The 129,615-nt window shown below is 50.0% G+C and overlaps 4 protein-coding genes across 10 annotated transcripts; 2 read left to right on the forward strand and 2 right to left on the reverse strand.

The window, feature by feature from the left end:
- Positions 1-13,412: 13,412 nt before the first annotated feature.
- BSPH1 (binder of sperm protein homolog 1) lies at positions 13,413-15,650 on the reverse strand. The gene is made up of 3 exons (XM_034986489.1): positions 15,557-15,650; positions 13,911-14,042; positions 13,413-13,555 (listed from the first exon to the last, which is right to left on the reverse strand). Exons 1-3 carry the CDS (start codon positions 15,648-15,650, stop codon positions 13,413-13,415), a joined length of 369 nt encoding a protein of 122 aa, XP_034842380.1.
- Positions 15,651-32,497: 16,847 nt separating this feature from the next.
- On the forward strand, positions 32,498-45,297 carry ELSPBP1 (epididymal sperm binding protein 1). The gene is made up of 5 exons (XM_034986563.1): positions 32,498-32,567; positions 38,082-38,219; positions 41,980-42,126; positions 43,175-43,333; positions 45,140-45,297. The coding sequence occupies exons 1-5, from the start codon at positions 32,498-32,500 to the stop codon at positions 45,295-45,297; spliced, it is 672 nt and encodes a 223-aa protein (XP_034842454.1).
- A 3,988-nt stretch (positions 45,298-49,285) lies between these two features.
- LOC117998211 (calcium-binding protein 5) lies at positions 49,286-97,472 on the reverse strand. Of its 5 annotated transcripts, none has more exons than XM_034986890.1 (32): positions 97,334-97,472; positions 90,232-90,304; positions 88,546-88,635; positions 87,775-87,910; positions 85,868-85,991; positions 83,296-83,391; positions 81,189-81,293; positions 79,986-80,102; positions 79,747-79,822; positions 79,031-79,111; positions 78,762-78,818; positions 76,379-76,551; positions 75,776-75,942; positions 75,316-75,392; positions 74,416-74,507; positions 74,105-74,204; positions 73,128-73,213; positions 72,251-72,366; positions 71,416-71,511; positions 69,338-69,448; positions 68,541-68,612; positions 66,272-66,416; positions 66,062-66,144; positions 64,632-64,784; positions 62,509-62,562; positions 61,796-61,939; positions 59,932-60,024; positions 55,142-55,172; positions 54,244-54,387; positions 53,291-53,400; positions 51,063-51,210; positions 49,286-49,825 (listed from the first exon to the last, which is right to left on the reverse strand). In XM_034986890.1, exons 2-32 carry the CDS (start codon positions 90,246-90,248, stop codon positions 49,800-49,802), a joined length of 3,120 nt encoding a protein of 1,039 aa, XP_034842781.1. In that variant the 5' UTR covers positions 90,249-90,304; positions 97,334-97,472; the 3' UTR covers positions 49,286-49,799. The 5 variants fall into 5 exon arrangements, with proteins under 5 accessions (XP_034842781.1, XP_034842780.1, XP_034842779.1 ...); XM_034986889.1 differs by having other exon boundaries at positions 53,291-53,397; positions 79,986-80,105; XM_034986888.1 differs by having other exon boundaries at positions 79,986-80,105.
- A 222-nt stretch (positions 97,473-97,694) lies between these two features.
- Positions 97,695-118,094, forward strand: ZSWIM9 (zinc finger SWIM-type containing 9). Of its 3 annotated transcripts, none has more exons than XM_034986894.1 (4): positions 97,695-97,807; positions 98,882-99,154; positions 105,936-106,248; positions 115,548-118,094. In XM_034986894.1, the coding sequence occupies exons 2-4, from the start codon at positions 98,892-98,894 to the stop codon at positions 117,726-117,728; spliced, it is 2,757 nt and encodes a 918-aa protein (XP_034842785.1). In that variant the 5' UTR covers positions 97,695-97,807; positions 98,882-98,891; the 3' UTR covers positions 117,729-118,094. The 3 variants fall into 3 exon arrangements, with proteins under 3 accessions (XP_034842785.1, XP_034842786.1, XP_034842784.1); XM_034986895.1 differs by having other exon boundaries at positions 97,695-97,803; XM_034986893.1 differs by lacking the exon at positions 97,695-97,807 and adding an exon at positions 98,117-98,241.
- The last annotated feature ends 11,521 nt before the right edge of the window (positions 118,095-129,615 follow it).

Genomic DNA, 129,615 nt, shown 5'->3' on the forward strand with positions numbered 1-129,615 from the left:
CAGCTGTTAATGCTGTATGTCAAAGACCCCAGAGACAATTGGGGGAATCTGTTTCCTGCCCTGCTCACCCACAACCGCTGCATCCCCGGGTCTCGCCTTCCTGCCGTGACCCCCGCTCCCCTCCTTCACCCACCTGCTTTCAGCCCACTCACACAGACAGCCAGGGACAGCCAGCTCACTAGACTTCTCATCACCTCCAGTTACCTGCAGACGGCCTGCCCCCGGAGCAGACGTTGCCTCTGATTTATACGCTCTGCTTCTGCCCCTCCCAAGAGAGCTGCTCTCTCACTGCACGGGGCACCAGGACTGACTCCACGGCAGGTTCTCCGTGCCCTAACTCGCGGGGTGCATAGAAGAATCAGGAACATCCACCTGGGAATGCACTATAGCAGCATGCTGAGAGTGGGCTCCCTGCACTAGCTTCAACCCCCTCACCTGCACACGAGTCAGAAATGCAAATCCTTCGTTCCCGCACCAGACCTGCTGGAACTCTGGGGACAGGATCTGCGTAGCAACCAGCCTTCCAGGTGCCCCGATGCTCGCTGAAGTTTGGGAACCCCTGCTCTGTAGCTTGCTTGATCCTTCCATATCCATTTTGTGCCATTTACTCCCTTAATTACTGGGGTTTTAAAAAGATTTTATTTATTTATTTATTTTAGAGAGAGAGAGAGTGCACACACGAGTGGGGGGAGGAGCAGCGGGAGAGAGAGAATCTCAAGCAGATGCTGCGCTGAGCATGGAGCCCCATGCAGGGATGATCTCAGGACCCTGAGATCCTGACCTGAGCCGAAATCAAGAGTCAGAGGCATAACGGCTGAGCCACCCAGGTGCCCCACGTAAAGGACAGATCTTAACCCCAGTTCCGATGTGTGGGCGTGGCCACTGGTGGCCACATCTCAATGGTGGAACTGGCCACCATCTCTGGAGGGATCTGGGGAGAGCGGAAGAGGCCCGCGCACTTTGTAAGAGAGACGAGGGATGGAAAAGTGAGTACCTGTAAAGGGGAGGATGTGCTGGTGGACCCCCAGGGCAATCCAAGATGAGGAACGGACATCACCACAGCTGGCCGTGGGGAAGGGAGGGGACCAACCTCACCCTTCAGCGTTGGTCTGAGCTAAGATCTTCCCAGAGTTACCTCACTTACCGCCCATTTGCAAATACTGGGGGACTGACTACTGGTTAGAAACACATCTGCCTTTTCCAAATAGAGATGAGAAAATGGAACTGGAAAAACTTTGATAAAAGCACAGAGCCTGGAGAAGCTGCATTTCTCTCACCTGCCATGTAGGCTTTTGCTTCTTGCGTTCTGCTATTTTGCTAAAATGAATGGATCTTAACACAGCCTCTGGCCTCTCTGCAGATAGGGAGGTCACCCGTTAGTCCCACATAAGCAACAGGGCCGGCACGAGGCCGGGAGGGTCTCACACAGCTTCATGTGGTGGGAATCCTGTCCCTGGCTTGACAGCTGGGGAAACTGAGGCAGAAGTGGCAGAGCACAGGTTCACTCCAGGCAGCCAACTGAGTGACCCTGGAAAGTTCCTTTTGCTTTCTGAGCCTGTATTCCAAATCTCTGAAATGTTGGGGCTACATACATTCCATTGGAGAGCCCAGCGAATATTCTTTCTCTTCCTTCCTTTTTTTTTTTTTTTGAGTTAATCGTTTTCCATCACATCATTGTTCCCAGTCCATAACCACAATTATTTAGAATGCTACAAACAAAATCAGTGAGAATGTGAGACCAGTTCTCCATACCTCTTATTTAAATCAGCTAATGTTTGTGGCAGATATTGGAGTTTTTGTTGTCAGGGAAGAGACCATCTTTGGCTTTGATTTATTTCTCCCTTTTGGGGGGTAAATTTTATTTATTTATTTATTTATTTATTTATTTATTAAGATTTTATTTATTTGCGAGAGAGAGAATGAGAGACAGAGAGCATGAGAGGGAGGAGGGTCAGAGGGAGAAGCAGACTCCCCGCTGAGCAGGGAGCCCGATGTGGGACTCAATCCTGGGACTCCAGGATCATGACCTGAGCCGAAGGCAGTCGCTTAACCAACTGAGCCACCCAGGAGCCCATAAATTTTATTTATTTTTAAAGTGTTTATTTTCTTTTCTTTTTAAAAAAGATTTATTTATGAGAGAGAGAGAAAGGGTAGAGGGGGAGAGAGAGAGAATCCTGAAGCAGACTCCCCACTGAGTGTGGAGTCCGACTCGGGGCTCAATCCCAGGACCCCCAGATCACAACCTGAGCAGAAATCAAGAGTCAGCCGCTCAACCTACTGATTCACCCAGATGCCTATGGGTAAATTTAGAAAAATGCTCTTGGTTTTAATGATCACTTCTCCCAAAGATCATGGAAAGTTATATTCCTGAATATTCATGAGGTCACAGAGGCAGTGATAAATACGTGCAGTGTTGGGGAGGCACCTTCTGGAGATTCACCTGGACCCACACCCTAAAGGCATGTCCAGGACACTCTGAGCGGGACCCAGAACACCCTACCCTCTGGAAGGTCCACCATGAACATCAGAGGGGACCCATTATTCCTTTCTTACTCATCTGAATCGTCATTACCCAAGGCAGTCAACCAACAGTGATAAAATATTTTTTAGAACCAGAGTTGGTATCTAGCCAACAGTGCTTGTAAGGTTGAGATGAGGAAAAGAAAAGGAAAGAAACCCCCCCCAAAAAACTTAAGGTCCTAAATCTACCAAGGGGCAGAGCTGGACTTAGATTCTAGAGCTTTTATGTGAATCACAGGGAAACCCAGAGATAAATCGCTAATGATTCTAGCACAGAGGGGATTACGTGGGGCTCTTTTATCTTCTGCAAAAATGGCCCTGGGTTTGGACTCAGGTTTCCTTGCAACGGCTGTTCTAGACCCAGTGGAAATATATACGGGCATTAACTGGCCCACAGACTAACTTTCAAATCCTGGGTCTCCCACTTACTAGTTGGGGACATGAGCTACAATGTTTCAGAGCCCCACAGCACGCGAGGAGTAGCAGGCATTCACCCTTCACCAGACGTTGTTTTTGAGAGCTGAGTAATCGTAGATAAGAGGCAGTACGTCTTCCTGAAACCCTGTGTATGAATTTGCAAGAACTGCTGTGACAAAATACCCCAGACTGGGTGGTTTGGACAACAGAAAAGTCTTTTCTGAGAGTTCTGGATGCCAGAAGTCCATGATCAAGGTGCTGGCAGAATTGATTTCTGGGTGAAGTCTCTCTTTGTGGCTTGTAAATGGCCAGCTTCCTCCCTGTGTCCTTATACGGCTTTTTCCTCTGTGCTTGTATATAGAAAAAGAGATCTCTGGTGTCTCTTCTCATAAGGACATCAGCCCTATTGGCTTAAGGTCCCAGATTTACCACTTTACTTAACCGTTATTCCCTCCTTATGGGTCCTATCCCCAAATTCACATTGGGTGTTAGGGCATCAGCGTATATATTTGCAGTGCTGGCAACACAGTTGAGCCCCTAACACCCTGATTTATCTCTGCAAAAGGAGATTGTTGGCTGCAGCTTGTTGGAACCACAGGAAAATCTGAGATCATGGGCATGAATTGAAAGTCAACATAACAAGCAAAAGTGTCTCAATTCCTGGAAAAGTTGAGTCCTATCCATATGTAGACAACTGATAACTTACCTTCAATCGGTAGCTCTTGTGGAGTCGAGAGTTTCATGAGAACCAGAGATGGGGGGATTTGGCACGCAGAGAAGAGGAAGAGGATGCACATTTTGTTAAGGGTCCAAAACGCCTGGGTTTGAATTTAGCGTCCACCTCTTTCTCACTGTGAGATTCCGGGCAACTGGCGGAACGGATTTCAATCCTGTTTTTCTCATCCATAAAATTGGGATCATCTAAGTACTCTTTATTTTCCTCACCAAACCTGCTCCTCCTGCTGTCCCATCTCAGTGAATGACACAGCCATTCACCTGGATGCGTGGGTCACCCCTGGGATATCCCATCTGCCACCCTGTAGCCAGTCCTACGGACTTTAGCACTGAGATGGTCCTGGACCCAGCCACTTCCTGCTCCTGCCTATGCTCTCTCTTTCATCCAAGCACCATGATTCCCCCAGCACACCGCACAGCTGCCTGACCGGGCTCCCTGCTCTGCACCTCTGTGCCCCCTCTATTCTCTTCACATAGTAGCTAGAACAAGGTCATGTTGCTCCTGTGATGAGAACCTCCCATAGCCTCCACGACACTTAGGGAAAAAATGCCAAAGTCCCTGGTCCGTCTGACCTTGGACTTTCCCCATCGCTTGCCCAAACCAAGCAGCCTCCCTGCTATTTCTCCAGCTCCCCAAACAGTGTGATCTCAGGTACTGACATTGTGAGTCTGTCTGCAGAAACACCATTCCCGGAAGACATGGGGCAGGACTTCTTCCCTCTTTTTCTTCAGATCTCCGTGATTCAGTGTCAACTGTCCTAGAAAGGCTGTTCTTTTTTTTTTTTTTTTTTTTTTTAATTTGAGAGAGAGTGAGCAAGACAGCATGAACGGGGTGGAGGGGCAAAGGGAGAGGGAGAAGCAGGCTCCCCGCCGAGCAGGGAGCCCGATGCGGGGCTCGATCCCAGGACCCTGAGATCATGACCTGAGCCACAGGCAGATGCTTAACTGACCAAGCCACCCAGGTGCCCCTAGAAAGGCTGTTCTAAGCCCCTCTCTCTAATGCAGTCCCTCTGATTTCAAGGAGCAGAGAGCCGTTTTCGGGAAATTTTGACAACGACATCCAGCGAACGTCTCTGGCACGTTGCTTAAGGCCGGGGGCCAAATGGCAGATTTGTCAGCACGCCCACATGTCCTCATGGTCACCATGTGTGCACAATACCATAGGAAAAAGCGTGTAGGTATTTATTTTGGACAGAAGCCATTTGGTTGGGTGGAAAATACTGTGAATCCTCCAGTCAGGTGAATCTGGGTTTGATTCCCACTCTGCCCCGGAGCAAAACCATCATCATTAGTAACTATTCATGTTAGAAACGGTGTTGGTGAGGGCGCCTGGGTGGCTCAGTCGGTTAAGCGACTGCCTTCGGCTCAGGTCATGATCCTGGAGTCCCAGGATCGAGTCCCGCATCGGGCTCCCTGCTCGGCGGGGAGCCTGCTTCTCCTTCTGACCCTCCTCCCTCTCATGCTCTCTGTCTCTCATTCTCTCTGTCTCAAACAAATAAATAAAATCTTTAAAAAAAAAAAAAGAAAGAAAAGAAACGGTGTTGGTGAATGTGCAGCGGCTTGATTCAACTCCTGGCTGGTCCTCGTACTAGCTATGTGACCCCCTATGCTTTGGGCCTCACTTTCCTGGCGCGTAAGCTAGACATGACAATTGCATCTAATTCATAGGAGTGTTGTATTACATGCATTGGTATGTGCAAAGCAATTTAAACAATCCCTAGCACAGAGTAAGTGCCATGTAAGTGTTTGCTTTGATCGTGGCTCTTACCACCACAATTATTACTGCAGGTAATAGTAACAAAGTTCTTATTTTAAGATGATCATTCTACAACCCAGACAAAACCTCTATCAGGTAAGCAATAGTGTGAACCCAATTTGTGGGTGGAAAAACCAAGGCCCCAAAGAGTTAAGTAACTTGACGAAAAAATGTGGGGTAGGTTTCAAATTCCACGGTGTCCGATTCCAAAGTGCTCTGAGCCACTATGTGGCGCAATCTCTTTGGACAAGCCCGACAATGTTCAGGAAATCACGGTATAGTCCAAGCACGTGGAGGATGATGTTCCACTTAGGCAGAACTTAATTTTATACCTGGAACTTCAACCGTGATGGGCTCAAGCCTGACCCCTAGTGGATGCCTCAAGAAGAACGTGTGAGGGTTTGCTTTCCCTTCACCTCTTCACCAGTATTTAAGATTTGATATTTGGATGATAGCCATCCCAACAGGAATAAGATGACATCTCAGTGGTTTTGATTTGAATTTCCATGATTAGTGATGTTGAACACCTTTTCATGTACCCATTGGCCATTTATATGTCTTCTTTGGAAAAACATCTATTGGGGCCCTTTTGCCCATTGGTACAGCCATTGTGGAAAACAGTATGGAGATTCTTCAAAAAAAACCAAAAATTGAACTACCATATGCTCCAGCAATCCTACTTCTAGGTATATATCCAAAGGAAATAAAGTCACCACCCTGAAGAGATACCTGCACTCCCATGTTCACTGCAACATTGCTCACAATAGCCCAAATATGGAAGCAACCTAAGTGTCCATTGATGGATGAATGGATAAAGAAAATGTATATATAATGTACATATGTATCATGCACCATTATCCATCCTTAAAAAAGGAAGTCCTGTGATTTGTGACAACATGAATTAACCCAGAGGACATTATGCGAAACAAAACAAGTCACACACAGAAAAAAAAAATGTATGATCGCACTTATATGTAGAATCTAAAAAAGTTGAAATCACAGAGGGTCGCCTGGGTGGCTCAGTCGGTTAAGCCTCTGCCTTCAGCTCCGGTCATGATCCCAGGGTCCTGGGATCGAGTCCCGCATTGGGCTCCCTGCTTGGTGGGGAGTCTGCTTCTCCCTCTGTCTGCCACTCCCGCTGCTTATGCTCTGCCTCTCTCTCTCTGACAAATAAATAAATAAAATCTTTAAAAAAAGTTGAAGTCACAGAAACAGAGAAGGGTAGTGAAAATGGGGAGATGCTGGTCAAAGGGTACAACTGGAAGACTTACTATAAAGCTAACTGATTAAGACAGTAACCAGGACAGTACAATATTAATGAAATGATAGACAAGTAGATCAATGGAACAGGATAGAATCTGGAAACAGATTCACATATATAGAGTCAGCTAATCTCTGACAAAGGAGCAAATGCAATTCAGTGGAGAAAAAGTAGTGTTTTCAACAAATGGTGTTGGATCACTGAGTTTGCAAAACAATTATCTGCCAGTGGACTGGTATCCAGAATACATGAAGAATTCTTACAACTCAGCAATAAGAAAACAAACAACCCAATTTAAAAAAAAAGAGCAAAAGATCTGCACAGATATCTCACTAAAGAAGACATGCAGATGACAACTGAGCTTATGGACAAATGATCAAGATCATGTGTCAGTAGGGAATTGCAAGTTAAAACAATGAAATACCACAACACTCCTATTAAGATGGTTAAAATCCAAACACCAACACCCCCAATGCTGGCGAGGATGTGGAGTGGCAAGAACTCTCATTCATTGCTGGGGGTAATGCAAAATGGTGCGGCCACTTTGGGGGTTTGGCGGTTTCCTACAGAGCTAAACTTGCTCTTATCATATGACCTAAATGAGTTGAAAATGCATGTCCAGGGGTGCCTGGGCAGCTCAGGTGGTTAAGCATCTGCCTTCAGCTCAGGTCATGATGCCGGGGTCCTGGGATTGAGTCCAGGGTCCTGGGATTGAGTCCTGAACTAGGCTCTTTGCTCAGTGGGGAGCCTGAGTCTCCCTCTGCCTGCCGCTCCCCCTGTTTGTGCTCTCTCTCTCTCTGTGACAAAGAAATAAAAATGTTAAAAAAAAAAAAGAAAAGAAAAAATAAGTCATCAGACCTATTCTCTCTTTAAAAAACAAAAAACAAACAAAAAACTGAAAACTCATGTCCACACAAAAACTTGCACACAGAGGTTTACAGCAGCTTTATTCATAACTGCCAAAATCTGGGAGCAACCAAGATGTCCTTCCATAGGTCAGTGGATAAATAAACCAGTACATCCAGACAATGGGATATTATTCAGGGATAAAATGAAAGGAACTATCACGAGCCACATAAAAACCATTGGGGAACCTTAAATACATATCGCTAAGTGAACAAAACCATTCCTAAAAAGCTACATACCGTATGGTTCCAACTATATGATATTCTGGGAAAGGCAAAGCGATGGCTACAGTCATCCCTAGAGGAGAAATTCCGCCCTAAGGGGAAAGGCGTCCTGGTGGGGATCAGAGAAAGAACTTGGAAGTACAGAGACCTGAGGTGGCTGATGGGGATGCTTTTGTAGGAGACGAGGGCAAACAGAAGGGAGAAATCCTTTGGAGGCTGGTTGGTGATAAGGGAAAGGAAGGGCACACTTTAGGACACTATGAAATAAAATAGAAGCCCCCAAAGAGAAGAAACCACAAACCTTCCCGCCATTGAGCGCCCCTCCTCCCCCGTAAAAAGCCGCCCAGGAAAGAAACAGCCTCTCATTATGTGGACGACAGAGGGCGCCCTTGAGCTACAAATCTTAAAAAACCATCAGCCCCCCGAGTGTGATATGCTACAAGGTGGCGGTCTTTGTGCGTGCGCGCGCGCACACACACCCCAGAAGCAAATGAAGCAAGGGAGTGAAATATCCTCAAATAAGTGTTTGGAGATAGGAAAAACATCTTGAGTTAGAAATTCAAAAAGTACTAAAATGAATTTTTAAAAATGGGGAAAAAATGGAACGAGCTGGAAATGGAGAAAAAAAATATAAAGTGTCCGAAGTGAAAACTAAATTAAAATGTGGCCAAGGGACAGTAGCTCTAAGTGCAGACTCAAGAAGGGGCATTTAAGAAAGGCCCAGGAGGATGAAAACAAGATAAAAATATAACAGGAATTATAGAGGCTGTGATTGAAATAAAGCAACTTACATGACATTTATAATGCGTGTCCCTGAAAAAGAATAACAAGACAAAGGAAGAAAAATAGTATTTGCGATACAATCAAAGAAAACTATGCAAAAATAAAAGAAGATCAGAATCTACATATTAAAAGATCCACCAGGGGCACCTGGGTCTCAAATGAACATTGGTTCTAGGATCTCAGAATGTGTATTCATTCTGAACAACAACAGTTAAACCTAAAATTTAGCAGGAAAATATTTAACTTAGGGTTAGTTCTCGAACTTCACAGCTAACATCACACACAACCATGAACACCTGAAAACTTTCCTTTAAGATCAGGAAGAAGACAAAGATGCCCATTCTTTTTTTTTTTTTTTTTTTTTAAGATTTTATTTATTTATTTGAGAGAGAGAGAATGAGAGACAGAGAGCATGAGAGGGAGGAGGGTCAGAGGGAGAAGCAGACTCCCTGCTGAGCAGGGAGCCCGATGCGGGACTCGATCCCGGGACTCCAGGATCATGACCTGAGCCGAAGGCAGTCGCTTAACCAACTGAGCCACCCAGGCACCCAAAGATGCCCATTCTCACCACTTCTATATTCAACATAGTGCTGGAAGTCCTAGCCAGAACAATTAGGTAAGAAAAAAGAAGTAAAAGGTATCCAAATTGGAAAAGAAGTAAAATTATCTCTGTTCACAGACAACATGATCTTATACGTAGAAAACCCTAAAGATCACACACACACACACACACACACACACGGTTGGAACTAATTAATAAAATCAGCAAAGTAGCAGGATACAAAATCAACACACAAAATTCAGTTGCATTTCTCTATGCTAACGATGAACAATCTGAAAAAAAAATTAGGAAAACAAACCCATCTACAATAGCACCAAAAAGAATACAATACTTAGGAATAAATTTAACCAAGGAGGTGAAAGATCTGAACACTGGAAACTATAAAATGTTGCTGGAAGAAATTCAAGACAACACCGATAAATGGAATGATATCCTATGTTCATGGATTGAAGATTCAGTGTTGTTAAGATGTCAATATGACTCCCAAATGATCTACGGATTCAATTCAATCCCTACCAAATGCCCATGAGATATATATATATAGCAGAAATAGGAAAGAGCCATCCTAAAATTCATATGGAATCTCAAGGGACCCTGAATAGCCAAAACATTCTTGAAAAAAAGACAAAGTTAGAGGTCTCCTACTTCCTGATTTCAAAAGCTACAGTTATCAAAATAGTGTGATACTGACTTAAAGACAGATGTAGACCAATGCAATAGAATAATTTGAAATTTTCTAAAGGGTACTTTTTCCAGCTTCCAGTTTTGATGTGGTTCAACACTCGTAACTACATTTGTGTTCTTCAAAGTGCTGATAGCTTCAGAGCATGAAACAATGTCCTGCGTAAAATTTTGCACATAACTGCAGAACTGAGAACATCTCTATGGTTCTGCATAGGAAATAGTAAGTGCTCCATGGAGGAAGTCAGTTCTGTAGAATGGTCCTATCACAAGATGCTCTTTCAATCCAAGTGGAATGTGTTCCAGGAGTCATGATGGAGGGCTGCTTACAGAAGTCCATTCTCCCCCCATCATTGTAGCACAATGGGAGCTGGTTATATGGGGGGCTGGCTACACTGTATTTGCCTGCTTCTTCTGCAGTTAGATGGGGCCATGTAATGACATTCTCTAAGTAGCTGCTTACCCCAGGACCAGGGTCTCCAGTAATGAGATGAATTTAGAACAACAGCTGCCGAAGGATCACCACTGGATTGACATGATAATATATCATGGCCACTCTCGGCAGCCTTTTATGTTGTTCCTTTTAGAGAAATGAATAGGGTTGTAACAATCTTTCATGTCTATCTTTGGTGCCATTTATCTCTGAAATTCCCAAGAGATAGAGCATTTCTCTTTGTGCCCCATTCTAGTAGGACACCAGCAACAGTGACCTCCGGTGTAATGGCTGATAGTCCAAGAGTGAGGGAACCAATGTGAATGGTAAACCTTTCTGAAAATATTTTTTCAAACTGTATCACTCCCAGGACCTGGGGAAATGATTGCAAGGCGTGTTTGGTATCTCACTGAGCCAAGAGCAAAGCGAACTCAAGTGAGGACTCTGTCTCATGTTTCTGGAATCTTCCACTCAAATTACTGGATCCCAGTGGTGGTCTGAGTCCTTGAAAATTAATCTTCACTCAGAACCAGTATTCAGGAGACCCTGGAAAGTTTATGTATTTCCCTTTCTCCTGGACACTAAACACTGTGCCCCGTTGGGGAAGTCTACTAAGAAGGCTGAGAGTGTATACCTGTGGTATACGGCTTCACAGTTGTCCAGCCTCCCAATCATTCAAGGGACATCGAAGCTGTGAACTGATTCATACCTGGACATTTGGTAGGAGATTGGCTCTTTGGCTCCTCCATGTAACCAATAGCAAGCTTTCAGCTGATTTTCTTTCTTTTTTTTTTTTTTAATTTTTTTTATTATTATATTTTTAAGATTTTATTTATTTATTTGAGAGAGAGAGTGAGATAGAGAGAGCATGAGAGGGGGGAGGGTCAGAGGGAGAAGCAGGCTCCTCGCTGAGCAGGGAGCCCGACGTGGGACTCGATCCCGGGACTCCAGGATCATGACCTGAGCCGAAGGCAGTCGCTCAACCGACTGAGCCACCCAGGCGCCCCAGCTGATTTTCTTTCTAAAAAAAAAAAAAACACCCTATGATCTATTTATCACCACTAGATGTCTCTCTGGTCAACCACTCCCTACGATCACTGTGCACCTAAGGATTAATTGCCAACACCTGGGCTCAGTCACAGCGCGTTCTGCTGCTCTCCTGAGACAAGTAAGCCCACTTCAAAGACAGTCCTTTCTATGAGCATTCAAAGACTAGAAAAATAAGTCAAAAACATTCTTTTTAGGTTTCCTGTTTCTCATGAAAGATTACAATGAGTCTTCTGGGTCCACAAAGACAGTGCTTCCAAAGTTTTTGTAGGGGGCACCATGACCTACAGCAAGAATACATTTGAAAATATGATTTGGCAGATATACATGTATATGTTTTTTTATTGAATTATATTAACACACAACACTGTATTAGTTTCAGGTGCACAATGAAACGATTTGATATTGTGTTCACTGCGAAATGATCACCACAGTCTGGTCACCGTCTGTTACCATAAAAAGTTACAAGACATTTTTTTTCCTTGGGATCAGCTTAAAATATTAGAAATAATATTGGATACATATTGGATACACATGCAATACTCTCTGATTTCCCCTCCAGTTCTGCAGCGTTTTTATTATTTTTTTAAATTAATTTTTAATTTTTATTTTTTTAAAAGATTTTATTTATTTGAGAGAGAGCGCGAACGAGAGAGAGCACGAGTTGGGGCGTCCCAGGATAGAATTCAATTTTATAAATCTTTTTATTTATAGTACCTTTTAAAAATATTATTAATATTTAAAAATCATGGAGATCTATATATACAATAAAATTTGCTATTTTAACATTTTTAAGTGTACAATTCAGTGGCATTACTTATATTTAATGTTGTGCACTGTAAAGTAGATTACTGTCTATTTCCAAAGATTTTTATCACCCCAAACTGAAACTATATCCATTACACAGAGACTCTCTACTTCCCCACTCCTTCTAGCCCCTGGTAACCTCTGACTTACTTTCTGTCTCTATGAACTTACCTATTCTAGATATTTCATATAAATGGGACCACGCAGTATTTATTCCTTTGTATCTGGCTTATTTCACTCAGTATAATGTTTTCAAGATTCATCCATGTTGTGGAATGTATCAACTTCATTACTTTCTTTGGCTGGATAATATTCCAATGTTGGGATACACCACATTCTGTTCATCCACTCATCTGTTGATGGACACTTGCTTGCTTCCCCCTTTTGGCCACTGTGACTAATGCTGAAAAGAACATCAGCATAGAAATATTTATCCAAGTCCCTGCTTTCAATTAATTTGGGTATATCCATCCCCAGGAGTGGAATTTCTGGGTCACGTGATAAATCCTGCTTTGCTTTTTGACCTTAATACCTTTTTATATAATAAAAGTCATGACCATGGAAACTGTGAATTAATCCACTTGATTTGTAGTTTCTTTTACGTATTTATTTATTAAAATATATTTTATTTATTTATCTGAGAGGGAGAGAGGAAGCAGGGGAAGGGACAGAGGGAGAGGGAGAAGCAGACTCCCCGCTGAGCAGGGAGCGGGACGTGGGCTTCGATTCTAGGACCCTGAGATCATGACTTGAGCTGAAGGCAAACGCTTAACTGACCGAACCACCCAGGTGTCCCAAGGTAATGCATTTTTAATAGACTTTATTTTTTAAGAGCAGTTTTAGGTTATAGTAAAATTGAGAAGACCCAGAATTCCCGTATCCCCCCACACCCACACAGGTACACCCTCCCCCAAATTAACACCTCCCTCACCAGAGTGGGACATTCAATTACAATGGAAAGACCTACACCGACACCTCATTATCACCCAAAGTCCATAGACTTTTTTTTTTAAAGGCCTAATTTTACCCAATTAGTAAGTATAAGTATTAGTAAGTATAAGTCACTAGAAGAAGGTTTCCATATCAAAACTTCATCATCCACAATCCATGGCCAAAACCCCAAGTTATTTACAGTTGGATCACTTTCAACTCATATCTCAGGGGGAAAAAAAAAAACCTTATAAGGAGGGTCTTATCTCCTCCTTTCACCAAAGAAACTGGAGATTATTTCCAATGAAAACGATTAGACCTTTTCGTGCCCCTCCCAGAAAATCTCACCATCAGTCACAGTATTTCCAAATCTTGTCCTTGTTATAATGCTGGGTCAGCGAACACCATTTTTTCCCAAAAGCGTCCCCATCTTCAGTACATTCCCGGTAGATCATGTGTCTGTACCAGAAGGGAAACACGCATTTTGCAAAGTCTACAGAGAAGAGAAGCAATCAGGAGAGGACATCTTTCTATTTTGTACCGCCTCTGTGCCATTCCTCTCATGCACGCGTGTGTGGGCTCACACACCCCATCCCATTCAGCACCATCCACTCTGCAACATCGGTGGGGGTTTGAGGTTTTGCTAAAAGCTTTCTTTTCAAGGTAACGTGGTTGAAGCTCTCATAATATGTCTTTGGTGCAATGTGATTTTCATACTGTCAGAGACCTGCACAAAGCTCGTTTTCACAATTTAATTGACTGCGGAGTCCCTTTACAGCGCCCCCTCGCGGATCTCCTTGAACAGAGATCACCAACCACCCTGGGGTGTTCAGAGGCAAGACACTTACCATCTTCAGAGCAGTATTTCCAATATCCTTGGTAAGTCTCATTTAGGGAACACCACTTGTGTTTCGTCCTGAACGTGATGCAGTCATAGAATATTTCATTTTTGTAGTGGAATGGAAAGAAACATTTGCCATCTAGAGAAAACAAAAATTCTTGGTCTTTCTCTGGGAGTCTTAGTTGAGATGTTATGAACTTACTTTTGACCTCCCCTGGTTGTACTGAAATGAGAGCCTCTGCCTGGGGTTCTGCTGAACATTATTGGATCACCTAACAGCAGAGCTGTTCAACCCCTACTAATAAAGGTTTCTTGTTTTCAACCCTTACTCTGGTTCCCACTTTTCTCCATGATATAAACACTCTTGATATTTTGCTTAGCATTTGGCCCCCAGTTCCAGAAACCTATCCTAAGCTCAGAAACATAAATGTGAGACTTATCTATTAAACAATCTCCCCTGCATCTCTTTTCTTCACCTTCTTACACACACACACACACACACACACAATGTATATAGCCTGGTTTGTATCTATCCGTTTTCTCCATGCGTATATATGGACATTATGTATACATACCCATACATCCATACAACATACAGAGAGCCATACATATTATATATGGGCACGCATGCACAGAGTTTTTGCTCCCTCCTAAAATGAATCATAGTTTATATCCATAACTTGTTTCTAACTTAACCTATCACAAAAATCCTTTCCAACGTATCTTTTTTTCCCCCTCCTGGCCTCCATTTAAGACAGAGTTCAGAACTTTCTCTAAAATTGAACTCATCAGTCTCTTCCTCAATGAAGGACATCTCTATCCACCCACTTAAGCCAAAAAAGTTATCCAATGTATTCTTTTAACCTTTGTAGCTCTAACTCCTTTCTAATGCCAATTCATATTCTGTGATATGGATTTTGCCAAATTTACTTAGTATTTCTCTTATTCAGATTGTTTTCCCTCTATATAAAGCAGAAGCAAACTTTCCATATATGTAAATCCTTATGTACCGAAGCATTTATTTCTACAGACTGGAATCCCAAAACTAAGATTATTAGGTTAAAGCACATATGAATTGTTAACATTGTTGGGTATTGCTTCCTCAAAGGACAATAGCAATTCATCTTTCCTATCAATGTGCTGTTTTACCTGGATTTATTTACACAATTTTTAAATGTTTGCCTTTAAAACAGATGATTCCTGTCTTGCTTTAAAATAGATGGTGCAGGGTAGAATGAGCAGAGTCTGAAGTCAGCAAGCATCAGAAAAGATTACTTATTATTATTTGATGCATTCTTGGCTGACACCATGCTATTTATATTATTATAATTGTGGTTTGTTTAAATATCTGATAATACAGGGTGTTTCTCTAGCATGTTTTTTCCATAAGATTCCTAATTACTATTGTACATTTTTCCTATGTGAATTTTAAAACCAGGTATTTTCTGTTATATTGGCAGAAATTAAAGAATAGTGCCAGTAAAGTTCAGGGTGACTTTATTTCGTGTTTTTCTTTACCTGCTTACAAATTGCTTTTATCAAATTTATGAAAAGAGAAAAAAATTTTATCAGGAAAAACCCTACTGATCTCCCCATTTTTACAAAATTAAAAGAAAATATACTTTACTCACAAAAGTTTTCTGATGAACTTACCTTTGACTTCTGGAAAGTGAATTATAGTTTCTGAAAAAGAAAATTTGAAGCTGATGTTTATTTCACTATTCTTATGTCTTCCAAACAAGAACATGGCATGATCTATTATTTAGAATTTGCTTTATGTTCTTCAATATGATTTTATCATTTACTTATTTAAGTCCTGGACATTTCTTGCTGATTTAACCCCAAAGTGTTTTTTGTCATTGATGTAAAATAGAATGATTTTCTTTTCTATCAGTGTCTGACTGTTGTATATTTATCTTATATCCAGCCACAAAGCCAGATTCTTTTATTGAAGCTAGTAACTTTTACTAGATTTCCTAGAGGTTTTAAAGTATGAATCATACAATAATTGTACTTCTTATTTTCTCTGGTTAATGGATTATTTCCTTTTTGCAAATATCACATGCATTAGGACCCCTCCACCCCACCTCCCCAATGTCAACTAGTATTGGTCACAATAGACACATCTATGCTTTGGACAGATGGAATGACATTCAGGTTAAGAATGTTCATTTCAGCATGGCTGATAATACTTCTCCAAATAGAAATCAATCCCAAAATACCAATCAGTAAGGGAATTTAAAAATAAAATATATAGCTTAAAAAAATTTTTGAGAGAGAGACGAGAGAGAAAGCGGGAGTGGCGGGAGGAGCAGAGGGAGAGGGACAAGCAAACTCCATGCTGAGTGCAGAGCCCGAGGTGGTGCTCAATCCCACAACACTGAGATCACGACCTGAGCTGAAATCAAGAGTCAGGCGCTCAACCCACTGATCCCCCCAGGCACCCCTTAAATATATAGCTTTATAATACTGCAGACATTAACAAAGAGGAACATATAAATAGATATGAAAACATTTGCACTTCATCTTCATTTTCTATTTCATTATGTTCTGTAAGACTCTGTTTTTGCAAAAAAAGAAAATCATATTATGAAGTTGTATGGGATGATCTATTTGATCACTCAAAAATATTAACAGTAAAATTGACAGTAATATTATAATTACTTTCTTCTTCTTTTTCCTTAATTATCTTTAACATAGATTGTACTTTATCTTATATACGAGGACATAAAATAGTAGTTTCTCATGAAAAATATGATTTCTTACTAGGAAAAGAAGCATAATATTTAACAACTTTACATTTTATTGCCAAATTGAAAAAGCAACTCTAATAAAAGAGTTTTTATCAACTCACCTTCAGCTGGTGGATCATCATCTGAAAAACACAATTTATTTAATTTAATTTAATTTTATTTTATTTTATTTGTTTAAGTAATCTGTACACCCAACATGAGACTTGAACTTACAACCCGGAGATCAAGAGTTGCATGATCTGCCAACTGAGCCAGCCAGGTGCCCCGAAAGACACAATTTTTAGCAAATATTTATTTCACTAGATTTAGCCTTTAGACTAGAATAAAATACAAATATTTTACTAAATTATAATCCAGCAAGGATAATATTTTGAAGGAGGTGCTTCACAATTTCAGTGGTGCTTATTTTCAGTAGTGTAATTGTGGGTGATTTGTAATTTTTCCTTTTGCTTTAACTGTATTTTCCGGGGCGCCATGTACCACATGGTAACTATTTTATTTCAATGATAAAGGATTTGTCTCCTTACAATAATCGTTATTACTTTCTGTCCAAACTCATTCAAGTTTGCAATTGATTTTCACAAATAGAGAACTTACATCTACTAAAAATGGCTCTGGAATTCAAGTTTTGGAGACTCTTGCAATCTTGCAAGTATTGAAATGACAAGAAATCTCCCAGAAAGTGCTAAGGCATTTCATAATAAATGGACTGTCCATTGTTCGCAGATCTTCAACTGCTCTTCTCTGAGACTGGAAGAGAGACAGGCTCTCAATTGGTGTGTTTTTGCCTGTAAATGTTGAACTGGCAACCGGTACCAAACATGAAACTTTTATTTTTCCCGGAGCGGGAAATACGACATAAAGAAGGCATTTAGAAATGACTTACTTGTTCACACTTGTAAGTATGAAGGATTCCAGTGGGAGGACACATTCAGAATATAAATGGACAGTGCAGAGATGTAGCTAAAGAAATAAGCTTTCTCAGAATCTTTAGCTCAGTTGTCCCTAGCTAGCTGTGTGACTTTGGGTCCATGACCCAACCCCTCTGTGCTTCAGATTCTCTTCTACAAAATGAAGGCAATAACTGTACCTACCTCATGGGATTGTTAGGAGGAGCCTATGTATTGTGCATATCAAGTATTTAGCATACTATTCTGCTTAACACTAGAAATTCTGTCTGCCATCCATGGCGGGGACATAGAAAATTCTTCTGAGTATGTGGGAATGTTTCCATAACACAATGGGTTAAAGGTTTTTTAAAAAAAAACCCTGACCTAATCATAATAGCAAAGAATTACAGAGTGCTCGTGCTGGGGATATAAAACAGTGCAGCTGCTTTGGAAAACAGCACGGAGGTTCCTCAAAAAATTAAAAATAGAACTACCATGTGATCCGGCAATCCCACTTCTGGGTATTTATCCAAAAGTCTTGAAATCAGAATCCTTTTTTTTTTTTTTAAGATTTTATTTATTTATTTTTTAGAGAGCGAGCGAGAGAGAAACAGCATGAGAGGGGAGAGGGTCAGAGGGAGAAGCAGGCTCCCCGCTGAGCCGGGAGCCCGATGTGGGACTCGATCCCAGGACCCTGGGATCATGACCTGAGCCGAAGGCAGACGCTTAACCATCTGAGCCACCCAGGTGCCCCTTGAAATCAGAATCTTGAAGAGATAGCTGTACTCCCATGCTCACTGTAGTATGAATCCCAATAGCCCAGATGTGGGAACAACCTGAATGTCCATCCCCGGATGGATGGATAAGGAGAATGTGGTATATGTGTGCCGTGGAAATATATTACAGAGAAATACATTCATTAAGTAAATAAAATTAAATTGTATCAAAAGAGAAGGAACTCTTGCCGCAGGCAACAATACGGATGAAGTTCGGGTTGGAGTCAGAGAGGTCAAGAGGGGGCTGGACTTCAGAGCCCCTGCTGGAAGGAGGTGGAACAGAGGTGGCCAGGAGGGTGCTCAGCTCTCGGCCAGTGGGGACCTCCGGGAGCGCCTGGCTATCATTCCCCTCGCTCTCTGCGCCATAAAATAATGAAGTCTCTTGCAATGCAAGATTCATATTTTAGCACCAACCTTTGCTGAAATTTAGCTATCAGCCGGTGGGCAGTTTATCCCCCAGGAGCCTCAAATGATTAACAGGCAGCAGGTGACAACTCCAGAATTTTGGGTTCACGCTGCATGTCAGGGGCTGCCTGCCTGGACGGTCCTCCCTGCAAGGGACCCCACTGTCATGTCATCCCTGAGTGTGTCCCAACAACTCGTAACCATGGAGAAATTACACGTCGCGCACGGCCAATGCCTAGTGCTGGAGCAAGATCACTCAACCAGGCCCTCTGTGATGTCTTGCCAGGTCAATCACCTCCAGTCCCATGCGAGACATGTAGGTGGTTGAGCTCGCATGGCTCATTTGTCTCCTCTCCGTCTTCCTACCAGCAGGTGGACTCATGAGTAGAGGCACTCTTGCCACTTAATCGCTCCATCACATGCACCTGGCGGGATCCAAACCTCCCATCTCTTCGCTTCTGAAATGCTAAAATGCAATGCTTTTCATGTTCTGTCTCCGGGATCAGAATGCACCTTGTTCTCGCTGGCATCTTACTGCCTGCAGGCTGGGTTGCCTGGGAATGTGGTCATTCATGCCTGCACCGTGACAGTAGCCATGCGGGATGCTGTCAGTGGCTCAAAAGAAAGCCCCAGGGACAACAACGGGGCTCTCTTCACCTCCGGGAAGCAGACACTTGTGTGGGGAGATGGACAGCGTGAATAAGCAACATTTCCAAAGACTCAGAAGTGGGCTGAGCACCACGTAAGTGGAAAGACCACGCCTAGGACCCGTGGGTCTTCATTCACCAAGACTCTGGGGGGCATCGGGATAGTGTCATGTGGGAAAATGTGACCTCAGTAATTCAGGAGGCCAGACACTAAAAGTGGAGAAATTTTAGGACCATCTTAACCAGCTTCTTGCCCTTATATTTTCTTTTTTACGTATGTACAAAAGTGATATCTCATGAAGGAATTGATGTCCGAGACAAAAGTGTTATTTTTCCATAAGCATGAAACGAATATTCTAACAGATAAGAAAGCAGTGGTCATAGTCACACTGAGGACATTTTTTTTTTTAAAGACATTTGTCCACACTGTGCTTGATTTACTTTTCAATGCAGACATGTCCTGCAGAATACTTACACGTAGGACATGAAAGACCATCGTTTTGCAAAAATTTCACAAAATAACTGTTTTCACAGCTATGTGTGATCACCATCAAATGTGTAAGAAATGCCTCTGTGATGAAATTCCCTTCTTGTATTGTCATTTACAATTTTGGAAGGCCACATGATTTTGGTAAAGGAATAAACCAGACTTGCCAAAACTCAGTTCCATCTTCAGAGACTTGAATAAAGCATTTAAAATATGGTAGGGGCTCCCGCCTCAGGCTCCCTGCTCAGCGGGAAGCCTGCTTCTCCATCTCCTACTCCCCCTGCTTGTGTTCCCTCTCTCACTCTGTCTCTCTCTGTCAAATAAATAAATAAAATCTTTTAAAAAAATAAAATAAAATATGGTAGGGGGGAGAAGGGAGATACACAGTTATCAAGTAACATGACTCTGTCAACAGGATTTTCCAACTTGCATTCTTATTCTTTCATTTTTATTAGTCAAAACTTCTTTTTTGCGTGTGTGTTTTTAAAGCTCACCAGTGGCTCATGTCTATTAAATGGAAATACTTGAAAAATAGAGAATCTTTTTCTCTCTTAAGGTACATGAAATTAGGATGGCTCTTACCCTCCATGGCATCTCAAGTCATATTATATATGGCAGAAGATGTGCAAGACTCGGTTTTTAAATGTCCACCCCCGACATGGTCACACTGCGACTCACCCTCATAGTCAGGACCGACCACACGGTGAAATCGGCAGACCCAGAGCAACAGGAACCCCACATGCAAGGCCATGTTCCTCCTCTCAGGAACTGCTGGTTGACCAGCTGACCCTCAGGGATTTTATAGCCAACACCGATGTCTCCTCCCTGTCCCCTCCTCCCTCCTCCTTTACTTCCTTCTTCCCTCCTCCTTCCCCTCTTTCTCCCCAGGCTCCTCCTTCTCTCCTCCCTTTCCTTCTTGTAATGCCCCTTCTCCTTCTCAGCTCCCCTTCTCCCTCCTCCTGCTTTTCCTACCCCTCCTCCCTCCGCTCCTCTCCTCCATATCCTCCTCTTCTCCTCCTCCTTCCCTCTCGCTCTTTCTTCTTCTCCTTCATCTTCCTTCCTCTCCCCTCTCTGCCCACCAAATCTTCAGCTACCAAAATTTGTTGGCCATCTACAGCAATAATTTAAAAACTTGTCTAAATTCTTAGCCTCCATAGACTCGAAAGAATGTTTTTCTCAAAATATCTTGTAAAATCTGATGCTTTGAGGTTTGATTAGTGAAAACGAAATGTATTAGGGTATCTCATTAAAAAATTAATATTTTTTATTATATCTAGAAAGAAAGATGGTTTCACATGGTTAACAGTAAGAGTACCAAAACTGTCATTATGCTTTTAATTTATGCTCATACTATTGGAAGGGTTCTGAAACAGGAGTTTTTGGAAGATGGGTGGCCTATAGGGAAGAAATACGATTCCTAAAGATTTTGCTTAATAGTATGAATGTGGAATACCAAGCAATTATGTAGATGTAGATACGCATCAACACTTAATCTCTACTATTCTGCCTTGTTTATAATCATTTAAATCATCCCAATGTTTTACCCTAAAGAGATATAACGTTCTTCTGAAACTTAACTATCTAATTAACTTTCTTAATCTTCACATAAATAAATTCCCTTCTTCTATATGCCTGTTTAAAAGTTTTTAACAACTAATTTTTATATAAAATTAATGGCTCTTCCAAAGCTATTTTGTAACAATAACATTGATTATGATCACATTTTGCTTTCGCAACAAATTAGACATAAAGTTTCATTGACGTAATCTCTACATATAAAATACATAAGATTTGTTTGCTCCTTATGTCTAGAATGCATACTCGTATTTAAAGGCAAATATTAACATGAGAAATGAATCTGAAACCGTGGCTTGTTAGCATGTTTGTATATTAAAGTGCATTCAGTGCATTTATTAACAATGAAAACAGCTGATGGGATCACAAAAATCATTGATCAAGTTGGCCATCTGTATGTCTTCTTTTGGAAAAATGAAAAGAAAAAAAACCTAATTGATCAAACGAGCATTCGGGGATTCCAGGTAAGATACTGGCTGAGGCAATTGGACTGGCTGGCCAAAGGCCAAGGTCCAAGTTGAATACAGATTTTAGCCAAATAACAAGACCAAAATCAAATTTTAGGTATCTAACTCATACCAGATGCCTCCTCGCTTTTACTTAAATTTGCATTTATCTGAACACTAATGCGATTGAGCATTTCTTCCTCTCTTGCTAAATAAGCCATTCAGCATTCATCTCCTGTTCATTCCCTTTGCCTATATTTTTACTGGGTTCTTTGCCTTTTTCTTATGATTTGCATGAGTCCCTTGAGTATGCTAGGTATTAATGTCAAGTCAGTCCTAGACACTGCAAACACCTATCCCCCTTGCCCCCACCTTAACCTCAGAGCATCCATCCTCTCATGCTTGGTCAGGCAGATGGGAGAGTGTACCAGAACTGAGGTTGGGTGTCTAGTCTCATAGCTCTGTCCATTACCAGCTGTGTGAGCCTGGTCCTTAACTTCCTCTTCTCTAAGATAGGGATAATAGTGTCTGCCTGACAGGGCTTGCTGGGGGAATTAAATGAGTCCCAGTGGGTGAAGGGCTGGCTAAGTGCCAGCTCACTGTTTTTTCCTTTGTACCTCCTCAGGGGAGAGATTTAGGAAAATTCTTCACCACAGAAGGAGGCAGGAAACTTTTCAGCCACCGTTGACACCAGGGTGTCAAGCCCATGATTCCTGGTGTTAAGCCCTGTTAATCTCTCGGTATATGGGAAGCTTGAGGAAAAGAGAGCCAGCCTTGGGCACCTGGGTGGCTCAGTTGGTTAAGCGACTGCCTTCGGCTCAGGTCGTGATCCTGGAGTCCCGGGATCGAGTCCCGCATCGGGCTCCCTGCTCAGCGGGGAGTCTGCTTCTCCCTCTGACCCTCCCTCTCATGTTCTCTGTCTCTCATTCTCTCTCTCTCAAATAAATAAATAAAATCTTTAAAAAAAAAAAAAAGAGAGCCAGCCTTGTCCTCAGGAAGGTGCCACCCTAAGCAGGAATGGATAGTACCAGGAAAGGCTTTTTGAAGTAGAGAGCCCTGCTGGGGTCCTAGCAAAGAGGACGGCAACTCGCTGTGTGTGTGTGAGAGAGAGTGGTGCTGGAAGACGCCCCAAGAGGGCTCGGGGCTCCCTTTCGATCATCAGTGGTTCCAATGCAGAGATGAGGTCTGTAAAGTTGTCGTTCAGTGTGTATAAAATTCAGCAAAATGAGTACGTTCTGGAGATGTGCTGTCTCTAGCTAACCTAGCGTCTATAAGCTGGAAACACTGTACTGTGCACTTAATAGTTTGTTAAGAGGGGAGCTCTCACGTTGAAGTGTTCTTGCACACAAAGCAAACACAAACACAAAGGGACAGGAGGGAGCTTTTGGAGGTGATGGACATGTTGTTACCTTGATTGTGGTGATGGTTTCACAGGTATATGCATGTCTCTAAATTTGTCATCAGACAGTAAACATGGCCAGTTATATCTCAATAAAGCTGTTAAAAAATTACAAATGTCAATAGGTCTGCGCTGGAGCCTGGGAGTCTTTATTCTTAAAATCTCTCCAGTGATTCCAATATACATCCCTATTTTAAAATAAGGGGAGGTTGGGGGCACCTGACTGGCTCTGTCGGTTGAGCACATGACTCTTGATCTCGGGGTTGTGGTTTTGAGCCCCATGTTGGGTATAGAGATGACTGAAGAATAAAATCTTTTTTTTTTTAAAGATTTTATTTATTTATTTGAGAGAGAGAGACTGAGAGAGAGAGAGCACATGAGAGGGGGGAGGGTTGGGAGGGTCAGAGGGAGAAGCAGACTCCCTGCCGAGCAGGGAGCCCGATGCGGGACTCGATCCAGGGACTCCAGGATCATGACCTGAGCCGAAGGCAGTCGCTTAACCAACTGAGCCACCCAGGCGCCCCTGAAGAATAAAATCTTAAAAAAACAAATAAAATAAGACATGGTTGAGAGAGAAAGAGAGGCAGGCTGATGGACTAAGAGAGAAAAAGAAAGAGGGAGGGGCAGAGCCAAATGCACCTATTTATGGACACACACACACACGTTTATATCCATGCACATGAGTGTATATATATATACAGTGAGACATTCAAGTCAGAATGACACACCAGAGACTGAACAAAATCCAGAGACAGAGAGAGATAAAGAGGAGGGAAAAGGAGACGACCCGGAGAGCAAAAGAGAGAGGGGGAAGAAAGATGGTACAGGAGAGTCTGGGAGAGAGTGGATCTCCATGACATAGAGAAAGAAGGAAAGGCAGAGACAGAGACAGGAACTGGAAGATGGGAAGGAGGCCACCATGTCAGAAAACGGAGACCTTAAACCTCTTATCCGGAAAACCCCCAAACCTGTGAGATGAGAACCTGGCACCAAAGTGACTAGAAAATGAGACCCCAGACCCAGTTGCTCCAAGTTCCACTTTCCCCACCCGTTTGCTGTATGGTTTTGGCAAGTCCCTGAGCACATCTGTGCCTCCATTTCCTCAACCTTAAAACCACGGGGTCCTATGCGTGATCAACGGTAATATTTGGTAAATCTCTATGGTGTCAGTCCTGAAAGATACCAAGACAGGGCTGTGGACTTCTTACAAAATTTTCAGAATGGTAGAACAAAATTTAAAAATGAGGAAAAATGAGATGAAGTGTCTCAGAGAGCTGGTGGTTTCGATTCACCCACGCACCCTTTCTCACTAGAAAGTTCTAGGGCTCTTGGTCTCACATTATTCACCTAAAACCTGTCCATTTCCTTGTAGGAGCACTTTCTCCTCTGTTCATTAATATTCCTGCTCATGACCCCAGCCCCTGCAAGATCCTATTAATATACACATGATTGGATTTTATGGGGCTCATGGATATGCATGAGCTCATCTTGGGGCATCATTAACCATGCGGCTATCCCATCCAAACTACCCTGATTGTAACCACTTACAGAAAACCCTCCTTTGGGGAGTGGCAGTGTCTTTCTACAGACAGGTTGGGGCCAAAACGGTCGGGCCTGTCCTCAAATAATACAGAGATTTGGGGAGCACAACCTTAAAGAGGGCTCGTGGAGACAGCTAGGGCCAAGAAGGACTCTCTCAAAGGTACACCTCGACCTAGAAACTCGGGAGGGGTGTGAGAAGTGGGACGTGGGGGCCCCCACAGCAAAGGAGGATTTAGAGGAGCACTGTCCTCTGCAGGAAATATAAAATGAGCCATAAATATCATTGTAAGTTTTATAGTAGCCACATTTTTTAAAAAAATTAATAATAGGTGCAGTTTATTTTAATTATATATATTTTTAAAGATTTTATTTATTTATTTGAGAGAGAGAATGAGAGACAGAGAGCACGAGAGGGAAGAGGGTCAGAGGGAGAAGCAGACTCCCCGCCGAGCAGGGAGCCCGATGTGGGACTCGATCCCGGGACTCCAGGATCATGACCCGAGCCGAAGGCAGTCGCTTAACCAACTGAGCCACCCAGGCGCCCTATTTTAATTATATTTTTGTTGAACTGTGATATCCAAAATATTATCATTTAGCATATGATTAACACCAAAAAATTTAATGAGATATTTTATATGCTTTTCTTTTTCATACTTCATCTTCAGAGCCCAGTAAGCATTTCACACTTACAACACTGGGCAATGAGAACTCACCACATTTCAAGGGCTCGAGAGCCACAAATGGCTGGTGGCTGCCATACTGGACGGTACTCTGGAGCTCTGGGAAAGAAAGGCCAAAGAAAGCGGGGAAGGGGGGCACGGGGGCAGATTCCTTTTTCTGTTAAGAAACTCAAAGAGGTGGGTGAAGCCACCTCTGGATGGCTTCAGGCTGCACGAGCTATGTAAAGCTATGGAAGGCTGTCTGTACCCCAAGTTTGGGGAAAAGAGGTGGAAGAAAAGAGAACTAGCCTGGACAAATTGCCTGTTAAGTTCCTGGTGGCCAACTACTATCCTCATGGTCCCATGAATCTTTGCACCATCCCTCTAAGGTAAGGCTCACTCTCCCTGTTTCATGGAGGAGAAAGCTGAGATTCAGACATCTTTCTGAGGTCCTGTCACTCTTCCCTCCAAAGGCGGCCTGAATACGTAATAGAAGGGATGCTTGTGTGTGTGTAAGGGGGTCTCACGCTGAGGTTTTGTTTCACGTATGGAGTCATTCTCTGTTGCCAAGGAGTGGAAGGACTCAGTACTTTGAAACTACACTATGCCCGTGAGCTCCTGTAATACCCACAATAGTTTCCATAGTTGGATTTTTATCTCCACTTAACAGATGAGAACTTGAAAACTGGAGATCAGAGAGGTCAAATGATCTTCCCAAGGCCACCCAGTAGATAAATGGGAGAGGTGGGCTATGAACCATGGTCGGTGGGGCGCCATTCTCTTCTCATGGCTCCACTGTGACATTTTTGGCTCAAGAGAACCAGCAAGCTGGGGAGGTGGGCTAGGCTGCCCCCTGGTGACCCTTTTAGCACCTTAATACTACTTGGCGTGGCTGTTCCATGTTGGGTGACAGATATTGGTGCCCATGTCTCATCTCTGACTGTTGAGGTCAGAAATCACGTCCAGTTCCTCTTGGTAGTTGCCACTGTTCTATAGAGATGGTAGGGTTCTGGAATACTTATTAGATGGATGGATAAAAAAGTGAATGGTGAAAGAATGGATGGATGGATGGATGGATGATGAATGGGTAGATGGATAGATGGATGATGGATGGATGGATGGATGGATGGGCGGAAGGATGGATGGATGATGGATGGGTGGATGGGTAGAAAGATGGATGAATGGATGGAAGGATGCAAGAATGGATGATGAATGGATAGATGGATAGATGGATGATGGATGGATGGATGGATGGATGGGCGGAAGGATGGATAAAATTATATCAACAATGAAGAATATCATTAAGCAGAGAAAGTATTTCCTAAAGGTAACATTATAAAAAAATTATTTTAGTTATTTATTTGACGGAGAGAGAGATTGAGTGTGCACAAGCTGAGGGAGCAAGCAGAGAGAAAGAGGGAGAAGCAGGCTTCCTGCCGAGCAGGGAGCCCGATGCGAGGCTCGATCCCAGGACCCCTGGGATCATAACCTGAGCCTAAGGCAGACGCTTAACCGACTGAGCCACCCAGGCATCCCTAGAAGGTAACATTTTCAGAGAAGTTTGGAAGACAATAACAAAAAGTAAAAGAAAGAAGAAAATCATAGAACATTCCAAAATAAACTTACTTAATGAATTAATTACTGCAGGCCTAACAAGGTGAAGAGAAGACTGGCTAATACGATCATCATCATCATCATCAATTATCATTAATGGTCAACATTTACTGTGATCTTTCTCCATAGCAGACACTGTGCTAAGTATTTTATATCTTTTATCTGATTTGGTCTTTCCATAGGCTCTGCGGAGTAGGTATGATTCCTATTTTATGGATGAGTAAGTGCCTTGCTTATCGTCACTCTGCCAGCTACCAGTGAAGCATCCACGCAGGCTCTTAATCCCTGTGAAATGTGGCTACCCGGGGGCCCCTAGCACTGTGCTTTGCTCTATGCCTGTTTGCTAGATCTGGCCCATAACAGCTACTTCTGAAAATTAATCCATTCTAAAGCCAGCCATCTATATAGATTTTTAATTTCATAATTTTATTTTATTTTATTTTTTAAAAGATTTTATTTATTTATTTGACAGAGAGAGACACAGCGAGAGAGGGAACACAAGCAGGGGGAGTGGGAGAGGGAGAAGCAGGCTTCCCGCTGAGCAGGGAGCCTGATGTGGGACTCGATCCCAGGACCTGGGATCATGACCTGAGCTGAAGGCAAATGCTTAACGACTGAGCCACCCAGGAGCCCCTAATTTCACAATGTTAAATGGCCTCATATTGCTTAATCCAGGATGCTCTTTTTTGTTTTCCCAAATTTTGACAATCTGCACGTGAGTGTGTGAGCATGTTTGCATCCAGATACCTGTCCATATGTATATAATGTGTGCATATTTGTGTGTATGTGTATGTATACACATCTGTAATGTATACACACATATATGTATATGGATGCATATACATAATTATTATTTTTAATTGTGAAAGTCATACACATGTATGGTAAACAATTTAAATGGAGAGTCTCACAGTTGTCCTTAGCTGCTCATTCTCACTTCTCAGAGATCCTATCCATCAAAAATATGGTGACAATGGCAGGATGCCAACTCCAACTACCCCACGGCCCAGGACAAAGGGTCCTCCACAGCATTTGAATGTGCCAGTGCTCGGGGAATGACTTGGTCCTAACCTGAATGTTCCAGACGTGGGTGTCTGGCTATTACGGCTCACTTTACAGTTCAACCATTGTCTTGAACCACCCCCAAATATTTTCTATTAATATCCATGTCTTGATCCAAGGAGGCTCATTAACATTCCAGAATATCAGTCCGTCTCGGCTCCTTGCATTGTACAACATCCTTTATGGCACAAAGAAGCAAGCCATGCGGATACCTGGGGGTGGGGGGAGCATCCAGGCAGAGAGAAGAGAAAGTGCAAAGGTCCTGAGGTGCAAGGAAGCCTGGCCTGTGCTGGAAGCACTGAAAAGCTTAGTGTAGCTGGAGCGGATCAAAGGAGAACAAGAGTGATAAAGAATGAGCTTTGAGGGGAAAGTCGTGGTATGGACTGTGGTTTGCATTTAAAAGTGATAGAGAATTGTGAATTAATGGATGCCACTTTCCCTCACTTTAATCTCTCCAGTGGCCTCCATTTGCATTTAGAATCTAAGGGAGGCTCTGCAGGGTCCTGCCCCATCCACCTCACCAAGCATCTCTCAAGCCTCACTCCTCCCTGCTCTGGCCCAGTTGTTCCTTAAATACACCTAGCTCTTTCTCGAATCCTGCCTCTTTGGCCCAGATGAGCTGCCACTGCCCCAGGCTCCCCTCATGTCTACATCCCACTCTTCCTGCAGGTCTGTTTCCGTGTCATCTTCTCAGAAGAGCTTCCCTTGGCCTTCTGACCAGAAGTCACCTTGCCCCAGTTATTCCTTATGGCAGCCTCGGTCCTCCTCCTTCGGAGCCACGATCATGAGCAAGAGTTCCGTGCTTGTCTCTGGTTTATTCCCTTCCTGTCGGTCTCCTTAGCAGATGGCCAGCCCCACGAAGGCAGGGCCAGGCCTGTCTCATAAGCTGCTCTCGCTCATCCCCTAGCCCTGCAGACCACGTACCGTGCGGACTCAGTAATATTTAAATGAATGCTTAAAAGCAAGCACCAAGAGAGGCCCGATCAGCAGTCCTGTGGACGGGACAGGGGAGAGCCTGGAGGCCAGGACATCCTTGACAGAACATGACCACTGTTTGGGGACTTTGTAGGAGCAGGAGAGACAGAGAGAAGGCGCTGGGTTCAAGAGCCCTTCAGGAAGTAGAAGCCATGGGGTTTGATGCCTGCTATCTGAGGGAGGAGAAAGCTTTACTCTTGGGGTGACGACTTGGGAGATGGGGAAGAACTGGGGGTGGGGGCCTTAGAAATAACAGAAATGTATTTCTCGTGGTTCTATTGTCCGGGAAGTTCAAGACCGTGGCACCAGCAGATTCAGGGTCTGGGGAAAACCCACTTTGGGTAGACAATCATCTTCTCACTGAGTCTTTGCGTGGTGGAAGGGGCAAGGGGCTCTCTGGGGTCCCTTTTACAAGGGCACTAATCCTACTCATGAGGCTTCACCCTCATTACCTCATCACTCCCGAAGACCCCACCTCCTACTGTCAACACCTTGGGGGTTAAGATCCCAACATATGAATTTGGGGGAGTCACAAACATTCAGACCATAGCAAACACAGTTCAATTAAGTTGTGTGTGGGGGGGGACGGTGGGTGGGGATATTTGGGGCTTTATATCAGGAGCCCAGTCTTGGAATCTGAGGTGATTGAGGGGCAATCTAGATGGACATTCGCCAGGGGGCAGGTGAAAATACGGTCTTTTTTTTTTTTTTTTTTAAAGATTTTGTTTATTTATTTATTTGACACAGAGAGAGAAACAGCATGAGAGGGGATAGGGTCAGAGGGAGAAGCAGACTCCCCGCCGAGCAGGGAGCCCGATGCGGGACTCGATCCCGGGACTCCGGGATCATGACCTGAGCCGAAGGCAGCCGCTTAACCAACTGAGCCACCCAGGCTCCCTGAAAATACAGTCTTGACACTCAGAAGTGAAATTTGTCTGGAGAGGTCTGGTACGAACGATGATTTCGGCTGACATTTCTGGAGTGCTTAACGCACGTGAGGTCCCACAGTCAGCCTGAAGACAGCATGGCGTAGCAGCCAAGAGCCCAGTTTCTGGAGTTAGGTTGTCAGTGGTCTGGTAGGAGCCCCCCCACTTTTGAGGTTTGTGATCCTCAGCAAGATGCTTAAGTTCTCTGTGGCTCCACTTCCCCAAATGTGCAATGGGGCTCCCACTAGGGCCCCCCACTTTCGGTTACTATCAGGATCATAATGAATTTAGAATCGTGTATAGCACTCAATGAGTATTACCTGCTATTTTTTTATGATCTCAGCGAATCATCATAACAAGTCTAAATGGTAGGTAGTATTAGTAATCCCTATTTTTAAAATATATTTTATTTATTTATTTGAGAGAAAGAGGGTGAGCAGGGGAAGGGGCAGACTCCCTGCTGAGCAGGGAGCCAATGTGGGGCTTAATCCTAGGACCCCGGAATCATGACCTGAGCGGAAGGCAGATCCTTAACCGACTGAGCCACCCAGGTGTCCCAGTATCCCCATTTTTTAGATGATGAAGCTAAGGCTTGGAGAATTTAAGTAACTTCTGAAGGTCACCCAGGTGGGAAATGGTAGAGTCCAGATTTCAACCAGGACCAGCTAGCCTCCACAATCAAAGGTGGGTCCAACTCCAGAGTCTGAACCACCAGTCGGAGTTAGTCATGAGCAGGTAGGCAGTGAATGAGACATCACTCAGGAAAAGCAAGTTTGGGGCATGGTGCTGTGGTTAAAAATAACAAGAGAAATCAGAAAATGCTCCCATATGTAGCAGGAAAGCCAAGTGAAAAGGTGTGTTCTGAGACCCGGGTGCTCAGTGGCGCCGCCTACCTGTTCGAGGACCTGAATCTACGGCTCTGGGATATTTTTTTCCTCCCCAAACCCACCATCCAGAGTTGTTGCCATCTGATGTCTCTCCTGAGCTGCCCTGATCTTTGCCTTAATTATTCATAAACAAAACTAACAATTTACAACGGAAACACACTTTTGCATCAGGATCTGCCTGGACCCTCGCGGCCTCCCCCAGGGGCAGGAATTAGTAACCTACGCTCTGCAGGTGAGGGAACAAAGACCCACAGATGGGAAGTGGTTTATGGAGCTTGAGAATTCTGACACTGGTGTAGACAGGTCTGTCGTTGAACCCGAGGTCCGTCACCTACCATCTGTGGTGCTTGGATAAGTTACTTAACCTCCCATATCTTGGTTTCGCTCTTCCGTAAACAGAGCTGATCATGCCTGCTCATCAGGTCATTAGAAGGTGGCATACAGTAGGCGCTCAATAACTGGTAGCCAGCAGAAGTGGTAATAGTAACTGAGTCTCAAGACAAAAGCAGACCACCGAGTCCAACCCTGAGTTGTTGTTTCTGTGGAAAATGGCATATCTATGTGTCATTAAGGAAATGGCAGAGAGGCAAATAGAAATTCCAGCTGGGGAGCATGGTAAATGCTGATCATTAAGGTACTTTCATATCCCGCTGGAGATGGGTATGATCCATGAGGAGGGTTTAAGGCTATGGTTAAGATCCCCATGACGAGTAGAGCCTTTGAAGCTATTTACATGGGTTAGAATCCTGCCATTTCCTCTCTGTGTAACCAACTCAGGCAGATCACTCGGCTTCTCTGAGCCTCAGCTTCCTCATCTGTAAAATGGGATTAAAATAGCTATCATTTCATTTGTGAGAACCAAGCGGCATACTGTGTGTTGAGCGTGTAGCCTGGAATACAGTAAATGCTCAACAAATGCAACGTTTCTCCTTCCCATCACACCGACCCCTCCGTAATGACAGTATATATATATTTTTTCTTTCCTGTAAGAGTAAATTACTCTTCACTGCCCTCTAGGAGTATAAAGTAAAATGGCATGCATGACACCAAACCTGGGAGTTAGTGGAAGAAGGAACCCATAGGAGCAAAATTTTTGTCTTCCTGGGGCTCTGGGTGGCTCAGTCGGTTGAGCGTCTGCCTTCAGCTGGGGTCATGATCTTGAGGTCCTGGGATCTAGCCCCGTGTCAGGGTCCCTGCTCAGCGGAGAGTCTGCTTCTCCCTTTCCCTCTGCTCCTGCCCCCCACTTATGCACGCACTCTCTCTCTCTCAAATAAATAAAATCTTTAAAAAAATTTTTTTGGGGCACCTGGGTGACTCAGTCGTTAAGCATCTGCCTTCTGCTCAGGCCATGGTCCCAGGGTCCTGGGATTGAGCCCTGCATCGGGCTCCCTGCCCAGCGGGAAACCTGCTTCTCCCCCTCCCACTCCCCCTGCTTGTGTTCCCTCTCTCGCTGTGTCTCTCTCTCTCTGTCAAATACATAAATAAAATCTTAATAAATAAATAAATAAATTTTTTGTCTTCCTTCAGTCCAGAAAGAAGAGGCCTGTTGAGATGAACCCATGGTCCAGTTACATGTTGGGATGGATAACCTTCCTCCTCTACTCCCATGAGACAAGTGGAAGTGAGTATACTGGAAAATGATGGGGAAGATTTGGAAATTAGAAAGAGTGAATGGGTCAAAGCAAGGATTCCTGGATTCAGGTAAGGAGGAGATAGAGAATCATCTGCTCCTGGACCGCCTTGACTGCAGATAACTGAAAACAAGAAAAGCGAGACCCTGGATAAGTGGGTGGTCGCTGTAATGGACACAAGCACCTTTCATGATGCTCAGCACATGGAAGGGAAGTGCAGATATGTGAATTAAAAGGGGGGCTCTAGGGGTGCCTGGGTGGCTCAGTTGTTAAGCATCTGCCTTCGGCTCAGGTCATGTTCCCAGGGTCCTGGGATCGAGCCCCGCATCGGGCTCCCTGCTCCGTGGGAAGCCTGCTTCTCCCTCTCCCACTCCCCCTGCTTGTGTTCCCTCTCTTGCTGTGTCTCTCGCTGTCAAATAAATAAATAAAATCTTTAAAAAAGGGGGGGAGCTCTAGGGGCGCCTGGGCGGCTCAGTTGGTGATGCCTCTGACTCTGGATTTTGGCTCAGGTCTGTGAGATTGAGCCTCATGTTGGGCTCTGAGCTGGGCGTGGAGCCTGCTTGAGATTCTCTCCCTCTCCCTTGCCTCTCCCCCACCACTTGCGTGTTCACTCTCTCTCTCTCTCTAAAAAAAAGGGGGGCGCTCTATAATTCCAATGGATTGAGTCTTCAGACTCCAACCTAGACCCTCCACTCTCTTTCTTAAATTGTGGTAAAATGCTCAGAACATAAAATTTACAATATTTACCATTTTGAAGTGCACAGTTCCATAGAAGTAGATTCACATTGTTGTACAACCAATAGCCAGCGCTCTTTTCAGCCTGCAAAACTAAAACTCTGTACCCATTAAACAACTTGCACCTCCCCCTCCCTTCAGCCCCGGCAACCACCCTTCTACTTTCTTTCTCCATGAATTTGACTGCTCTGATGCCTCATGAAAGTGGACTCAAACAGTACTTGTCTTTTTGTGATTGGCTTATGTCACTTCGCATAATGTCCTCAAGATTCATCCATGTTGTAGCAGCTGTCAGAATTCCCTTTCCCTTTAGGGCCGAATGATATTCCACTGTGTGTGTGATCCATACATGTACATACCACCTTTTGTTTATCCATCCATCCACTGATGGACTTGGATGGTTTCTACATTTTGGCTATTGTGAATAACACTGCTCTAACCATTGGGTGTTACAAATACTTCTTTGAGAATCCACTTTCAATTCTTTTGGGGATATACCCAGAAGGGGAATTCCTGGGTCATATGGTAATTCTATGTTTAATTTTTTGAGGAAATGCCATACTGTTTTCCAAAGCAGCTACACCATTTTACATTCCCATCAACAGTGCATAAGGTTCTAATTTCTCCACATCCTTGCCAACACTTGTTGTTTTCTGCTAAAAAAAAAAAAAAAAAAAAAGTAGCCATTCTAGTGGGTATGACGCTACGCTCTTAATATATCTAGGAATCTAAATCAACCACCCAAAGATCGTATGGTAAGCACAGAAGCAGAACAAAGAGAGACCCTGATTATATATAGTTCACTCAAGCTAGGGTGAAACAATTCTCTACAATTAAAATCCTTTTCTGTCTGATGAGCCCTCTCCCTTGGATAGGCTCAAGAAACACTGTTTTTTTTTAAAGATTTTATTTATTTATTAGTCAGAGAGAGAGAGAGCATAAGGAGGGGGAGGGGCAGAGGGAGAAGCAGGCTCCCACTGAGCAGGGAACCCGATGTGGGACTCAATCCCAGGACCCTGGGATCATGACCTGAGCCGAAGGCAGAGGTTGAGCCACCCAGGAGTCCCTCAAGAGACACTCCTGTTTTCATGCCCTTGGATTCCACGAAGTCCTTTTTCAATGATCACATTCTATATTCCAGAGATTCCTAATATGAGGTCACCGGGCAAGCACCAGAGCCCATGAAACCCCAGATTGGTATAAAAAAGGGGGTGTATTTATCAGGGTAGTGAGAATAGATATTGAAACAGACAAACTCCAAATTATAGCAGCTTAACACAAATCATTTTATTTCTCCTTCCTATAAAGTCCAATGAGGGTGCGTCTGGTCAGCAGGGGTCCATGCACCTTCCACTGTGGGGTTCCACCATCCCCTAGGGCTTTAGGGTGTTCTGTGGATTCTTTGCTTGGAGCTGATAGACAACGATCAAAAGTCTGATGATCTTGGATGAGAGTTTTTTTGGCCAGGAAGTGATAGCTGTCATTTTCTCCCACTTCCACTGGCCAGAACTCACAGGATGCTTAGCTGCAAGGGAGTCTGGGAAATGTGTTTTTTAACAGTACATTTAGGAGGAAGATGAAGCTGGTTTTGAACACACAACAGTCTCTGCCACAGGGAGGTATGAGCATTTTCCCTGAGAGAAGGTCTGGCTTCTCAAAAGAACTGATGAGTCCCCAAAATGCTAAGAACCCACAGTTTATTCAGTCAGGGAACAATACCAGCTTTTTCTGTTCTTGTCTCATTCTAGTCATACCTTCTTGAGACCATACCCACATTCCTGTGGCAAAACTTGGCATCCCTAAGTCTCCTCTGCACATATTTATAGGATACACATTTATTGAGTGATTCCCAAATGCCAGGCACCATGCAATGGGCCAGAAACATAGCAATAAATAAAACTCATGCTCTATAATCAGAGAGCTCACAGCAAACAGGAGTGATAGACATGTAAACAGATAACTATATTCTTTAAATATTTGGTAAGTACATTTATAGAGATTGACTCAGAGTATTATAAGAGTGCAGAAGAGTATTGATCCAGACTGAATCAGGTTGTATGGTTGAGTAATGGGGAGTAAGGCTAGGAAGAAAGAAAAGAGCAGGATTAAGGGCATGAGCCAAATGCCAAAGACAAGAAAGAGCATGGAGGAAGGTCGAGGAAATGTTAATCAGGCAGTGAGAACAGAGAGGTCAGCAGGGCCCAGATTATGGAGGATTTTAACCCAGTTAAGAAGATTAGACCATCTGCTGGATTACTTTGCAGATGGCTAATAGTATCTATTATGTGTTGGTTCTTACTAACAACTCCCAAGAATAATCTTAATCCTGTGTCAAGGGGGCATCTGCCTGCCCTCCCAGCATTGTACATACCGGTGGTGTCCATGACTGAGAATCATTGATGATGATGATGATGGTGATGGTGATGATTGCTAACATTTGTTGAGTAGCAGTCATGTTCCAGGTACTCTTCTAAGCACTTTCCAGATATTAACTGGTTTCAGCTTTATAAAACCAAGACCAGAAAGTTCTGAGACTCAGAGGTGGACCACGCAATGTGACTTAAGGGCCCCTACTTGCATCAACCCATTGGTGAAACTCAAAGCTGGAGGTCTGCCTTTTCCACCCTCTCCCAGTACATCCTTCATTCACCCTTATGGTGGCTTAGGTCAGATTATACAGGGTAGGAATCTGATCTAGAAGAGATGGGGGTACAAGGTTGAGGATAGAGAGGATGTCTTATGCATCTGTATTGGTAACAGACTAACTATCCCCAAATGTCAGTGGCTGAACTCAGTAGAGTTCACGTCAAACTCATCCAGCACTTCAATGTGGATGTTTGGTGGGAAGCCTTTTTGTTGTGATTCAGAGATGCAGGACCCTTCCGTATCATGGCTCCTCCATCCCCTAGAGCCTCAATGTTCTCTGCAGGGTCCTCTTTATCTGAGTTTCTCAACCTGGGCACTATTGACATTTGGGGCCAGATGGTTTTGTTCTGGAACCTGTGCATGGTAAAATGTTTAGCAACATCCCCAGCCTCTGCCCAGTAGATCCCAGGAGCACAGCCACCAGCTCCCCCTTCTCCCAGTTGTAACAACCAATATTTCTCCAATATTTCCAAACATTGTCTAATGTCCCCTTCTCCTCGAGAACTACAGCTCTATATCCAGCTGGCAGAGGAAGAAAGGAGCATGGAGGTTTGCTTGGGACTTCTCTGAGCAAGGAAATGGAGAACATGATTTCCACCCACATTCCATGGGTTGTAACTGAGTCACGCGGCCCCAACTAACTATAAGAGAGGCCAAAAAATGGGTTCAAGCTAGGAGCCCAGAAAGAAAAAGAAGATAGGTTTTAGTGAGTCCATGGAAGCTTTGCCTCACCATGTTTGGAACATGAGCATGCACGCGCACGCACGCACACACACACACACATCCGTGTGTGCAAGCACATAAATAACCTATCAGAATGTCTTAGTCATAGTAAGCCTTCATTATATCTTTGAAGGAGGGAGAAAGCGAAGGGAGGAAGGAATGACAGGATGAAGGCAAAGAGAAAAGCTATGATCCTGGACCATTAGATATAAAATTCTAGTTCTCATTCTAGTTCTGCTCAAAAAAAAAAAAAAAGGCATTAAGTTGAAATGATTCCTTATCTTACATGGGTCTTCACTTCCTTCTCCATGAAGAATTTGGGCTAGAATAGAATTTCTTAAGATGTGTTTCAGGGACCATTAGTCTCCAAAGCTCTCAAGGAATGGGAGGAAAAGGACAATTCAATATACTCCATACTCCTCTTGCTAATTCAATTCTCATTTACATGTTGACCCTTTTGATGAGTCCTTCATCAAAGAAACCCATTTATCTTTTTTTCATGTGGCATTTTCTGAACTTATTATCTTCATTCTGTCAGTTCTTTCTTAAGCATCTACTATGAGCAAGTCACTATTCTAGTTTCCGAGGTACACTGTATCAAGACAAAGTCCCTGCCCTCACACTGAGGAATGCAAAGGCCAAGGGTTGCATTTCTCCAACTTCACTCATCCGAGTACCACCCCCTCAGTATTTGCCACATCTGCACATCACCAGCAATATCATTTGCTCGACCTTCTTCTTTAGATGTGATCTCTTCTTCACTTTAACACCCTTATTTTAAAGAATAGTTAACATCAGCTCTGTAATCTGTAAAAATGCTACTACTTGCCATAAACAGAAATTGCAAACAAAAATAAATACTATGAAAACAAAATCCTGTTATTACATTCTACTAGATGCTATTGTCCCAATAAGGCTTTGAGCCTGAGTCCTGCCCTCTTTTTGTTGTTGCTGTTAAAAAGGGAGATTATTAAGAATTAGAGACATGGTAGAGAAATACTAGCATTAAAATGAAGCTTTCTTTTTTGTGTCATCAGAAAGATTGAAAAGAGCGTTGCAAAATGCAATTGCTTTTCAGAATTATTTAATGTGTGTCCTTTCATTACCTACTGTGATCTCATGACCTTTACCAAATGTGTTTTCTGTGACGTCGACGGTGCTCTGATGGTCTGGAAGAAAACTTTATCCTTGTTGCTTTCATGGTTTATGAGACTCTTTCCCTGTACTCTTGGTCTCAAAATAAACTGGACATGCCCTTGTACGTCACGAGAAAGCTGGATGCTAAGACTCCACGTGTCGCCTTCAGACCCCCCCGCCCCCGCCATGAGAACCAAACCAAGACTCATCCTTGGCTCATTCATTGTGACGAAGCCCCTTCGTTTTGTCTCTCTGTCTTCCAGATCAGAAAGATTCATGTGTCTTTCCCTTCACCTACAAGGGGTCTTCTTACTTTTCTTGCATCAAAACCAATAGCCTCTCCCCTTGGTGTGCAACCAGAGCCATTTATGATGGGCAGTGGAAGTACTGCATGGCAGACGGTGAGTGGCACCATGCTGTCCCCTCAGCAGGCCTCCTCAAATGATGGGTCACAAAAGAAAATGTGTGGGTTTGTATAATATGATCATATTTTTGGTTTTTGTGGTTTTTTAAATATTTTATTTATTTATTTGACAGAGAGAGACTCGGCGAGATGGGGAACACAAGCAGGGGGAGTGGGAGAGGGAGAAGCAGGCTTCCCATCAAGCAGGGAGCCTGATGTGGGGCTCGATCCCAGGACCCTGGGATCATGACCTGAGCTGAAGGCAGACGCTTAACGACTGAGCCACCCAGGCGCCCCAATATGATCATATTTTTGAAGACGAGTTATGATATATGTGTGTGTGCATAGAAATGCTGCGGGAGGCTAAACACTGAATACTAGTAATGGATAATAATGTTAACAACGGTAGTGTTGAAAATGGTGTTCTCTGAACCACCATATTTTTTTTCTCTTTCTTGATTTTCTAAATTGATAAAGAAAAACAGAAACAGTATAACAGAGAAGGGATTTGAGAGACTCTGTTTACTTTTTTTTCAAAGTCCAAGACATTTTTGCAATTGTATGATTTCTATCTTTTGTGCACAAAAGGCATTTTGTTTTAACCAATACCTTATTGTTGGACATTTTAATTGTTCCTACTACTAACCGGCTTTTGAATATTTAGGACTTACTTTTCCCTCTTACCACTGTTCTTGACTCCCTTAAATCAAATTCTCCCTTTGATAATAAATATAACATCCCTTTTACTATCCTGAAATAAAATTTATAAAGAACATTACCTATTCTAAATTCATAATTTCAAAATAAATCAACATAATTCCATAACTGCAGTATAGAAGTAAAATGAAGCAAATTGATAATAAAATAATTAAGCACGCATGATCATAACTAACCTAAAAGATATTAAAAAGTGGCCAGACACTTGTACCTCCAAGCAGAATCTCTTTGATTGTAAGAGCTAACAATGACTACAAAGAAGCCCCATTACACTGAAAAAAAACCAAACCAAACCTGGAAGCAATATTATCTCTGATTGAAAATATCGCTCCCGTTCAAACAATGTAAATCAGGATCAACTGGTTGAAACTGAATCTGAAAATTAGAGTGTTTTTTTTAAATTCTGGAAAAGAGGCCCCCGAACATGCATAAGATATACAAAAGGGGACAAAACTCTGCCCAAAGTGCATATACTAGGCACAATTATGGCCTAGAGAGTCAACAACCTGCATTTGATTAAACCTCTTTCAGCCATATCACCAAGGGCTCCTGAATAGATGAAGGTATGCTTTTTGCATCTCCTCCCTCAGCTCTGGCTCCTGAACCAAATACTGCTCTTTGGACCCATACTGGCGGGTATCATACTACTTGTGAATAGCTTTAGCATCTTAGCCTTACCCTTACCCTGACGTCTTCCCCTTACACAGCGGTGGAGAAGTGGTTTTTCATTGCTATTTCCAAGTAATGCCTCACAGGACACAGGACGCTTCTTCTCGTGAGTGCAATAGCGATATCAGAAACAGGTGTCCATGTCAATCCCTAACAATGCTAGCTTACGATATTCATATCACTTAGACATATGCTATTGTGCAGAGGCTTCTCTGCTCATTTGCATGCTCCCTCAATAAGGACAAGGTGCTGGGCGCCTGGGTGGCTCAGTTGGTTAAGCGACTGCCTTCAGCTCAGGTCATGATCCTGGAGTCCTGGGATCGAGTCCCGCGTTGGGCTCCCTGCTCAGCAGGGAGTCTGCTTCTCCCTCTGACCCTTCCCCCCGCATGTGCTCTCTCTCTCTCTCTCATTCTCACTCTCTCAAATAAATAAATAAATAAAATCTTTTAAAAAAATAAAATAAAATAAGGACAAGGTGCCACCACTGTGTAAATCAGAAAAACAGAGTCATCCCTAATTCTTTCCTTCCCACCCTGCATGTAACCCACCAACTAGACTTAATTTTGCCTTCAAAATAGATCCTAGCTTCAGCTTCTGGGAAGAACCTGCTTCCTCTGCTTCCATCCTTCTCCAAATCACCATCAACTCTGCCTGCCAAAATTTGCTAACTGGTCTCCCCAAATCCCCCTCACCTCCCTCCAACTGATTCTCCACACTTCAGTCAAAGAACCTTTTTTGGAATGTGAAGTCAGGCAATGCTACTTCCCTGCTCGTGTCCCTCTGGCTCACCTGCACACTTAGAAGAATATCCTGACCCCCGGATAGCCAATGCAATACTGAGAAAGAAAAACAAAGCAGGAGATACCACACTTCTGATTTCGGACTATATTACAAAACTATAGTAATAAAAACAATATGGCAGAGGCATAAAAACAGACACATGGATCAATGGAACAGAATTGAGAGTCCAGAAATAAACTAAGGCATATATGGTCAATTAATTTATGACAAAGGAGCCAAGAATATGTAATGGGGAAAGGACAATCTCTCCATTAAGTGGTGTTGGGAAAACTGTACAACCACATGCAAAAGAATGAAACTGGACCCCTATCTTACACCATACACAAAAGTCAACTCAAAATGATTGAAGACTTGAACATAAGATGTGAAACCACAGAACTCCTATAAGAAAACGTGGGAGTAAGCTGTGAGACATCAGTTTTGGCAATGGTTTTTTGGATTTGACACCCAAATCAAAGGCAACAAAAGCAAAAATAAACAAGTGGGACTACATCAAACTACAAAGCTTCTGTATAGCAAAAGAAACCATCAGTAAAATGAAGAATCAACCATGGAATGGGAGAAAATATTTGCAAATCATGTATCTGATAAGGGGTTAATATCTGAAATATCCAAGAGAACTCCTACAACTCAATAGGAAGAAGAAGGAGGAGGAGGAGAAGAAGGGGAGGGGAGAGGAGGAGGAGACCTCTCACCTTGGTCTGCAAAGCTCTACATGACACTGCCCTTTCTATCCTCATCTTCTTCCACTCCCTTCCTTGCCTGCTGAGATCCAGCTATACTAATTGTCATGTTTCTTGAATATTCTGAACTCCTTCCTGTCTTTGAACTCTTCACACTTTCATTCCCTCTGCCTGAACCTCAATTCCCCCCAATTTTTGCATGGCTGGCTTCTCCACATTGGGAGAACCTCTTCTCAAATGCCACCTGCTCAAGGAAGACTTCCTTCATCCCTTCGTCTATGAAAACCCCTCCATCATTTCCAAATGACCCTGACTCCCTCACTCAGTGTGAGTAAATCCACCCACTACAAACATAATGTCCAAAACTATATTTGTAGTACTACATTTGTGATGGAAAATTCAATCTATCTATGGAAGTTGCAATAAGGCACCAACACCTAGATGATAATTTTATTGTATTTGACTTCTCTGATATTTGACTTCTTTTTTTTGTAATGGCAACATTCTTTTGTATGTCAAGGTCTTGACTTCATCTGTTGGTCATAAACCATCAAAATTCTTTGTCTTGATTTGATTCCTATATGTCTTCTGCTGATTCTAAGAGATTCGTTTTTAAGACACAGTAAAGTACGTTGTTTGTTTGTGCAGTATGTGGGGGCACCATGCTTGAGATTGGGAACTCTGTTGGGGAAGCTTTGAGGGTGAAAGTACAGGAAAAGGCTTTCTTTATGAAATGCTTGATGAGATGAATGAATAAAATCTCTTCCAGACTTGAAGCTTGTCCTGTACTTTGGTGGCTAATGGATGGATGGATGGATGGATGATTAAATGACTGTCCCATGAATGGCTGGAGAAAGTCAAACCACTCACGGGCTCCTTTCTGTACAGATTACCCACGATGCATCTTCCCCTTCATCTATCGAGGAAGGTCCCATAACAGCTGCATCATGGAGGGCAGCTTCCTTGGAAAGCTGTGGTGTTCCGTCACCTCCAGCTTTGATGAGAAGCAGCAGTGGAAATACTGTGAAACCAATGGTGAGGCACTAGAGCAGGGATGGGGTGTTTGGTGGGAAGGAAGGGAGATAGCAATGATCCTACTGAGGAGACAATGGCACAGGGGAGAGCAGAGCAATGGGAGTAATACTTCTAGGAATCAAGGGTCTTCTTGGAGAATACATTAGGACAACCACAGGAGACAGGAATGTCCTGAGACCAGGTTCCCCCGAGTCCCCATTGTCAGCATGGAAAATCCAGTTGTCCTAAGAACCAGAACCATGGGTTGTAGTCCTGATATTGGTTTTCAAGTATTTCTGTTGCCAGAATTGTCAATAAGCGGATTCACCAAGTGCTGGACCCTTCCTTAACATTTCATCTTAATAACCTCTTCACTTCTTAATGACCTCCATTCATTCTAGAGCCCTTTCTGTATTAGACTCTGATCCAGGACCTCTATATATAACCTCCCATTGAATCTTTCCACGGAAGCTCTATGAGATGCTATTTTTTTCCCTATTCAATAAATGGTCACAGTAAAATTAAGTCCCGCCCAAAGTCACACTCCTAGGTGATGTCGGAGTTAGGATTTGAATTCAAGTCCATATGGCTCTGATGCACGTGCTTTCTCACTAAGTAGTGTTGCCTCCATAGAGATGAAGATTCACGTGAGGCACCTATCCATGAGCACACTTATTCCTGTATAAAATCTTAATTGTGTTCTTCCCTTGGCACTCAAAAAATCCTAATCCCATATAAAACCTTAATTTTATCTTTGCCCTAGCTATCCATCACTTGTGTCCTTAACCCTACCAAACTTATCCTTAAATCTCACAATAACTCTGTTGATGAAGCCTGTGGAACACAAAGCCTTTGTTCAGGTAGACAGTAACTGTGTGGTCATTGACAGTTTGGGTTCTCACTTGTATGCAAAGTGGACATAATAACATCACCAGGAACTTGACTGGGCACGTTCAATGTTATGTTGCCTTTCATGAGATAAAACATGGCGCCTAGTTCATGTGTGATAAATGGAAGCTCTTTTCGTTGTCTCTTCTTGTCCCTGTGACCTTTCCATGATTATTTTCAGAGTATGGGGGAAATTCTTTCAGCAAGCCCTGCATCTTCCCCTCCATCTACAGAAATAGCACAATCTTTGAGTGCCTTGAAGATGAAAGCAACAAGTTCTGGTGCCCAACCACCGAGAACATGGATGAGGATGGAAAGTGGAGCCTCTGTGCTGACACTAGTAATCCGGGGAAGAGGACTGGGTGGACACGGGTGGATTCCTTCATTCATTTACTCAGCAAACATCTACTCCAGCCCTACTGTGTGCCAGACACCGTGCTGGGATGTGGGCATATGGTGATGAGTAATGCAGGGTCTCTTCCTCATGGATCTGATGAGCAAAGGGCATGTGATGGGCAAAATATGGGCTGCTTAAGATCCAAGAGAAAGAGGTCAGTATAAGATTTTCAAAATGTGAAACACCAAATACTCATTTGTACAAACAGAGTAAGCACGTGTTAAGGTTTAAAAAAAATCTGGGGTGCCTGGGTGGCTCATTTGGTTAAGTGTCAAACCCTTGATCTCATCTCAGGTCTTGATCTTAGGGTCATGAGATCAAGCCCTGCACTGGGCTCCACGCTGGGCATGGAGCCTACTTAAAGAAAAAAATCTATTAATAAGGGAACTAGAAGGATAGGTAAGCCAATTCAGGGGACATTATAAGAAATACATGAAATCAGTGAAGAGAAGAATATTGAGCGCAAGCAAGATTGTTAAGTTAGCCACAAAATCCATTAACATCTAAAGGGCAATCAAATCTTTGTGGTTATCTTGTCTACCAGACAGAAATTATTGGTATCTCTGTTGAACAAAAATCATTCACGATGTATCAGTCTTCTACAAGTTCCAGAGTTGGGGCCTCCAATCAACAGCAGGTAGTAAGTCAGACAAAGTTCTATTTCCCTAGAGCAGGGGTCTGTGAACCCCATCCTGCCTATGGGCCACATCTGGACCAATGTTTCTTTTGGCCCCTAGCCTAAGAATCGTTTTTACATTTTTATATTGTTGAAAAAATTCCGAAGAATGATCATATTTTGTGACAGACAAAAATTATATGAAATTCATATCTTAGGGCCCATATATAAAGACTGTATGAGGCATGAAGCTGAAAACACCTACCATCTGGCCCTTTCTAGAAAAAGTTTGCTGACACTGAGCTAGAGAATCAGCTGACCCTTAGGGATTGTTTAGACAATGCTCTAGGAGGACATGAAAAGGTCATGTGGCAATCTTTTGGTGCCATTGCGTGTTTTGGATAATTTTGCTTAAAAAGGAGAACAAACGTAGATTTGGTGGATGATCAGGGCAGAAGCCCTCAAGGAAGGAAAATAGACCATTTCTCTGTAAATATATTATACTATTTTCCCATAAAGCACATCCCAGAGCGCCTGCACTTCAGGACTGTGGACAGCTCTTCAGCACTGCACTTGGGCATTTTAAACACTTGTCTACAGCACGAGAGTTGCATGGAGAAGGCAGGGTGCAGCCTTGCTGGGCTTCAGCTAGGAACATGGGTGCTGTGTGTCCACACATGGCCGCAGAGGCCCCACCAGTATTGATTTGGGTTCCAAATAAATTTTAGCAAGCGGCGAATTCACACATTGAGGATCTGTGAGTAAAGAGGAGCCCCCGTAATATGTCTTCTCCATGCTTCCCACTCCACTCCCTGGTTCCCCTGGTGACATGACGTTGTCCTTCTCTCTCCCACTGCCAGGAACCCTTGTGCTTTCACTCTGCCCTCGTTCCCCATTCCACACCCCATTGAGCTAAACGCAACAAGCTTCCCAGGGAAGAAAATCTCTATGATATTTAGGGATTAGGTCAGCATTTATCTCCACTAATGGGAACCTCTGAGCAGTGGCCAAACAACACACCCACAGGCATTGTGGACCCCATTTTGATTTTAGGGTGGGCTCTGAAGCCTAAGCCTTCACCATACTGTAAAGGCACAGGGGTAACCACTGTCTTATCCCCTTCTTCTCCCTAGGAATTTCCTCCTTGGTTCCTGGCTTTCCCTGCCACTTCCCATTCAACTATAAAAACAAGAATTATTTTAACTGTACTGACAAAGGCACAAAGCAGAACCTTACGTGGTGCGCAACCTCTTACAACTATGACCGGGACCACACCTGGGTGTATTGCTGATGCAAAGGTGAGATGCGTAACATACCCGGGGCAAGGCTGTGTCCTTCCAGCGGGGTGAGCTCCTCGTCCCAGAGATGAGGTGAAGTGGGGGTGGGGGGAGACTAGGACAGCTTCCCGAATTAGAAGGAGGTGGGCGAACTCTTTCAGACCCAGAAAGGTATCTTGCCAAGTTTTAGGTCCAGGAGGTCTTGGGTGTGCAAGATAAGAAAATGGAATTTCTCAAACTGGAACGTAAGAAGAAAAGATGAGCTTGAGAGGAGACCACCAGGATTTCTCTGGTCCCCAGAGGACATGGCACCGGGTTGTTGATCTGCTACCCCCATCACTGAATAGCCAGAGGAGGAAAAGGTGGGGGTCACTTCTGCTCTCCATCGTGTGGGTCCCTCCCCCACCTCCACACATAAGTCTTCAACTCTCTCTGCAGGACCAACCTCACTCCCCCTTCCAGCCCTTTCCTCTGCCTTCAATATTCTTAGGCCAGTGGAAACTCTCCAGATCCCCTGCATGGGTCCACTGGCCTAATCACTCGGTGGTTCTGGGATTTAAACACAAACAGAAGCCCTTTCATCAGATGTGTGGATGGGGTGTTTCTAGAAATATTTGCCCTTACGAGGCATGTGGCTTATGGGTGACACCAAAATTAGTGACCCCTCCTGAATTTTGGCTTGGCCATGAAAATTATCTTCCCAGAACAGAGGAGAGGCAAAGGAGTGGGCTTGGGGCCCTGGGTACCATCTTAACAGGGTGGATATTTAAAAACACCCACAAGCTGGTGTGCCTGGGTGGCTCAGCCAGTTAAGTGTCTCTTGATTTTGTCTTGAGTCATGATCTCAGGGTCATGGGATCAAGCCTCAAGTCAGGCTCCATGCTTAGCACAGAGTCTGCTCATGATTCTCTCCCTCTCCCTCCTCCTCACCCCCCACTTGCACACACACTCTCTGTCTCTAAAACAAAACCAAAACCAAAACCAAAAATACCCATGAGTCATCCCCAGGCTGTGGCTAGAATGAAGAACATTTTTAGTGCCCTACTTCTGACTCCTGTCCACCAGAGCACAACTATCTTCTTCGGATCCCTCTTCCACCAAACCTATTAGTAGAGGTGAAGTTAAGGTGCTCATGGTCAGTGGCTTCCAGCCCCCGTGAGCCAGGTGAGGGGCAGCGGTGTCTAACCCCTCCTGGCTCTGCTGCCTCATCTTCTGATTCAGTCTTGAAACCCAATACAATACTTCTGTATTCACATTACATTTTGAGTCAGTGCATACCTATTACCTGAATGCTGGCTTATGATTCTATTTTCCAGGGGAGGACAAATATCTTCAGAGGAAGATGGACGCACCAAGTTTAGAACCTGCTTCATCTTTTTCATTGAGTCTTTCAAGTTTAATCGCTTTTAGAAACACCTTGTCCGCCATTTTGCTTAATCACTTGGTCCTTTGTGAAGAACAGAGGGGAAATGTGGCATAACCACCAATAAAGGAGCCCACAGTTTAACCCCGGGGCTGCCCTTTGTGCTTCCTGGAATGAGAGATATGGTGAGGGACTGGAATGTGTGGTGAAGGAAGCGTTGGTGACTGGGTTGGTGAGTCTCATGGAGGGAGGTCAGATTCTCAGCCCAGGGGCCCTTGGAAGTTAACTGCAGCCTGCTCTCTCTTTCTGGGAGCCCATAGATTTGGGTGGAGCATTTATAGATACTTGTTAAATCATAAATAAATAAATTAGTAAGTAAACAGAAGGTAGAAAATTCATTGCACTTGATGTAATGAGCACTGGGTATTATATGCAACTGACAACTCACTGAATTCTACCCCTGAAACTAATAATACAGTATATGTTAACTAAATTGAATTTAAATAAAGAATTAAAAAAAAAAGAAAATTCATTGCAAGACTACCTTGACTATTCCTTCCCCATGCCTGTGGCAGACATCAGTAATTAATTACAGAATCGGCTTCCCTGTGAGCCCAGATGCATCCTCATGTTGTTCTTCTCCTCCCTCTCTCCCTGCCCGCTCTCCCCCACCCCTCCTCTCTCATAAAACATTGAGCAACTGTTACCACTATCCCACACTGCACGCAGGCATCAGGGATAGGTTTAACCATTCAACCACATTTGGTACCAGTCTGATTGTCTAAAATGATGTTGCATAGACATTGGAGAAGCCCGACGATCTCATTCCGCTGTAGCTCAAGAACAACCAAATGATCAATCCTCCCTTAATCACATACAAACACGCCACAGGAAACTTGGCTCTCCTGCCCCCTGATCCCACGTGTGCCCCCCCATTGTCTCCAGCCTTCCCTCACACACTTCCTACCACTGTCCCCTCACTCAGTATACTCCAGCCACTGCCCTATTCCTGACTCCAGCCTCTGTGCCTTGCTTGTGTGGAATCCCCTTCTCCTTGACCTCCTGAAGTCATTCATAAAATCATTGTCGATAAAATGTTAACTTCGTAAAATATAAATAAAATTCAGTTTCTCAGCCTCACTCACCACATTTAAAACTCAGTAGCCACATGTGGCTAGTGGCTACCATAATAGTGCAGATCTAGAACATTCCATCATCACAGAAGATCCCATTGGATTGTGTGGCTGTAGAATACAAGCTCCGTGAGGTCAAGTACCTTATCATTGCTCTAGTTCCATCACCTGAAATAATGCCCGGCATAGAGCAGGGACTCAGCAAATATCATGTTGAATAGGTGAGTAGTGAGTGAGTGGGATGGACAGATGAACAGGTATATGGATGGAATGAGATGGAGCTGAGACAGGAGGCAGAAGCCATATTTTAAAGGATGATCTGGATTATGTCACTCCTCTGCTCAAAATCCTCCAAGGTCCTCAGACTGGCCTCTAAACATGCACGGTTTAACCCCTGATCCACCACCTACCCCTGTCCAGCCACCATGGCCTCTCACCATTCCTCCACCACAGTCAACTACATTCCTGCCTCAGGGCCTTTGCATTCACCCTACACTGTGTTGGAAGTGCTCTTCCCCTGGATATGCCCCTGGTGCTCAGTAGACTCTGATGACCCTATGTGGAATGGGGACTCCTCCTCATTCTCAGACCCCTTAAACCAGTTTCCTGCTCCATTTTTCTCCATATCTCTTACCATCTTCTACCATACTCATGTATTTTGTTCCATGTCTGTCTCCTCCCTTTATAATGTAAGCTCCCAGGAGGCGGGGATCGTGTATTTCATTCACCAAGGGAGCCCCATGTTTGGAAGTGTGCCCACAGTAAGCACTTCATACGTCGCTGTTGAATAAATGAAGTGCAGGAGGGAAAGAAGACAGGAAGGAAGGAAAGAAGACAGGAAGGAAGACAGGAAGGAAGGAAAGAAGACAGGGAGGAAGGAAGGAAGGAAGGAAGGAAGGAAGCAAGGAAGCAAGGGAGGGAGGGAAGGAGGGAGGAAGGGCAAAAGGAAATTTTAATTTTAATTTTATGAAACAAGGCTATTGAACCTGATGACCCTTTGTATATATCTACTTAGTGGGTTTGAAACGTGCGAAAAACCTGGCAGAAAGTGGGACATGAATCCTGTACTTCAGGGACCTTGTGTTCCTGGAGCATCCTGCCTGCAGATGGAGGTGAGGAGCAAGAGACCCTCCCATTTCAGGGCGCAGGTCAGCGTCAGGGTGTGAGGGCTGGCACAACGTCCCCCCTAACAGAGGCAATCTCCCAGTGTGCCCAGGGCGGACACACAGGGGGGCTGGGGTTCCCAGGAACGGTTTCCACACCACCTGGCTGAGCTGAGAATTTGAGAACTCCTCGTCCTCCCTCTCTTTACATGATGATATTTTGCAGGGGATTAACCTCCCCCCCTCCAGGGATCAGCTTGCTCTAAACCTTGGTAATCCAGATTTATGATTTAATTCAGTGGCCTGAGTATCTTACACAAGGAAAAGGAAGTAGGAGGCCGGAGGGAAAAAACAGACCGAGCTTCCGGGAAATCAACAAAACAGGCTAAGCTCACTTTGGAAGCCTCTTTAATTAACCATTTCCAAGCCCAGTCTTATCAGGAACCCCGTTTGTAGCCCCAAGATTGGCATGCCTCTCTCTTACTGACAGAAAGAAACTGAGGAGATCGGAAGCAACAATGGGGAAGGGTGGACTACAGGCTGAACTTTTTTGGGAGTTGGACCCAAGAGGACGCTGGGGAAGAGACTCTGGAGGGTCATAGGCATTAGGGATTACGCAGTCAAAAGATGTCATGAACCTTTGGAATTGGGGGAGCGGCACTGACCCTAGTCCCAATCTCATTTCCATACGTAGACTCTTCCTTCTTAATCTCATTCTAGAGAGGTGCCCCTCACCCCACCCCACCATCCGGGCAAAGCGATCACTTTCAGGCTAGCCTCAGCTCATGCTCTGTGGGGCCAGTCACCACGCACCCTCCCACCCTCTCTCCTGGAAGGGCCCAGGTGGGATTTGGTCCTCAGCAAGTGCTTGATCCACATTGGCCAGGTGGGGAGGGAACGGGGCTTCCAGAACCTCCTCAGCGAGACATCATCTTCACAAACTCTGCAAAGAAAAGTCCCCGGTGAGGCATCTATTTGTAAGAACAGCGAGCATTCACTTTTGAGGCCTTACTGCGTGTGTCAGGGGCCATGGGGGATCTTCAGGAAAGTCCTCGACGACCCCGTGTACCTTTTTCTTCATCTCCAAACTGGGAGTCACAGGACTACCATATACCTTCTATAGTCTTTCAGATGGTTAAACACGATCATGCTTATAGACACATGGACTGCTCAATAATAACTATGATTATCTGATTCCATCTTTTCAACCAGTTCTGAAGGAGTAAATATCATTTTACAGATGAGCAAACAGAGGCCAGTGAGGTTGACCAGTGCACCTGAGATCACGTGGATGGTAAGTGGCAAAGCTTGGAAGGAACACAGGGTGCCCCTGACTCTGCTCCATGACTCCATGCCAGGTGAACTCCAGGGCCCCACCCAGGTCCTGAGGTCAATCTGTCCCTCCCCTGCTTGGGGATCTGTCTCCTACCTCGTCCAGATTTCCAGTGATGCCCCCGGTACACCTGACCCTGGTGAGATCCAGCAGGCAACCAGCAATCATTTGCTAAGTTGCGGTCATGCAATAAATATCTACCAAGCTTCCCTTTTGGGAATGAGAGAACAGATGGTTCAGAGAACATCACTTACCCCCCTCCAGGATTTGACAGCCCGGGAGGTCAAACTCAACTCAAAGCAGCAAGGTCTGCAGTGATTACTCCCTTTGAAGGGAGAGGAGCAGACGATTCCCGAGGGATAGCTAAGACCTGAGAATGCACTGACGGGGAAGGTGCAGGAAGCGGAAGGAAGGTCAGGGAGAAAGGAACAGGATTTTGAGGACACAGAGCAGGGGCCAAGGGTGCCCCAGAGCACAGCGACTCAGAGAGAGGCTGTCGAAATGTGGAGTGGGTGGGGGGCAGACCATGGGTGCACTTGAATACTGGATTAAGAATTTAGCTTTTTGGGGCACCTGGGTGGCTCAGTTGGTTGAGCGACTGCCTTCAGCTCAGGTCATGATCCTGGAGTCCCTGGATCGAGTCCCGCATCGGGCTCCCTGCTCGGCAGGGAGTCTGCTTCTCCCTCTGACCCTCCCCGCTCTCATGTGCTCTCTCTCTCTCTCATTCTCGCTCTCTCAAATAAATAAATAAATCTTAAAAAAAAAAAAAGAATTTAGCTTTTGTCGTGGCCCCTGGGTGGCTCAGCGGGTTAAGCATCTGCCAGTAGCTGTCCCCACGCGATGTCACCTTCAAAGTCGACGGTACCGTCTCCGTTCACGTCGGCCTCCTGCACAACCTCCGAGATCTCTCGGGGCGTGAGCTTCTCTCCCAGGAGCCTCTGCATGGCCTGCTGCAGCTCCCCGAGGGTGATCTCCCCGTCTCCGTTGGTGTCAAACTGAGCAGAACAGAGCGATCACGTGATGTCAGCACAACAAGGGCACTGTTGACTGACCATTTACCGTGGGTCAGGAACTAAGCTAAGGGCTTTTGCACACGGCACACTGGCGTGTCAGCTCCCAGAAGGCGGGTCATCTGCACGGTCTTGTTCACTGCCCCGGGCCCAGCCCCCAGACAGTGCCTGCCACACGGCACGCATCGCATAAATATTGGCTGAATTAATTAACTGTTTTCAAGCCTCCACGCTGCACACCCTTAACCAATCTACCAGAAAGTCTCGTACGTTCTATGTCCCGAGCAGGGGACGCTGATGCTAACCTGGCCGAAGCCACAATCATCTCCTGCCTGGACTATCATGCAGCCCCCCTGATTGGTCCTTTGGCTCCCATCGTGGTCCACACATCAGGGCCTTGCGTTCATGTTCATTTAAAACAAATCAGGCGCCTGGGTGGCTCGGTGGGTTAAGCGTCTGCCTTCAGCTCAGGTCAGGATCTCAGGGTCCTGGGATTGAGCCCCATGTCAGGCTCCCTGCTCAGTGGGGTGTCTGCTTCTCCCTCTCCCTCTGCCCCTACCCCCTTGCTTGTGCTCTCTCTCTCTCAAACAAATAAAATCTTAAAAAAAAAAAAGAAAAAGAAAAGGTAGATCCACCCATCCAAGGTTTTCCAAAAGGAATGTTTCCCAGTAACTGAATTGCATATTTGTTTTTAAATTCAAACAAGTTGAATTTATATTCTGTTGAATGTAAACGGAAATTAAATAAATAATCAAATTGAAACTAATCAAATTTAGGGGCGCCTGGGTGGCTCAGTTGTTAAGTGGCTGCCTTCGGCTCAGGTCATGATTCCAGGGTCCTGGGATCAAGCCTCACATCGGGCTCTCTGCTCAGCAGGAAGCCTGCTTCTCCATCTCCCACTCCCCCTGCTTGTGTTCCCTCTCTCGCTGTCTCTCTCTGTCAAATAAATAAATAAAATCTTTAAAAAAAAACCCAAACTAATCAAAATTAGATAAAATGAAAAAAATGAGTTCCTCACATCTAAAACTAATGATGTAATGTATGGGGATTAACATAAGAATAAAATTTAAAAAAAAAATGAGTTCCTCAGTCACACTTGCCATATATCGAGGGCTCGACATATATGGCCAGGGGCTGCATTTTGGACAGAGCGTTTCAAGATCCCAGGAAGTTTTGTTGGACCATGCAGCTCTGGGCCTCTATGTGAAGCTGGGACAGAAAAAAAAATCACACAGCTGGTAGGGGGAGATCTTCCTGGGACTTGGACCCATGTTTGCACAGCTCCAAAGTCTTTCCTTCCAAAGCCTACACTATTCTTTATTTTTGCCTCCTATATTGAAAGCTCTGAGGAAAGAGCTTTATTTATTTATTTATTTTTAAAGATTTTATTTATCTATTTGAGAGAGAGAAAGCGAGACGGCGTGAGCTGGGGGAGAAGCAGAGGGAGAGGGAGAAGGACAGACTCTGTGCTGAGCGTGGAGTCCGACATGGGGCTTGATCCACGACCCCAAGATCATGACCTGAGCCGAAACCAAGAGTCAGATGCTTAACCGATTGAGCCACCCAGGTGCCCCTGAGGAATGCATTTTATTAAGGGATGAAAGCGAATTTCAGCAAGACCCTTACCCTCGCTGGGTCTCATTTTCTAAGTGTCTCTACAGGTGGGTTAAACCAGATTATCTCTTTGCATTCCCCTCTGGGATCTCAAATTATTGGATTCCTTCTTCCCATTGTGGGCATGGAGATTAGAGGTCCTAACATGTATTCTGGGGATGGCAAGACCTCGGGTAAGATTTGTAAATTCCATGAGCCTCAATGTCCTCGTATGCGTAACCGTGGTAAGTGGCGGCTTACCCCTACTGTTCTTTATGATGATTAAACTAGAGAATATATGTAGGGGACCTTGTGCCTTGCAAGTGTTTGGAAGACGTCATTTTCCTTCCCTATAAATCCCATTATAGTTTCCAAAAAACTTGGTTTGGGTGGGTTCCGTCCACACTTGAAGACCAATCGTAGACCCCTGGGGTTTCCTTCAAGCACCAACACCATGAAACTCTTAACTCACTTCCTTGAAGGCGTCTCTCATCTCCTGGATACCGATCATCCCTGCTGTTTCTGCAAGCAGTTTAGGAGTCATGAGCTCCACAAAATCGTCAAAGTCGACACGGCCACCTACTGAGGACAGAAGAGGCAGGTCTAGTGAGATTCCACGTAATCAACCCCCATGACCTCGCTGGACCCTTCAAAGTCTGTTCAAGAGGGAGACCTGCTCTGATCTCTCTGTCTTCTGAGAGTTTTCCCTCTCAGCCAACCCAGGCCCCAGGGTCCCTCTAATCCGAACCCGGATGGATGGGTGCGTGGGCGGAAGTCACTAGCTGTCCCTGTGACCTTAGGCAAGTCTCTTAATTGGTTCAGATCTACATTTGCTTGTCTGTTGGTCTGTAGAAGGGGGAGCATAAATTCAGTGGGAGCCAAATTGCTTCCAGATAGGAACACGATCCCATCTGTGTTCAACCTTGTTTCCTCTGTGGCACGCCTGGAAGCAAACCCCAGAGCAATTCTGTCCCAGCTTCCTTCTCGAAATGAGCTCTGAAATCCATCCCAAGTTTGTTTCCAGCAGCAAATATGGTTCCAATCTTGCCCTCTACTGATGCGTCTCAGCGGTCATGGTAGTGACCTCCATCGATCACCACTACTGGAGGCTAAGCCTGACCTGCATCAGCTCCTTTATCGAAATCCCACAAGGAGTGACATCACCTCTGCCTGACAGGTGGGGAAACTGAGACTCAAGAGTGGGAGCTGACTCCATGTTTCAAAAGCACCACAATCAGTAAATGATGGAAGTGGGTCTTGGACCCAGATCTGCCTCTAAGAGTCACCCTTTTATCCACTTCAAATGCTGTCTCCCTGAGTCCAGCCTGGATTGTTTGCTTCTAGACTCCTAGTGACCCCTACCCTCTTCCCCCTTCCACCATAGCCCACCCCCACCCCCAGTGGTTCTTCCAGCCCTGGCCTCACAGTTCATGCGGATTTGCTGGCCCAGTTCAGTCAGCTCCATCTCCGTGGGCATGTAACCCATCGTCCTCATGAGATTCCCCAAATCCTTACAGGAGATGAACCCATCTCTGTCCTTGTCAAACTCAAGAAATGCTTCCTGAAGCTCTGAAAATTAAGAGAGAAGAGCTTTGGGGGAACCTGAAACAATCCATGGGGAAGACTTGCATCCCTTGAAACTATCAGGGAGGCACCAACTAGAGACTCTGCAAAGGAGAAGACATCTTTGAAAACCAAAATTTCAAAAAGGAGTGATGTATAAAATGCAGGTGGAGATTGCAACATGCAAGATCGAAATGTGCAAGAGGAATGATCCGTGAGACCGCAAAGTGACAGCACCACGGTCCTCCAAATTCTGGGGCGACATTATGGGAAACTTCCAAACCACCAAAAGAAAAACCAACAGTTTTGATTCATCTTAAAACTCATGCTTGTGGGCGCCTGGGTGGCTCAGTTGGTTAAGCGACTGCCTTCGGCTCGGGTCATGATCCTGGAGTCCCGGGATCGAGTCCTGCATCGGGCTCCCTGCTTGGCGGGGAGCCTGCTTCTCCCTCTGACCCTCCCCCCTCTCATGTGCTCTCTCTCTCTCTCATTCTGTCTCAAATAAATAAATAAAATCTTAAAAAAAAAAAAAAAACTCATGCTTGTGTCCCTCCTGGGACTCTGAGACACTTAGGGATGGGCGTGCCTTCTAAACACTTTGGGAGACTCCTAAGTGACCATCAAAAGGAGTTCCGCAAAATCATGGCTGAGTGGAGGAGAGAGGGGTGTGAAGCTTTCGTGGGAAGGGTCTACCCTGAGATGCACAGAGAGCAGCCTAGTGGCGGATGACGATGAGGCGGCATTTGGGGACAGAGGTTACCTTCGATCTCATCTTGTCCCAGGGGTCTTTCCTGGAAAGGAATCAGGGGAGAGGGAATTTGGAGGAGGTCAGGGATCCAATATCCACTTCTCCAAATGCATCGTCCCCTCCCTCCTCCGAGCGACCCCTCCCCTTTCCTGTTTCTCCTCCACCTCCCCATCCTCTTCCTTCTCCCACTTCCTGACTCCTGCGCCTGACTGCTTCTCGCCCTCTTCCTCATCACTTCCCATTTCCTCTCTCCTATCCTGGAATCTTGATCTCTCTCCCTCTCTCTTTCCTGAACAGACATCCATCCCATTGTGCTGCAAGGGGCCAGGGCATCCAATCCCCTCCTTTCTCTGGGACAAGAAAGCGAGGCTTGGAATCACAGCTAACCCGCGCTCAGAGTGCCAATTTCGTTTAAACCCCAGAGGTAGGTAGGGGAGGTAGGACCAAACAGCGTTCCCATCTTACTTGAGAGGAAGCTGAGGAACAGAGAGATTAAGGAAACAACCTGAGGTCACACAGCTCCTAAGTGGCAGAGCCCCTCCCAGGGCAGGGAGACATTAAATCCCTCCCTCGATGTCAGGTGCAGCAAGTGCTGAGATTTGAATTCTGAGTCAAAATTCTTTCCACTACACCCCCTTGACTCTTGCCCCACCCACCCCATTCTTTCTCCCAAGGGTTAGAAGCCGTTTGCGTGGGACCAGTGTTCAGTGGCATCCAGGCAGGATGATCATTGGGTACGGGGCACACCGCCTGGGGGACCCCACCCGCCTCTGGCCTCTCCCTTTATCCTTGGAGCCTTCCCCCCAGCTTCTCTTTCTTATTATCCCCTCCCCCGTCTCCCTCCCTCCCTCCCTCTGTCTCTCTGGTCGCCTGAAAGCCTAGCAAGGAAATGTAAGCCCCTTGGAATCAAAGCGACCTGACTGGACCCTGCCACTCAGTAACTGTATAAGGCAAGGGGCTTTGTGCCTCAGCCTCAGTGCCTGCATCTGTGAAATGGGAACGCAAGGGTGGCCAGCCTTACAAGGATGAAATGACAGCAGGAAAGCACAGCCCTTTGTGCAGGGCCGGGCCGGCCGCAGTGCCTTGGTTAAGTGGCAGCTAATGTCATCGTCGTCCTCACTCTCTCTGGGTGTCCACAGAAACGGATGGTGACGGACAGGGACATCCCAGTTGCCCTTTTATTGGTGGGTCTTCTCCCTCTCTCCTTTTTGCTGCTGACTTCTGATTTCACCCTCACCCACCTCACCGGCCCACGGAGCTCCCCGAATTCTACCTTCTCAGTCACGCGCCCCCGCCTGTGCCCCCCGCCATCGGCTCCTGGTCCCTTGCACCTGTCACGCCCCTTCTTCCCCCACACCCAGCTCCCTTTGCCCTGCCCTTCCGCCTTGTCCACCACCTCACCCGCTGTTTCTCAGCGATGCCTTTCCTCAAGAAGATGCAGGCGGGGCCCATGGGAAACTGCATGGAGGGGCACGGCAGGGTGCACCAGGCACCAGGCACCAGGCTCCAGTCGGCTCCCCCTCCTCCCTGGCCCCCTCCTTCCCGTCCCCCTCAGCCTCCTTATCTTCCCTGGCACTCCTTTGCCAAGTCTTCCTGCCTCTCTGGGCCTCTCCCTCGGTCCTGGTGCCCGAGAGCTGTGACAGCTGGATCAGAAATCTCTCCCGGGGTTGGGGAGGGATCAGAGCTGTTCCTGCCTCCCCATCTGGCTTGAGTGAGGTGGAGGGGGCACCAGTCTCAGCCTCTGGCCTTTTATCCCCAGAATAGAACTGGATGGTTTCGAAACCGGGGATTAGAGCAGAGGGCACCCATTCATTCGCGTTCCAGTGAGCCTGCGGGGTTGGGAGGGGATCCAGACAGGGAGCCAGAGTTCAAATAGGGAATGAGGGGGTGCCCACCGAGGGGCAGCGGGGCCCGTGTTGGGGCCTGGGGGGGGTGAGGATGCGCCGTGGGAGGGGAGCCCGGCGGGCCCTGCGAGAGTAGGAGCAGACTGAGGAGGTGCCTAATGCAGGTCCCGAGGATGTCCGCTCGCGGGGGCAGACCGCGTAGGGTGTGGACACGGGGTCAGGGTGAGAAGGGCGGCCCCGCCGAGCGGGATGGAGGTGCGGAAGGAGGAGTCTGTGGTGTTGGGTGGAGGCACTGGTTTGTACTGGTGGGTTTCCATACAGAGAGGGATATAACAGTAAACAGACATCATGGTGTGCACAGGGACGTTGGTACGTATGTCGTCGAGCTAAGAGGACACAGAAGCAGGGACGCCTCCGGGTACCGGGGCTTGACTTCTAAATCCCATTCTCCACGAAAAGGAGCCAAGTCCTGGGAGACAGGGCTGCTCCCATGTCTGGAGCAGGACAAGCATGAGTCTAAAACCTCTTGTGCCGTAAAGCAAGGACACAGTTGTGGGGTCACGGCCAGGAACACAGAGGTCAGCCTGAAGAAGCTCCAGTGACCATATCAGGGGCAATTTGAAAATCCAAATAAATAACAACAGAGTATATAGGGTATCACAGGAAACCAGGAATCCATACAGACAGCAATAAAAAAGTGCCAAGCTTGACAATATTTATTTACATCGCACAAGGTATCCCCTTACAATATGCTAATTGCAAAGGAGGGTCACTTTATAGGGACACCGAGCAGACAGTACCTTAATGAAATGATTCAAATGAACATCATCAGTAACGTGACAAATCGAAATTATAAATTCGGTTCATGCGCAATTATGAATGAGTACTCCTGCCCCCGTCCCCTGCTGCCCTGCTCTGCACTGGGCCCATGGGAAACTGCATGGAGGGGCACGGCAGGGTGCCCTGCACACACTCCCCAGGACTCAGCTCTGAGCACCGTCTGCCCTTGATGGTTTCGACAAGTTCTAGAAGCATTTCACCAGGGGTTAGATGTTCTAGCTGCCCTCCCCCACCCCGGCCCGCTCGCCCCAGCCTCATCCCTTTACCATCCTCATCTCCAGCCATCAGCAGGATCTTGTCACTCCCAGACCTTCACTGCCTGCAGGATTAGGTTCCACACCCTCGAGGGGGCACGCAAGGCTCCCCATGAGAGGCACTCTGGGCACAGGGCCTCCTGCGGACCACCCGGACCAAATCCTGGCCCTCCATCTCTTCGATAGTGGACCTGGGGAAAGTAACTTACATCCCTGTGCCTCAGTGTCCCCATCCGTCAAACGGGGTAATAAAAATTCCTATCCGGTGGGATTGTCGAGTGTCTTTGGTGAGGATGTCCCTGCCCAGCCCTGGTGGAGGGCCGGGCAGCCATGGCTGCTCAGGGCGGGGTGTTCACAGGGGTCTGCAGGGGCGTGGGGAGGAAGAGCATGTCCCCGGCCCCCTTTCCTCAGGAAGACTGGGTTCCATGCCTAAGGGAACCACGAGGCTGTACACAGAGCCAGACAGACGTGGGCATCCCCAGACACACAGCACTCAACACCAGTGTTATTTTGCCTTAAACATGTTGAGTTTGGTAAATATGGATGCACGTTAATTTGCTAGTTCTCTGAGGCAGAACTGTATCAGTCAGAAACTCTTCTGGCCGTGAGAAACAAAAGCCATCTCACAGTGGGGTAGTCACACTGGGTTACGCATCGTCACTATTCCTTCACCCCGCACCCCACCCCAACCAGAAGCCCGCTGGGCAGTAGCTGGCCCCTGGGTCACCGGTTAAGAGAAAGTGGCTACTTTCCCTGAGTCTCCTGGCTTGTTCCTCATGATCACAAGGTGGTGGCCCAGGCTCCAACCATCACATCCGCAGTAGTTGAGGCAGGCAGGCAGGCAGGGCTGCTCAACCAGGTCTCCTTTTTGATCAGGAAAACCAGCACCGACTACATGCTGGGCATTGTGCCAGGGCTGGGGACCCAAGGATGAGCAAACCTCACGGCTCAGGCCCCAGAACCAGCAGTCCCCAGTTGGTGGGCGCCAGAGCTGGGGGGGCCTCACACAGTCATTGCACTGTCTCCCACGAGGCTGGGGCCCAGTGCCAGGCTGCTGGGTCAGAACCCCGGTGCGGGCCTGGGTGCCCACTTCCCTGCTCTGCGCTCCCCCCCATCCGTGGAGCAGGGCCCCCCACACTGCCTGCCTGGCAGGGGCGCTGCACGTTACTCGAGTTAACGTTCACGGTCTAGGCCGCCACAGTCCCCTACGATAGCCACTCGCTGCGTGCAGCTGCTTACAGGAAAACTCATGAAAATGAAGTAAAATCCCCAATGGCTCAGTTGTCAGGTACACTGGCCGCATTTCCGGTGCTCATCCTGCTTCCCAGCGTGGATGCAGGGTGTTTCCAGCACCGCGGAGAATTCGGGAAGGTGCTAGCACGCTGCCCGCCACACGCCACCCACGCGGGAGCTCCTGGAACCGTCCCCCCAGAGCCCAGCACACACCCTGACACGACAATGGGTGTTCAATATTTATTGAAAGAAATGAGCAAATAAATCCCAGGCTCCGCTTAAGCCATCCCCTCACACACACACACACACGCACACCCGTGACACTCCAAACCCACGCGGCCGCAACACCAGGTCCACCGAGCAACAGGACACCCCCACGTCCCCACCTCCGCGCGCCCTGCCCCCAGCCCCTGGGCAGGCGGGAGCCTAGTAGAAATCTTCCGGGTCGGAGTCCAAGTCCGCGCCCTGCTGGTTCTGAATCTGACTCTGCTTCCTGTACAGGGAGGCCACCTGAGGACAGCAGGCGGGGGGCGGCGGTCAGAAGCCCCAGGGTTGCCCCCACCCCGTTCCAGAATCCACCACTGAGAGAAGCTGGTCCAGCCAGGCAAGCCCACCCCGGCTGGGGCCTCACCTGGGCACTGGTGGTGGCCTCCTCGGGCTTCTTGTCTTCACGGACGCGGATAAACCGAGGGAAGCGAAGGGAGATCCCCTTCTCACCATCCACCTGGGGGAGGGGGTGAGGATGGAGACCCTCCTGGGCTCTAGCCCCCAGGCCACTCACGGCAGCAGGTCCCTAGCCCGGGTCTCCTCCCCGTGCCTGCCCCTCCAGCCTCGGCTTCCTGATCCATTCAATGGGGCTAAGCATAAAGATTAAACTAAGGAAATAAAGCGCTTAGGTCTGTACCTGGAGCATACTAAGTGCTTAAGGAACGCCAGTCCGGTAGCTGTGATCTAGGCTGTTGTTCTGTTCTTACCCTCAGGGCCAAGAGGCAGGGCAGTAGAGACGGGGTGTAGATTCGAGTACCAGACGGCAGGGTTCAAATCCCAGCCCCCAACTCAGGGGCTGTGTGACCCCGGCCCAGTGACCTCGGTGGCCGGGCTCTACCTCCCCAGCTGTATGCCGGGGACACTCAGTGCTTCGTGAGGACGGAATGGTGCGAGCAAGTGTGGGGCCTGTGAGCACAGCGCCTGCTTCGCACGGAAGCTCCGTAAACGCTTGCCCTGCCACTTGTCACCGGGGGACCCTAACTGCCTAACATGGAGCCTGAGTGAGAAATTTTAAGACAGAAATTCGATTTAAGAATGTGAATTCTGGGGGGCGCCTGGGTGGCTCAGTTGTTAAGCATCTGCCTTCGGCTTGAGTCATGATCCCAGGGTTCTGGGATCGAGCCCCACATCAGGCCCCCTGCTTAGCGGAGAGTCTGTTTCTCCCTCTGCCCCTCCCCTGTTCATGCTCTCTCTCTCTCTTTCTCTATCAAAGAAATCAATAAAATCTTTTTTTTTTAATTTATTTATTTGAGAGAGAGAGAATGAGAGAGAGAGCACACGAGAGAGGGGAGGGTCAGAGGGAGAAGCAGACTCCCTGCCGAGCAGGGAGCCCAATGCGGGACTCGATCCAGGGACTCCAGGATCATGACCTGAGCCAAAGGCAATCGCTTAACCAACTGAGCCACCCAGGCGCCCATCAATAAAATCTTAAAAAAAAAAAAAAAAAAAGAATGTGATTTTTGGGGTGCCTGGATGGCTCAGTTTGGCTCAGGTCATGATCTTGGGGTCGTGAGGTTGAGCCCCTCGCCGGGCTCTGCGCTCAGCAGTGAGTCTGCTTGAGATTCTCGCCCTCTGCACCCCCTACCCCTGCGCTCCCTCTAAAATAAGTAAATCTTAAAAAATAAATAAATAAAAATGAGTTCTGCCTTTAAATGGAAGTCCACTCCTCAGAAAAGTGCATGCTGACTAGATTTTGAAGGGTCAGAAGAAATCGCGGAGGATGCGCATTTTTAATTCAAGATTTCTGTTCCGGAGGAGGGAGCGAAGAGCTGCTCTAGCACCAGGCTGACCCTTTAGCTGGTGCTGAGGGCTGAGCCACCAGAGAGATCAGCCCGGGAATTTTAAAACTTGGTAGCACGAAAATGAATTACGGGTGAGAAAGACGTGCGGCAGCTGAGGTCACTGCCCTGCAGGAAGTGTCCTAAAGCTCTTTATGCAGGAGAACTATGTTTTCAAAAATCGCTGAGGAGCCGAAGGTGAGGTTATGGTATTAAAGGAAACAATTTCACTGTTTACTTTCTACACGTGGGGAATTTTTTTTTTTTTAAATGGAGACTTTGACCCCGTTATCTGACACCCAAATGAAATGCGAGCTCAAGCTTTCCTAGTTACTATCAGCCCGGAGCACAGGCGTGGGCTCCGTGACCCCCTGCTCCCCATCTCCCATCTGGAAGGTCGGCCCTGGGTCCCTCCTGCTGCCTGCAGCCCGTGGTGCCCCGGCTACTCACCAGGCCCCGGGCAGCGGGGTAGATGGGGGACAGGGACAGATCGGCACATTTCACCTCCCACACGGCGCTGGGGTCCAGCCAGTGGTCGGGGGCCACGGCGCCGTCCGCCCGGACATAGGAGCGTGGGGTGGGCAGCACCAGGGCCTGCGGGGAACAGCAGTGGGGAACAGCAGTGGCGTGAGGAGGACAGGTCTCAGGTCTCAAAGTCAAGGCCAGGGTTGGGCAGTTGGGGAGAGAGGAAAGGAGGAGGAAAATGGGGGATGGGGATAGACATGCCTGAAGGTAAGAGCCTGGGCGGGGATGAGGGGGAACGAGGGGAAGAAACGAGACAAGAGAGCCAGAGAGAGAACCAAAGAATGTCATAGAGACAGAGGCACCAACACACAGGAAAGGGAGTCGTACCCCAAAACACCTGTGACCGTGCCACAAACACTCCCAGTTACTAGGGGCTTCCCCAGCCCTGTTGGGATTCACTCAGGGCTGCCTCAGGGACCCCTGCGATAGTGCCCTTCCCGTGACTCGCCCTCCGGCAGTGGAGGCTCCCTGACCCACATCCTGCGCTGGCAGCTGCCAGACCTGGGACTTGACCCTGGACACGTGGGGCTCCCGGGCCAGCTCCAGCACCTGCTGCCCCTGAGAGGGTGGGGGCCCAGAGCCCCGCACGCACACAGAACGAGCCGCGCCGGGAGAGGTGGAGAGGCCACGCCACTCACCTGGAGCCTCTGGTAATGCTCCTCCAGCTCCTCGTCACTGAAGCCAGTTCCGAGCTGCGGGAAGGACAGGGGACGTCAGAGGGTCGGGGTGCGGCCTGTGGCCGGGCATTTCCCCCCCTGCCCCCGCCCCTGCAGACCCGGATCTGTGCATACCGGAGGCCCTCACCCTACCCCAGCCTAACCAGAACCCAGAGACCACAGTGGAAGTGTGGCGGGGGGTGGGGTGGGGTTGCCGGGCGCAGAGCACAGGTGGGGAACACCTCTCCCAGTGGCATCCCCCCTCCCCCGCCCACCCGCTGCCCTTCACTTGCCAGGGCAGCCCTCACTCCGTCCGCTCTGCCCCCTGGCCCAGGTGCCGCTCCACTGGGCTCCCCCGCATCCCACCTGCCCCAGAACAGGGTGTCCTCTCCAATCTCCACGCCGCCGAGCATCTTCCCTCACCTACCCACATCGTCAAGCCTAACAACTCGCTGCCGGCAAATGTAGCGAGACGCACGTCTTCAAACTACGGATATAAAATGCTAACCGGAAAGCCCTTTTTGCATCGAGAGCCTTAAAGTGTCTCGGGCAGGCAGCTCTCTCAGAAAGCTGTTCTGGGTAAGCAGTGTAGATGGTGCCGGGTTGGGGCCCTGAGGTACTTGTGAATGGTTAAGACCACCTCCGTCACGGGTCGCCTGGGCTAATAAGCACTGCGTGCAGCGCAGATTCACTCGTAAGAACAATGCCAGCCACGAGGGAACCAGCCAGCCACAGGGAGCTGGTCCAGGACGCGGGGCGCACACATCTTTTTGAAAACTCTTCCACAAGCCTTTGTGAAAAATTCTGGGCCACTTCGCTAACGCAGTCAGAGGCCAGTCGAGGGAGGCCCCCTGACCGTCAGTTACAGGAAGAACCGGCCATTACAGAGGCCACCCCAAGCCTCCGTGGTGGGCTCCCACAGCAGAGGCCCCCACAGGGAAAGACGGACTCTGATCTCCTACGAGAAAGCGACCACCCCAGCAACTCAGCCCCCCAGAAACCATCCTCCCCCTGGACTGGTGCTTTTTTTCCCCAATGGCCTTTTGTTCAAAACAACCCCTCCCACTGCCTCCTTCTTCTCCATAAAATAACACTCCTCTCCTTCGTGGGAGGGGCCTATGGTTTCGCCACAGCTTGTGCATCCCGAACTGTAATTCTCTGCTATTACTGAATAAACCCATTTTTGCTGGTAAAATAACGGACCGTTTATTTTTAAGCTTAACACATTCAAGTTGTGCTTCTAGAAGTCCTGAACACAAGGGCAAACACTCTAATGTTTTTTAACACTATGTTACTTAAATGTATCTGATGGTATTTAAAACACGGTATTTATAAGACAAAAAGCAGGAGAAAAAAAAAATCCCGACATACAAAGATCATAGCTTTGTAAAAGTATAAATAAGACATTCCCTCAAATCTTACTAGTGGTTAGCTCTAGGCATGGGAATTGTAGGTAATTGTTTATTCTGTTTCTGGGGCAAAAGCCTCACATTTGTTGGATCACGTGTATATACAGCTTTAATGTATATAGCTTTAAACAAAAACCAAAACCAATACATCTTTCAAGCTCCCCTGTGCATGGGAGTGGGCCATGGAGCAAAATTCTGACCCATGCCACAGAAGGTGCTAGCTGGCTGAGGCTGATGCGGGTGACACATCCCTCTGCTCGGGGCCTTCCTCCTTCCTGCTGCTTGGAGCGTGCATGGCCATGATGGCTGGAGCTCCTGCAGCCACATTATGAAGATGAGGTCGGAAGCACATGACAAAACCCCTGTGCGGGGAGAGAAGCCTGGGTCCCCAGTGACATCAGAGAGCCTGCCGCCGGCCCCCCCTTCAGACTTCTCATTACATGAGAGAAAAATAAATCCCTTGTAAGCCATCCTCATCTGCAGCTGAACTCAATTCCTGACATAGCTTTCTTACAACTTTTTATGATAGTGCATTTCTCTATGTGAAGCAAGAGTTACTTATAGGATCAGAAAAAGCAAATAAAAACTAGAAAAAAAAATAATCCTACACAGGACGTGAGAGCCTCTTAGTTCAGCCCCCCAGCACCTCCCACTCCGCAATTGAGTGGAATCTACTTCCCTCCTGCCTCCCGGCACCTTGCATATGGCCTGGAACTCCTCACTCTCCTCGTCGTAGGCAGCCAGCAGGAAGCCCCCATAGCGGCCGGCCCGCTTGCCACGGCCCAGGTAGGCACCGATCACCACGAGGTCCAGGGTGTCGCCCACACCATCGAGGTAGTCCTTCTTCAGCTGGGGAGGGAAGGCAGGAGGTGAGGGGGTGCTGCTGAGGCATGGACCTCCCTGCTGGAGGCTCATCGGTGGGTGGAGCAGGGTTGCGGTGAGTCTAAGGAGAACTCCCGTAGAGAAGACCAAGGATGGCCACCGGGCTGAGGCTGGACCTGGGAGGAGCTTCTGGACTTCCAGAGCGCATGGGAAAGAGACGACCCAAGTGGGAAGAGCCAGCGGGACTGAGGGGACAAGTTAGACGGAGACCTTGGGGGTCCCCCTTGGGTCCCCCCTCTCCCTCAGGACAGAGACACATTCCACTCACTCACTCCACACGGAGAACATTCATCATTTGTTCCAGAAACACTAAATGCCAGGCAGGACTCAGCCTTGGGGATGCGGCAGGGAAAGTGTCCTAAGACAGGAAAAGCTCATACCCTCCCAGCTGCTGACAGTTTGGTGGCAGAGAAAGACCACAGGCCGTTAACACCACCCGGGGAACCCAGCCAGCTCCACTCCAGCTCATCTCCTGCTGCAGTCCTCTCGCCCCTCTCCAGGCAAGCCTCCTGCTCGTGGGCTCCCGCTCTGCCCAGCACCGCCCACCCCCAACCATCCACCATTCACAGCCAGACAGATGTCTTGTGCAAAAAAGACAACCAGACCATGGGACTTCCTGCCTAAAACCTCCACTGGCTTCTCAAAACCCATAATATTTTACAACGACCCCCGAGGCACTGCATGATCTGAGACCTGCTCTCCACCCCAACCTCACCTCACACCTCAATCGCCTTGCTCCCTGCACATGCAGAGCTTGTTCCTACCTCAGGGCCTTTGCATTTGCTGCCCCCACCCTTCTCCTAGGTGTTCTGTCCCAGATCTCCACATGGCTGACCCTTTCCTCTCATCTGTGTCTCGACCCAAGTGTCCGCTCTGGAGAGGCCTCTCCCCACGACCAGAGCACTGTAAGATCCTCGCTGGCCCGACCCTGACTTGTTTTCTCCACAATGCTCATCACCCCCGACGTCATCTCCTTTATGTCGTGGCTGACTCCCTCCTCGCCGGCCCCACTCGACAGGGAGGGCAAGCTCAGAGAACAGAGACCTCATCTAGCCAGGGCAGCTCTCAACGGATTCCTGGTGAATCCATCCATGAGGGTGTGCAGAGGGGTGGTCTCCGGCTGGCTGGACTGCGAGGCGGCAGGGGCCAAGAAAAGGCTCCTGCACTCACACAGGGTGAGGTGGGGACCAGAAACCCAGATGGAGAGACGGCCGGATGCGGGAAGGGCAGCCTGGGCAGCTCACCTTCAGCCAGTTGTGGGATCTCTTGGCGATCTCGTAGGTGGCATCGACGTCCAGGGTTTTCACCATCAACCCCTCGCAGGAATCTGAAGGGACACACGGACGGGTGGCCTTCGTGAAGCCCTGGCCTGGGACAGCCAGCCAGAGCCGCAGGCTTCCAGTGAAATCTTGTGGGCTGGGGCGCACGCGGCGGTCAGCCCCAGACCCCCTCACCTTTCACAGACTGCTCCAGGAACTCGGCGATCTGCTCCGTGTCCTTGGTGTCCAGGGAGGTGGCGAAGACAAACTCGCCCTCCGTCTGCATGAAGTTCTCCCGGAGAAGCTGCCGGCGTCGGGAAAGCGGCTCACGCACCAGGGACTGGGGGCGGGGAGGGGAGGAAGGGAGCGGGAAGAGACAGAGAGGAAGGGACGTCACTGTGGAGGAGACGAAGCCCGAGCCTGGGAGAGACAGGACGCCCGTGCGTCTCCAACCACCACTCGGCTCCCGACGGAACGCCCCGCCAGGAGGAACCAGGCCTGCACGAGGGTTGTGAGAGCCGAAAGGACCGATTTCAACGGCAGGTCGAGAGCAGCGAGGGTGCTGGAGGCTGGAGCGGACTCCTGTTATCGTGGCTACGGTTCCTTGTTCAACACGGGTTGAACAGAGCTGGAAAGAAGCCGACGACCACAGGGGTGTAACATAAACGTGTTTCCGTTTTAATCCAGGGCTCGGCAACCCTGTCCCACAAAGAACCAGACAGTAAACATTCTTGGCTCTGCGGGCTACTCGGGCTGTCGCAACCGCTCACCCTTGGGCTGCCGGGCAGAAGTAAGTGGACGGGTGCGTGGTTACGTTCCCACAAAACCTTCTGTACAGACAAGACAGGCCAGTAGGCCTTCATCTACCGAGCCCTGAGGGAGACCGAATCCCTCGTGGGAAAACAGTGCTTGCTTTATACCGTAGAACAGGCTCCCCAACCTTCTGGAAGTTAATCCACAACCTGTGATCTTATTAACCACATCCTTTCATGTTCTGTACACGCTCCTGATGGACAGGTACAGCCCTGCTGGACATCACGCAAGCCGATTCGAAACTGAATTTGGCAGGAAGCCTTGTTCTTACAAACTATCAGGCAGGCTGGGGAAGAAGTCCCCTAGCTCTCTCTCGCCATCCATCCCCGAGGGAGGTGTGGCTCTCCTCCACCAGGCCAAGGTGGGATACTTCCTCAGATGGGGAGCTCACTCCTTCTGTTCTGTTCCATCTCTGCAAGGGGATGGAACTTGTCTCAACAACCCCAAACTCACTCATTCTGAGTCTAGATTCACTCTGAGACTCTCCTAAGGGGAGACTCCAGAATAAAGGTGGTGATTGATCCTAGTAGTGATAAGGAAGCGGAGACTCAGAGAGGCTGAGTCATTTATCTGCAGTCGCACAGCCAGGAAGGGAGAGCTGGGATGTGAAAGCAGGTGGTCGGGCTCCAGATTCTTAATCCATGCCCTGGAGCAGCAGTTCTCAAACTCTCCAGTCTCGGGACCCCCTCACACTCTTGAAACCTGCTGAGGACTCACTCCAGAGATGTGGGTTATATCTCTGGATATTTACCACAGTAATGACGATGTATCAGCTACTAAATCACATGTTAATATTTGCTATACTGGGCGCCTGCGTGGCTCAGTTGGTTAAGCGACTGCCTTCGGCTCAGGTCATGATCCTGGAGTCCCGGGATCGAGTCCCGCATCGGGCTCCCTGCTCGGCAGGGAGTCTGCTTCTCCCTCTGACCCTCCTCCCTCTCATGCTCTCTGTCTCTCATTCTCTCTCTCTCTCAAATAAATAAATAAAATCTTAAAAAAAAAAAAAAAAAATTGCTATACTAGAAGTGAGAAATCTAGACATTTATTAACTCATTTAAAAATAACACCTCCGGGCGCCTGGGTGGCTCAGATGGTTAAGCGTCTGCCTTCAGCTCAGGTCATGATCCCAGGGTCCTGGGATCGAGTCCCACATCGGGCTCCCAGCTCAGCGGGGAGCATGCTTCTCCCTCTGACCCTCGCCCCTTTCATGCTGTTTCTCTCTCGCTCGCTCTCTAAAAAATAAATAAAATCTTTAAAAAACAAAACAAAACAAAACACCTCCAATATGTTAACCCAACAATGTATTTTCACGAAATGTGCCTATGTTAGAAAAAAAATTAGTGAGAAGTGGGGGCATCAGTTTACATTTTTGCAAATTCTTCAATGTCTGGCTTTTCACGGAGCTGGGCCCTCCCGTGTGTGGCCGTCCGCATTCAGACGGCTGCCACACAGGAGAATCTGCCTGCACGGCTGCAGAGCTGGGGAAGGCAGGCAGGGCCTCACAGACTCCCCCGAGAGGGTCCTGGAGACACCCGCAGGGGTCCTCGGGCCACACTTTGAGAACCGCTGCCCGAGTGTGGCCACTCAGACCAACGGCTCCCAAGCTCGCACACCGCCCCCATCTGCCCCCAGACATGCAGCCGGAACTCACCTGTCCATTGAGGTAGATGAGGTCGAAGGCGTACAGACACACCTGCACCTGGATCTCTGCCGCGTCCACCTCCTGGGTTGGGCAGAAAGGAGAGCAGGGGTGGGGGATGGTAGTATGAGGTGTGGTTGCTATGCCTCCCATCATGCCCCAAGCAGACACCTGTCACCTACCACTCTCCCCTTCTCTCCAGCCAATAGGCCACACACCCATGAGGATGACAACGCTCCTAGCTCCGGGCTCCGCACAGTGATGGCTCTCAGCTAATCCCAACAACCTCACTCCCCTTTGTCAAGTATTTGTTCTCCTACCCTCCCTTGTAGCTAATGGTGCTGACAGGACACAGTTCTGGCCAATGAGGGTAAAGAAGTTTGCTGGGGGGCGCCTGGGTGGCTCAGTTGTTAAGCGTCTGCCTGGGATCGAGCCCCGCATTGGGCTCCCTGCTCCGCGGGAAGCCTGCTTCTCCCTCTCCCACTCCCCGCTTGTGTTCCCTCTCTCGCTATGTCTCTGTCAAATAAATAAATAAAATCCTTAAAAAAAAAAAAGCTTGCTGGGGCACAGGGTGGGGGGGGGGGTCCTGGAACAGATCTTTCATGATAAAACAGAGACACAGGAAAATGCCTCTTTCCCCCTTTGTACTTGGCATGCTAGGATGAGAATGCAATGGCTGGAGCTATGGCAGCCACACTGTAAAAGGCAGCAAGAACTGTATCCCAGCAGACACTCTATCCTTCTGGGGATGGGGCAGGGCTGGGAGGAAGAGGAGAAAGTGTGGGACTATGGCAGGCAGCGGAGGCTACCTTGCGTTTGCGGGTGGTAAGCACTTGGAATGGCTGGATCTGCTTCTTTTCCCGGTCCCAAGCCACGGCTTCCGTGTCCAGGATGAAGGATGTGACTGACGGGAGTTTAATCTGAAAGGTGAAGAGGGAGACCCAGGGCTGCTGAGAGATAGAGGATGAGGACAAAACACAGGCCCAGAGAAACAAATGTTCTTTTCCTTCCACAGCTCTGAAAATCCACCCATGAATTGATGCCAACTTAAAGATGCACATATGGATATATACCCTCTTCTTATTTCCCACAAGGAGAAGAAAAACAAACTTTTCTGAGACTTACTACTTGGTCCCATAAGCTGGAAACCCAGTGGCCTTTGTCAGTTCCCCGTGAACTTGTCCACTTCCCCTCTGAAATCTCTAAGCCGCCCACAACTTACTGAGCCCAGTCCAGCCAAGGCCACATCATCCTACTGGTCTCCCTGCTCCTGCACGGACCCCGTGTCTAACCTGCTCTCCTCACAGCAGAGTGCTCTGAGCAAACCCCAAATCTGATCTCAGTGCATCCCTGCTAAAAACCATCCCCAGCTCCCCAAAGCTGTGGGGGCTCTTCCCCTGGTCAGCCCCTAGCCCTTCCTCACCTCACCAGGCCCTTTCAGACTCTGCACCCCAGCATGCTAGCCTCTCCTGTTTTGTGGATTGGCTAGCCCCCTTCAACCACAGGGCCTTTGCACATGCTAATCACGCTAGAATGCCTGTCCTTATTCTTCACCTCCACGGGGAGGACTTGTTTTTCCTCAAAGGAACATTGCTGCACAACACCAGATGCCATCCTTCATGCTGCATCCTGGGGCCGTGCACGGTGGCGGCCTGCCTTGCTGACATCAGGCCTAGGTCAAGTCTGACTCTTACAGAGGCTCACAGAATGGGAGTCTTTCAGAGCCCAGGTCTCCACATACAACTACAGAGCCAGCAGCGGGACGCTCCGACAAAGATCTCCCTGCCCTGCTAGGCCCAAGCTGGGTGTAGCCTGTCTAAGCTGCGTCCCCAGCCTCCTGCACGGGGCTCAGCCCGGAGCAGATGCCCAGGAAACACTTGCCCAATGAATGAGCAAAAGCAGCCAGATACAAAAGACCCCGAACTGAAGGATACCGCTCGCGGGAAGCTGGTTGCTTCTGGGAGCTGGATGGGGATGCAGCTTGGCATGGGACCCAAGATAACAATTTAGAGTGATCCGTACATGGAAATGTCTTATGTTTACATGGGTGTGCATAAACGTGCCCAAACTCACCAAACCACGTACGCTACGATCAGAACCCTACATAGACATTACACCCACCACACTGGCTCATCCATCTGCTAGTAAAACGGACTGGAAACACCACCGCTTGGCTAACAAGAGCTCCACTACCATCTGTAATCTGCTGTTAGGTCTGTCCTTGCGGCTCCAGGAAAGCGCCAACTTCCTAATCAACTAGGGGTAGGCAAGGAGGGCTGTCTGACCGACTCCCAAAACAGGCCCAAGGCGCCCGGGAGCAGAGAGGCCCCGGCCTATTCCGGCTGCGGGGCTGATCTGCAGGCCGGCTCCCTCCACCCACGTCCCAACCGCCTCTCCCCGTCAGAGTGAGATTCTGGCTTTCCTGGCCGCTGACCCCAAGCCAGAGGCAGCTGGCGGCGGGGCTGGGGGAGGGATCCAGAAAGCATTAACTCTCCTCAGGGGAGAGGAGAGCGGGAGGCTGGAACTGCTTGCCCATCTTTCTGTCTGAAGTGTGGCACCTATCTGGGGACAATCGGGGGACAAGCGTTGGGATGAAAAGCCGACCAGCCAAGGACAGCAGAGGATAGAGACAGAAATGAACGGCTTCTGGGGGACTTCGGTGCACAGCTGAGCCAGGCTAGGGCCACCCACCCTGATTTTGTTGAGGAAAAAAAAAAAAAGCATCTGCTTAAGCCTCTGGGAGGTGGGTGTTGCATTACTTGAGGCCGAAGGCACTCCGCTCTCCTGCAGACAGTCCCGCTGCGCCCAGCTGGCCTGGACGGGCTGCAGTTCTCTGCATCCATATCTACAGCCCCCGTGAGAGGGGAAGTAGGAGGCAGACGCCCACCTTGGGGATGCGGCTGATGATGTCCGGGTACTTTCCGGTATTGTCTTCCTGATTCCTGCTGAAGATCTTCACCTCCCCGCCTTCCAGGACGTGGATCTGCGGCAGTGGGGGAGGGGAGAGGGACTCAGAGCCCAGCCCACCCCAGCTGGCCCCAGCCCCACCTTCACCGGCAGACGGTTCCAGAAGCTCTGGAGGAGGAACCGGTGCAGAGACCTGAGTAAATCATCTCCTCCATCCACACAGTGCCTCCCACCCATTCCTGGAAGCCCCTGCCATCTCCTTCCTCACCCTCCCTATCCACCACCCCCCACCACCCTGGATGCTCAAGTGCCTTGCTGTGTCTAAGCGGATTTGCCTGGGTGTTAAGTCATAAATATCGCCCTGAATTTACTGTTAACTTTCATACCATCCGGTCACAGTCCGTCAGCAGGACCACGAATATGCCCCCTTACACAGGGCAGCCCCAGCTCCCTGCCCAGGACAGGAGAGCCACGAGAAGCATCCTTACAGACCCAACCAGGGACGTCCCTGGCACGGGGGCGCCTCCCACGGCGGCTGTTATAGCAGGGCACGGGCGAAGCCCACATTTTCTTCAACTCCCACAGCCGTGGGTCAGGGACTTTGCCGATTTTATCAAATAAAATGGACTTTCAGGTAAGCCCGGGAGGTGGTTATTAACACGACCGCTGCGGGACGGCGGAAAGTGAAGCCCGAGATGCACAAGGTCATACGGGCGCTCTGTGGCGGGAGGCACTCTGAGCTCAGGTCTGACCCACCCCAGGGCCCCGCTCTCGGGCACCTTCCGTTCTGCCGCAGGGAGGCGTCGCCCCCATACCTGCGCCCTCTGCCCGTCGTATTTGTACTCGCAGGTGAAAGCTGCCTCCTCGAAGCGTTTCAGGACCTCGCCGACACCACGGGTGGGGTGCGCCAGCATTGGTTTCAGGGGAACCCCTGGGAGGGGAGGAGCGAGAGAGTTAGAGTGAACTGGGGGAGGTGCCAGCGACATGTCAGATCGGTGGGGGGGGGGGGGGGGGCGCGGGTGGCAGAGACAGCCAGCTGTGCCCCAGGACCCATTCTCCCTTCTGAGTAAGAGAAGACCACGTCCTCCCGGCTCAGGCGGGCAGCTGGCCTCCCAGCTCGGCACAGTCCCAGCCTCCCTTGCAGCGAGGGAAGGCCACGCGATTAGGATGCGTGGGTGGTGGTGTGCACGAGGTCTGGGTCACGTCCTCACCCCTCTTCTCTCTCTCCCTCTTCTGTGATCTAGAAACCTGAGCCACCTCTGATCGTGCACATTAGGGTTAAAACCTCGGGACGAGAAAGTGACAGGAGGGAGGAACCTCAGTTCCCAGAGGGGTCCCTGGAGCCCAGCCACGTATCCTCCCTGATCACCTGCCTTCCTCTGGACTCTTATGTGCAAGAGGAACATTCTGTCCGGCCTGAACCACTGCCCTTGGGGTATCTCTGTCACAGCATGCACCCACACCCCACCTAATCCAGACAGGGACTCCAAACAGAAAAGGGATGGGTTTCCGCACAGGGAACGAGATTCGATTTTGGAGGCAAGAGGAGGAATCTGCAGGTTCTTAGAGGGATGGAGGAAGCTAAGGCCGGGAGGAGGGAGTGGAGGCTGCAGAAAGGCCATCCGCCGCTCCGTGGCCCTGGAGCCGGCTCTGCCCGGGGTGGGGCTGCGGTCACTCCCGAGGGGCTGGTACCTGGGCTCAGCTTGCAGTGCTCTGGGAGGCGCTCCAGGCCGTGCTCCAGCAGCACAGGGATGATCCGGTCCAGGTCGGGCACCTCGCTGGGGTGGGGGCAAGAACTAGCTGGCAGGTGTCTTTCCAGAACTCTGACAGCCTGGAAAGCCTGTGCTCTGGCTACAAGATGCACCTCTGCCAGTCTGTCACCTTGTCCAGGGGTCTGCTCTCACCCATCCCAGACTCTGGCTGTCTCTGTCACGCTCCTGCCCCAGCACCACTGCACATCGCTCTGTCTCCCTTGATCTGGGCCTGCCGTCACCCCTACCTGTCACCAGGAGACCAGTGACCCTCTACCTGAGCTACACATTAGAATCACTCAAGGATGGATTAAGAACTTTCTCCAAGGCGAGGCCCCACCTTCCAAGAGTTTGACAGAGCTGGCTGGGGACCGGCCGGGGAGCACCCCGTGGTCAGAGTGGAGACCACTGTCCTGGCCCTGGGAGGGCGGGGGTGGTGTGCAGGGTTGGTCCCTGCCCTGTGACCCAGTGAGCGGCCCCGAGGGCGTTTGCAGAAATGCTCCTGGGCCCTCCTGCTGCTGATACCCTCTCTGGGCACTCACCATCTCGCTGTGGCCCTGTCACCCCATGGATGTCCTAACCCCTCACTCTGCGTCAGTCACCAGCCCTGCTCTGGTTCTCTTCGGACCTCTGCGCATGTGCGGTCCTGCTAGGAACTCCCAGATGTCGCGCCGCTCGCACCTGCGGCCAGCATCTCCTCCCTGCTCCCTGTGCCCTCGTCCCTGGTCCTAGTCACTGTCCCCCGCCCCATGCCCGGCACCAATCTTGTCTGGGTCACCACCCCTGCTCTGTCACCAGCCCCACGATGGTCACTAGTGCTTGCTAGCCGCCGGCCCCGCCCACGTCGCACGTGGCCCTCGGAGCTGAGCCCACCGCCCCTCCGGCCCTCCCACTCTGCCCACGGGCCCCGGATCTCACCAGAACGTCTGCTTCAGGATCATGCCTTGCTCCTCTAGCCACGTCTTTCGGGCCTCCGCTGTCCTGCCCTTCCCAGCATCCACGACGGCCGGGGGCGATTCTAAGACCAGACGCGCCGGCAGAGGCTTTGGGACGGGCCCAACCCCTCGGCTACCCCGGGGCACAGCGGGTGGCATGTGGGCAACAAGGAAGGGGGACAAGGCTGCCAGGGAAGGAACCTGGAGGGCAGCGGGGGCACGAAGACCTTGGGGAAAGGAGAGCGGCCCGGTTAACTGCAGAGAGGGGCTCGGAGACCGGCCGCAGGGCCTCACCTTGGCCTGGGGGCGTGAGGCTCACGGCCTGGGCGAGCGCGGCCAGCACCGACTGCTCCGCCAGCCCGAGGCGCAGCCGGCCGCTCAAGGCTCTGGGAAGACAGCAGGGGAGGGGGAGGGGCTGGTCGCCATCCACCCTCCCCGTCTTGCCCTCTACCCGCTGGCCCTGCCTCCCTGCCTCCCCCACCTCGAACTTCTGGAACCCTCTCCTCAAAACCGGAACCACCTTCAGGGCCGGAAGGGACCCAAGGCATCACACGGCCCCACTGAACAGACGGGAAACGGAGGCCGGCCTCTAATAGCCGCGGCCGCTGGCCTTCCCTGGGGCAGAACTGGGGGCCTCGCGGTGTCTTCACCTCTCTTCTCAGCTGCCCTCCGGGGAAGCGGTGAGGCTCGGGGAGGGCGAGCTGGGGCACAGCGGGCCTGGAAACGGGACACGGTCTCCCCGGAGGTGCCACGGGACGTGCTGCCCAACAGCCTGCCCCGCACAGGCCCGGCTCTGAGCCAGGGGCCTCCGTCTACCCTTCCACAGAGCCGGCCGAGGGTAAGGGGCCTGCCCGGCAGCACCAGGGGATTGACCGATGGGACACCACACCCAGCTCCCAAGAAACGCTCGGTGATGGGGGCTGCCGGGATGTCATTGCCACGCTCACGGCAACCGCCTGGCCCCCCGCCTGCACCACTCCCGCCGAGGCCAAGGCACACGTTGCCAACCAATCCCAGCACCTCTTAGCCACGAGCCCCAGGCCGCGAGGAGACGAGCCGCCCGGGGAAAGGGACCCCGTGTGCCCAGTCCAGCCCCTCAGGGCCCAGTGTGCGGGCAGTCAGGGCACCAGCGGGACCCCCACAGCCGGTCCCTCCCTCCCGCCGCCGCTCCCAGCCTTCCAGGCCCACGCCTACCTGGCGATGTATCGGGCTTCCGAGTGGCGGCAGGCGACAAAGAGGCCTTTGATGACGTCCATCTTCTTGGCTGTGGACTGAAGCGGGTCGAGCAGTCAGTGCCTGGGGCGAAGGAAGGGGACGACACCTCCTCCCGGCTGGCCCCCTGGAATACACGCCCCTGCCGTCACCCCACTCCCACTTCCCGCCGCGCGGTCATGCAGTAAGGAAGGCCGGCTCCAGCCCGCCTCCCCGCCTCGCTCCATTCAGCAGGTATTTCCTGTCCCGTGTCCTGTCACGCGGCCGCAGCAAAGCGGGTGCTAGAATCTCAAGAGGAGACCCCCTGGCCCACGAGCAGGCCCGAAGCGACCCAGCCCCAGAGAGTGTGACTGGAAGGCCCCCTTGCCACACGCGTGGCTCCAGGTCCCCGAGGGGAAGGGCAGAGGGTCCGGGCGCAGGGCTGCCCCCCTGCCCCACTCACAGCACTGCCGGCCAGCCGGGCGATGTCTTGGAACTTGGTGAAGACCCCGGTGGCAGTGAGAGCGGGCGGGGGCAGCATGAGTCTCTGGGTGCTGCGGCTGTTCTCGGCCACCAGCCCCACGTCGCCCTTCTCGGCTGCCTCGGCCTTGACAGACTCCAGCTGCCGCCCTTGGGGTGGAGGGAACCGTGGTGAGGGGGACGCGGGGGGCTGTGTTTGTCCCGGGTCCTCTCTGCCCACACCTGGCCCGGCCCCCCACCCCACTCCTACCACGAACACCGAGCAGCGGAGGCCCCGCTCACGGTCTCCCCGCATCTCCCCTCGGCCCTCCAGGCTCTCTCACCTCCCTGGGCCCCGGGCCTCAGTCCCAGCCCCCTCGTCCTGCTCCCTCTGCATGCCCATCTTCCCAGCCCCCCTTCCACCCCCACGGTGCTGGGGCTCCCTCACCTGAACCAGCGCCCCACGTTCCCCCATCGCACCGACCTGTCCCGTCGGCCCTCTCCCTACCTTCAGAGCCCCCTCTGCTGTCTCTCACATCCTCCCCACCTCTGCATCTTCTCCCTCGGAGCCCCCCACCCTGGAACTGCCACCACACCCCCTGCTTACCCGTGGCCTGGGCCACCGCCTTGAGGAGGACGCCGTCACCGACGCCAAGCTCCAGGCCCTGCTGGGGTGGCCCGAGGCGGTTGAGGCTGAGGTAGAGGATGGGGAGGAGGTCTGGAGGTGACAGGGCCACCACGGAACGCAGCAAGTTGCTCAGCGTCTCCACCATCCGGAGCCTGGGGGTGGAGGCAGGGGTGTGACCTCCTGGCATTTCGGGGTCAAAGTTGGGGGGCGGGTGGAAAGGACCCCGGGAAAGGAGAAGAGGAGGAGCTCGAGTCCGGGCCCAGGTGGTGGCCTGAGCCACAGGCCCAGCCACAGATGCTGGTGGGAGGGTGAGCCTGCTCCATGCTTACGACGAAGATGGGGACGGCCATCCCCAGAGGAACAGTGGCTGTTGGCTGGAGCATTTTCCAGGTGCCGGACCGGGGGGCAGAGGGTGAGTCTAAACCCTCTGTATGTTTCCGCTCACCGAATGCTCAAGGCTCCACCATGAGGAAGAGACTGATAACACCCCCACTTTAGAGAGGAGGCAACTGAGGCCCAGAGAGATCATGTAACTTGGCCAAGGTCACAGAGCCAGTGAGAATCAGGCTGAGACGTGAGCTGAGGCCATCTGCCCGAGGAGCCCCGCTCCCCACCACTACACCGTGCCGGCTCGAAAAGTAAAACCCCGTTTCTGTGTGGCTCGCAGGATCTGTGCAGAGGTCTGCGTTTGCTCTTGAACAGGCCTCACTGGAAAGAGAAGCTAAGTCTCCCTTACAGAAGCAGCCCAATGAACACATGGAGGAGGCACAAGAGAGAGAGAAACACAAAGCACTGCGGGGCGGACGCCACAGACTGACTTCCAGGCAGACCAACAGCATGCCCCCAAAACTGAGGCCTGCCTGGAGCCTCAGAATGGGACCTTAATTAGAAAGAGGGTCTTAGGGGCGCCTGGGTGGCTCAGTTGGTTAAGCGACTGTCTTCGGCTCAGGTCATGATCCTGGAGTCCCTGGATCGAGTCCCACATCAGGCTCCCTGCTCAGCAAGGAGCCTGCTTCTCCCTCTAACCCTCCCCCCTCTCATGTACTCTCTCTTTCATTCTCACTCTCTCAAATAAATAAATCTTTAAAAAAAAAAAAAAAGAAAGAAAGAAAGAGGATCTCAGCAAGTATAACTCAGGTCAGGGTCAAGATGAGGTCATCGCAGATGGGGTGGGCCCTCAATCCAGTAAAAGTGTCCATATAAGGTACAGAAAAAGACACACAGAGAAAGAGCACGTGGAATCGAAATCGGAGGCAGGGATTGGAGTGATGCGGCCATAGGCCACGGATGCCCAAGGCCACCATCAGCTGGGAGAGGCATGGGTCAGGTTTCCTGAGAGCCTCCAGGATGAACCAGCCCTGCCCGCCCCTTGATCTAGGACTTCTGGCCTCCTGAAATGCGAGGGATACATTTCTGTGTTTTCAGTCCCCAAGTCAATGGCTATCTGTTTCGCCAACCCAAGGACACTCTTCATTCCAGGGCTCTCAGCAAGCTCGAGACGGATGATCTGTACTTTCCTCGTGAAGAGACTGAAGCTCAGAGAGGTCAGGCCACCCGCCCATGGTCACACAGCCAGGAAGCGGCGGAGCTGGGCCCACTCCCAGGCCTGTCTGCCCACCCCGGGCAGGGCTTTGGCTAATGCGGCCCCCCTGCTGCTGCCGCCCGCAGGCCCCCGTGCCCTGCAATCCCACTGTGGGGCTCCTGCCAGAGGAGGTTCCTCCCATGTTCACAAAGACACACGCTGACAAGAACAAAGCGCTGGGAACAGCCGAAATGCTCCGCTCATGTGTGAGAAGTGAAAAATGAAGGAATCCTACTGAGCAAGATTGAAAGGGCCGAGACCTACTTAAACCAACATGGAAGGATCTTCTGGAAACAAGGCTGACGTGCAGGTAGGAGGCAGAATGGGGTGGGCCCCCTGACGACACTGACTAAACACGCAGGAGTGAGGGCCGGGGCCAGGCAGCCCTGTGTGCCGGCGGCCCGACCAGCACTCGCTGGGAGTGAGATTCCCACTAGAATCCAGACCCGGACCTCCTCACACGAAGGGCAAGACAATCAGCGAGGCCGTGGTTACTTCTCACCGCTGAGGGTAGATTAAGTTCCTGCCACTGGGAGGAGGCAAAGGTTTCCCCACCTGGGGAATCTGGGCTCACGCTCACGGCTCGTTGTGACCCACAGAAACAGACAGAAGCGTGGTGTGGGCCTTCCGGGCCGGGGGCCCACGAGGCCCTGCAGCCACTCCAGGGGCCGGGGATGCGTGCAGGAGGGTGAAGTGGAAAGAGCAGAGGCGGAAGGCACCGGGCAGCCGAAGCCGCCACCCCACCTGCCCCTCCCCGTCCAGGCGGGCCTGACGAATTACCGAGCAGAAACTTCCTCAATCTTCTCAAATGTCCGGGCCACAGCCAGGTAAGGGACCCTGGGGAAAGAAGAGAGACACAGGGTGGTGTGTATAACCCACACCATCCATCTGTCTGTCCACGTGCCTCCCCACACCTTTGGTGCTGCTGCCTGTGTCCCCAAAATGGGGACAGGAGAGATCTGACTGCTTCCTCCACCGGAGGCCTCTGGGGAGATGCGCCCGGTGACAGGGAGAGGCGGAGGGACAGTCGGGGGCGGGGGGAGCCTCACTTCTGGCCTGGCTTCCAGCACGCGTCGTCAATGGGATGGTAGTTGTTTTTGGCAGGATTGTAGCTGGGGGGGTCCAGGGGCCTGTGGAGGCAACAGGGAGATAGACACCTGGGTCAAAGAGAAGCCAGTCCTCCAGCTAACATTTTCTGAGCACCTACTACGCACCAGACGCTGTTCTAGGCATGAGGGCGCAGAAGGGAATGAAAACAAAGTTGCTGAACCTAGAGCTCACATTCTAGTCGGAGAGTCGGGGAAGAAAAAAACCAAAACAAACGTAGCAACAAATAATTTTGGTATTAAAAAATATTTCCAAAACCAAAATCAAACCACGCTGGGGGAAGGCGGGATGGAAGGTGCCACTTCTGAGGAAAGGCTGGGGAAGGAGACATTTGGGCAGAATGACATGAGGAGTGAGCAGAGTGGGTATCCAGGAAAAGAGCACTCCAGGCAAAAGGAACAGCAAGTGCAAAGGCCCTGAGGTAGAGACGCACATGACATGTTTGAGGAATGGAAAATGGGGTTTCACAAAAATGACATTAAGAATCCCAAAAACACTGTCATTAGAATAATTAGCTGCAATCACCGATTGTAGCTGAAAGAATTTTTGGCGGGCATCGGTCTCCTCGTTAGAGGAATCAAATCAGGAGAATCTGGACTCACCACAGGCCTCCCCTTACCGCCCTGTCCTCTCCACTCGACAGCCGACACAGACTCACCCCTTGGCCTCCTCCTGTCTTGCTGTGCCAGGTCCCTCTTCTTTCCCTTCTTTCTTGGTTGCCGGTTTCCGGGGGGCTGGGAATGAAGTCAGGAAACTGTGGGCCCTCCTCCTGAGAGCCCCCACCGGCCCATGAAGCCAGGAGACAGGGGTCAGACCTTTCCACCAAGGGGGACGCGCTCTGGGGAAGGCCTGCCTCCTCCCCAAGAGGCTGGGAGCTGGGGGGCGGGAGACACTCACCGAAGAAGCTGCTGACCGTCTTGGGCGCTTTGGCGGGCGGCTTGGCCGGGTCCTCCTCTCGAGCCTCCCGCTTCTCCGCCACCTCAGGCTCCAAGGCTCTGTCTGGCGGGGGCTCCACTGCTAAAGCGAGAGACACTGGTTGGGGAGGCCCACTTCCAACCCGAGACTTCACTCGTCACTGGTTCTGACTCCACATACGGAAAACACCTTCTGCCCCTTTCCTTTCTGTGCGTTAAGTTTTTTGAGCCTCTTGGGCCCGATGCTTTTCTGTCAGTACTAACAGAATCCCCTCAAGCGTCGGGCCTGAGACCGGAGACTTTACGGACAGCGCTAGAAAGAAATCTCAGCACGATCAGAAGAAAATGTTCCCACTTCCCCGGCAGTTGCAAAAAGTGGGTAAGGTCTGCATCCTCGAAATGTCCCCACGATGCTGTTTCTCACGCAGGAGTCTCACGGACACCTGGCTGTGGGGCTTGTTCTTGGGCCTGTGAGGGTAACTAGAACCTCAAAACCCCCGCAGCTCAGCCAAGCGGTCTAACTTCATAAACTATCCCTCAGTAACATTTAGTACCTGTGATTTCTCAAAGATACAAGTATTTTGTTGGAGGATGACTGGTTCTTTCTTCTTTCCCATGTGCGGGGGCGAGGGGCGAGTTTTTTTTTTTTTAAAGATTTTATTTATTTATTAGAGAGAGAGCGAGAGCAGGAACACAAGCAGGAGGAGTGGGAGAGTGAGAAGCAGGCTTCCTGCCGAGCAGGGAGCCCGATGCGGGGCTCGATCCCAGGACCCTGGGATCATGACCTGAGCCGAAGGCAGACGCCTAACGACTGAGCCACCCAAGCGCCCGAGGGGGGAGATTTTAACCATAAAAACGATGACAATAAAACCTCTGATTCCCCAAGAATTTGCATTTCAACAACACATTGGAGTCTTATTTAAAATTAACTGGCCTCAGAGAGGCGCCTGGGTGGCTCAGTCGGTTAAGCATCTGCTTTTGGCTCAGATCATGATCCCAGGGTCCTGGGATCGAGTTCTGTTATCAGGCTCCCTGCTCAGCAGGGAGTCTGCTTCTCCCTCTGCACCTCCTCTCTCTCTCTTTCTCAAATAAAAATCTTTAAAAAAATGAAATTAAATTAACTGGCCTCAGAAGACATCCAACCCAAAACCAGACAGCCAGGGTCCCCGGGGGAGTGGAAACTCACAGGAGGTCTCTGGGTGCTCAGGGGGCGTCACGGGCTGGCCCTCCCCTTCTGCTTCTTTCTTTTGGGTCACTTCAGGCTCTGTGAGGCCTTCCGGTGGGGTCTCAGCTTTGGATGACAGAAGTCAGATGGCAAAAAAAAAAGAATTATTCTGACCCCCAGGGACATTTCAACTCCCATCTGCTCCTCTGCAGATCAAGCACGTCTATAAAGCGGCAGGAGGTGTGAGCCCGCTCCTGGTCAGCCCCAAGTGTGGCGGGGCCTCCAACGGAATCCAAACCCGGTGTTCGCGCGCCTGGGCAGCCAGAAACGGACACAGACAGCCAGTATCTTCTGATCAACGTCTAGAATTATTCACCGCAAGACACAACTGGAAAGAGTTCCAAACGCACATGATAACTTGATATGGGTAAAAATGAAAAATGTTTTAAACTGGAGGAAAAAAAAAAAAGGTCATACTTCCAGGGTAACAATAAAAACTGTGTAGGTGAACTTGAGAAGAATCAAGCAGCTGCCCGCTCTCCCACGCACAGCCCCAGACACTGACACTGGCTAAAAAAGCACAATTTACAGTAAGGTTGGATCCGGACTAAAAACTGCCAACAGGAAGCCACATCTGCCCTGGAAGAGTTGAGCCAAATGAGGACCTTTTATTATTATTATTTTTTTTTTAATTTTTTTTTTTTTTTAAGATTTTATTTATTTGCGAGAGTCGGGCCTGAGACTGGAGACTTTACGGACAGCGGTAGAAAGAAATCTCAGCACGATCAGAAGAAAAGGCCCGAGGACCTTTTATTAAACACTGACAGTGGCAAAGGCTGCACACAGGTCCCAAATGACCACTGGGTCAGATCTTTGCACCAGAATGTCCCCCGTGGACCGAATTCTCGGGGACACCGCGGATAGTTCCTGGTTCCAGGGGAAACTGGGGGCATCTGCTGGTCACGGCAGGAACTACGAGCTCGAAGTAGGTCAGATTTTAGCATCCTTGGCCCGCGGGCCTAGCAATTCCTGATGTCACCTGTCTGCCAAGCAGGGCTTTCCTTGGCTGCTGTGATCAAAACTCGGCACGGGCAGGGGCACCTGGGTGGCTCAGTTGGTTAAGCAACTGCCTTTGGCTCAGGTCATGATCCTGGAGTCCCTGGATCGAGTCCCGCATCGGGCTCCCTGCTCAGCGAGGAGCCTGCTTCTCCCTCTAACCCTCCCCCGCTCTCATGTACTCCTGATGTCACCTGTCTGCCAAGCAGGGCTTTCCTTGGCTGCTGTGATCAAAACTCGGCACGGGGAACAGGGGATTCCAAAGGTCTGGGCGACTGTGCAGAGGGCAGGACACATCCTAGCTAGTAACTAATTGTGACTCTCTGAAGGAGGAAACAAAAAATAGTACTTTTCCTTTCAACGGACGTGCGCCATTTTCTCAAACACCCAAGTTTCTAGAACATCAACAGTTGTCTGGACATAACTACTTAATAAACGAAACTGTCTGGGCGCCTGGGTGGCTCAGTCGGTTAAGTGACTGCCTTCGGCTCAGGTCATGATCCTGGAGTCCCGGGATCGAGTCCCGCGTCGGGCTCCCTGCTCAGTGGAGAGTCTGCTTCTCCCTCTGACCCTCCTCCCTCTCATGCTCTCTGTCTCTCATTCTCTCTCTCGCAAATAAATAAAATCTTTAAAAAAAAAAATTAAAAAATAAACGGAACTGTCGAGGTGGCGGCCCAGGGGTGCCATCAACAATTTACTACGCGCTAAGGGTGCTGTTGAGAAGCTGGGGGTCTCTGCCTTCTGGTCCCATTTCTAAGGAAAAAGAAGTCATGGAGAAGAAAACATTTTCCATCAACACAAACAGAAAAACAAAGGATAAAAATGGGAAACGGCATACGAATTCACCCTAAATTAAAGGGGCCCAAATGAACGCATTTCAAAATGCTCTCGTAACCCAAATGCCTGTGTTGGTGTGTGGGGTTCTGACGGCCACATCGAGATTCAGGGACACAGGCATTAGATCGGGGATCCTAACAGTCCAGCCTCGGGGAGAGGCCCCCATCCTTCCAGATTCCCCACGGTGCACCCTCCAAGTCTCTCTCTCTTGCCCTCCCTTCCCCTGGTGCCTCACCTTCTTCCTCCTTCTTCCTCTTGGCCTCTCTGTCCTCATCCTTGCCCTGCTCCTCCAGGACATCCTGTATTGTCCGCTTAGGAAGCTGCTTCCGAGCTGGGAAGACAAGGGGCTTGGCGTGGTGGACCTCGTGGGTCTGTCCGCCCCCCGCCCCAGTGAGCTCAGGCCGGTCAGTGACGGGGCCCCCCGAGAAGGCTGTGGGACGCTCCCCTTCTGCCCCAGGTGCGCCTCATTCTGCCAGCTCTGCCGCTTCCTGGCTGTGTGACCCTGAGCAGGTTACTTAATCTCTCTGTGCCTCCGTCTCCCACATATGCAGAATAGAAACAGTCCCCGAGAGTAAGAGATGCTACGCCGCGCTCGGCCCAGTGCCGCACCAACTCTAGCACCTCCCCCCCCGCCACATTCCAGAAGCAAGTCTTCTGGTATCTGCCGCTGTGCTGCCTCATCTCTCTCCAGCTGACCTTCTAACTCCTTCCCCGCCACGAATCCTTCATTCTCCGGCACCGCTGAACTCCTGCTGCTCCCAAACACAACACACCCCCGGGCCCTGGCACTTGCTGTTCAGGGGCAAAGCTCAGGGGTCCTTTCCTCTAAAAAGAATTCCCTGACAGCCCCCGCCCCCCAGGGCCAATCTCAGGGTCAGCCCTGAGCGGCCAGCAGGCCCCGCACCACTCAGCTATTTCATGAGTACCTCCCCGCCGCCCCCATCCCGCAGCCCTCCCGTGGCGCCCCAGCACCCGCCAGGACAAAACCCGGGCTCCTGGCCTAACATGCGGGGGGCCCTGTGGGAGCCAGCCCCACCCTGCTGTCTCACTGCACACAGTCCTCAAACTCGCCCTGCTGCCCACATTGCACCTGACCCTCCAGAAACACGCCGGTGTATGCGACCCCCGTGTGCCACGTGCTCCCCCTGCACACTGCTCGTGGCTGCACCGCTTCCCGCCGCCCTCCCGCGTCTTCCAAGACTCAGCTCGGGTGTCACCCGCTCTGCGCTGCCTCAGTTCTGAGCCCTGTTACCGCTGCGACTCCTTTTCTTCTTCTGTTTTTTTAATTAAAAAAATTTTTTTAAGTTTTTTTATGCAAGTGTAATTAACATAGTCTATTAGTTTCAGCTGTGCTATTTTTCTTTTCTCTTTTTTTTTTCTAAGATTTTAAGTAACCTCTATACCCAAAGTGGAGCTCAAACTCACGACCCCGAGATCAAGAGTCACATGTTACACCAACTGAGCCAGCCAGGTGTCCCCAGGCGTGCTATTTCTTATACCAGCACCACCCGATGGAAAAATACGGTGAGACACATACCTGATCTTAAACTTGCCAGTAGCTACACTGAGAAAAGGAAAAAAAAATCCAGATACACCTCGTTTTAATAATATGGTTTATGGGGCACCTGGGTGGCTCAGTTTGTTAGGCGACTGCCTTCGGCGTGGGTCGTGATCCCGGAGTCCCAGGATCGAGTCCCACGTCGGGCTCCCTGCTCAGCGGGGAGTCTGCTTCTCCCTCTGACCCTCCTCCCTCTTATGCTGTCTCTCATTCTCTCTCTCGCAAATAAATAAAATCTTAAAAAAAAAAAAAAATTTAATAATACGGTTTATGTAACCTAATGTATCCAAAAATACTACGACTCCAACGTGTTCTGTTTTCAATGCTAAAATAATTAACATTTTCTTTTCCGTGCTAAGTCTTCAAAGTCCCAACGTACTTCAGCACATCTCAACTGGTTGCTAAGTTTTCCTCAGAAAGAGCTGATCTGTGTTTAGATTTCACAGAATTTACAGTTGAAGAAGATTTGTGCACCCAAGTTATTCTAAACGTGCCTGAGAGTCTTCGGTAATTCAATCTGGCATCAGCTTGCACATCTAAATTTAACAAAAATGGTGCAGCACTGAAAATTCAGTCCCTTGGTCGCACCGGCTACACCCGTCCCCCAGCATCATGTGAGGGTCTCTCACCTGTGCCTCCCCACCCGTAGAAAACGTTCCCGATGCCCCAGGGGACAGAGGTGCCATTCCTCAGGCTGGCTTTCCACGGACCCTCTCCAGTGTCCCCACTTGGGTCCCCAACCCTGTGCACTAAGCACCAACACACCAAGCCATCAGTGCCCCGAAGGGCCTTCTCGATGCCTGCTTCCTTCTGTTGTTAACCCTCTTCCCTGCTCACTCTTCCTTCTCCTTCAAGGCTTGGCTGGGTGCATCTCTCTTCTACCAGTCTCCCTCTTTCCTGGGCTCCCACAGTGAGCTGCGCTGCCTCCCGGACAGCACGTACCCACGGTTACAATAACCCAAGCTTCCTGAGCACTTACTATGGGCTGGGCCCAGGTCCAAGCACCTTCCGCAAATTTCCTCTTAATCTCTGTATGATAAATGCTGTCATTACTATCGTCTCTGTTTTACAGATAAAGCTCAGAGAAAGTAAGTCATTTACCCAAGGTCACACAGCCAGTGGATGGTGAAGCCATGCTCTCAGCCACAACGCTAAGATCAGAGCTGTTGTGAGGATGGCTGCCAGGTGCAGAAATCCTCAAGTGGACGAAGACAGGCAAGGCAAGGGGCAGGGGCCTGTATGTCCTCACCTGTGCGCCGCTTCGGGATCCCTGCTGGGGAGATGTCCACAGGAGAGCTGGAGAGGGAGGGGCTGCTCTCGGGAAATGTGACAGGGCTGGGAGGGGAGACTTGTGGAGAGCTAGGGGCAGGCTTCTGGAAAGCAAGAAAGAGCAATTCTAGAGTGAGGGGAGGAAGAAGGGGCCACCTCCTTGTCCTTTTCCAAACAGCTGGGGGTAGAGAGTTCTCCGTCCCAGTTCAGGGCCCCTCCTCTCTTAACCTGGGCCTTACCCTCCTTAACCTCCTGTGGAGTTTCGTGGCACCACTCTCCCCATCATGGACGACAATAACAACAACTCTTTTTCCTAACGTACCAGAACCTTTGATTTTTAGCTAGGCATATGATGGCCCAACGAAAAACCACATTTCGCCTCCTCCCCTGCAGCTAGGTGCAGCCGAGAGCCTGAGAACTACACTTCCCAGCCTCCCTTGCAGCTAGGTGCGGCCAGGAGCCTCACTCCTACACAATGCAATATAAGGGAAAATGATGTACACTTCCCGTGGAATCTCTTGCTCTTCTCACTGGCTTGAAAATGGACATTCGCTTGGACTAGGGCATCTAGGATAAAAGTAATGGTACAGAAGCAGCCTGCGTCTCTGACACTGAGAGACTGCTATATTAATCCTGGGCTTCTTATCCCATTAGAGACAGAAATAAATTCCTACCTTGTTTAAGCCCGTTATTTGTATCCTGGTTTCAATCCCTAACTCATCTTACAGGGCCCTCCGCCAGTTATTAAGTGACAGCCCCTCCGCTCCAAGCCTACCCCGTCCACTCTCCCTCATGATGCTCGGACTCTGAAAACCCCTTTCCCAGTCTGGCAGGAAGCTCTGTAGCAGGCAGCGCCCTAACAGGGTACAAGAAGGGCCTGTGTCAGCCGGATCCGACTTACAGCATTTCCAACACTCACAGGGCCTGCGACGTGATGCCCCTGGATGCCGGCACTCTCCGCCCAGGGCCCCTGCCTCCAAGATCTGACCAGGCCCTCGGTGCCACCTGTAAGCTCAGAGACCCCGGCGCCCACCAGCGAGCACCTGAAGGTCTGACTGTCAGCTCCACAGCTCCCGGGGCAGTAGCTGCCCCCTACAGTTGCTACCACGATGACGCCTTCGAGTTCTCTTTTCGCCCCTGCAGTGACCTGGTTGAGAACTACACACGTATTTGAGAATTCTTTGTATTAAACTCTCTCTGCTCATGTGGTTTCTCTCTCCTATTCAGACCCTGATGGATACAGGCCCCAAAGGGACGTTGTGAAGGCTGCTCAGGACCCAAAGCCACCCCTGTCCCTCTCCTGCTCAAAACCGGTCCACGGATCCCTAGCAGCCACAGGGCAAAGTCCAAGCTCCTAAGGACGGCCCCTCCTAGTCCCTGGAACCTGTGAATATATTCGGTTATGTGGCAAAGAGCAATTAAGGCTGCAGAGGGAATTAAGATCACCAATCGGCTGCCCGTTGGGTGACTTTGAGTGAGGAAGGGAAGGAAGCCAACGTCTCTGGAAAAGGCAAAAAGCCCTCTGCCAACAGGAGAGACCCGATGTGTTTTTGAGCCCTAATTCTGGATCACGCATTATTCTCAGATTAATAGGTGAACTGACTCCTTTCCTGTTCAGTCACCCCGAGTGGCAGGTGCTCCCGGGAGCTGTATGTCACAGGTGAGGTGGCTAAAGCACGAGGCCCGGAGACTGCCCCAGGCCACGGGGCGCAGGTGGAGTCAGAACCGTGCAGACCAGGCCGTCCATCTGCTCCAGGGCACGACCGCTCAGATCTTCCACCTCCTGGGGCATGAGCGCCCCTGAGCAGCTGTGCTACACTCAGTGCGAAAGGCTACCGGGAATGACGGCTTCGTCCAGGAATGGGCGGCAGGCTGGTGGGGACCTACCTGGCCTTTGGAGGGCGTGACGGCTTCGTCCTCCTCCTCCCCTTCACTGCCCAGGACCCGGGCCACCTTCCGCCCTGGCCTCTTCACTGGAGAATCGCTCTCAGGCACCTCTCCGTTGCGCTCCTTCAGCGCCACCCTGGAAGGTGGGAAAATGGGGGTGTTTCATTCCCTTCCTTTTCTTTCAAGCATTCCATGAGCTTTTTCTAGGCGCCTCCTTGGCATACACTCTTAATCATCCGACCATCCACTGCATCCACGTTTCTGGAGGCCTCCCATGTGCTCACCTACTCTGTGACGAGCAATGCTGAGGAGCAGACGGAGCCCCTACTGAGAGCAGGGAATGGCCTCCAACATCCATTTGAAGACCCTCTCGTTTTCAGTCATACCAGCCCCTGAGATTTAGCTAGGTCCATGGCTCTCGGCTAGAGACTATCCCTTCCCAGCTTCCCCTGCAGCTGGGTGTAGCCATGTGAGGGGTCCTGACCCAGGGGATGGAAGGGGTATGACTGACGCATGCAACTTGCTCCTGACTGCTTGCCCACAGATGTCTTACTCCTGGAACTTGGACTTGCCAACCCCCTTTGCCAACGCCGAGGCCTTGGATCCAGCTGTGCCTGAGGCTGCCTATACCTTTGGACTTCCCGGTTACCGAAGTCAAAAAATTCCCTTTAGGACTCCCAGACATTCTGAGCTGGGTTTGCCACACTTACAGCCAAGAGAGCCCTGACTTATAAAGGAACAAATTCACCATGTCCTCGCCCCATTACTTACTTTGGAGGTGGCTCTGTCTCTCTGACGCTGTTGGAGGTCTCCTTCTCTGGCTTTTTCACTTTGCCCTCATTCTTGGGGCAGAAAAATGACCTGGAGGAGCACAGAAGGAGGGGGAAAATGGGAATGATAATGGCACAAGAATCAACCAAGCCCTTCCTATGTGCCAGGGCCTCTCCCAGGCCCTAGGGATTCCGGGGAGACAAAGACACCAAGTCCCCACCCTCAACAGGTTGATACTCAGTAGAAGAGGCAACTGTTAAGTAACTAAATAAAAATGTCAGGAAGTGTGAAGCACTCTGGAAAAGAGCGCTCTGGAAAGCAAGGTATCCTCCCTCCACTTGAGACTGGCTGGACTGAGTAGCTGGCTTCCAGAGAAGTGAGTACTGAGGAAGGACCACGGAAAGTAAGGTGGAGAGGCCTCGCCCACACTCTCCTGACCGAGTCAGGAAGGTCAGCATCACTGGTCATGTCCCGGGGGTGTCTGCACGCCAACCACAAGGGGACGAGACGCTACCTCACTTCGCTGCCCGTGACCCCAGTCTGGTTATGAGAACAACGTCAGACACACTGGGGGGCCATCTGCAGGTATCCTGACAAACAAAGTCTGAGAAACTGTCACCTGGACTGACACCAGAGGGAACCGAGGGGGCATGACAACTAAATGCAACAGGGTACTCCGAGCTGAATCCTGGGAACAGAGAGGAGCATTTGTAGATAAATCGGGGAGATCGGAGTGTAGTTAACAAGAATGTACCAATGCTGGTCTCTTACTGTGACCGACGGGCCCCACGACATCAACAGTGGAAGCTGGGTGCCAGGTACCCAGGAACAGGCTCTATTATCAGTACAACTTTCTGCACATCTAAAACTGCCCTCAAATTAACACTTAACGTACGCTCAGTCAGTCAATCAACCGATCAAGCCAAGCCAAGCCCGGGGCAGAAAGACATCTGAGGTGCTATCAGCCAAAGACAGACTATGCCCAGACTTGTCATCATGTGAGAAAAATGCAGCCTGTGATTTGTGACCTCCCAGGTCTCTGGCGGGCGGGCGGCCAGGTCTGGGTCAGTCTAGAATCCACCCCCTCCTTCCGGGAGCAGCCCCTCCATTTTCCTCTCAGGACACTCCCTCAAATTCCCAGTGAAAGGGTTTTGGCAACTGGGTCCAACCAAGCCCAAGGCCATTAATTCTGGAAGGCTTCAACTACACAAGCCATGTAATTCCCTGTCTCGTTTTCCTGAGGCCAGCTTGCATGAGGACAGGGCTTCCCACCCTGGACACTACTGAAGTTTCAGGCCAGATCATTCTTCGTTGCGGGGGGCTGTCCCATGCATTGCAGGTATTAAGCAGCAACCATGCCTGGCCCCTATCCAGTAGATGCTAATCACAAGCTCCCTTCTCCCCCTAGTTGTGACAACCAAAAACGTCTCCAGACATGGCCAGCTGTCCCCTGGGGGGGCCAAACCACCAACTGTGAACCACTGGGTCAGCATTTCTGAACCTCCAGCTAAAAAATTCTAGTTACCACACCACCCGTCCTCCAGATCCCACGCCCCATTTTCTGCACTGCTCGGCTCCTAGAAATTCCAATTGGGAGACTACCTTGTGTTCTTCCAAGAAAAGGCACAGAAATCAAGAGAGAAGCAGAGAACTCAGAGCATGTAGGACGGGGGGCCGGGTCCTTACATGATACTCCGCTGCATGATGGGTCGGAATTCTCCCTTCCCCTTTCCTCCTCCTCGTCTGCAGCCAGATGCTCCTGAAACAGAAATCCAGATCCTTGGTGAGACTACTGCTTGTGCACAGACCAAAGCACATAACCCTCCTTCTTTCAGAAAGAAGAAGAAGAAAAAAAAAAACCCCACAAAATCAGAAACATGAGTTTCCCCACCGACAAGAAACTCCCATTTTTATGGACCAACACTGATTTATGAGCGAAGAAAAAGTTCCAAGTCAGAACAAGATAAGAAGCCTCGATCGTATGGAGCCTGCTTTTCATCTAATATGAAGGCAAACGGAAGACCGACAGGTTTTTTAAATTTTTTTCAGTTTCGTTTGGGGTTTTTTTTAATTTTTTAATTTATTTTTTTATTTTTTAATTTATTTTTTATTTTTTTTTAAAGATTTTATTTATTTATTTGAGAGAGAGAGAATGAGAGAGAGCGAGTACATGAGAGGGGGGAGGGTCAGAGGGAGAAGCAGGCTCCCCACTGAGCAGGGATCCCTACCCGGGACTCAATCCCAGGACTCCAGGATCATGACCTGAGCCGAAGGCAGTCGCTTAACCAACTGAGCCACCCAGGCGCCCCTTTAATTTTTTTATTTTAAAGATTTTATTTATTTACTTGAGAAAGAGAATGAGAGAGAGAGCATGAGAGAGGGGAGGGTCAGAGGGAAAATCAGACTCCCCGCTGAGCCAGGAGCCCGATGTGGGACTCGATCCTGGGACTCCAGGATCATGACCTGAGCCGAAGGCAGTCGCTTAACCAACTGAGCCACCCAGGCGCCCCTCGTTTGGGGTTTTTTTGAGGAGAAGTTTTTTTGTTTTTTTTTTTAAGTTTTAAGATCAGCAAAAAACTGGGGCACCTGGGTGGCTCAGTTGGTTAAGCGTTTGCCTTCGGCTCAGGTCATGATCCTGGGGGTCCTCGGATAGAGCCCCATATCGGGCTCCCTGCTCAGCGGGGAGTCTGCTTCTCACTCTCCCTCTTCCCCTCCTCTCTCTCCCTCTCTCTCTCAAATACGTAAATAAAAATCTTAAAAAAAAAAGACTAATAAAAAACTGTTTTTAGGTGAAACAACCCTGACATGTGGCACTCCATTAAATTATACCCACTGCTGCTGAGCAGTTTCTAAGGTATATTTTTTACAGAAACGAGGGGCAAAAACATCACGCAGAGAACACCAATCTTAGAAAGTTACGAGTTCATTTCTGGAACATTCTCCAAATAACAAAACTTAGGATGGGGAAGAGATTGGGGTGGTCAGAGCTTAGGGACAAAAGGTGGAGATGCGGTCAGCTATAAACGGGGAGCACAGCGAGAGCCTTTGTGAAGACAGAACTGTTCCATATCCTGACTGCGGCGGTGGTTACACAGATCTGTACATGGGTTCAAACTTCGCACACATGCACACACACGCGCACACACAGCTGAACCAGCTATGTGGTCTAGCTCACGGTATTGTCCAACGCCGACTTCCTGGTTTTGATACTGGACTACAGTTATATAAGATTCCACCAGGAGGAAGAAAGGTGTACTATTTTTATAAACTTCCGGCAAGTCTATATAATCCTTTCAAGACAAAAAGTAAAAAAAAAAAAGCAGAATGAAGACATTCTCTATGTACTGATATAGAAAGATGTTCTAGGTATCTTAAGTAACATTTTAAACAGTAATAAAAAAGGAGGCAGAACAGTGTACATAATATGCTACTGATTTCGTAAGACAGGAGACAATAGGAACCTGTCTATTCTTTGGTCCTGCTTTTGTTTGCCGAATAGAAACTCTGGAAGGATAATCAAGAAACCAACAGAAGTGGTTGGGGGCACTCGAGGTGAGTGGGAGTAGGGCTGTGAACCATACCTGTCACTGCATACCTCTATCCCGATTTTATTTTAAACCCTGCATATTTATTACCCATTCATTAAAAAAAAAAAAAAGTAAATCTAGACCCCACATAACCGTTCAAATTTTATGATCTAGGGCGCCTGGGTGGCTCAGTTGGTTAAGCAACTGCCTTCAGCTCAGGTCATGATCCTGGAGTCCCTGGATCGAGTCCCATATCGGGCTCCTTGCTCAGCAGGGAGTCTGCTTCTCCCTCTGACCCTCCCCCCTCTCATGTGCTCTCTCTCTCTCAAATAAATAAATGAAATATTAAAAAAAAAAAAAAATTATGATCTAGCCTCCTACCCCCTTCTTCCAGGTTCCCTCTGGGGAGTGCCCTCCGGGACCACCAGCAGCTGGTCCCCTTCTGCCCAGCTCTGAGCACTGGATGGATGTCCAGAGGCCTCCCCTGGGTACCTGCTAGGAGAGACCCTCCATTTCCTGACCTCCGGTGGTGGTTAACTGGTACTTCTCTTCTCACACGTATCGTGTTGATCCTGCGTCCTGATTATATCACAGTTCATCTTTCCAATCAGACTGGGAGCTCTGGAGCCATGGGGCTGGGTCTGGTTTCCTCCCCTCTCCTCCAAAACTTATTTCCCAAACCACACATTCTCCATACCACCTTTGAAATTTCAACAGTATCTATGTAAAACCTGAATTTTTTTTTCACTTAATATTTTTTCTGTAAAAAAAAAAAATCAACTTTATTAACTGGGGTGCTTACTAGGGGCCAGGCACTATTCCAGATGCTTTATATGAATTAATTCACACAAAATCTATTACAATTCGTTATTATCCTGATTTTATAAACGAGGCAAAGGAAGCAGAGAGGTCGAGTGATTTGCTCAAGGCCACACAGCCTAATGGGTTGCGAAGCCAGGATCCGAAGACAGGTGTCGGCTCCAAAGTCTGTGTCCTTAACCACTACCTATTCTTGAGGGTGAGGAGGACAAGGGTCCCCCTGTACTGGGATTGAAGGGGTGGCGGGTGGCCCTTAGATCTTGGGGCTGTTGAGATAACCAGTGTAAAATGATGTTACCCAATACTTCCCAACAACACAATCCAACATTTTCCATTTTTATCCCCATCTCGCCAATGACGAGACGGAGGCACAGAAAGATGCCTGGAATCACAGAGCTTGTTAAGTGGCAAAGGGGATGACTTGGTACAATAGCAACAGAAAACTAAGATGGTAACTAATTTTTTTAAGACTTTTTTTTTTTTTAATTTTATTTATTTATTTGAGAGAGAGAGAGGGAGAGAGCACGAGTCAGGTGAGGGGCAGAGGAAGAAGCAGACTCCCTGCTGAGCAGGGAGCCCAATGCGGGGCTCGATCCCGGGACTCCAGGATCATGAGCTGAGCTGAAGGCTGATGCTTAACCGACTGAGCCATGGCACCCCAAGATGGCAACTAGCTTTCTAAACTGTTGCAGTGCCCCAGGCCCAATCCTTAGGCCCCCTCTCTGTCCCGTTTACACCCACTCCCTTGGAGATCTCATGCAATGTGATCATGGCCCCCAAATGTCTCACTTGGGCTGTCACTAGCCCTCTAAACTCAAGGTGGCACATCCTGGTTTTCTGCTCTGACATCTGGATGTCCAACCAACATCCCCACCTCAGTGGGACCAAAACCAAACTCCAGACGACACACACATACACATATTCCTTCTCCCACCTCTGCGGTGGTAGCTTTTGTTACCCAGCTGCTCCAGTCACTTGGAGTCCACTGCATGCCTATTTAACCATTAACAACAAAACAAAACACCGGACAATATCCAGTGCTGGTGAGGATGTGGAACAATGGGAAGTCTCATACTTTTCTGGAGGGAATTCAACATGGTTCGGTCACTTTTGGAGAAACCTGGCAGCTTCTCAAACGGTGAAGCATATGCTTACCATATGACCCAGCAACCCTACTCCGAGGGATTTACCCGGAGACCTCCTACGTGCACACAAAACCCTGTAAGTGAATGTTTACTGCAGCGGATCTGTTTACAGTCACCAAAAATGATCCAAATGTCCTCCCACGGGGAATGGATGAACAAACTCTGGTACATCCTACAACTTGCTGAACAGTATCCCACTGTAGGATGTACTAAAGCTTGTTTACACTCGCTTGGCAATAAAAAGGAATATTCAGGTACGCTGCAGGGACGGAGAGGGACCGATAGTTGCCGGCGGCGGGGGGAAGGGGTACCTAGAGACGAGGAACACAATCACTTTTTGGAGTGATAAAACTGTAGTATCTTGATGGTGGTGGTCTTTATACATAATTCTACACATTTCAAAATCGACAGAACTACACACCAAAAAGAGTACGTTCGCTATATGTAATTTTTTAATTAAAAAAAAACAAAAACAAAAACAAAAAAACGGGATGCCTGGGTGGCTCAGTCGTTAAGCGCCTGCCTTCGGCTCAGGTCGTGATCCCAGAGTTCTGGGATCGAGCCCTGCATGGGGCTCCCTGCTCAGTGGGGTGTCTGCTTCTCCCTCTCCCTCTGCCCCTACCCCCTGCTTGTGCTCTCTCGTCTCAAATAAATAAAATCTTTAAAGAAACAAAAACAAAAACAACCCTTGGACTGTTGATTCACCTGATTCACCTCTTTTCTCATACCCCAAACTCATCGACCCACAAATCCCACTGGCACTGCCTCCCAAAGACCACGGTCAACCACCTCTCAGCATCCCACGGCTCCGAGTGCAGGTCCGGCTACCGCGACCCCCAGCCTGCTGTACTAACCCCTTACTCTCCTCCTCCCCAGCAGTTAGCACAACTGGATCTTCTAAATTAGGTTTTGTCTCACTCTCTAGAGTACTGCTTCTAACACAATTCTCCACATGATAGAAGCGTTCTATACCTGCAGAGTCCAAAAAGGTCACTCTATCCATATGTGGCTTCACGTATTTGAAATGCAGCCACTGAGGAGCTGAGATTTTCATCTGTTTCTCATGAGCTTAAATTTAAATCTCTACATGGGGCTAGCTGCTACTATTAAGCGGTACAGGGCTAAAACGCTGAGTTCCACAAAGATAAGGATTTTGTCCATTTTGTTCAGCGATATGGCCCCAGGACCTAAAACGGTGCCTGGTACTGAATGCACTGGCCCATATGTATGCCTTTACTTAAAAATCAGGGTAACAGGGGCGCCTGGGTGGCGAAGGTGGTTGAGCTCCCAACTCTTGTTTTCGGCTCAGAGCACGATCTCAGGGTCGTGAGATTGAGCCCCACGTCTGCTCCACACTGGGCATGGAGCCTGCTTGGGACTCTCCCTCTCCCTCCACCCCTCCCCTGTCTCAGATAAATAAATCTTTTTAAAAAAATCAGGGTAACAAAAACATCATTACTAAAGAATTTAGGCTCCATAAGCAGGATCTTTCAAAATCCACAGGCCATGTCACAAGGAGCACGATATCAAAGGGTCTTTAAACAGTTTGAGGATGACCAGCCAAAAGGCTCAAGTCTTTTCCTTCTCATTAATAAAAGCTCACGTTTCCTGACCTGTCTGTTCCCTTGACCACCCTCCATCCGTGGAAAGTATTTTACACCATTCCCCTAAATATGCTACTCTCACCCTCTGAAGCTCAGAACAGCTCAGCATCACCCAAAAGACAATGAGGAAGCTGGGACAGGAGAAGGAAAGTGAGTAGTTCAGGGCCACACAGCCAGCCAATGGTGGATCCCAGAAACATAGAGGGCCAGTTCTAAGAACCTCACCTGGGATTACGTGTAAAATATTCCAGCCTGCTCCCAGACCTACTAATCAGAAGCTCTGGGAATAGAAGGGGGACCTGCAGGCTTAGCAAGCTCTCAGGGATCCTAAGATAAGATGAAATTAAGGTCTTGGGGTGCCTGGGTGGCTCAGTCATTGGGCAACTGCCTTCGGCTCAGGTCATGATCCCAGGGTCCTGGGATCGAGCCCCGCATCGGGCTCCCTGCTAGCCGGAGAGCCTGCTTCTCCCTCTCCCACTCCCCCTGCTTGTGTTCCTGCTCTCGCTCTCTCTCTCTCTGTCAAATAAATAAATAAAATCTTTAAAAAAAAAAAAAAGAAAGAAATTAAGGTCTTACTTAGACCCCACTGGCCTTTCCCTCATGCCTCCCTGAGGCTAAAAAGTCAGAGATTCAAACAGGATGAAATGGGGTTGGAGGCCAAGAAGTGATGTGTCCTTCATCCCACATCCTGCTGTCTCTCCTCAATGATTCCCCTCGGCTTTCAGATGCCAGCCCCCCTTTCCAAATGCTCATCTCTTCTCCCAGCCAAGTGCACCCCGCCCCCCCTTGCCTTATCCCTCAAGCCTACCCCTCTCCTAAGGACATCAATATCCTTTTCTCTCCGCTCCCCAAGCTCCTCTGGCCCTCCCTCCACCCCTTAGGGCAACGATAAGCCGAGACTTTTGAGTTACTCTCTCCAGGGCCCCTTCCCTTCCCAGGCCTTGGCCTCCCAGCACTGTGGTCCAACCCTACCTCCGCTCCGCCCCCCTCATCCGGCAACCACAAAGCCAGACCTCTCCTTATACAGAAGGGTCCCGACCTTTCCTAAGGCCTTGGCCTAGACCTGGACCAGACCACTGACCTCTCTGCCCCACCTCCGTCCAGAGGGATCCTCCCCCCACACCGTCTAAAGCCGACCCCACTTCTCCCTCTCCTTAAACCTTTCCCCGGGCCCGCCTCCTAGCGTCTGGCCCCGCCCGCTAACAAACTTTGCCCCGTCCCCACCCCAGGGGGGGGTGCCCACCTCCTGCCCAGGCGCGCCCCCAGTCCAGCTGTAGCTCCCTCCTCCCATTTGCAGCTATTGTACTCCCCAGATGTGCATTCTGGTTCTTGCCTGTCTCCCCGACCACCCAATTTCCGATGGCCCCGCCCACCGAGCCCCCGGGGGACTTCCGTGACCACGCCCCTCGTGGTAGCCCCGCCTCCCAGGCCTCCCCTCAAACCCTGTCGGGTCCTACTGACTCTGGCCCTCGACTACCCTCTACCTGGCCCTCTCCTTCTGGCGGACGCCCCCCGGTGCCCCGTAGGGACCCGCTGCCGGCGCTCTCCCTTCCCCGCCGCTCTCTCGGCCGCCTGAGCGTCCCTCACGCCCGCTCCCCTGCAGCCGACCGACCCGGCGGAGCCGTGGGCCCGGAGCGTACGACACGCGCGCCACCCCCCAGTTTCCCAGCCCCGCGTCGGCGGCCCCACTTGCCTCTCGCCAGCCCCGCGTGCCACTGTCCTGCGCGTCACACCCGGAACCGCTCGGCGCCCGACCGCAGCCCTCACTTCGCGCCACGGAATTCGCGCGCAGACTTTGGCGGGCGGGGGCGGGGCCGTAACGAGGGGCGGGGCCCGGGCGTCGCCCGCGCCGCCGCTGCCTCCCGGAGGACGCTGGGAGTCGTAGTCTCCCGGACGGGAGGCTACGAGGAAAGGGGTGAAGTAGGGTGAGCCCTCCCGCAGGGCACTGTGGGAAACGGTCCGCGCCTTCCCTCGCTCTGGGTGGGCGGGTGTAGCTGCGGGTCTGAGAAGTGACTGGCGGGGAGAGAGGGAGATTCGGTGGAAGCCGCTGCGCGAGGCACGGCGGGAAGAGAGGCGGGAGGCCGCGCGGGGCATCCCGGGAGCAAGGGCCGGGCCTGGCCTCGGCGCGGAGCATTGTGGGAGGTGGACGCCGCTCCGGGGCGGGTAGGTGAGTGGGGAGGGGCGGGAAGGGTGCACATCTGGGGGAGGGGAGAGGCACAGCTGGGTGGGACAGCGGAGATGGGAGGGCCCGCAGCAGGAGGGGCTGGGAGGGCTTGGGGAGGCGGAAGCGGGTTGGGAGGGGCTGCACGGGGGCGGGGGGGAGGCGCAGCTGGACGTGGGGGAGCATCTGGGGTGATGAAGCCCATCTGAGGACGAGGGGCCATGTCTAGAACCAGAATGCACATCTGGGGAGTACAATAGCTGCAAATGGGAGGAGGGAGCTACAGCTGGACTGGGGGGCGCGTCTGGGCAGGAGGTGGGCACAGACAAGTATTGGTGACACTTCTGAGAATTGGCCACAAGTGAATGAGGCACACACTTGTGGGCGAAAAGTACATATTGGATGTGAGAAGGACATCTGGATATGGGAGCCTCTCGGAGGTAGGGGCTACAGCTGGATGTGACGACCCATGGGGTCACATCTGGGGCAACAGCTTTATATCGGAGACACATCCAGGGAGGAGGGAGCCACAGGTGCGTGAAGAATATGACTGGGGCTGAGGGGTCCATGACTGGATGCGGGAGCACATCTGGACATAGAACATCTTTAGAAGAGGGCAAAAATGGATGTGAGTTACAGCCAAGTGTAGACACGTAGAAGGGGGGTTTCATATGAATGGGGGCATTAGAGGTTATGGCCAAGTATAGGAGATATATCCGGAGGGGGGAGGAGGTCTTAGCTGGAAGTTGGGAATACATTGGAGGTGTCCACCACTGAACTTAAGGGTTATATTTTGGGAGAGGGACCCCAACTGTACCTAGGGACACATCTACAGAGGGGGCCAGAGCTGAAATCAGGGATCAGGATGACAGGCTCCAGCTGTCCCAGGAATAATGCAGAAATGGGAGAAAGCCAAAGATGGAGTGTAGATTCATATCTAGATATTAACGGGGGTTCATCCCGCCCTGGGCCCCACCTAGAAAGAGGCACCAGGACCAAAGAGGCAGGCGGAAAATGGAGGAAGTGGGATACCCCTGGTGGGGATGGGTCTGATATCCACATGACCTCCCTTCCACTCAGGCGCCCCAGGATGGAGTCCCCACCCAGCACGGCGGGGCAGGAGGAGCAGGAGCTGCGGGAGCGTGCCTTCTTCTCATGGGCCGAGTTCAGCCGCTTCTTCGACGCGTGGTGCCAGCAGCGGCTGGCGCTCTTCTTCGTCAAGAGCTCCATGCACCTGGCGCGCTGCCGCTGGGCCAGCGCGCCCCCGCTCTACACGCTCATCGACGTGCTCAAGTACAGCTACGTGCGGCTCGTGTGCAAGGACGTGCGCGCGCCCAGCCGGCCCACCGTGGGGTGCGTGAGCTGAGCCGTGCCCTGCTGGGGGGTGCTGGGGGGGAGGGGGAGGAGTAGGCAGAGAGCCCCCCACCAAGAGATGGGGAGGGAGAGATGCCTACCAAAATAGCTAAGTACACCTTGCAGAGAAGCCAAGACAGTCCCAGAGAAAGGCAGACAGCCAGTGAGCTGGAAGTACAAAGGCATGCACAGTGAGTGACAGGGCAGGCTCCAATTACAGACTTTAATAGGGACTTAGAGGCAGAGAGTGAGATGGACACATTGGAGAAAGCCAAAAAAAAAAAAAAAAAAGACAATATTCCAGAAACATGGAGACATGGAGCCAGAGACTCCAGCCAGAACCAGAAAAATGGGTGAGAGCCAGGTTTGGGACACCTACAAAGAGGTCAGAGACAGAGCTGCAGAGTAAACCACAGGACAAAGAGAGAAAGACCCATCTGTTGATTCAGTAAATACAGGGCCAGGTCCCACATGGGGGCTAAAGATACTTCATTGGGGTGAGAAGGTGTTGAGCAGGATAGACAAATCCCCTGCCCTCCTGGCATGTTCAGACTGAACAGGAAGGCTGACATTATATGAACAAGCTCACAAATAAGCTCCCTATAAGTGTAACACTACAAGGGGCAAATGAAAAATCCATGAGAGAGCTAGGAGATACACTCAGCTGGCCAAGGAAGTTTTAATCGCACCCCCCCCCCCCCACTCTTAAACCAGAGCCCTCTCCATAAAATGTTCGGTTTCCGGCTTTTCTTGAAACATGGGAAGAGGCTGAGCCCACGTTCTTGTGTGGCAGACGGCCACTGCAGTTAGATGGGGCATTGGCGCTCAGGTTTGCCCCAGACCCCACCGCTCCCTGTTACCTCACACTTAGCCCTGCCACTTCCGTGTTTCGCCTGCCTGGTCTCTATAGGTGCTCATGAGTTTCAGACCCTTGGTTGGAGAGCCATGGGCAAGAACGGGGCGCTTAAAATCAGGCTCTGCCTTCAGGCCACTTGAGACTGGCCCCAGCACTTCCGGGGTGGGTGTCTTTGGGCAACAGAAATCACATCTCTGAGTGGGGTTTCTCCTCTCTGAAATGGGGTTCTCGCAGAGCTGTTGGAAGGTTACCGTGAGACCAAGCACAGGGAGGCACTTCCCCGGTGCCTGGAACGTGGGGCGGCTGGGTAAATGACAGCTGTTCTGCAAGTCAAGAGCACAAACTCGGGAGCCGCCAGGCTTGCCTCAAGCCCCAGGCCTGCTGGGATTAGCCAGGGACACTGAGCAAGTGACATCACCTTTCTGGGTCTCAGTTTCCTGACTTGGAAAATGGAGGAAGTGATGGTAATGACCGATCCCAGGTTTTGTGAGGATTAAATGAGCTGATACATGCAAATCGCCCTTCGAACAGAGATTCTCGCCGTAGTCACTGAAACATTTATTGAGAGATTACTGTTCTTGGTAGTTTACTCCCTGCTTATCTAGAAACAGAGACTCAGAGGTCAGGAAGCAGAACAGGATCAAACACACACATCATCACAGAGAAATCTAGAACGTTTGAGCTTGTGAGTGGCTTAGGCCCAATCTGGACTCTCTCTTTGTTAACAAAACCCAATTCGAAGTAACAAACACTTATTGAGCACCTACTGTGTGCATGCTCTTTGCTGGGCATTTGGAGCCTGCTGCTCTTGAGCAGCTGAGAACCTAATAGAGGAGAAAAAGACCAAAAAAAAAAAAAAATTGGAAATCAGGGCTCACAATTGTGAGAGAGAAGAAGTTAGAGAGTGGGAGGGAGGAGGAAAAAGAGGAGTGGTCAGCTCAGCTCCACCTGAGAGCTTACAGGGTGCTTCTGGAAGGCTTCCTGGAAGAGGTGACCAGTAAATGGAAACTTGAAGGATTCTCTTTGTTTATACATTTATATATGTATGTATTTGACTTAAACACATGGCACTTGCTATGTGCAGGCACTGTCCCCAGTGCTCTGCAATTATCAGAGGGAGACAGGAGGGGCTGAGAGCAGGGGCAGCTCTGGGGTAGGATGATCCCTCCCGGGGCCTTGTCGGGGACAGACTGGAGGAGAGAGACGGGAGGCCAGCCAGGAGGCTGGGGCCAAGGGGCCTGAGAACACACCTCAGAGCTTTCTCCCTGGCCACTCCAGCCCCCTTCCCCAGACGTTGCCCTGCAACCTCCCCCAAATCCCCATCCCGCCTCTTCCCCCTCCGGCTCCAGCCCTCTGCTCTGCACAACCCCCAGCCTCTCTCAGCGCTTCCCTCTCTAGAATACACACACCAGCCTTTGAAAACACAAAGAGCTTGAGAACCTGAAAGATCAAGAAAAAATGGGTACATGGAGAGCAAAACAGCTCAAAGTGATGGTACTTTTAGAAGAAGAAAAATGGGGGAAATAGCAGGCTCGTTTTTATTAAGTGCTTACTGTGCACCAGCCCCTTGTCTAACTATTTTGCATAACATAATCCTCTTCTGTACTCTCGATGAACCTACGAGGTGGTATTCTTATTAGCCCTAATTGCTACATGAGAAAATGAGCACAGAGAGGTAAAAGGAATTTCCCAAGATAACCCAGCTGCCAAGAGGGGGAAACCAGGATGAGGACCCACACAGTTTGACCACAAAGCCCATGTTTTTGGTCCCCTCTCTCTTCCCTCCCCTACCCCTCGTCTTTATTTCAATCATAGATTATTGATATGAGAGTCAAATGTGGTCCTAGGTGCCATGCTGTTTGTCCATCCAAGAGCTTTGTTTCAAGCACCTGCTATGTGCAAGGGTGAATGTGTTTTTAGATCACGGGAGTTTCAGTGGAAGAGCACCCCATTCAGTGAAGAGCATGCATTACAGATGGGCATCCATCAGATCCTCACCCCAATGTGTGATGAAATCTGCCTGGGGATGGTCAGAGAAGGCTTCCTGGAGGAGGTGACGCTGCTTCTGAGTTGTGAAGGAGGAATAGGAGCTAACTAGAGGAAAAGAAGGGAGAAGGATGTTTCATGAAGAAGGAAAGAACTGAGTAGGGTTGCTGGCAGTGGGAATGGGGAAACGTGGATGGTCTGATGAGTTTTAAGGCATGATAGGCAGGCCTGGGTGCTGAGTGGCCTGATGTAATGGGCGCAGTGCCTGGGTGCCTGGGGTTCCTACAACGAGATTCTGTCATTCCTCATCATCTATTTACCGAGCGCCTCCCAGGGGCCAGGGGCTGTTCTTAGTGCTGGGACCATAGCAGTAGGCAAAACAGATTCCTGCCCACATGGAGTTCACATGTAGAGGTGGGTGGCATTCTTCTCCCCAGCTGGGTGTAGAGAAATGCAAAAATAGTGTGCTGAGGCCACAGTAGACAGTTATGTGAGGTACAGGGACCCCAGGGGATGTGCTATTCTCTGGCAAGATGCACAGCTTCCCAGAGGTGTGGCCTCCCCTGAGTGGGGGCTTGTTCTAAAGGCTGAACCAAAAGAGTCAGCCAAAAGAGGCCAGGCCAGAGAGTTTCACAAGAGCCCGCGAGTTAGCCAGGGGAAACGTGTCAGGTAGAGCCCTGTGAACGGGCCACGGTTTTGGTAAATCAAAAATGGCTGCATGTCGGAAATGTCTTTTGGTTCCACCTAACACCTCTAGGGTGGCTCCACATTTGTATTTTATTTATAATGATTTGGAGACTTAGACTTTTTCTAATTTCGTGTTATTTTTGTTGCTTTAAATAAGGCAAAAAGTCTCAAGCTTTTTATGTAGATTTAAAAAATCTAGCAGGCTCCTGGTTTTCCTTTACCTCCTGCATGGAGCAGAAAAGGGACGTGTCAAGGATCCCCTTCTGGTTTAACAAAGACAGTTCTTAAGTATTTATACTGGAGAGTGTCGGGGTAGGTTCTGGGGAGGCTCACCCTTCTCTGGGGCCATTTGGAAACAATTTAGGAGCATTTTAGGGCATGCTACTCATTTACCGCCTGTGAGTCACCCTTCTTAATTACTTGCCAAGCCCTGGACAATCTATGTTACAAGGGCTGACAAGCTGTGAGGACCTTGGGCCAAATCCACCCTGCAGCTGTGTTTTGGTTTTTTGTTTGTTTGTTTTAAGATTTTATTTTATTTATTTGACAGAGAGAGACACAGCGAGAGAGGGAACACAAGCAGGGGCGAGTGGGAGAGGGAGAAGCAGGCTTCCCGCAGAGCAGGGAGCCCGATGCGATGCGGGGCTCTATCCCAGGACCCTGGGATCATGACCTGAGCTGAAGGCAGACGCTTAACGACTGAGCCACCCAGGCGCCCCTGCAGCTGTGTTTTGTAAATAAAGTTTTATTGGAACACAGCCAAGCCCATGCATTGACATAGCATCTATGGCTGTTTTCACAGTATAGCAACAGAGTCTGTTTACCGTCTGTCCTTTTGCAGAAAAAGAGTGCCAATCCCTGCTCTATGAACATAAGCCTCCTACGCAAAATGCCAATATCATTCCTCATGGAGAAACACGGAACCTCCTTTCAGAAAGCAGATGTCAATAATAAGTATTATTATCATGGAAATGCACCCTGATTCCCCTCTTCCCCCCCCCCCCCGCCCCCGCATTCTCTTTCATTTTTTACAATGCTGGTTGTAGCTCCCTGATCGATTTCAGCTAATGGGTGGGCCATGCCCTGCAGCTTCAGGGCCTCTGTCCTAGACAGGCTCTTGCTCACACACAGACAGATAAAAGAGTTGGGTGTCATCAAAGCGTTGTTTGTAAAAAGGGAGGAGAGGAGACAACATGCAGTTGGCAGAGGGGGCACCTGGCTGGCTCAGTCGGTTGAGCATGCGACTTTTGATCTCGGGGTTGTGAGTTCGAGCTCCACCTTGGCTATAGAGATGACTTAAATAAAATCTTAAAAAAAGAAAAAAAACCACCATACAGTTGGCAGAGTTGCAAGTGGCATATTAGGCAGCAAAAGGAATGAACCAATGCTGAAAAGCTGATGAGTGAGAAAGCAAGTTGCAAGAGTATATAGAGAGAGTGGGGTTAGTTTCCCATTGCTATTATAACAAAGTATCACAAATGTGGTGGCTTAAAACAATGCAAATGGGTGATCTTAGAGCTCTGAGGGTCATCAGTCCAGCACCAGTCTCACGGGGCTAAAATCGAGGTGTCTGCAAGGCTGGTTCCTTCTGGAGGCTCTAAGGGAGAATCTTCGAGAGGCGCCGGCATTCCTGGCTTGTAGCCTCTCCTAGGCTTGCTGCCCCTCCAGCAGAGAAGCATCTTTCTCTCTCTCTCTCTCTCTCTCTGACTTTGACTTGCCTCTCTGGCTTCTTGCTTCTGTCTTCCCCTTATAAGGACTCTTGGGGGTACACTGAGCCCACCTGGATAATCCAGGATCATCTCCTCATCTCAAGACCCTTAATTTAATCATATCTGCAAAGTCCCTTTTGCAGTGCACGGCAATGTTTGCACAGCTCCAGCAACTAGGACGTGAACATCCTTGAGGGGCTCTTCTGCCTACCATACGCTAGAAAGAAAAAGTTTCCTAAGTAAACTTTTTAAAAGCGTAACACACATGAAGAAAAGCACACGCATCATAATGTATGCAACTCAGTGAATTTCCCCCAAACAAAATGCCCATGTAACCAATACCCAGAACAAGGGAATACACGTGCCCAGTGCCAACCTCCCCATAGTGTTAACCACTCAAGGGTAACCACTCCCCGGTCTCCTAACAGCAGAGGCCACCTTTGCCTCTTATGGAACTTGCGATAAACCCGACACGCGGTGGCTTGTCATCTTTCACACAGCGGATCTGCGAGATCCGACCACGTTGCTGGCAGCAGTAATGGCTTGTCCATTCTTACTGTTGGTCAGGGTCGTATTTGAGGATATAGCCTTACTTATTTTCCTGCCCTCCTGGTGGATGTCGGGTTGTTTCAAATACCTGGCTGATATGAACAGGGCTGCTGTGAACATTCTAGTACAATCTTTGGGTGCCCATCTTCAGGCATTTGTCTTGAGTGGAAATACTGGGTCACGGGGAGACACGTGATCCGCATTAACAGATACTGTCACACGGTGACAAGTGACAAGTAAACTCCGATCGACGAGAAGTTAAGTGTGGCGCTTTCTCCACATCCTGGTCTGTGCTTTTATTTGGTCATTCTGGCGGTGGGTAGTGGCATTTCCTGGGGCTTTTCATTCGTATTCGCTAGATGACTGATGAGTTTGAGCACCTTTCTGTGTATACGAGCTTTTAAAACCTGGGAACCTACCTTCCACTGTTTATGGGTACCCAAAAACACACAGGAAAGGCTAGATACCCAATTTGGGAAGTGGCTACTTTGGGGGACCGAGGAGGACTTTGGGGGGACAGAGTCCCCAGAGGCCCTCAACTTGCCATGCTGGTCTTGCCAAATGTGAAGTGGATACAGGAGTCTCTGAAGTGTTTTATTTCTTACAGTTGTTTGAGGTAAATAAAATATCCCTTCGCTTTTGATAGAGACGGGGCGGTAGGCACAGAGGGGCAGCCAACACGGGGGCTGGCTACGTTGCAGACACAGTTAAGTGCTGTCCATACATCCACTCTTTCAATCCTCACAACAACCCCAGGAGAAAGGTCTGGTGCCGATGATCTCCCTTTCAACATAGGAGGAAACTGAGGCACAGAGGCTTGAAGGGACTTGCCCGAGGTCACGCAGCTGACAGATTCGGAAGGCCCTCTCTCTTCTCGATGCTTGCAACAGCCCTTAATTTTAGAGGAAATAATAATTAAAAAGGAAGAGAGAGAGAGAGCAGGAGGACGAGGGCAGAGGGTGATGTGACGGCGGCGGTGGTCGTTCTCCCGCAGGCCCCCCCAGCCCGGCTGCCCGGCCTTCATCATCGTCAAGCTGAGCCCGCTGCGGGACCGCCTCGTGGTGACGGAGTGCCAGCTGACCCACTCGCACCCGGCCTGCCCGCTCGAGTTCGCCTACTACTTCCGCCCGGGCCACCTGCTGGCCAACGCCTGCCTGCCGGTGCGCACCACCAACAAGATCTCCAAGCAGTTCGTGGCGCCGGCCGACGTGCACCGCCTGCTCTCCTACTGCAAGGGCCGCGACCACGGCGTCCTGGACGCCCTGCACGTGCTCGAGGGGCTCTTCCGCACCGACCCCGAGGCCAAGGTGGGGTCTCGGGAGAGGCAGGCGGGGGCGGGGGAGAGCCCCGCCCGAGCCTCACGGGTCATTCATTCATTCATTCATTCATCCGCCCACTCATCCATTCGCTCCTTTCATCCTTCCCCCTCCCCCCCATTCGGTCATTCACTAAGTGCCCACTGCGGCCTGGAGGGGGCCGCAGCCTGCCAGACACCCGTGGTCCCCGCCCGCAGGGACCCCTTGGGGGTGCTGCACGCCCGGTAGGGTAGCCCCTGGCCACACGTGACTGTTGAGCACTCGCAATGTGGCCAGTAGGACCGAGGAACCGAATTTTAAATTTTATTTCACCTTAACTCCTTGAAATTTAAAGAGCCACTCCTGGCTATTGGCTACCTTGCAGAGGAAGCTGCTAGAATCACCTTGCAGTTGTAGTGGGGGACACCAACAAGAGACAGACACACGCAACTGTGATAAAATGTCAGGAGGGTTGGGGCGAGGAAGAAGAGGTGACAGAAAGTGCCATGTAGAAAAACCGAACCACACACATAGAAAATGCGCAGATGAGAAGTGCATAGTTGGAGGAATGTCCACCAAGTGAAAACAGCCCTTCCCCACCACTCAGATCAAGACTCAGAAGAGAGGGTCACCTTTGTCACCTAAGGAGATGGAGTGAGGAGTAGGGCCAAGGAGAAGAGGGTGAGGACATGGAGAGGGGCAGTTAGTTGTAAGGGTGCTATTTTAATTTATTTTTTTTTTAAAGATGTTACTTATTTATGTGAGAGAGCACAAACCGGGGGGGAGAGGCGGAGGGAGAGGGAGAGGGAGACGCAGGTTTCCTGCTGAGCGGGGGACCCAATGCGAGACTCCATCCCAGGACCCTGGGATCATGACCTGAGCCGGAGGCAGATGCTCAATCGACTGAGCCACCCAGGTGCCCCTGTAAGGGTACAATTTTAATCTGAGTGGTCAGGGAAGATCTCGCTAAGGAAATGCTGGTGAAGCAGAGGAGGCAGAATGGAGGCAGGAGACCCCCATTCTATCTTTAGAGGGACAGGAGTTCCAGGCAGAAGGAATAGCCAGTGCAAAGGTTCAGAGGCTGGAGCACTCCCACTGTTCCTCCAAGAGGAATCTTTCTGCTGCTTTCATCCAACTTCAGAGCTGGGGTGGATGTGCAGGGAGGAAGTGGAGGGAGGGGAGAAACTAGGTTCTCCCCCTGGCTGTGCTTTTCTCTTACGTATGGGAGAATCCCAACCCCGGGTAGTGGTGCAGTGTGAACCCACTCTCCAGAATCAGGTCCAGAGCACTCCCCCCACCTCCATCTCATGCTCAGGAACCAGCCGTGATTCAAGCCACCAACACAAACCCAGCCCTCTATCCACATATCATATCGATCATTTTAGTTCACGTTATCAAGCACTGACTAGGTGCCAAGCACTACCCTAAGTGCTTGGCGTGTTATAATTCATTTAAATCGCACCAAAGCGTGTTGAGGAAGGAGGCCACCATTCTCCCTTCCATTTTATAGACAAGGAAACTGAAGCACAGAGAGGTCAAGGAATTGGCCCGGGGTCACACAGCTACTTAATGATGGAGCTGGACTTCAGACCTACACAGTCTGGATCCAGGGCCGTGCTCTTCACTGCTCGGCTATTCCCCAGTTTAGAAATGAGGCTCGGGCCCCTTCCCATCAGGGCTAGCCTCCGGAGAGCTGAGGGTCCCAACCAAGTCAGTTTACTGCTCTGTAAAACGGGGCTACACATGCCACTGGTCTTCGCTGAGCTATTCAGTTCTCCACTGTCCACCGTCAAATAAATAAGCCTTGGCTGTCTTCCCCGCAGACACCTATGTAGGGCTGCCCCCGTGAGAAGCCGCTCATCGACAAACAAAAGCCTTCAAGGTCAAGGGATTGTCCTTTTAACTTCCAGTTTGGAGGCTGCCATAGAATCCAGGCTAAACCAAGGTTGCCTCCTGGGTCCGTCTTTGGGTCCACCTTAATCCTTTTAAAGGAAACAAGGAAGGAGTTCCTGAACCAAGAGAGAGACCAGTGAAAGGATTATTCCTTTTTTTTTTTTTTAAGATTTTATTTATTTATTTGACAGAGAGAGACACAGCGAGAGAGGGAACACAAGCAGGGGGAGTGGGAGAGGGAGAAGCAGGCTTCCCACTGAGCAGGGAGCCCGATGCGGGGCTCGATCCCAGGACCCCGGGATCAGGACCTGAGCCGAAGGCAGACGCTTAACGACTGAGCCACCCAGGCGCCCCTCCTTTTTTTTTTCAACATTTAAATATTGACTTTTTGAATACGTAACACGTTCACATGCTTCTAAATCCAAAAGGTACGAAGTTTCAAAAGGTGAAAAGTCCCCTTGTCACCTCCTGTCCCTCAGGTCCCCTCCTCAGAGGCCACCAGAGTATCTGTTCTTCATACATCTTTCTATTCTATGGCTCTGGGCTACCGGGGGGAACTTTCTATGATGATAGAAATGACCTGTGTCCCCTGGACTCATGTGGCTCTCAAGCATCCACAATGTGGCCAATATGATGGAGGAACTGGATTTTTAATTTAATTAATCGCAATTTAAACAGCCACTGGCTTCACACTGAACAGCCCCACCCCATAGGTATACAGGGAAATTTGTCTTTCATTTTCATTTTATTTCCACTTGCCCCCCTCCTCCAGCATATTAGACATACTTTTTTTTTTGCATTTTGCCTTAGATGTTGGGGCTGGCCACGTGTCAGCATCTTTCGTTTCTTCCTCTGGGGCTGGTCATCTTTAACTTCTTGCCTGCGGGGGTAAGGGCCAGGCTGCCAGCTTCTGGGAGCCACATGGGGGAAGAGCGCTGGGGACCTGGCTTTGGGGCAGCAAGATGCATGGACACCCTGTCCCTCATCAGATGGACCCGTTGTCCCCAAGGCCAGCAGCCCTTCCTTTTTTTTTTTTAAGATTTTTATTTATTTATTTGAGAGAGAGAGAACATGCCCATGAGCATCGGGGAGGGGCAGAGGGAGAAGCAAGCTCTCCGCTGAGCGGGGAGCCCAATGCGGGACTCGATCCCAGGACCCTGGGATCATGACCTGAGCCAAACGCAGACGCTTAACCGACTGAGCTACCCAGGCTCCCCGGCCAGTGGCCCTTTCTATTCTACCCTTTTCACAGAATAAACCTCCAGCCACCTGGGAGTGAGAGGAAACTTGACCTTAGAGGTCTACCTGCTTCTTAAACAGCCATCGACTTGTCTATTTTAACCTCCCCGCACTGCCTAGTGCTGCCAATTCCTTTTGAAGATGCTACTATCCGTCCTCAGCATTTTGCAGTTGCTGGCTCAGGAATGATGGGGTTCAGGGTTTGGCTTTTGTTTTGCAGGGGGTGGGGGGTGGGGAGTGGCCATCTTGTCCAAATGCTTGCCGGCTTCCCAAATTTGGTTCCTGTTGTCTCCTTTCCTATTGCTCCTGTCTTTAAAAAAAAAAAAAAAAAAAAAGTCCTTTTCTATGGAAACCTCTACTTGAGGTTCAGGGAAGATAAAGTTAGAGTCTGGCCAACCTGTCACCTTTACATGGCAGTTTCGGGTGGCTCTTTTCAGTCATGAGATATATTGAACGAGTTCTGTATTATTACTATGTTAGGATAATAATTCTTTATCTGGTCCCAAGACGAGGCTAAGCAACAACCAGATATTATGCTCTCTGCTTCCCAGCAGTCTCATGTAGGAGGGATGACTTTGTTTTTTGGTTTGGTTTGGGTTTTTTGGTTTTTGGGCGTTCTTTTGTAGTTGCTGCTTTGTTTTTGTTTGTTTCTGTTTTGGAGGGGTTACTTTGAAAAGCTGAATGCCTGGGACCCCCTGAGTGTCGGTGACCCACTTGGTCCTGGGAGGGGGTCCAACAAGACTAGTGTACCCAAAGGCCACTGCCACAGTTTGTGGGCAAGACTGAGTAGCTGCTTCAACGAGGGAGGTGTTAAGACCTTTTATAATCTGCCCCGAGGCTGCGATGATGTGCTGCGGTGTTAGTTACATCTCCATCGCCTCGTTTGTGGCAGGCTCTAGGGTAATCGGCAAGCTTTCTGGGCAGAGATGGAGCTTGCACAGAGATGTTGGACCTTCTGTCATGGGTGTGCTTCGCCTTCTGAGAAGGAGGACCGTTGATCTGAATGTGCCACTTTTATGAATAGTGAAAGGTAAACTGGTACAGTCACAGTGGAGGCAACTGGGCAATGTCTATCAAAATGAGCACTTGGGCCCCTCTCCCACTGCTGGGAATTTATGCTTCACAGGTGCGGGTGACTTAGAAGGTTAATCACCTATTTTCTGGGTCCTAGTGTAACAGCTAGAAACTGGTTTTATTTATCTTGTGAGGTGCCAAGAGCTTTCTCTACATTCCAGCTGTGCCGTTTACTGGCCGTGGGACATCCAACAAGGTGCGACAAGTTACTTCTCCAAGCCTTAGTTTGTTCGTCTGTAGAACGGGGATAAGAATAGGTACTACTTCATAGGGTTGTTGTGGGAGGATTAAGTGTGTGTATGTGCGTGTCTGTGTGAAAACAGTTAAGTAGGAAGCCCTGTATGGGTAGCTATTTAGGTATTATTTTTATTCCCTCAAGTTTTTCTTCGGGCCAGTCTGGAGAATAGTACCGTTCCGATCACATGGAAACAGGGGTGTGGATGGAGAGCGTTTCGTGGCGTGGTTTCTGATGTTCACATTTGTGGAATCCACCATCTGTGGTTGACACATCCCAGTGTCACCGATTTGTGTGTCTGAGGTGACACCTGCCCTCAGGTGAGCCCTCATATCTGCCAGCCACCTGCCTTTGAATCAGGCCTGTGGGATCACTTTTGTGAAGGCCAAGGGGGTACAGCGGTCAGGAGCACAGACTCCAGGCCCAAGTGGCCGTGGGTTCAAATTCCAGCCCTGCCACTTACTACCTGCGAGTGTACGCCTCTCAGCTGAAGGTTGTGCGACTGGACTGTTCCTGGAGCCTCAGCCAGTCCAACAGGGCAGGACTCAGGCCTGCCTCCGTCCCTCTTCTCTCTTCAAGGTCACACACAGCGGCCCCCAAGAGGCTCTCAGTCAACGCTGCTTAATGAACTAATGGCTGGGCAAGAAAAGCTTCCGTGCCCTCTTTAGAAAGAAAACCGCAGGTCAGAAATCGAAATTATCCCTTAAAGAATGGAAGTCGGCTTCTAACTCATCAGGGGCTTGCCTGCTCTGGAAAAGTCTCGAGCCACATACATTTTGCTGTATTTCCTTTTCCTACTCCTGACTCCCCAGAAGAAACAGACGCGAACTCAAGACTATAGAAACGTGTCACTCTTTTTGTTATACTTAGGACTACTTTTATCTTGGCGGTAATTTCTCCACTAGTGCTGTCTAAAGGAACTTTCTGTGATGGTGCCAATGTCCTGTATATGCAGCATTCAGGAGAGGAGTCTCTAGCCCCGTGTGAAATAGGACTAGTGCGACCAATGAACTGAATTTTTCTAGGTTGTCAAATATTAATTAATTTAAATGTAAAGACGGGATGCCTGGGTGGTTCAGTTGGTTAACCGTCTGCCTTCTGCTCAGGTTGTGATCCCAGGGTCCTGGGATCGAGCCCGCATCGGGCTCCCTGCTCAGCGGGGAGCCCGCCTCTCCCTCTGCCCCTCCCCCTGCTTGTGCGTGCACGCTCTCTCTCCGACAAATAAATAAAATCTTTTTTAAAAATTTAAACGTAAATAGCTACATGGGGCTAAGGCGACCAGCTTGGACAGAGCAGTTCTAGATTGAGACATTAGCAGAGATAAATTAAAGTAATCGTAGGTGTAAAAATTCATGATGGTTGGAAAAAAATCATAGTGGGATAGTAACTAATCCAGTGGTAGGTTTTCTAGGCTTTTTCATAAAATATAGTGAATTCTAATACGAGTTAAGATGCTGAATATAGAATTTCTGGGGCGGGAAAGCAATTTACTTGTTTTTTTGGAACTCTACTAGTCCTTTCTTTTTTTTTAATTAGAGGATTTTTTTTTCTTTCCCCTTGAAAGCTGAGAATGATGCAGTGCTTTTTTTTTTTTCCTTAAGATTTATGGATTCATTTTAAAGAGAAAGAGCATGAGAGAGTGCAAGCAGGGGAAAGGGCAAAGGGAGAGGGAGAATCTCCATCAGACTCCCCACTAAGCGGGGAGACTTACTCGCGGCTCAATCTCACAACCCCGAGATCATGACCTGAGCCAAAATCAAGAGTCGGACGCTTAGCCGACTGAGCCACCCAGGTGCTCTGATGCAGTGCTTTTCAACCATCTGGTAGGATGAGGTTGGATGATGGCAGAATGGTTTGTGGCGAGATCCGTGCTTACATGATTCAGATCCTGGTTGTGCAGCTGCGGGCCAGCCCTGACAGGGACCAGCAGAAGGAGTCCAATCGCCACCTGCCTGCCCCATTCAGTGGTTTTCATGCATGATGATGCCAGAGAGGCTGAGGTCAAGGAGGATGAGAGGGACAGAAGATGAGGTCCACGAGCCTGATGGCCCAGCCCACAGCGTGGTGGGAAATCTGGGTGGTCCTTGAAGTGGGATGCGAAGTCCCAGGAGAGGAAAGGTTTTCAGCCAGGGGAGGGGGTGATCTGATCAGAAGTTTTGAAAATGAAATGGAGATGGGGCTGGTTGGGGGGCAGTGGGAATCAAGTGTGGCTCTGGGCTGCCAATCTCCAGGGACACTGGAGACGTCCAATGGGCCATGTTCCTGCCGAGGCAGTTCAGTAGATGGATCTAGAGCCTGGAGATACAGAACTGGGAGTTATCAGCTGAGAGATGAGGAAGGCCGTGTGACCAGATGAGATCACCTTGGCAGAGCCTAGAGACAGGAAAGAGGAGAAGAGAAGCCAGGACGGGCTCTGCGGCTCAGCAACATTTAGAAGTGGAGCAGAGGTGGAAGAGGACAAGCAAAGGATACCACATGGGAGATGCCTGGGAGGAAGGAAGACAGCCAGGAGTTTCCAGGGTGACAGAAGCCAAGAGAGATCAAAAAGGGGGCAGGCTCCCTGTACTCAGTGCTGCTGAGAGATAAGTAAGACAGAAATAATAGCGGGATTAGATACGCACCAAGCTTTGGACACAAATGATCTCATTTTAGCCTCTCCATGGCCGTGGTCGATAGACATTACCTCAATTTTGCAGCCAAGGAAAGTGAGACTCAGGCCAGGGTCCCCACAGCTAGTAAGAGACAAAGTGAAGATTCAAAATTAGACTCTTCCCTGGACTCCAGAGACATGGCGAGGGGATATTGCCGCACACTGATGAATGCATTCATTCAGGATGTATCGAGCCGTGACTGTGGGTGCCATTCCAAACATTGGGAATGCAAAACACAACATCCTTAACCTTGTGGCGCTTCCATCTTAGGAAGGGCAAACAGACGATAAGCAAATCAGCAAATAAAGAGGTGACATGCTCCAGGGTGGTCAAGTGCCATGGCCAACAGTGGCTAGAGAGAGCTGGGGTATTTGCTTAGAAGCGATGGTCAGGGCGGACCTTTATGAGGACATGATCTTTGAGCAGGGGTGATAATGGTAGTAATGATGAACGCTTTGAGAGCACTTACTATTGGTTGAACATTAATATATTTGTGCCAGGCAGCCAGGAGTTTCCAGGGTGACAGAAGCCAAGAGGGATCAAAAAGGGGGCATTAAGGGCGCCTGGGTGGCTCAGTTGGTTAAGCGACTGCCTTCGGCTCAGGTCATGATTCTGGAGTCCCGGGATCGAGAACCGCATCGGGCTCCCTGCTCGGCAGGGAGTCTGCTTCTCCCTCTGACCCTCCCCCCTCTCATGCTCTCTCTCTCTCTCATTCTCTCTCTCTCAAATAAATAAATAAAATCTTAAAAAAAAAAAAAGGGAGGGGGGAGCATTAAAATGCTTTAATGCATTTCGTCCTTCCAGTCACAGAGATACTCTCTCTTCATTTTACAGATGGGGTGGAGGTCAGGGAAGTCGCCGAAGCCACACGGCCAGGGTCTCAGCCCAGGCAGTCTGGCTTTAGACCCTAAGCTGGACCTGACCTTCCGAGCATGAAGGAATGAATTTTCAGTTCCCGGAAGGGGAAACTGGGGGAACAAGGAGGTTGAGGAGGAAACTGAGGCTCAGAGAGGTGAAGTCACAAGGTTCGAGAGCGGTGGGGACGGGACTCAAACCTAGACGATCTGGCCTCAAAGTCCTTAGTGCTAGACCAGTGACTCTCAAACTGGAGTGCGCGTGGGAATCCCCGCAGGGCTTGTCAGAGCGCCGACTGTGGGGCCCTCAGCGTTTCTGACTCGGCAGGTCTGGCAAGGCCTAAGAACATGCATTTCTGTCAAGGTCCCAGCAGGTGATGCTGCCGCTCAAGGCCTACACTTTGCGACTTTCGCTCTAGACCGCCTGTCCGCGCATGAAGGAATGAATACCCAGTTCCCAGTAGGTACAGCGAGGCTCAGAGAGGCTGTCCCGTGCGCAGAAATCACACAGCTCTTAGACGGCGGTGCCGGACCTCACACGCGGGCGATCCGCCTCCGGAGGTCGCGTTTTTGTTTTTGTTTTTTTTTTTTTTAAAGATTTTATTTATTCATTTATTTGAGAGAGTGAGAGAGAGAGCACATGAGAGGGGGGAAGGTCAGAGGGAGCAGCAGACTCCCTGCCGAGCAGGGAGCCCGATGCGGGACTCGATCCCGGGACTCCAGGATCATGACCTGAACTGAAGGCAGTCGCTCAACCAACTGAGCCACCCAGGCGCCCAAGATTTTTTTTTTTTTTAAGATTTTATTTATTTGCGAGAGAGAGAATGAGAGACAGAGAGCGCGAGAGGGAGGAGGGTCAGAGGGAGAAGCAGGCTCCCCGCTGAGCAGGGAGCCCGATGCGGGACTCGATCCCGGGACTCCAGGATCATGACCTGAGCCGAAGGCAGTCGCTTAACCAACTGAGCCACCCAGGCGCCCCTTTTTTATTTATTTATTTGAGAGAGAGAGAATGAGAGAGAGAGAGAGAGCACATGAGAGGGAGGAGGGTCAGAGGGAGAAGCAGGCTCCCCGCCGAGCAGGGAGCCCGATGCGGGACTCGATCCCGGGACCCCAGGATCATGACCCGAGCCGAAGGCAGTCGCTCAACCAACTGAGCCACCCAGGCGCCCCGGAGGTCGCGTTTTTAACCATTCCCCGGCACTGCCTCCTGCCGGTCGGCAGAACCGGGGCGCGCAGGCATGAACGGATTCCCACTGCCCCCCGTGGGGGTGGGGGGACCCGGGACCCGGGAGCCGCCGGGCGACCCCCGGCGTCCCCTGACCTCTTTCCCTGCCTCCCCCTCCCGCTCCCCCCCCCCGCCCGCAGGTGAAGCTGGTGTTCGTGGAGGACCAGGCGGTGGTGGAGACGGTGTTCTTCCTGACGTCGCGCACGCGGGCGCTGCTGCGGCGCTTCCCGCGCATGCTCCTGGTGGACCGGCTGCCGGGGCTGCAGGGCGCGCTGGACCTGCTGGTCGTGCTGTGCGTGGACGGCGCGGGCCGCGCGCGCCAGGCCGCCTGCTGCGTGGCGCGCCCGGGCACGCCGAGCCTGCTGCGCTTCGCGCTGGCCTCGCTGCTGCAGAGCGCGCCCGACGTCAAGGGCCGCGTGCGCTGCCTGACGGCCGGGCCCGAGGTGGCGGCGCAGCTGCCCGCCGTGCGCCAGCTGCTGCCGGGCGCGCGCGTGCAGATCTGCCGCGCGCAGGGCCTCGAGACGCTCTTCAGCAAGGCGCAGGAGCTGGGCGGCGCCGGCCGCGAGGACCCGGGCCTGTGGCCGCGCCTGTGCCGCCTGGCCGGCGCGGCGTCGCCCGCCGCCTACGCCGAGGCGCTGGCCGAGCTGCGCGCGCACGGCCCGGCCGCCTTCGTGGACTACTTCGAGCGCAGCTGGGCCCCGCGCCGCGACATGTGGGTGCGCTTCCGAGCCTTCGAGGCGGCCCGGGACCTGGACGCGTGCGCCCTGGTGCGCGGCCACCGCCGGCGCCTGCTGCGCCGCCTGAGCCCCTCGCGCAGCGTGGCGCAGTGCCTCCGCGACCTGGTGGCCATGCAGTGGGCCGACGCGGCCGGGGAGGCGGCGCCCGACGGCCCGGACGCTGGGGGGCCGGGGCCGGAGGGCGAGCCGGGGAGGGGAGCCCCCGTGGAGGAGAGGGTGAAGGGCCTGGAGAGCGGGGACTGGGGAGGGGCCCCGAAAGAAGGCAGTATTTGGAGAGGCGCCCCGTTGGAGAAGGAGTGGCCCCGAGGTTTGGAGGCCAGAGACCGGCGAGGGGCTCAGTTAGAAAGTGAGATGGGGAGAGGCTTGCAGATCCAAGACTGGAGAGAGGTCCAGTTGGAGAACCAGAAAGCGAGAGGGCTAGAAGAGAGCGTTTGGAGAGGGTCCCAGCTGGAGAACGAGCCGTGGAGAGGACCAGAGATCAGAGACTGGAGGGGGGCCCTGTTGGAGGGTGAGAAAGATAAGGGACCGGAAGGTTATGTCCGGAGAGGCGCCCGGCTGGAGGACCACGGGCTGAGAGGATTGGAAGGGTATACCTGGAGGACGGCCCAGCTGGAGGATCGAAGGATCAGGGTGCTGGAGACCACAGACCGGAAGGGGGCCCCGTTGGATTGTGAGAGGGCCAGGAGTGTTGAAGGGAGCCCCTGGAGGGGGGCCCAGCTGCATGATGAGAGGGCACGTGGGCTGAAACCCAGAGAGTGGAAGGGGCCTCAGGTGGAAGCTGAGAAGGGAAGGGGGTTGGAGGTCAGGAACTGGAGGGGGCGCCATTTGGAGAAGCCCAGGGAGTTGGTCCCTGAGAATGGAGACCAAAGGGGACCCCAGTGGGGAGATGAGAGGCAGAGAGGGCCAGAGATTGGAGAAGAGAGAGGAGTGAGTTTGGGGGTCAAAAGAAGAAGGGACCTGGAGGATGTAGTTCTGGTCCAGCTGGGGGACACAAGGATGACAGGCCTGGAGAATGGAGAGGGAGCCCCATCTGTAGGCCCCAAGAGCAGGGGAGGACAAGGGATGGAGTGTGGGGGCACAGGAGGGAGGTGTCTAGGGCTGGGGAACGGGGTCATGTGTGGCACCCCGGTGGCGACGGTGTTTGAGGGTGATCTAGAATGGGCAGGGACAAGGAGAGTCTACTTGGCCACTGGGGAGAGCCTGCAGGAAGGGGGTGAAGAAGAAGGTCCAAGGGAACCAAAGAGGCCTTGCTGCCCCTCGGCAGAGGAAGAGGTGGACTGGGAGCCCCTGGCCAAGTTCCGGGCAGCCTGCGGGCCAGAGCTGGCAGACTTGGTGGCCGAAGAGCTGGCCTTTGCCAGGCAGCACGGTACCCGGGGTTTCCACTGGACTGGAGCTGGGTTTGCCCTTAAGGATGGCACCTCGGACTTCTTCCTGGACAGGGCTCTGACCCGCTGCAGCTGCTCCATCCACGCCGCCCGGCGTCTGCCCTGCCGACACCTCTTTGCAGCACGCCTCCTCACCGGGGCAGCCTTATTCCACATGGACCTGCTCAGGGATTGCTGGGGGAGAGCCCCAGAGCCCTGACCCTTCAGGTCCCTGCCTGCCACCCTCCGCTGCGAGGTTGGGAGGGCATTCTTCGATCCCAAAGATAATAGGGCTGAGGCCAAGGAGGCCACCCCAGTCCCTCTGGCTACCTCCTGTGTCATCCAGGGACCTCACCTTGGCCGTTTACCTCTCTGGGTGTGAGGGGGGCGGCTGACAATGGTCTCCGAGGTCCTGGAGCCACAGTGTGGAAGATGGTGGTGGCCAGGATGGCTTCTGAGGGCTTCCCTCAGGAGAGGAAATGTGTGATGAGACGGGGGCAGAAGGAAGGAGGCTACAAAGCTGGGGGAGGGGAAGACACCAGGACATGGGGAGAGCCCAGGCAGGAACAGATGGTCACTCCAGAGAGTGCAGGGGTGAAGGAGAAAAGCAAGGGGGACTGTAGGAGGACAAGTGGGGGGTGGGGGGAGGAGAGAAACTAGCAGGGAGATAAGCAGAGGAGAGAGGACAAGAGGAGAGGCAGAAATGGGGAAAAGCAGAGGGAGGCAGGGGAGAAGGAGGCCAGGGTGGAGGACAGAGGAAAAAAAAAACACACACACACACGGAAAGGAAAGGTATGGGAGATGGGGAGAGAAGGAACAAGAGGGGAGTGATTTGAGAGTCTCGAAAGCCCAGAGGCTTGGATCCCCTTGACCTTCTGGTTGGTCATTCCCAGAAGAGACTGAATGAGAGGGGGGGTCTGGGGGGATGGGCTGGAGGCTCTCCAGTGGAAGAGGGGAACAGTCTGGACTATTGTGCTTCAGGACTGGAATAAAACAGTATTATTTTGGTTTCTGCACTGAGTTCCTGGCTTTTCGGGGAGAGAGGGGAGGCCTAGACTTGGAGAGAACCTGAGGCGCTCCAACATTTCTTCTTCCATTCTATCAATAAGACCTCCTGGGGCCAGATGGAGTGGAGGGGCCAAAAGAATCCATCTCCCCCCAACAGCCCTCTTCCTCCCTCATCTGGACCAGTATCCCAGCGTGGCAAATGAGTAGTCTGGGCCAATCTCAGCCACTGTACCAGTGAATGGTTTAAGAACGGGCGTGTGACCCAATCCTGGCCAATGGGTCTGCTCAGGGTGGGGGGCTTCTAAACATGCTCTCAATCCTAAGAAGCCCCAGAATGGGATGGTCAGGCCCAGACCTGCTTGCGAGCATCTTGATAGAGCGTGAGAATGAAGCCAGTGCTGAGGGTGGCAGAGCTAAGAGATGCCCTCTATGATCACCCCGAACACCCTGGGAGGTGGGCATGGCACCCGTTTCCTAGCTATGGAAATTAAGTCGGAGAGATTCAGTGACTTGCCAAAGGACACACAACAGGGGGTCCTCCCCAACTCAAACCTCCACCCCTGCACTTTTCCTCCCTCCCTCCCTCCCTCCCTCTCTCAAGACAGATTGAGAGCGCGCATGGCAGGGGGCTGCACAGGGAGAGGGAGAGGGAGAATCTTAAGCAGGCTCCACACCCAGCATGGAGCCCTACACAGGACTTGATCTCACGACCCTGAGATCATACCCTGAGCTGAAATCAAGAGTTGGGCACTTAACCGACTGAGCCACCCAGGCGCCCCATATATGTCCCTGCATTTCCAACGGCTCTCATTAGGCAGCGAGTAGGGATGGAGTCGTGCAGGGCTGGCTCCCCATTCTGCTCTATCACAGCACTTGCTGAGGCTTCCCCTCTCTGAACCTTAGTGTCTTCATGTGGAAAATGGGGATAATACTAACTCACCAAGGCTGGCTGGAAAATTGAAAATAATGTGCTTATACTGTCTAGTACGTGCCAAGCACATCGGTAACTGGTTGTTATTATGTATCAGCCTTCCTGCTTTCTTTGAGAGACTGAAAGTGTGCGTTAACGTTTGGTGACGCTCCATGGGGAGGGGCTCCCCATTTATTTGTTAGCCCGGATCAACATCATGACAGGTATCAGCCAGGCTACCGGGAATGCGCCACGCACATTGGGGCGACCGGAAGCGCTTCTGCCCCGAGATCCCCCGGTGAATGGAGGCTCCCGTGAACCGCAGTGCACCTGGCCGGAAGGGTGAAGATCGCAGCACTAAGTGGGGTGGGGGCAGCGATAGGGAGGTGGCGAAGTCTGGGGAGACACCGAAAGGCACCAGGGGAGCCGGCGGTCTCGACCGTCCGTGGTTGAACACGGACTCCCTTGCTGCGTCTCCCCCTCCTCGGCTAATGGTCTCGCCCGATCCCCGTTCCCGTGGGCCACCCCGGGACATACCAAGTTTCCAGCACAGGGGTGGGAGGAGTGGGCCTGGGTAGGGCAGGGACGTTTCGCCGGGCGGGACCACTGATCCGGGGGTAAGTGCTGGGGGGAGGAGGGGGCGCGGGATAAAGGGATCCAAACAGTTGGAAGAGGAGAGGCCTTCAGGAGACACTAGTTTGAAAGGTGGGGCGGGGCTTGGAAGACCGCTGCGGAGAAAAGAAGGCGGGGCCTCTGGATGGATGGGCGGTTCACCGGGTGGGGACGCGGGAGGTAGGGGTGGGCGGGCTCACTGTGTGTCCGGGTGAGGGGGATGGAACTGGTTGGGAGAGACCCTTGCTTGTGTGGGGAGATTGGGGCAGTGCTTGCGGGTGACCTCTGCGTGTACGAGTAGGGAGGGTCCGGGTGAGTGTGTGCGTCGGGAACAGGTTTGAACTGTGCCTGGAAGCAGGAGTTGGATTCTGAGGCTCTGAGGGCATATCCGATGTGGAGGAACAACACGTGCTAGTGCTGCTTGGCGGAAGAGTTAAGGGCCTCCTTACAGAAGGAGAGGCTGCCGCTGGAATGTAAGGACCACAGGCACAAACATCGAGAATGATGCTGGAGAGTGTGCGGGGGCATCTCAAGGGGGACTGACGCTGTCCCAGGGTGCTGGGGAGCCATGGGATGGCCCTGATTAGGAGAGGGGGCAAGATCAGCCCTGAGTGAAGAAAGCCTTCTGGGGCCGTGTGGGGGATGGACTAGAGTGGGGAGACCGGAGGCGAGGAGGCCTGAGAGGAGTCTGGGGTGAGATGCAGAGGGAGAGGAGAGCTGAGCTGCGGCAGGGGCTGTGGGGACACAGGGGAGGATACAAGGCAGAAAGAAAACGCAAGAGAGATGGGGCTGAGGGATGGGGTTTGGAGATGACAGGTGGGGGAGGGATGGTGAGGAGAAGGAGGAGGGAGGAGAATCTCCCTGGGGATCTGGTCCGGTACTGGGTGAACCGTGAGGACTGACCATGGATGAGGACCCCCGGAGGAGGAGCGGGTTTGCAGGAAGACTCCGAGATCAGCATACATGTTATGCGTGTGAAGGACCAGGGGGTCCTCCAGGAGGTTCTGGAGGGAGATCCTGGTGCTGTCAGCTGTGATTGGTCCTTGGTACTTGCTGGTGGTTGAGCTAGCTGGAGAGCGGGAACTCAAATGAGGAAGGCACCTGCTTAGTTCCAGAGGCCATTCTGCGAAGGGCTTCGAAGGCCAGGTTAAGGAGCTCGGTTTTCTCCTGGGGGAGCTGGGGAGCCATGGGAGGAATGTGAGCAGGAAAGGGGGAGGGACGGCACTGGAGGATGGAGAGACTCCTCTAGGGCCATGTGGGAGATGCACTGGAGGCAGGACACTGGAGGTGTCCAGGAGGAGGCTGGGCAAGGACATGCATGAGGTGGGTTCAGTGCTGTGGGGATGGAGAGAACAGTGCGTAGTTTGTGGTGGAGGCTATGGGAGTGTCTGTCACCACTCCCCCACCCGGAAAGGGCTTGGAAAGAGATGGCCTGCCCTGACGCCTAGGGCAGGGGACACCTGGAAGAACCTCCAACCGCAGCTCTCAAGGCAGACCATCTAGGTTCAGATCCCAGCTCTCCACTCATGCCTTGTGACGTTGGCCAAGTTACTTAACCATTCTGTGCCTCATATTTGTCCTCTATCAGATGGGGTAATAATCCCGCTTCCTGCAGCAGGTTGCGCTGAGGGATAAATGGGCTCTTATATGAGAAGCACTTAGAACAGCACCTGAAACTGTACCCCAGCTACCTAGTACTTAACATCACCAGCTCGCCTTGGGATGGTGCTGTCACACTGTGTTCCAGTTTTTTAGGTACTGACCGCTCCATTACCTGCACCAGTCTTTAGAAGGACTGGCCCAGGGCGCCTGGGTGGCTCAGTTGGTTAAGCGACTGCCTTCGGCTCAGGTCATGATCCTGGAGTCCCGGGATCGAGTCCCGCATCGGGCTCCCTGCTCGGCAGGGAGTCTGCTTCTCCCTCTGACCCTCTCCCCTCTCGTGCTCTCTGTCTCTCATTCTCTCTGTCTCAAATAAATAAATAAAATCTTTAAAAAAAAAGAAAGACTGGCCCAGAAATCTTACCTACCTTCTGTGTGGCCCTGTTACAGGTTGAAACATGCCTCCTCCCCCAAAAAGAGATCTTGAAGTCCTAACCCCAGGCACCTCAGAATGTGATCTTATTTGGAAATAGGGCCTTTACAGCGGTAATCAGGTTAAAATGAGGCCGTCAGGGTGGGCCCTGATCCATTATGACTGGTGTCCTTACCAACCGGGAGGTTGGGACACAGAGACATGCGCAGCAGGAAGGTGAGGTGAAGACACACAGGGAGGATGCCACGTGACCAGGGACGATTGGATGGATGCATCTACAAGCCACGGGGCATCTGGGGCTGCCAGAAGCTGGAAGAGGCAAGGAAGGATCCTTCCGTACAGGTTTCAGAGGGAGCATGGCGCAGCCAACACCTTGATTTCTGACTTCCAGCCTCCAGAACTGTGAGTCAGTAAACGCGTGTTGTTCAAAGCCACCCACCTTGCTATACTTTGCCACTGAAGCCCTAGCAAATGAATACAGGCCCCCATTCTCTATACCTTTGGGAGTTAGGAACCAGGTGGAGATAGGACCGGTCCCCCTGTCCACCTGGCAGTTCACCATCAAGATTTTGTTTCCCCTTGTATATTAGTTAGGAAACCCCAAAACAGAGTAGTACCTTAAGCAAAATAGAAATACCTTTTTCTTGGGCGCCTGGGTGGCTCAGTCGGTTAAGCGTCTGCCTTCAGCTCAGGTCATGATCTCAGGGTCCTGGGATCGAGCCCCACATCGGGCTCCCGGCTCAGCAGGGAGTCTGCTTCTCACTCTCACTCTCCCTGTCTCTCAAATAAATAAAATCTTAAAAACAAACAAAAACAAAAACCTTTTTCTCTCTCTGAACAGTCTTGCATACGCTGTCGAGGGCAGATAAGCACCCAAGCTGCTTCTGTCTTGTCCTTCTGCCATGCTTGAGGGCCTTTTCCGCATGTGCAGGAAGGTGGCGGCCGTCTTGCCTGCCAGGCTTAAACGCCATCACTGCGCCTCACATCCTGTTGGCCAGAACTTGGTCACACGACCCCAGCCGGATGAAGGAGGGTCTGGGACATGCCGTCTTTGTTCTAGAGAGAGTCCTGTGTCCAGTGAAAATATCAGGGTCACGCGTTGTGCCCTGCCCTGGGAGCACAAAGGCAGGTCACTGAGTTCAGTGGCCAAGAAGATGCTAAGCCAGTCTCCCGTGCAGGAACCCCCCAAGTTCTTGTTCTTTCTCCTCATGAGGATGTTAAGGGAGGGGAAAGCTGATTGTCATGAATTTCTCTCCAAAGAGGCAACGTCTGAAATCGGGAGGTGGAAATGGGGTGGCAGAGATCGTGCTGAACTTGTGCTCTTAGGCGGGCCACGCCTGGACCAGGAGACCCGCCCCAGCTGCTGGTGATTCTCTGACCTTACACTGGGAGGTTGATGTTGGTTTCTTTTCCTTCTCAGCTCTGGGTCTTGATAGTTCTGGGAAAACAGTGCCCAGTTACATCCCGTTTTGCAGATGGGCTAAGTGAGGCTTGTGGAGGTTGGAACCATGTAGGGTGTTTTGAAATGTGTGGGTTGAGCCAGAAGTGAATTCAGATCTTCAGAGACCAGACCCATGATGTCATTGCTGGTAAACATGAATCCTTATCTTCAAGCCTCCAGAGGGTCCTCGAAGACATGGAATCCATCCATCCTAGAGAGATCCTAGGTGACTGAGGTCCAGAGTGAGGACAGAGGTCGTGGGGACTGGGGGTGGGCACAGTGGGCTCTTGCATTCAGGGAGGGAGGGAGGGATGGGAAGAGAGTAATAGATATGATATGATATTCAATCAATCTCATCCAGTGAATAAGACCGAATTGCAATCAGGTTGGCTTAGTATTAACCCAAGCCCTACTGTTTACAGCTGAAACCTTAGACAAGTTACTTAGCCTCTTTGTATCTCAGTTTTGGAATCTGTTGAAGGGGGATAACATTAGAATTGATGGCATCAGCTCATTCAACCCTGGCAAGGTAGGTTTTATTACCCCCACTGTATTGTAGTGGGTTCAGAGAAGTGAACAAATATGCCCAAACCCACAAAGTTAGTGAGTAGAGCATCGTGCTTCTCACACAGGCATTGGGTAAACATTAGAAACTATGGGGCGCTGGTATGGGTGTTCCCCATACTGCTGAGCTTGCTCTAGCATAATCAGTTAGTAATGGATGCATTAATAGAGGTACAGACACCAGCAGGAAGGGAGTACGATCCTCTTCTGCTTGGACCACTCTTGATTTCTGACTTCCATTCTACGTTCACTTTTTGTTTTTGTTGATCAGTTGGTTGCTTGGTTGCTTTTGGTTTTGTAAAGCTGTGTAGAGTAAAATGCACAGCTCTTCAATGTCTAGTACGAGTTTTGACAAATATAATCACCTGTGTGACCAACACCCCAATCAGATACGGAACACGTACATCACCCTAGGTTATTTCCTCAGGACTTAAGTTTGAGAATGTTAGAGAGAGAGAGAGAGAGAGAGCATGCCAGAAAGAGGAGGAAGAAGGAGAGGGAGAGAAAGAACCAGTGTTTGGCAAATTTCGGGGAGGCAGATTTGGTTACAACATGAGGAATGAGTTTGTCATGCCCTTTGGGTTCCTCATTGTTCATTCTGGTAACGCAGACATGCTGCTTTTTTATCTAGAATTCCCCTCACCCTGCGTTCCTGGACACACCCACATCCTTCAGCATCAGCAGCATCGCTAGGGAAATTCAGGGGTCCTCGCTCTGCTCCTTTAGTCCATCGTGCATCAAATGTCCATTACAGGTTGCGACCACCTGGTGTTCTGATTGTGCGTGTGTCTGGCACACCCACCAGACTGTGTACTCCTGGAGGGACCGCAGTTACTCACCTCTGCATCCCCAGCGCGGGCCAGTAAATCGGGGGCAGGACAGTCGTTGGCTGGAAAATCCCATCTCAGTGCTCATCACTGGTGCCATTGTTTACTGAAAACGACCCATGTCCAGTGTTCTGCTAATGTCCTCCATGCACATCACATGCATTCCTCACAGCAACTACGTAAAACAAGCTGTGCTTGGCACCCATGTTCCCAGGAAGCAGAATCTCAAGAGACAGTGTCAGCCCAAACGAGGCGCTCCCCAGATACAAGGCTGGAAGGGAGAAAGAGAGAAAGAGAAACGGAGTCTGAGCTTTGTTTTTCCTAGGGAGTGGTCAGTAGGATGCATTCTTTCTTTTGTTTAATATGCTAGCATTTATTGAGTGCCTATGATGTTCTATGGGTTGAGGTTCCAGCAATGAGTAGGACAAGGTGTCTCCTGTTACGAAATGTACATCTGGTGGATGGAGACAGATAGCTTCCCACCTGGAACTCGGTTATGGATATGTCCTGGTTGTCCACACAGCACACATCCCCGGATTTTATTTCTGATGTCCACTCACTCCTCACATGCGCTGGACACATCACGCACCTCCAGAGAGCCTGCTGCCAATCCTCCAAGGATGTTCCCTTAATCACAGTGATGGGGTCAGAGGCGGGACACCTGGCAAGAGCCAATCTGGGGCTTGTCTGGGGGCGCTTGTTTAGAACGCTTTTGTGCAACCAGATCTATCCCTTGAGGAGACCAACTGGGGTCTACTCTTGGGTAGGGTAGGGTAGTTAGGACCGCTGCCTCTTCGTTTACAAGCGCTGTGGGGATTCAGTATTCCGGAGGGACTCAGGAATATACCAAACTACCACCTCCTTTCAGGTGTGTTACCTTGGATTTACACTGGTCAGTTTTCTGTGGTTCCAGCTGGCCTGCAGCCTTCAGAAGGACCAGCCAGGGACGCCTGGGTGGCTCAGTCAGTTAAACGTCTGCCTTCGGCTCAGGTCATGATCCCAGGGTCCTGGGATCGAGTCCCATATCGGGCTCCTTGCTGAGCAAGGAGCCTGCTTCTCCCTCTGCCTGCCTCTGTCTCTCTCTGATAAATAAAATCTAAAAAAAAAAAAAAAAAAAGGACCAGCCATAGCCCGTGCTCCCCGAGGGGAGTGCTTTTATGATTTTATATTTTTATGATTACATGTATTTGTCAAATTTACCCCATGGTAGTAGGATTTCTTTCTTTCTTTTTTTTTTTTTAAGATTTTATTTAGTTATTTGAGAGAGAGAGAGCACATGAGATGGGGGAGGGTCAGAGGGCGAAGCAGACTCTCCGCCGAGCAGGGAGCCCGATGCGGGACTCGATCCCGGGACTCCAGGATCACGACCCGAGCCGAAGGCAGTCGCCTAACCAACTGAGCCACCCAGGCGCCCCCAGTTGAATTTCTTTTAACCTGACTATTGATGAGGTGGGGACCCTGCCATATATTTACTGACAACGTGTCTCTCAACCGAAGTGCCCAGTCAAGGCTTTTAGCTTCTTTCCTGTTAGGTTTTCTGCCCTTTTGTTATTTTTTTTTAAAGATTTTATTTATTTGACAGACAGACACATAGCAAGAGAGGGAACACAGGCAGGGGGAGTGGGAGAGGGAGAAGCAGGCTTCCCGCTAAGCAGGGAGCCCGATGCGGGGCTCAATCCCAGGACCCTGAGATCCTGACCTGAGCCGAAGGCAGACACTTAACCAACTGAGCCACCCAGGTGCCCCTCCTCTTTATTCTTCTAAAGCCTTAATATGTGTTGCCTTTTATAGCTAATGTTCCTGGAATTAATATTTATAGATAAGGTGAGTTCAGGCTTCAGTTCCATTCTTTTGCTTAAGGAAAATCAACATCGTATATTATAAAGTTCTTCCTTTCCTGGTAATCTGAAATGACACCTCCTTCCTAGAGGTTTATTTCTGTGCTCTTCTTCCATTACGTTAGTAAAGGCGCCCGGCTGGCTCAGTTGGTGGAGCATGCGACTCTTGATCTCAGGGTTGAGTTCGAGCCCCATGTTGGGTGTGGAGATTACTTAAAAATAAAATCTTAGGGGCGCCTGGGTGGCTCAGTTGGTTGAGCGACTGCCTTCGGCTCAGGTCATGATCCTGGAGTCTCTGGATCGAGTCCCGCATCGGGCTCCCTGCTCGGCAGGGAGCCTGCTTCTCCCTCTGACCCTCCCCCCTCTCATGTGCTCTCTGTCTCTCTCATTCTCTCTGTCTCAAATAAATAAATAAAATCTTAATAAATAAATAAATAAAATAAAATAAAATCTTAGGGGCGCCTGGGTGGCTCAGTTGGTTGAGCGACTGCCTTCGGCTCAGGTCATGATCCTGGAGTCCCGGGATCGAGTCCCGCATCGGGCTCCCTGCTCGGCGGGGAGTCTGCTTCTCCCTCTGACCCTCCTCCCTCTCATGCTCTCTGTCTCTCATTCTCTCTCTCTCAAATAAATAAAATCTTTAAAAAAAATAAATAAAATCTTAAAAAAAAAAAAGAGTACAGATCATGATGAGCACTGAATAATGTATAGAATTGTTGAAGTGCTGTACTACACACCTGAAACTAATATAACACTGTATTTTAACTATACTGGAATTAAAATTAAAAACTTAGTAAAAAATTTTTTGAAAAGGAAAAAATTCTATTACTTATAAGACCTGAAAATTATATGGCACACCTGGGGCTACATAGCAAGGTGGCAGGTAGAGAGAGAGAGAGAGAGAGAGCGTACACAGGCCTGGTGTTCTGCTTTTATTGGTGAGGAGGGTGGGGGCCTAAGGCTTTTGCAGGCTCACTTTTTATTGTGAATTTAAAGCATAAAAGCAGGGGCGCCTGGGTGGCTCAGTCGGTTAAGCGTTTGCCTTTGGCTCAGGTCATGATCCTGGGGTCCTGAGATCGAGTCTAATGTCAGGCTCCTTGCTCAGTGGGGAGCCTGCTTCTCCGTCTCCCTCTGCCTGCTGCTCTACCTGCTTGTGCTCGCTCTCTCTCTGTCAAATAAATAAATAAAATCTTAATAAATGCATAAACAAATAAAACATAAAAACGGGCACACCTGGCTGGTTCAGTTGGAAGAGGATGCGACTCTTGATCTCTGGGTTGTGAGTTTGAGCCCTACACTGGGTGTGGAGATTACTAAAATGAATGAATGAATGAATAAATAAATAAATAAGTAAATTTAAGAGCAGGAATTTAAAGCACGGGAAGAGAAAAGAAAAGTTGCCCAAATGGTCGGTTACTGAAATCAACCAAGATCTCTAGAACAGAGAACCCTGGAGCATGGAACCTAGAGGCTGGGGGCAGCCTGGCTCTTTATCTTTATCTTGTGTGGCTGGCAGTGTATTTTTTTTTTAAGGTTTTATTTATTTATTTGAAAGAGAGAACGAAGGAGAGAGAGAGCACGAGGAGGGCAGGGAGCAGAGGCAAAGGGAGAAGCAGGCTCCCGGCTCAGCAGTGAGCCCGAAGCGGGGCTCAATTCCAGGACCCTGGGATCATGACCTGAGCCGAAGGCAGATGCTTAACCGACTGAGCCACCCAGGTGCCCCTAGCAATGTATTTACTGAGATGACTGTGTTTTGTCTTGGACATGGATGCCTTGGCAAGCAAAGCTTAAGTCGGGCACTTGCATTATCAAAAGAAAAGCCACCTGTCAAGGGCTTACTCTAAATCAAAGAAATGTAAATAAAAACCACAATAAAATATAACTTTACAACTGTTAGAATGGCTTTTATCAAAAAGACAATAACAAGTGTTGATGAAGATGTGGGGAAAGGGAAACGCTCGTACATTGTTGGAGGGAAAGTAAATCCATGGTATGGAGCTCCCTCAGAATATCAAAAATAGGACTGCCGTATGATCCAGCAACCCCACTTGTGTGTATATACCTGAAGGAAGTGAAATCAGCCTCTCAAAGAACTACCTGAGCCCCACATTATTCACATTAACCAAGACATGTAAGCAACCTCCTTCAAGAACAAAAATTCAACTAATTCATTTTATTCAATGATTCATGAATTGGGCAGCATCCCTTCTTGTAAAAAGACAGGGGCTCAGGGGAGTGGTACAAAAATGGAAGGTTTTATAGGCAGAAGGAGGCCAGGGCAAGAAAATTACTAGCAAAAGAAAAGAAAGGAGCACCTGGGTGGCTCAGTTGGTTAAGCGTCTGACTCTTGATCTTGACTCAAGTCATGATCTCAGGGTCCTGGGATCCAGTCCCATGTCAGGCTCCGCACTCAGCATGGAGTCTGCTTGAGATTCTCTCTTTCCTTCTCCCTCTACCCCTCCCCCTGCTTGTGCTTGCTCTCTTTCTCTCTCTAAATAAATAAGTGAATAAATGAAATCTTAAAAAAAAATAAATCAGTAAGTGCTATGCAATCAAAACAACAAGGAGAGGAAATGATAGGAAAACAATTAAGTCTCAGAGAACTATGGGACAACAACAAAAATCTTACATTCATACCATCAGAGTCCCAGAAGGAGAGGAGAAAGAAATGCAGGGTTGAAAAAAATATATTTAGGAGTGCCTGAGTAGCTCAGTATGTTAAGCGTCTGACTCTTGATTTTGGCTCAGATCTTGATCTCAGGGTCATGAGTTCAAGCCAAGACCCATGTTGGGTTCCACACTGGGCATGGAGCCTACTTTAAAATAGATAGATAGATAGATAGATAGATAGATAGATAGATAGATAGATAGATAGATA

Source organism: Mirounga leonina, unplaced genomic scaffold (genome assembly GCF_011800145.1).
Source record: "Mirounga leonina isolate KUSES-001 unplaced genomic scaffold, KU_Mleo_1.0 Mir_376, whole genome shotgun sequence".
In the NCBI taxonomy this organism is placed as follows: domain Eukaryota; kingdom Metazoa; phylum Chordata; class Mammalia; order Carnivora; family Phocidae; genus Mirounga; species Mirounga leonina.

What these genes read in the sequence shown, in the direction of transcription:
- BSPH1 (XM_034986489.1), bottom strand. Translation starts at nt 15,650, where the DNA reads ATGTTCTTGTTTGGAAGACATAAGAATAGTGAAATAAACATCAGCTTC. An exon ending in TCACTTTCCAGAAGTCAAAG is followed by an intron (nt 14,043 to 15,556) that starts GTAAGTTCATCA and finishes TGTTTTCTCTAG; the next exon opens with ATGGCAAATGTTTCTTTCCA. An exon ending in GAAATACTGCTCTGAAGATG is followed by an intron (nt 13,556 to 13,910) that starts GTAAGTGTCTTG and finishes TCTTCTCTGTAG; the next exon opens with ACTTTGCAAAATGCGTGTTT.
- ELSPBP1 (XM_034986563.1), top strand. Translation starts at nt 32,498, where the DNA reads ATGAACCCATGGTCCAGTTACATGTTGGGATGGATAACCTTCCTCCTC. An exon ending in CTCCCATGAGACAAGTGGAA is followed by an intron (nt 32,568 to 38,081) that starts GTGAGTATACTG and finishes TCTGTCTTCCAG; the next exon opens with ATCAGAAAGATTCATGTGTC. An exon ending in GAGCCTCTGTGCTGACACTA is followed by an intron (nt 43,334 to 45,139) that starts GTAATCCGGGGA and finishes TCTTCTCCCTAG; the next exon opens with GAATTTCCTCCTTGGTTCCT.
- LOC117998211 (XM_034986888.1), bottom strand. An exon ending in TCACGCCCTCCAAAGGCCAG is followed by an intron (nt 85,992 to 87,774) that starts GTAGGTCCCCAC and finishes CTTGCTTTCCAG; the next exon opens with AAGCCTGCCCCTAGCTCTCC. An exon ending in TGAGAGACGCCTTCAAGGAA is followed by an intron (nt 51,211 to 53,290) that starts GTGAGTTAAGAG and finishes TGTTCTGCTCAG; the next exon opens with TTTGACACCAACGGAGACGG.
- ZSWIM9 (XM_034986893.1), top strand. An exon ending in CCCAGCCGGCCCACCGTGGG is followed by an intron (nt 99,155 to 105,935) that starts GTGCGTGAGCTG and finishes GTTCTCCCGCAG; the next exon opens with GCCCCCCCAGCCCGGCTGCC. An exon ending in GCACCGACCCCGAGGCCAAG is followed by an intron (nt 106,249 to 115,547) that starts GTGGGGTCTCGG and finishes CCCCGCCCGCAG; the next exon opens with GTGAAGCTGGTGTTCGTGGA.